At 39.3% G+C, this 144,179-nt stretch overlaps 1 protein-coding gene and 1 non-coding gene across 3 annotated transcripts; one reads left to right on the plus strand and one right to left on the minus strand.

The window, feature by feature from the left end:
* Nucleotides 1-10,906: 10,906 nt before the first annotated feature.
* On the minus strand, nt 10,907-119,273 carry MOXD1 (monooxygenase DBH like 1). 2 transcript variants are annotated; one of them, XM_055433586.2, is made up of 12 exons: nt 118,941-119,272; nt 85,952-86,098; nt 81,427-81,594; nt 81,182-81,265; nt 36,633-36,812; nt 36,246-36,348; nt 34,701-34,867; nt 33,467-33,658; nt 31,903-31,962; nt 27,452-27,594; nt 12,623-12,791; nt 10,907-12,156 (listed from the first exon to the last, which is right to left on the minus strand). In XM_055433586.2, the coding sequence occupies exons 1-12, from the start codon at nt 119,202-119,204 to the stop codon at nt 11,989-11,991; spliced, it is 1,845 nt and encodes a 614-aa protein (XP_055289561.2). In that variant the 5' UTR covers nt 119,205-119,272; the 3' UTR covers nt 10,907-11,988. The 2 variants fall into 2 exon arrangements, with proteins under 2 accessions (XP_055289561.2, XP_088696885.1); XM_088840759.1 differs by lacking the exons at nt 10,907-12,156; nt 12,623-12,791 and adding an exon at nt 12,919-12,969 and having other exon boundaries at nt 118,941-119,273.
* On the plus strand, nt 105,602-105,705 carry LOC129561364 (U6 spliceosomal RNA). The gene has a single exon (XR_008686982.2). It is a non-coding gene; the product is annotated as a U6 spliceosomal RNA (small nuclear RNA).
* Nucleotides 119,274-144,179: the final 24,906 nt, after the last annotated feature.

The following is a 144,179-nucleotide window of genomic DNA, read 5'->3' on the forward strand; positions in this document are numbered from 1 at the left end:
CCCCATGAAAAGCATGAAAAGGCAAAAGATATGGTCCCGAAGATGAGTCCCCAGGTCAGAAGGAGTCTAATATGCTGCTGGGAAAGAGCAGAGGGCAATTTCTAATAGCTCCAGAAAGCATGAAGTGGCTGGGCCAAAGCGGAAATGACACTCAGTTTGGATGTGTCTGGCGGTGAAATTGAAGTCCAGTGCTATACAGAACAATACTGCATAAAAACTTGGAATGTCAGGTACATGAATCAAGGTAAATTGTTCGTGGTCAAGCAAGAGATGGCAAGAGTGAACATTGACACCTTAGGAATCAATGAACTAAAATGGACAGGAATGGGCAAATTTAAATCAGATGACCGTTATACTACTACCATGGGCAAGAATTCCATATAAGAGATGGAGTAGCCATCATAGTCAACAAAAGAGTCTGAAATGCAGTACTTGGGTGAAATCTCAAAAACGACAGAATGACCTCAGTTCATTTCCAAGGTAAACCATTCGATGTCACAGTAATCCAAGTCTCTGCCCCAATCACTGAAGCTGAAGAAGCTGAAATTGACCAGTTCTATGAAGACCTACAACGCCTTCCAGAACTAACACAATAAAAGATGTCCTTTTCATCATAGAGGATTGGAATGCAAAAGTAGGAAGTCAACAGATGTCTGGAATAACAGGCAAATTTGGTCTTGGAGTACAAAATGAAGCAGGGCAAAGGCTAACAGAGTTTTGTCGGAGAGCACGCTGGTCATAACAAACACCTTTTCCCAACAACCCAAGAGACGATGTTCCATCTACACATGGACATCACCAGATGGTCAATACTGAAATCAGGCTGATTATGTTCTTTGAAGCCAATAATGGAGAAGCTCTATACAGTCAGCAAAAACAAGAGTTGACTGTGGCTCAGATTATTAGCTCCTTATTGCAAAATTCAGGCTTAAATTGAAAAAGTAGGGAAAGTTACTAAGCCAAACAAGTATGACCTAAATAAAATCCCTTATGATTATACAGTGGAGGTGATAAATAGATTCAAGGGATTAAATCTGGTAGAAAGAATGCCTGAAGAACTATGGACAGAGGTTTAAAACATGGTATAGAAGGCAGTAACCAAAACCATCCCGAAGAAAAAAGAAATGCAACAAGGCAAAGTGGTTGTCTGAGGAGGCTTTACAAATAGCTGAGCAAAGAAGAGAAGTGAAAGGCAAGGGAGAAAGAAAGATATACCTAGCTGAATAAAAAGTTCCAGAAAAAAGCAAAGAGAGATAAGAAGGCCATTTTAAATGACCAATGCAAAGAAATAGAGGAAAACAATAGAATGGGAAAGGCTAGAGATCTCTTCAAGAAAATTAGACCAAGGGAACATTTCATGCAAGGATGGACACGATAAAGGACAGAAATGGTAAAGGACCTAACAGAACGAGAAGAGATTAAGAAGACGTGGCAAGAATACATAATACTATACCAAAAAATGTCTTTATGACCCAGATAACCACGATGGTGTGGTCACTCCTAGAGCTGGACATCCTAGAGTGGAAGATGAAGTGGGCCTTAGGAAGCATCACTACCAACAAAGCTAGTGGAGGTCCTGGAATTCCAGCTGTGCTATTTAAAATCCTAAAAGATGATGCTGTGAAAGTGCTGCACTCAATATGCCAGCAAATTAGGAAAACTCAGTGGTGGCTACTGGACTGGAAAAAGGTTGGTTTTCATTCCAATCCCAAAGAAAGGCAATGCCAAAGAATTTTCAAACTACTGCACAATTGCACTCATTTCACATGCTAGCAAGGTTATGCTCAAAATCCTTCAAGCTAGGTTTCAGTAGTATGTGAACTGAAAACATCCAGATGTACAAGCTGATTTTAGAAAAGACAGAGGAACCAGGGATCAAATTGCCGACATTCACTGGATCATGGAGAATGCAAGGAGATTCCAGAAAAACATCTACTTCTGCTTCATTGACTAAGATAAAGCCTTTGACTGTGTGGATCACAACAAACTGTAGAAAAATTCTTAGAGATAGGAGTACCAGACCACCTTACCTGCCTCATGAGAAACCTGTGGTTCTGACACACATTCAGGTTTTGGAGTCATTGACAAGAAAACTATGGCAAAAAGATCCAACGAGAGAAAAGAGCTTGAGTTAAACTCGTAACAGTGAGAGTTTATGAATGCTTTCTGCATTCAAAAGAGAAGGGGGTGCATTCACGGATCTATAAGACATAGGGATGAATAGATTGTGAAGACTGAAGAAATAGCTGAAATTGATAATGAACTTGAATTCCAGTTTAGGTGAGTGAGAGAAGTGTGTTGCCAATTCACAACAAGGGAAATAGATAAGAATGTGGCTCAGCTAGTAAAGAATCCACCTGCAATGTGGGAGACCTGGGTTCGACCCCTGGGTTGGGAAGATCACTTGGAGAAGAGAATGGCTACCCATGCCAATATTCTGGCAAGGAGAATTTCATGGGCTGTGTATAGTCCATAGGGTTGCAAAGAGTCAGACATGACTGAGGGACTTTCACTTTCACAGACTTTTGGAGCAAGAGGACTTCTACTTGATATATAATAAACTTGAATTTTGAAACATATAATTATATATGCCATAATATATATTTTATATAATCATTGTGTTGTTGTTTAGTTGCTAAGTCATGTCTGACTCTTTTGAGACCCCATGAACTATAGCCCACCAGGTTCCTCTGTCCATGGGAAAATCCCATAATCATTGTATCTACATAATAGATCTTATATATAACTGTACAATATAATTATATATGCATATAATTATACTCATGTTCTATGTCTAGTTCCATATGTTTAAGGCCAGGAATTATCATGATATAAATAATTAGTGAACCCCAGAAAAGACAAAACCCTAATGAGCACCAACATTTAGCCTGGAAGGTACTAAATCCCATAAATACATTTTACAAGGTTTACTTAAAAAAAAAACTAAAACTTTTAGTTGAGTCTTGTGTTCCCCAATTTGGACAAAGACCTCTTCATTCCAAATTTTCCTCTGATCATCAGAAACAATTCTTATTTTTATTATCTACTTGGCTACAATAGTTATGGAATCTGTCTCAATTCAAGGACTGTGTAGGATTTAAGAAAAGATAAAAGTCCAGAAAAGAACAAAGGAAGAATTGTAATGCTTAACCAAGGGCATGGGGGAGGGGGGCTGACGGGGGGGGGGAGTATTGGGGAGTATGAAGAAGACAGAGGGAGATCATTGTGTTAAATACAACAGAGATGTTAGACGAGATTGGTCTCAGAAGAAACTCGACTTTTCATCTTATGATTTATGAAAGGATACCATTATTCTAAAAATGTTTATTGAATGTTTTCTCTGTACCTGGTAGTATGTTAGAAACAAATGAGACAACAATAATTAAGACAGTTATGATTTATTGTCTTCATGGAATTCATAAGCTCTGTGAAGCTCTAGGAAGCTTATGCAGCCTACACGTTTGTGTAACTAAAGAGTACATGTAATAGACACACACTGGTGGACTCAGAAAGAGTCATGCCCTCACGGTAGTTTGAATCACCTCTATGCGGCACTCCTTCTGGGTTTCCTCTGGCAATCATGTTGCTTCACCTGGCTCTGAATCCAAACCTGGCTTATCTCATGGTCCTCCCATTGAGCACGTGCATCTCTTGGCCAAGATGGATTCCAGGGAGGAGGCCTATGGGTAGATGGACACCACCCACTACGGGGTGGCAGCCCCTCCCTTTTTGACCCCCAAGGAGCCTTTCTGCACACATGTAGTTGGGAGGGTGGTCTTGTTCATTCTTTAAGCTGAATACTCCACCCAGTTCATCTCCTCCAACCCGCTTACCTCTATCAAATTGCATTAAATTCCTTCTCCCTTAGGAAGGAATAATAATTTAATGTATTAGCTTTCCAATGATCAAATAATTATGTTCTGTTTTTGAGATTTTAGACACAGCCAGCTAGGCAGGGTTTTTCTAGTCATCCTATAAGTATCTGAATTCATGAAGTTAGGTCACGTGATTGTTATCCTGATGCCTATTTACAAAGCAAGACTCTTACAAAATATGCCCTGAAGGTGGCCTCATAGTTCTGGCTACTGTGTTTTTCTACCCACAATAAGATATCCCGTAAAAGAACTTTATATGAAAAAGTTTGATTTACTTAGTCTTGCATTACATTTTTTACTTACTTTTGGTACAAAACAGACTCCAAATTTTTGAAGTTTTAAATACTAAATATATTTAGCCTATTGGGAATTAGCAACCTATTTTAAAAAAAAACTTTAAAAGCATAATTAGAGATACTCAAAATTAAATATTTCTGAAATCTTTAAATATATTACTATAGGCAGCTCACTATACTAAACTCTATGGGGGTTACAAAGGAAAATGATGAAACCTTTTCAGTTAAATCACATTAGACAGTCTAATGGACATGCATTTTAAAATGACTTTAAGAGGATTTTAGAAAATTTAATATTTTCTTCTAGCTTCTTCACTGAACTTAGGTCAACTTTAAATCAATTTTATGTCCATTGTAATGAAGTAAAGCGAAGATTTAATGTCAAGTCTACACATTAGAATAATTATCAAAGCTGCTATGACCCAGAGATTTAGTGTTGTGTAACAATTCCAAGTAAAAGTGTTTTTCTGTAGATATGCAATATTAGCCACAGGGTATAACCCAGGTGCTCCTCCTCTGAGGGACCTCTGCCCACTCATTCTACCCCCCTTTCTCTTGTAAGCAGAGTGCTCTCAAGTATAATTTATAAAGTTGAATGGATCCAAATAATATGAAAACTAATGCAGGCATATCTTGCTTATAAGAAGCTCTTTTAAACTGTTGAACTTCAATTCATCTGTAGATAATACAGAAAACAAGTTAACAGTCCTAAAGATATCACTACGGAAGGCAAATATAATACTTAATTATAAACAATATACAGGTCAAACATTAGGATAAGTAAAACTGTAAACTGTAGAGGAGAAAATACTATGTCCTACAGCTCTAGAATTAATGCTGTACTAGCTATGCAAAGGAAAAAAGAAGCTTTGCTTAAAGCCATGCCTACAATCTGCTTTTCTCCTGAGATTTGAACTTGAGCTTTCTTGTTCGCTAGTGTAGTTCATGTCTGTAGCAATGTGTCTGGCTCAAGGGTGAATGATGGATGAAAAATTAAAATTGTTAAAAGTCAAGGAGAGATAAGAAAGCCTTTCTCAGTGATCAATGCAAAGAAATAGAGGAAAACAATAGAATGGGACTCTAGACATCTCTTCAAGAAAATTAGAGATAACAAGGGAACATTTCATGCAAAGATGGGCTCAATAAAGGACAGAAATGGTAGGGACCTGACAGAGCAGAAGATATTAAGAAGAGGTGGCAAGAATACACAGAAGAACTGTACAAAAAAGATCTTCACGACCCAGATAATCATGATGGTGTGATCACTCACCTAGAGCCAAACATCCTGGAATGTGAGGTCAAGTGGGCCTTAGGGAGCATCACTACGAACAAAGCTAGTGGAGGTGATATAATTCCAGTCGAGCTATTTCAAATCCTAAAAGTTGATGCTGTGAAAGCGCTGCACTCAATATGCCAGCAAATTGGGAAAACTCAGCAGTGGCCACAGGACTGGAAAAGGTCAGTTTTCATTCCAGTCCCAAAGAAAGGCAATGCCAAAGAATGCTCAAACTACCACACAATTGCACTCATCTCACATGCTAGCAAAGTAATGCTCAAAATTCTGCAAGCCAGGCTTCAGCAATATGTGAACCGTGAACTTCCAGATGTTCAAGCTGGTTTTAGAAAAGGCAGAGGAACCAGAGATCAAATTGCCAACATACACTGGATCATCATAAAAGCAAGAGAGTTCCAGAAAAACATCTATTTCTGCTTTATTGACTATGCCAAAGCCTTTGACTGTGTGGATCACAATAAACTGTGGAACATTCTGAAAGAGATGGGAATCCCAGACCACCTGACCTGCCTCTTGAGAAACCTGTATGCAGGTCAGGAAGCAACAGTCAGAACTGGACATGGAACAACAGACTGGTTCCAAATAGGAAAAGGAGTATGTCAAGGCTGCTTATTGTCACCTTGCTTATTTAATTTATATGCAGAGTACATCATGAGAAACACTGGGCTGGAGGAGGCACAAGTTGGAATCAAGATTGCTGGGAGAATTATCAGTAACCTCAGATACGCAGATGACACCACCCTTATGGCAGAAAGTGAAGAGGAACTCAAAAGCCTCTTGATGAAAGTGAAAGAGGAGAGTGAAAAAGTTGGCTTGAAGCTCAACATTCAGAAAACTAAGATCATGGCATCTGGTCCCATCACTTCATGGGAAATAGATGGGGAAACAGTGGAAACGGTGTCAGACTTTATTTTTTTGGGCTCCAAAATCACTGTGGATGCTGATTGCAGCCATGAAATTAAAAAACACTTGCTCCCTGGAAGGAAAGTTATGACCAACCTAGATAGCATATTAAAAAGCAGAGACATTACTTTGCCAACCAAGGTCCGTCTAGTCAAGGCTATGGTTTTTCCCGTGGTCATGTATGGATGTGATAGTTGGACTGTGAAGAAAGCTGATCGCTGAAGAATTGATGCTTTTGAACTGTGGTGTTGGAGAAGATTCTTGAGAGTCCCTTGGACTGCAAGGAAATCCAACCAGTCCATTCTAAAGGAGATCAGTCCTGGGTGTTCATTGGAAGGACTGATGCTAAAGCTGAAGCTCCAATACTTTGGCCACCTCATGTGCTGAGTTGACTCACTGGAAAAGACTCTGATGTTGGGAGGGATTGGGGGCAGGAGGAGAAGGGGATGACAGAGGATGAGATGGCTGGATGGCATCCCCGACTCGATGGACATGAGTTTGAGTGAACTCCGGGAGTTGGTGATGGACAGGGAGGCGTGGCGTGCTGTGATTCATGGGGTCGCAAAGAGTCGGACACCACTGAGTGACTGAACTGAACTGAACTGATGGTTTTTCCAGTAGTCATGTATGGATGTGAGAGTTGGACCATAAACACGGCTGAGCATTGTTAAGAATTGATGCTTCTGAACTGTGGTGCTGGAGAAGACTCTTGAGAGTCCCTTGGACTGCAAGGCGATCCAACCAGTAAATCCTAAAGGAAATCAATCCTGAATATTCATTGGACAGACTCATGCTGAAGCTGAAGCTTGAGTACTTTGGCCACCTGATGCGAAGAGCTTACTCATTGGAAAAGACCCTGATGCTGGGAAAGACTGAAGGCAGGAGGAGAAAGAGGCAAGCAAGGATGAGATGGTTGGATGGCATCATCGACTCGACGGACATGATTTTGACTAAACTCCAGACAGAGTAAAGGACAGGGAAGCCTGGTGTGCTACAGTCAATGGGATCACAAAGAGTTGGACATAACTTAATGACTGAACAACAATTCAATTTTAAAAATGAAAACAAAACAGTGAGAGAACAGCAATTTAAGAAAAAAGTAAACCCCAAATAGAAGGTGAAGTATAAAATAACACAAGCTACAGTAAAATGACAAATTGTAAATTTTAGAAAGAGACTTAGAATCATTACAGTAAAAGGTTAAAAAACTTAAGATTGATCCTAGAGCTAAACTTTCAAAAAGAAAGTTTAAATTTCAGGTACCTGAGTTTAGAATGAACAAAAACAAAAGTAATATGGAAGGAAGTAGAATCCAAGATGTGAAGGCTCAGATCAGGTTGTTGGAGAAATCTAGCACATTTCACGGAGAAGGCAATGGCAAGTCACTCCAGTGAAAATCCCATGGATGGAGGAGCCTGGTGGGCTGCAGTCCGTGGGCTCACTAAGAGTCAGACACGACTGAGCGACTTCACTTTCACTTTTCACTTTCATGCATTGGAGAAGGAAATGGCAACCCACTCCAGTGTTCTTGCCTGGAGAATCCCAGGGATGGGTGAGCCTGGTGGGTCTGTGGGGTCACACAGAGTCGGACACGACTGAAGTGACTTAGCAGCAGCAGCACATTTCAACCTGCTCCAGAGCGGACAGGATTGACAAACAGATGCACAGAGCGCCCTCTAGTGGTGAATAGAAACACTTTTCTTGTTTCTATGGATACCTCTCCCATCCCGCTCTTTTTTATTTCACCTGTCTTTTCCTTAATTTTGGTTAACAGAATATTATATTTAGTAGAATTATTTGGAAGAACATATTTTTCCTGAAATATCTTAATAAGAGAAGACAACTTATAATTTCTCAAGATGAAGTGAAGTTGCTGTAATCAAATATGGAAGAAAAATTTTCATGAAGCAATAAAAAATAGTGTAGAATTTTAAAGCTATTTACCTTAAAAACTAACCACAAAAAGACAAGAAACAGTTCATTTGAACTCTGAAATATCATTAGTTTCAATGAGAACACATTATTTTCAGAAACAAAAGAGCAAAACATAGTATTTTTGCTCTTTAGAAACATAAAACATAATAAGCAGGCAGTCAATAAAAAAATTTTTTTTGAGGGAGTGATTATCAAATTCAGGCTTCCTTGGTGGTTCAGTAGTAAAGGACCCATCTATCTGCTAATGCAAGAGACATGGGTTTTATCCCTGGGTCAGGAGGATCACCTGGAGAAGGAAATAGCAACATACTCCAGTATTCTTGCCTGGGAAATTCCATGGACAGAGGAGCCTGGCGGGTACAGTTCATGGGGTTGCAGAGTCTGATATGACTTAGCAACTGAGCACGAACTCACAACTGCTAAATTCACTCAGACCTCATATTCATTTGACAAGTATCATTCACTTAGTAAATGTGGTTCAGTTAAAGTCAAATTTCAGCTGATTATCTCTGTGAGGAGGAGAGAAAAATCTGCATTTGTTATCAGATACTGTTTACCTTAAACTGGAGATTTTGCAAAGGGAGGAAGAAAACTAATATTGATGGTTCATTATGCCAGATACTATTTCTTCATTGTCGCATTTAATCCACAAGTAACTTTATAAGGTTAGAATCTATTATTCCCACTTTACCAGTAGGAAAACAAAGCTTAGTAAGTGCAAGTAATTTAGATTTAATTCATACATATGTAGTTTGTAAAGTGACCGAAACTTAGGTCTCCAGTGATTACTGCAGTACAATATGTTATCTGGTTAGCTTTTCTGCATACAAGTACTCAACTTGAAAAGCAGTTTTAAACACTAAGTGAGAAATATTGCGAAAGCACTTTGCAAATTTCAAAGCGTTGTACAAATATATGGAATTATTTTGGTTGTCAATATTTAATGGGCTTATTTTAAAATACTAAGAGAGAAATTGGTTCAAATCAGACTTGCATTCTATATTCGCGATATGGAATGACTCCTCCCAATTTAAAAAAAAATTTTTTTTGCATTACATCAATCCCACACCATTAGTCTATATCTATAGGTCTAAAACTTTTCAAAACTATACAGCCTCATTTGTCAATACTTCTCAAATATTTTGTTTATGCCACATAATTCAAGTAATTAGCCTCCAATTAAAATAAATAAACTAAAAAAAAGTAAGTTTCCTTTTCTACATTCTCTGTAAATTTTGCTAACTCTAGGTTAATAAAAAATAGTGTGTTGGCAAAATAGAACAGCAAATTAGGAACAGACTAGTGAACACAAGTGGAAGGCCCATGTTTGTTGGGCTATGCTTTGCAGTTCACCATGAACAGCTTGAAATTTTTAGAAAAATTGTTACATAAACCTGGACATGCTCTGCTGGGAAAAGTATGTGTCCCAAAGCTTGTTCCTTGAGGAAAGCTGGTCCAATACAACATGGTCAAGTGGTCAGTGAGTTTGGGAAATGTTTCACACTATATAATTTGAACTTTCCAATATGCAGTCATATATTCAAGACTCTGAGAGGTGCAACAGTAAGCCTTTTAAAATTTGTAGAAATTTTCCATGGCTCTTCATATTTTCCATGGAACACTCCTCTGGCCCAGGGTGTAAGGGATGCTGCCATGAGTCTATTCAATTGACCATTTTCTGCTCATAAAATATCAGCTTACTATGCTGGATTTGAATATAACAGATAATGTATCCTAATTTCAAACAGTGATTCAAAATTATATATATATATATATTCATGAGGATTCCTATGAGAGGAATACCTGCTTTATTCTTAGCAACATCAACTGGAAAAACAGATTTCCCCTGGCTCCAAAAATTTGAGTTCCCAAAAGTTGTGTATCCTTTTCTAGCCAGTACATTCAGCTTCCTTACCAAGAACAATGAAAACAGATATAATATTACACAATTTCCAAAGGAAATCATTTTTCTTTGATATCTCAGATTCAGAAATTCTGAACTAAAAATAAACATGAAATTTTAAATACAGAGTGTTTGGGATGGTCATATTATATAAATATTTGGATGGAAAATCACATAATCTGATATAGCACTTATGAAATAAAAAGAATTAAACTTAACAGTAAAATACTCCTCATAAGTATTACAAACATTCCATTAAGTGGACAAATTCAAAGAATCAAGAAGGAAAATCTCCAAAAGACAATATTTATTTAAAAAACAATATAGTCTGTGTTGGGACTTCCCAGGTGGCTCAGTGGTAAAGATCCCACCTGCAATGTAGGAGAGGTGAATTTGATCCCTGCATAGGGAAGATCCCCTGGAGGAGGAAATAGCAACCCACTCCAGTATTCTTGCCTGAAAAATCCCATGGACAAAGAAGCCTGACAGGCTAAGTCCATAGGGTGCAAAGAGGCACACATACTGAACAACTAAACACACATGCATGCATAGTTCGTGTTTAAGACATTGTTTGCTGGCGAGAAATGGCTTAAAAATGAAATGGAAAAATACAACATTCTTAATTGATGTGACTGGCAAATCTGGCAGTATTGAACCTGCTTGCTTCTCTCAAGGAGTATACAAGATATCACACAAAAACTTAATTTCATTTAGTTTATTAATATGATCCAAACAAACTTAGCTTAAGACAATGAGCAAAAGACACAAGACAAGATTTGGCTGATCTATACCAAAAGAACAAAAAAGGTGACAGGATTGGTGACAATTTTATTTTGGAAAGTTAGTTTATTAACTAATATAAAAATAAATCTACAATAGCAACTATGACTCAAATTGAGCCAGTATGCAACATGTGTGATACCCAACATGGTCAGAGAGGACCTCACATCCTCCTCAGCTGGTTCACAGCCTCTGGCCTTTGTCCTGGACCTTCACAAAAGACCCCCTCACAGCACTGAGTTTGCAGCCAGCTACATTTTCTCCTTGGCCTACGATCAGTTGTGTACCGTTGCTATCTTTTCTATAGCTTCTTTCTTTTTGGATAGTGACAGAACTCAAGGAAAAAACTCACCCGGCCAGTGCTGAGCAAGGAAGGGGGAAAAAAGATGGGTTCAGGGTAGTTTGGGACTCAGACTCAGGTAAATGAGCAGACTAGAATGGGCACCATCAGAAAGTGTTGAGGTCAGGGGCCCGTGGGTAATTCACAGAAAAGGACAGAACCGGACATTACAAGAAAGTAGGAGGAGCCACTGTTCCACTGGGGAAATCACACCAAAGAGCAGTGAAGAGGAAGAACACTGGGACGGAGAGTACTTCCATTTACACCTTTAAGATAAAAACATTTACAAAGAGGAATACAGAAATCAATAATTTTAAAAAGTAAAATAGCAACAAGTATTTCAATAAAATGAAATACAGGAGATAAAGAAGTCTTTTACTTCCACTTGACTTTGTCCAATTTTTTTAAGAGGTTATGTAAGGTCAATTTTGCTTTACTGAACGATTCATACATTTTACCAGATATTTCTGAGGAAAAGATGAGAACCTGATGGACGTCTTTTAGGAAGCCTGGGAAGGAAGAGGGGACAGGAGGAAGGGAACCTGTGAAAGGAAGTCTCCAAGGTCTTCACCCTCTCCTTCACACCCCATAAATGTCCTTAACCTGCACGTGAAATGTCAGGCTCAGATCACGGAAAACCACGGTCACCCAGCACGACGGAATTACGGGCACGGGCTCCTGGTGCTGAGTGTGCTGCCCAGGACCACGAAGCTCAGGAGCAGCTCGAGACAGACATTTCCATGCAGGGAAGTGGGAGAAGCTCCGCACACCAAGGGCTCTGCTTGATGCGGTCTCTCTATATCTGGAGGGAATGCTGTCATGCCTTGAATCTGAAAAGGAGAGAGCACAGACAAAGCCATTGAGTGTGTGACTGAGGAGCAGGTCTGCGGCCAAGCTTGCTCAGCCCCCGCGCTTCTGCAGGGTTAAAGGGTGGGGGAGAGGGAACGGATGCTGAAGTTGTCCGCCGTCAGGCAGTCAGAATCCTAGGGATTCCCAGGTGGAGAAAGGGGCAGACACACCTTTGGGAAAGAAGAGATATAAAACGTGCTCTGTTGGGTTTCTTTTTGAAGCTTTCATCCCACCTTATTCCTTTTTCACCCCAACTTCAGTTTTAGAATAAAAATGAAGTGGAATCAGGACGTTTGGGGCATCTACGTAATCACTGAAAAATTCTCAAACTTATCAAAAGACAACTGAATTTCTGGATATCTGTCTGTTCCTTTCATTGTATCTGTTGTGGATTCAGTAAGATGCGGTATCTGTTTTCCCTGAAGATTAAAACAAAGTGGAACTTACCGACCACTCTGCGTTGTCTGTCTTGGAACATCTCACGTTGACCGGCAGGCTAAGGACAAGCTTATTGAAGGCAAGACCTTCCTTTTTAGTCCATTTAAACTTGTTCATTGCATCCATGAAAGAAAGGTTTTTATACTGCTTAGGGCTTTTGATAATGAAAGGCCAGGTCCTGAATATAAAATAAATTACCAGAATGAGTTATATTCAGAACAAAAGCATTTTGTGTTTCCATTACTTTTCAATACCATAAGTCCCCTACATACGAGCTTTTAAAGATGCAAAAAGATGCACACATACCCCTGTATGCCTGCTGTTGTACTGTCTCCTGCACTTTTCAAGGGATGGTACTGCAAGATTGAAAATGCTTTCATTACTTTCCATGCTAGTTTTTTATCTACAGGTTATTTGTGTGAAAAGTACTATAAACCTATTACAGTACAGTACTATATAGATGATTATGTTAGCTGGGTATCTAGGCTAACTTTGCTCGACTTAACAAATTGGACTTATGAATACTCTCTCAGAAGGAAATGCATTTGTATGTAGGGGACTTACTGTATTCTAAAGCAGACTTCATACTAGTTCATTTTTACACACATAGATAACCTAATTGAAAGTACTAATGAACTCTTAAGCAATTACTAGAAGAAATACATATAAAATAAGAAGTCCTTTTTAAAAAGAAAATTTCTCAGTTTAGTAGCAGATGAGTGTTACTTTTAGACAAATAGTTTTGACTTAGAAAGCTACCCCAGTTCAGTTCAGTTCAGTCACTCAGTCGTGTCCGACTCTCCGCGAACCCATGAATCACAGCACGCCAGGCCTCCCTGTCCATCACCAACTCCCGGAGTTCACTCAAATTCATGTCCACAGAGTCGGTGATGCCATCCAGCCATCTCATTCTCGGTCGTCCCCTTCTCCTCCCGCCCCCAATCTTTCCCAGCATCAGAGTCTTTTCCAGTGGGTCAACTCGTCGCATGAGGTGGCCAAAGTATTGGAGTTTCAGCTTTAGCATCAGTCCTTCCAATGAACACCCAGGATCGATCTCCCTTAGAATGGACTGGTTGGATCTCCTTGCAGTACAGGGACTCTCAAGAGTCTTCTCCAACACCACAGTTCAAAAGCATCGATTCTTCGGCGATCAGCTTTCTTCACAGTCCAACTCTCACATCCGTACATGACCACGGGAAAAACCATAGCCTTGACTAGACGGACCTTGGTTGGCAAAGTAATGTCTCTACTTTTTAATATGCTATCTAGGTTGGTCATAACTTTCCTTCCAAGGAGTAAGCGTCTTTTAATTTCATGGCTGCAATCAGCATTTGCAGTGATTTTGGAGCCCAAAAAAATAAAGTCTGACACTGCTTCCACTGTTTTTCCATCTATTTCCCATGAAGTGATGGGACCAGATGCCATGATCTTTGTTTTCTGAATGTTGAGCTTCAAGCCAACCTTTTCACTCTCCTCTTTCACTTTCATCAAGAGGCTTTTGAGTTCCTCTTCATTTTCTGCCATAAGGGTAGTGTCATCTGCATATCTGAGGTTATTGATATTTCTCCCAGAAATCTTGATTCCAGCTTGTGCTTCTTCCAGCCCAGCGTTCCTCATGATGTACTCTGCATATGAGTTAAATAAGCAGGGTGACAATATACAACCTTGACGTACTCCTTTTCCTATTTGGAACCAGTCTGTTGTTCCATGTCCAGTTCTAACTCTTGCTTCCTGACCTGCATACAGGTTTCTCAAGAGGCAGGTCAGGTGGTCTGATATTCCCATCGCTTTCAGAATTTTCCACAGTTTATTGTGATCCACACAGTCAAAGGCTTTGGCATAGTTAATGAAGCAGAAATAGATGCTCTTCTGGAACTCTCTTGCTTTCTCCATGATCCAGCAGATGTTGGCAATTTGATCTCTGGTGCCTCTGCCTTTTCTAAAACCTGCTTGAACATCTGGGAGTTCACGGTTCACATATTGCTGAAGCCTGGCTTGGAGAATTTTGAGCATGACTTTACTAGCATGTGAGATGAGTGCAATTGTGCGGTAGTTTGAGCATTCTTTGGCATTGCCTTTCTTTGGGATTGGAATGAAGACTGACCTTTTCCAGTCCTGTGGCCACTACTGAGTTTTCCAAATTTGCTGGCATATTGAGTGTAGCACTTTCACAGCATCATCTTTCAAGATTTGAAATAGCTCAACTGGAATTCCATCCCACCACTAGCTTTGTTTGTAGTGATGCTTTCTAAGGCCCACTTGACTTCACATTCCAAGATGTCTGGCTCTAGGTCAGTGATCACGTTATCGTGACTATCTTGGTCATGAAGATCTTTTTTGTACAGTTCTTCTGTGTATTCTTGCCAAAGCTTCCCCGGAGTCCCACAATTCCTCACTTAATTGTTTTGATTTTGGTTAACAATATAACTGATAAGCGTTCAGTTCTGAAGACTACAATGCTAATGTTGTAACGAAGAAATGTGCAGAATATCAAATGATACTGAACAACAATGGAAATTTCAATTCCACACTGTTGAAAAGCCTGACCACTGCTGGTTGTCCTGTTTTTGCTTGCCTAAGTGGTAACATTTTTTTTTAAAGAATTGAACCAGTGTTTTTAAATTTTCACTAAGGAAAAAATATTTGAAAGATGATACACTCTGCTTCTACTTGCTGCTGAAGAAAGATATATGTTAAATGTCCAAGAAATATAAGTTTTATATTACTGATTCTTGAAAAAAAGAAAAGTGTTTAAGTGTCATTCAAAAATTTGCATGGTCTGTTCCATGGACCATCCAGGAGATTATCATGGGTAACTGGTAGGTGTTTGGCTCCCTTAATACCCCAAGAGGAAGTTCCAGAGATTTTCAATAATTAGCAACGAATTAACCTCCAGCTGAGGAATCTACATTTTTAATATTTGATCTTCATAATTTCTTCATTTAATTATGTCATATCAACTCTGTCTCTTACACACATAACCTAATCAGGCAATTTCAATATTATCTTTTTAATTAAATTAAACATTCTTTATTAATCTTTTAGAGTTATGAAGATAAATTTTTTATGTTTAAAATGAAAATATTTCCTCTGTAGTTTAATGTGAGATAATGAATAATACAATAGGTCAGATACAAGGATCTTTATATTCTTTATTCCTAATCTTTTTTCTTTAATTAACGTCAATATATCTTTGTTGAGTTTTAAATGCACTCTTTCGCACAGAGACCTTAAAGTACCATAAAGAATGAGCAAGCGCCATCACACTGCAGCAAACAGATCTAGCAATGACCTAAAATCTATAATATTGTAAATTAAATACTCTGTGGAGACTTATAGAGGTACAATCCAGAATTTGTACAAAATAAAATTTGTACATGTAAAAACTCGTATAAAGTAAAAATTTAACTTGAAAGGGGCCCATTATATTTACATACCATGTTATTTAAATATACTAAAAGCTAGGTCCTCAATGGCAAGCCACTCCAGTACTCTTGCCTGGAAAATCCCATGGATGGAGGAGCCTGGTAGGCTGCAGTCCCTGGGGTCGCTAAGAGTCGGACACGACTGAGTAACTTCACTTTCACTTTTCACTTTCACACATTGGAGAAGGAAACAGCAACCCACTCCAGTGTTCTTGCCTGGAGAATCCCAGGGATGGGGGAGCCTGGTGGGCTTCCGTCTGTGGGGTCACACAGAGTCGGATATGACTGAAGTGACTTAGCAGCAGCAGCAGTGGTAAACAACTCGCCTGCCAATGCAGGAGATGTGAGTTCCATCCCTGGATCGGGAAGATCCCCTGGAGAAGAAAATGACAACCTACTCCAACATTCTTGCCTGGGAAATTGCATGGACAGAGGAACCTGCTGGGCTACAGTTCACAGGGTCACAAAGAGTCAGACACAACTGAAGCAACTACAGAGCTTCCTCAAAGTAGCTAAATTTCATTAATTATAAAGTAACTTTAAATCAAATATTAAAAAGCAAATTTAGTGTTCAAGGAGATAAGATATTTGTCTTGAAAAAAGGAAAAATCTACTTTATGACCAGGAAAATGCTGGGGGTGCGTGCGGGGCGGGGTGGGGGTGGAGATCATCAGCCTGTAATCTCCTAAAACACCACAAGGGGGCACTGGACTCTCTGCTAACTTCGTAAGTTTTCTGCAGTTTGCTAGTAAGAGTGACCGCGTGTGTGCTGCTGAGTCACTTCAGTTGTGTCTGTCTCTTTTCAGCCGCATGGACTGTAGCCCACCAGGCTCCTTTGTCCATGTACCGCCTCCCTAACCTGGCATCTTCTCCCATTTTTATTGTTTCCTTCCCCTTCCTACTAAATTTGTTCAGGCTCCTACTTTATAGTGTCATACCAACAAACTTCCAGCCTGTCCTACACCACCCTTGCTGATTAGCACTGGAGAGAAGAGAAGGAAAAGATAGAATGAGGAGTAATCCTGAAAGGGTAAATATCTATCCTAAATATTTTTCCTTAAAAGATTACAATCTAAACCAGAAACAGATAATGTTCAAGTAGCAAGTTCTGCTCTCACTGGGACTGGGGCTTAGTTATTAGAAATTTAGGAATGTTCTAGAAAGTAAAACCATTACATTTCTGCACAACTGGGCAGTGTCTAAGTAACCACCCAGATCCACATATAAATTGAAGGGTATTATTTATATATCACTTTAGTTGATAAAAATAAAGGATTTAATACTGATGAGTAATTTTCCTTTATAAGCATAATTTAATTGACTAGTAGACTTAAAAATGTACAGAAATGAAATAAACTTAGACTATCCAAAATAACTTTGGAAAAAGAAAAAAATGGTGAAGTTTGGGTATTTACATATTCAAGACTTACTATAAAACTATAATAATAATTGTGTGGTATTATAGTAAAGCTAAACATGTACTACAATGAACAGAACTCAGAGTCCAGAAATTGTCAATATATGGTGAAATGATTTGCAACAAACATTTCAGAGTAATTATATAGGAAAAAAGTACCTTTTTTAATCAAACAGTTCTTGTACAACTTGATGTCTGTATGAAATACAATGAACCTCAGAAAATTCAACAAACAGAAAATTATTCAAAATGGATCTTCAACCTAAAGCTAAAACTATAAAGCTTTTAGGGAAAAAAAAAAAGAGAGAGAAAATCTTCACAACCTTGGGCAGGCAACAGTTTCTTACATGGGATATCAAAAGCACAAAACAAACCAAAAATAATAAAACGGACTTCAGAAAAATACAGCTAAAAAATTAAAATCAAGCCACAGACCAGAAAAAAAATTATTTACAAACATACACCTGACAAAGAATTTATATCTAACATATAAACAAATCTTTAAAACTATAAAGAACTCTTACAACTCAATAATAAAAAAATAACTCAGTTAAATGGACAAGAATTTGAACAATTAAAAAGGAACATATATAAATGACTAATCAGCATGTGAAAAGAGGCTCAATATCATTTGTCACAGGGGAAATAGAAAATAAAACTACAGTAATATACCACTGCTGCTGCTGCTAAGTCACGTCAGTCGTGTCCAACTCTGTGTGACCCCATAGATGGCAGCCCAACAGGCTCCTCTGTCCCTGGGATTCTCCAGGCAAGAACATTGGAGTGGGTTGCCCTTTCCTTCTCCAAGGCATGAAAGTGAAAAGTGAAAGTGAAGTCACTCAGTCGTGTCCGACTCTTAGTGACCCCATGGACTGTAGCCTACCAGGCTCCTCCGTCCATGGGGTTCTCCAGGCAAGAGTATACACATTAAAATAGATGAAATTCAAAATACAGAAAATACAGAGAACACTGGTAAGATTGTTAAGTAGTAGGGAATCTTACAGATCACCAGTGATGATGTAGAAAGGAACGTTATTTGGGAGAACATTTGAGAGTCTCAGTGCAGTAAACACAGACTTGGTGTACAATCCAAGGATTCCACCACTAGGTATTAAAGCAGAAACTGAAAACATATGTCCATACAAAGATGAATACAATAAAGTTTATAGCAGCTTGCTTCATAATTGCCACAAACTGGAAACAATCCAAATGTCCTTCAACTGGTGAACAGATAAATGAAATTGTAGGTATATATACACTGAGGAATACTACTCAGCGATAAAAAGGAATGGGTTGGTGATACACATACAGACACATAAATATATACACACATATGTATGTATAGATGACTCAGTACAGACGAATCTCAGAAACACTCTGAGTTAAAGAAGCCAGGCACAAAAGAGTATATACCATATGATCCTACTTTCAGAAAATCTAGAAAAGATCAAACTAATAGTGACATAAAGCAGATTCATGCTTTCCTGGGGCTCTGTGTGGAGGTGGGTGTCTCCAGAGGTGTGACAGAAGTCTTAGCGGTGATGAAAATGCCGTAGAGCTCATCTGTGATGTGGTTAACAGGGGAACACATCTGAGAGAACTTTCTAACAGCATGCTTAGCACACGTGCATGCCCACTTGCTCAGTCTTGTCCGACTCTTTTGAGACTCTAGGAACTGTACCCCACGAGGCTCCTCTGTCCATGGGATTTCCCAGGCAAGCATACTGGAGTGGGCTGCCATTTCCTCCTCTGGAGGATCTTTCCGATCCAGGGATCGAACCCATGTCTCCTGCATCTCCTGTGTTGGCAGGTGAATTCTTTACCACTGAGCCACCTGGGAAGCCCATACTTAACAAAGGGACATTTAATTGGATGTAAACTCTATCTCATGCAATTTCACTTAAATAAGTAAATAACAAACAAGAAATAAAAACGTTATCAACAAACAGACAAAAAAGATACAACCTATACTTTACCAATCAAATTGTTAAAGAAGGAAACCAGGAAATCTGACTTAATGAGGCACAACTCCTAACCCTCTCCACGCTCTCTGAGTAAATGAAGGTCAGGAAGGATCAAGCACAGCTGAATATCCCTGACAGAAGCAGAGGTTTGTGAGCTGTAACAGATTTGGCAGCCTGATATAATAAGGCCTGGGACATTCCTCTACTGAAAGGCAGTCAGCTCCAACCAGTTAGAAAACATCCTCTAATAGATTTTTCATAAAATCTGAGGAAGGAATAACCCCCCCTATTGTGATATAGAGAACAGAGTCACACCTCTGCACACACAGCCCTTTACCCTCAAAATACAGGAAAGAAAGTACATAAAATATGAACAAGTAGACAAGTGAAAGCTGTTCAGTCAAGTCTGACTCTTTGCGATTCTGTAGCCTATATAGTCCACGGAATTCTCCAAGCCAGAATACTGGAGTGGGTAGCCTTTTCCTTCTCCAGGGGATCTTCCCAACCCAGGGATGGAACCCAGGTCTCCTTCATTGCAGCCTGACTCTTTACCAGCTGACCCACACGGGAAGCCCACATAAAATGCATCACCCCTCAAAAAAAAAAATATATATATATATATCACCCAAACCTCAAACTGTGGTGTGGAGAGAAAGCAAACTACTCTCAGATTTGCTTAGAAAGTAGTCAAAACCTCACCTATGTTTACCAAAGAGAAGTTTTAAACAGAACTGGCTCAGAAAAAAGAAGGAATGGCCAAACAACCATAAAACTTAGGGTGAAAGGAAATAATATCACATTTCAACTATTTCAAAATCCAGTGAAGAGAAAAAAAGAGAGAGGGAGAGACAAAAAAATCTATTCTAGAAGATGATATAAACCAATTGTATTGGAGAGAATTTCCACAAGTGTTTCATGCTATGTTTACTGAATAAGAACATGAATGCGATTAAACAAGAGCTCAAATACAGGATGATAAAACAACAGAATGAGATGAAAAAGGAGATGGACCAAAGGAAATAAATTTTAGACAAAACAAATTAACACCAAGTACTTTTTTTTTTAAAAAAAAAGCAAGAGGCAGAAGGGCACTTCTGAAAAATTACAGGGAAACTCGAGAAAAATCCCAAATAGATTAGAAAAAAGTTTGCAGACATCAGAAAATTTCCTTGTAATGAAAAAAAGAAGTGAATATATATATTTCCAGAAAATATGTAAAATTTATATATGTAAATATGTAAAACACTTTGTATTTCCAAAAATTTTCATTCATATACTCAACACTGAAATATGTTCAATTGAACTTACAGATTCTACAGGTAGAGGAAGAATGAGCCCATTTATCCAAAGACATCTCCGAAGGTGGGGGTGGGGGGAGTGATTCCCAATTACTATATCCAGCCAAATGCTGCACAAATATAAATGCAGAAATTTTCAATCATAAAGGACATAAAGCATGTGGAAGCCCTTCTTGATTAAGTAACTGAGGACAAAATCCTGAAGAGTCAAATTAAAGCACCTAGAAATGCAGAAATCATCTGAAGATTAGGGATTATCAAGGAATCTATAAAAGCTGCAATAAATATTGTAGAAATTATGTTTCAGAATTAAAGGTGAAAATGAAAAACCTTGAGAATACGAAAATTGTAATATAAATAATAAATATTTGGAGGTACCAAAAGGGAGGTTGGGTGAAAATGTGAAAGTGTGATTGTTCTCATTTTTATGATCTAAAACTAAAATACAGTATTTAAAAAAATGTTAATATCTTTTATGATCTATTTTCTCAGCATCTGAGAGTTCCTTTTCCTTTATATAATATTATTTCTTGTCATTAAAAACAATAACGTTTATTTATTCAACAATTATTCAATTTTAATTTAGTCTTCTGAAAAATTTAAACAAAATTAAGTTTTAATATTTTTGTTTAAAGCAGTACACAAATTATAATCTTTCTAACACTGATCTGGGCTTCCCTGGTGGTTCAGCTGGTGAAGAAGCACCTGCAGTTTGGGAGGCGTGGGTTCGATCCCTGGGTTGGGAAGATCTCCTGGAGAAGGGAACAGCTACCCACTCCAGTATTCTGGCCTCGAGAACTTCATGGACTGTATAGTCCATGGGGTTGCAAAGAGTTGGACATGACTGAGAGACTTTCACAACGCTGATCTATTCATCTTTGCGTCAATACCTATACAGAAAGATGTCTCCAGTGACATTCAATTAATGTCAGTGTTATTTATTTCTAACAGAATTTGAGTGATAGTTTGTGCCCTCTTTTTTAAAACCTTTTTATGCATTACCTAAATGCTCTATAATAAGCCTATGTGATTTTAACACCTTATCAACATAAAGTGATTTTTTTTTCCTGCAGAGAACAGAAAAAACATCTCTCCTGATTTTTTCTTTTTTTTTTAAGAAAGAGAGCAAATGAAGCAGGAACTTTCCATCACATAAACCTCACTGGAACCACATGGAGAGTGTTGATGCATCGTCCAGCAGGGAATACAAATTTATCCAAACTCATTATCTATTCTGTTATCTGATCTTTGGGAGGTTTGTTTTTCCTTAAGCCTTGCCAGATCTGCAGAAGGCAGAGGAATACTGCACCCTCCACAACACACAAATTTTGAGACAGGATGTAGGTGTCTCTATTTTTCTACCAATGTATCCTCTAATCCTAGAATTGCTACAGAATCTTTAAAATAAAATGGGGCACCTAAATAGTCCTTACATTAAAAGCAAACATAGAAGATTCTAGGTTATATGTTATATGATATTCCTGTTTCATATTGTATCCTAAAACCAAATTAGCAAAATTTTTACAAGCAAAACAAACAAAAAAACACCCAAAACCCTTTCTATTTTTTCCCCAGTACCTTGTTGGTTTGGCCTTTAATAATATTTATGTCAGTGTGCTGATGAACTAAACTTAAAAGTCTGATTTAAAGTCCAAACATGTACTTATAACAGAGGTTCTTTTTCATTCATATTTTTGTAGAATAAATATATGTAAACATGTAGTTAAATGTTTTATGTGGGCAATGACATCTCAAAACTAGTCTTGTTCTGCGAAGCAATTCTCCCTAAGTGATGAAAATCCCAACTTCAGTTATTTCCTGGAGGCGATCAAACTAGTGGACACTGACAAAGCTCGTTGGGACACAGGAGATAAGCATTTTCAGAGGCTTCATACAAGTTGAGCAGAAAAGAAAATAACTAGATGATAGCATGCAGTTTGTTCATCTTGTAAATACACAGCTTTGAATGTCCATCTAACATTCTCTCCAACGTTCTCTTGATTGGGAAGTTTCTAGTCAATACATTAAAAATATTCTAAAGGGAAAAAAAAACAAAGCTATTTAAGTCTTGCTGTGCTGTGCTCAGTCATGTCCGACTCTTTGCGACCCCATGGACTGCAGCCTGCCAAGCTCCTCTGTCCATGGGATTCTCTAGGCGAGAATACTGAAGTGGGTTGCCACCCCCTCCTCCAGGGGATTTTCCCAACCCAGGGATCAAACCCAGGTCTCCCACATTGCAGCCAGACTCCTTAACAGTCTGAGCCATCAGGGAAGCCCATTTAAGTCTTAGTAAGAAGCAATATGGGCTTCCTTGGTGGCTCAGATGGTAAAGAATGCCTGTAATGCAGAAGACCTGGGTTTGAACCCTGGGTCCCAAAGATTCCTTGGAGAAGTAAATGGCTACCCACTCCAGTATTATTGCCTGGAAAATCCAATGGACAAATGAGCTTGGTGGCCTACGGTCCATAGGGTACCAAGAGTCGGACGTGACTGAAGTGACTAAACACCCACACAAGAAACATACAATCTCAATATTTTAAAAACAAGACTACATCCTAGTGCTTCTAGAGTGACATTTTATGTGCTGTTGTGATTTTTATCGACATTTTATTTGTTTGCAATGTAGTTACTGTGAACAAAAAGGCACATATATAGCAATGACAATACAAATGCCACCTCCCCCATTGATTATGTAATCTATGAAGTTGAACAGATTCTTAATCTTTAGTTTCCATTTCCTTCTCTGAACTGGCACTGCAAATACTGCTCTACCTAATAAAACTGTGTGAAAATAAATTAAGTGAAATTACGTATGTGAAAATACTTCAGAAGCTACGACCTAATTTATACCAGGATTTTGTTATTTGTATTTTAGCAGATGCAGACCTCTGATAGGGTGGTCATTGGGTTGACAGAATAGGAACTCAGCTGAACAGGAACTCAGCTGAACATATCTATGAATAGTGGGTTTAATTTAAAAAGAAGAGTATTTGCAGTTTCTAATTTATAATCCCTATAAAATTTTGGAACAAAAAGTAGGCCATAATTATATTCTCCTTCAGATCTATGTTTTTACCACATCCTCATTAAGTGTCTATTTAACCTTTCTTTAAATACACCTCCTCAAAAATCTATGTGTCACTTTTGCCTAATTACATCAGTCCTTTTGTAATTGACTGATTAATTTAGAAAAATCCTAATCATTAGAAAATTCTTCCTTGTATAAAAATAAAATCTACACTTCAAACTTTCTACCAGCCATCCTAATTCTTCTTTGTGGTACTGCTAAGAATGGATAAAATCCTTTTTTTCTATATCAAACTTAATAATAATAATTCTCAATTTCTTTTTCAAACATGTTTCCCTGCACCATTAGGACATCATTATTTTTCCTTTACTCTTCTCTTTCCCTCACCATCTCCCAGAGATGCAGTTAATCAACAAGTCCAGTGAGGGCTACCTTCAAAAGGTAATCTGATTGGAACCATTTCTCACTAATTTTACTGGCACCATCCTGGTCTAAGGCACCCTCACCTTTTAACTGGACAATCACATATCTCCTGGTTGATTATATTATTTCTAATCTTGCCCTTGTAGAGTCTTTTCTCAACATAGTGGCTAAATTAACATTTTGAATACCTATATCCTATAATAGGACTCTTGAGGGTCCCTTGCACTGAAAGGAGATCAAACCAGTCAATCCAAAAGGAAATCAGTCCTGAATATTCATTGGAAGGATTGATGCTGAAGCTGAAGCTGCAATACTTTGGCCACTTGATGCAAAGAAACGACTCATTGGAAAAGACTCTGATGCTGGGAAAGATTGAAGGCAGGAGGAGAAGGGGATGACAGAGGATGAGATGGTTGGATAGTATCACTGACTTGATGGACATGAGTTTGAGCAAGCTCCAGGAGTTGGTGATGGACAGGGAAGCCTGGCGTGCTGCAGTACATGGGTTCGCAAAGAGTTGGACATGACTGAGCAACTGAACTGATCCTATAAGAAGGCTTCCCAGGTGGTACAATGGTAAAGAATCTGCCTGCCAATGTAGGAGACAAAAGAGATTCAGGTTCAGTCCCTGGGTTGGGGAGATTCCCTGAAGTAGGAAATGGCAACCCACTCAGTACTCTTGTCTGGAAAATTCCATGGATAGAAAAGCCTGGTGGGCTACAGTCAATGAGGTTGCAAAGAGCCGGACATGACCAAATGACTAGCACACATGCACCATACACTATAATAGCTTCTCTTTGCATTTAAAACCCAAAGTCCTTATGTTGCCTATAAAGTCCTACACTGTCTGGTCCCACTTGCTCTTATACCTCCCACTTATTGCCCACCAGATCTCCCTCTGCTTCAGGCAAACTCACCTTCTTGCTGTTCTTTGAACATGCTGGCCTCATTCTCTCTGCAGAGTATACTTGCAGATCTTTCCATGACTGGCTCCTCAACACTTAGGTCTCTGTTCAAACATCACCTTCTGATATAGACTGAATATTTGTATCCCCACCCCGCCCCACAAATTCACATGTTGAAAGCCTAACACCCAAGGTGATGTTATTAGGAGGTGGAGCTTTTGAAAGAGTCTATCCTCATAAATGGGATTAGTGTCCTTATAGAAGCAGCTTGAGAAAGCTCCCCTGAGCTTTCTCCCATGGGAGATCACGGTGAGAAGATGGCTGTCTGGGTCCTCAGCAGGCACTGAATCTGCCAGAACCTTGATCTTGGACTTCTCAACCTCTAGAACAGTGAGATAAAAATTTCTATTGTTTATAAGCTACCCTGTCTGTGGTAGTTAAAACAGAAGGGACTAAGCTCCGCGGATAAGCTCTCACCACCCAGCTGAGAACAACAACACACTTCCTTCACTGTCTCAATTATTTTCATAACATCTTTCAATATCTGAAATTTTATATGTATATTTGCTTATCACTTCTTACCCTCTCTAATATACAATCTCAAGGGAGCAAGAATAATATTTATCTTGTTTATTATTTTGCCATAAGTCATTCCTATCATATACAAGTGTGCGGAAAGAATTAACACAGCAAGCCTGAGACTGACATCCTAAGAACACCTGCTTGGAAGGCTGACCTTTGGCTGGCATCAGGGAACTTAAATAGCAAACAATTTTCTCTACTAACATAAAACTTTCTCTAAATGATAAGCGTAATTTACCATACCAAAACCTGTATGCAGGTCAGGAAGCAAGAGTTAGAACTGGACATGGAACAACAGACTGGTTCCAAATAGGAAAAGGAGTACATCAAGACTGTATATTGTCACCCTGCTTATTTAACTTATATGCAGAGTACATCATGAGGAACGCTGGGCTGGAAGAAGCACCAGCTGGAATCAAGATTGCTGGGTGAAATATCAATAACCTCAGATATGCAGATGACACCACCCTTATGGCAGAAAGTGAAGAGGAACTCAAAAGCCTCTTGATGAAAGTGAAAGAGGAGAGTGAAAAGGTTGGCTTGAAGCTCAACATTCAGAAAACACAGATCATGGCATCTGGTCCCATCACTTCATGGGAAATAGATGGGGAAACAGTGGAAGCAGTGTCAGACTTTATTTTTTTGGGCTCCAAAATCACTGCAGATGCTGATTGCAGCCATGAAATTAAAAGACGCTTGCTCCTTGGAAGGAAAGTTATGACCAACCTAGATAGCATATTAAAAAGCAGAGACATTACTTTGCCTACCAGGGTCCATCTAGTCAAGGCTATGGTTTTTCCCGTGGTCATGTATGGATGTGAGAGTTGGACTGTGAAGAAAGCTGATCGCCGAAGAATCGATGCTTTTGAACTGTGGTGCTGGAGAAGACTCTTGAGAGTCCCTTGGACTGCAAGGAGATCCAACTAGTCCATTCTAAAGGAGATCAATCCTGGGTGTTCATTGGAAGGACTGATGCTAAAACTGAAACTCCAGTACTTTGGCCACCTCATGCGATGAATTGACTCACTGGAAAAGACTCTGATGCTGGGAGGGATTGGGGGCGGGAGCAGATGGGGACGACAGAGAATGAGATTGCTGGATGGCATCACCGACTCTGTGGACATGAGTTTGAGTGAACTCCAGGAGTTGGTGATGGACAGGGAGGCCTGGCGTGCTGTGATTCATGGGGTTGCAGAGAGTCGGACACGACTGAGTGACTGAACTGAACTGAACTGAAACTGTACAAATGATGCTGCTTATGTTGAATACTTGCTTTCCTTCTGGGAGTCTGGAATTTTGGTATTTGCTAAGCAGAGAGAATCTATGTCACCAGGCCCTAATAAAAACTCTGAATTCTGAGTCTCTAATGAGCTTCTCCAGTTGACAACACTGCATATGTGTTGTCATAATTTGCTGCTGGTGGAATTAAGCACATTCTGTGAGACTCCACTGGGAGGGGTTTCTTGAAAGCTTGTCTTGGAAATTTGTACCTGGTTTCCTGTGGATTTTGCCTCATGTACTTTTTCCTTTGGTTCATTTTTTATAGTCTTTCACTATAATATGTGTTAGCCATGAATATAATTATATGCTGAATCCTTCAGTTCTTCCTGGAAAACTAGTGAACCTAAGAGTAGTCTTAAAGACCTTGGACATAGCAAACAAGATGGTCACCTGGACACCTCAGCTGAAAATAATCAAATAGAACAGCACATAAAGGAATCCCATAACATGGTGATGAATCTAAAATGAAAATAAAACCCACCTGACCCCTATCATGAAATCCATTTACTACTTACGTGACTGGCCTGTAGATCTCCTTAACACCAATGAACTGAAGTTGTTCCATGATGTCTGGGATACTTGCACATCGAGTAAGATTAATTCTTGGGTAATAAAGAAGGTATGAGAGACACATTTCATTCCTGGTGCTTAATCCCCCCTGAAAATGGAGATATTTTATTTAGAAAAGTATATGTTCCACCAACTCTGATACTTAAAGCACACAAACCACAAATGTCACACAGTTTCTTCTAATATTGAAATGTAACCCATCTTAAAGCTGAAAAATGATCACCTAAATGACAATTTGGTTTTCAAAAAGATAGTAGCACTTTTAAAATTAATTTTTTCCAACTCTTTAAAAGTTATCTTTCTTAAAAAACCTAATAATCTCCTCAAAGTTCTGTTTATATGGTGTAAACTTCTCACTATAGTAAATGATGCTGAGGATGTTTAGCAACATGATACCAATCAGTCAGTGTGCTGGAATCTTTGCCTGATTGCATTGAATTTTCTATAATCTTGTTGTCATAAATATCAGCATCTGCATACCACAGGGGAAACAGATTACACACTTTGAATCTAAATGTAAATAGTGGACTAATTAAAAAAAGATCAAAGATCCTCCGAAGAACAGAATCTGAAGTTGCTACCATATATTATCTACAATGTCCAATTTTCAACCAAAAGTTATTAAACATGAAAAGAAACAGGAAACTATGACCTACCTGTATTCAGAAGTAGAAATTTATTGTGAAGGATATAGATGCTGGATTTAGCAAAGACTTAAAAACACACATGGACACGTTTAAAGAGCTAAAGAAAGATGTTCAATTAAAGATAAATAAGCTTAAAATGAGTGAACAAAAAAAGGAATAACATCAGAGAAAGGAATACACAAAAGAAGAACCAAATATAAATTCTAGATTTGAAACTAACTTTTAACTAAATTAAAAGTTCACAGGATGAGCTCAACAGCAACTTTAGATGGCAGAGGAAGGAAGCAATGAACTTGAAGATTGATCTCTAGAAATCTCCCAACTCAAAGAACAGAGAGAAAGATTAAAGTAAGTAAAAAACAAACCAAGAGCTGTAAGATAATATTAAATATTCCATGTATGCAACCAAAATGGGCTTCCTTGATAGCTCAGTTGGTAAAGAATCCACCTGCAATGCAGGAGACCCTGGTTTGATTCCTGGGATGGTAAGATACGCTGGAGAAAGGATAGGCTACCCACTCCAGTATTCTTGGGCTTCCCTTGTGGCTCAGCTGGTAAAGAATCCGCCTGCGATGCAGGAGACCCGGGTTTGATCCTTGGGTTGGGAAGATCCCCTGGAGAAGGGAAAGGCTACCCACTCCAGTATTCTGGCCCGGAGAACTCCATGGACTGTATGGTCCATGGGGTCACAAAGAGTCAGACATGACTGAGCGACTTTCACTTTCACTTCATGCAACCAAAAGCCCAGAATGAGAAGGAAGAGGAAAAAAGAGTAGAACATACTATTTGGAAAAAAATGGTGGAAATCCACACAAATTTAGTGAAAAATATTAATTTACATACCCAAGAAGCTCAACAAATGCCAAAGACAATTATGAAGCAAGTCATACCTAGACATCTTATAGTCATATTGCTGAAAGCCAAAGACAAAAAGAAAATGTTGAAAGTGGCAAAGCAAAATGATATATTGCATACAGGGAACAATAATACAATGGACAACTGACATTTTATCATAAATGATGGAAGTAACAAAATGATATTGAAATTACATATTCAAGTGCTCCAGAGAAAAGAAATTATTCAAGAACTCTGTATCCAGCAAACCCTCTATCCTTCAAAAGTGGAGATGAAAAACATAGTAGTAGTGTTCATAAAAAGTAAAAAAAGTAAAGTGAAGTCGCTCAGCTGTGTCTGACTCTTTGCGACGCCATGGACTATAGCCCACCATGCTTCTCCATCCATGGGATTTTCCAGGCAAGAGTACTGGCGTGGGTTACCATTTCCTCTCCAAGTAGTGTTCATAGGTATACATTAATGTAGTGTAGTGGCAAATATGCAGTGATTTTACAAATTGCAAAACATCATTCCTTGCACTTGATAAAGGGCTGGGTAAAAGGAGAGGCTGATCTACAAATGAGGCTGCAACTGACATCTCAGTAAATACATTTAATCTACCTTGGAGCTTGGATGGTTACTCAGAGTTACATCAAATTGTAGGAAGGGAATCAAGCTTTTGTATTCTCGCATCAACCAGTCATTGGTTGCTGGCTGCCCCACTGAAGAGAGTATGACTTCAAGTGAATCATTCCCTGATGTCAACAGCAACGTCCAGCGAAGGACACACTTGGCTCTTTTTCTATTGTATGTTTGTCTTATGCTTGTCTTATGGATTTATAGAATTTATTTTAAATATTGGATACTAATGCTTTATGTGTTGCAATTTATTTTTTCAGTTTAAAACTCATCTTTTCACCTAATAGTGTTTTTTAAGTGACCAAAAGTGTTAAAGTAGACAAACTCATCAATTTTCTAATTTAGTTTGTACTTTTCATATTTTAAGAAGTCCCTATATACTCCAAAGTCATAAAGTTATATATATATAAAATAAACATTTATTTATATATTTATTTCTCCTAATGGTTTTAAAAATTTTATTCTTTACATTTTAATATTTAATTTACCTGGAAATTATTTTTTTGTGTGAATTGTGATAGATAAAGATGTAATTTTATTTTTGCCATCTGGCAATTGTACCAGAAATTCTTTAGTGAAAAGTCCATCCTGTCTCATTTACCTGAATGCCAATTTCTATCCTAAACCAAGTTTCCATACAGGGGGTTTGTGGGTCTGTTTCCAGAATCTCTATTCCATTCCACTGTTCTAACTCTGGACTCAAACCACACTATTAATCACCACAGTTTGAAAGTAAGTTTTCATACCTAGTAATTTGTTTCTCATCTTATTCTTTTATTAGTGTCTTGCCAATTCTTAACCCTTTGCTCTTTATGTAGATTTTATAATTAACTTGCTCCATGTAAAAAAAGCTGCAAAATTTTTAGAAAACAATTTTAAAAATAGGAGAAAACCTTTGGCTAATGGAAGATTTCTTGGTTAGAAAGCAAAATCCCAAATAATAAAATCTTTATGAATTATATCAAATTTATAAACCAATTTATAAAGAAGGATTATCTTTGTGGGTTTTTTTTTTCTTGAGCCTTCTATCCATGAACACAGTCTCTCAGTCTCTTAGGTGATCTTAAATGTCTTAAAAACTAATAATTTTCTTCACAGAGATCAAACACATCTAATGTCATTTTATTTCTATAGAATTTATAGTCTTAAATTACATTTTCTTGAGATAGTTTACTGCATACTAAAATATAATTAACTTTAGGTATACCAATTTGGGGGAGGTTTTTGATGTGGAAAATGACAGAATCTTTGAAAAATGTGTTTTACTTCTTTGCTTCTTCCTTTCTGATCTTCATATTTCATTTTATTTCTTTTCTACTATGATAGTGAATAAAACCAGTGATAATAAATATCCTTGTTTTCTTCCTGATATTAAAGAAATACTTCTAGCATTTCATTTAGCTTGATATTTTCTACAGATTTTTCACAGCTAATCTTTAGCTGGTTAAGGAAATTCTCTCTTATTCTTAGTTTGATAAATGTCTTTTTATATCTCCATGACTGATAAATTTCATGAGTGTTTTTTCTGTCCTGATTGAGGTAATCATAAGTCTTTTTCCTTCAGTCTCTTAATGTATAATGGCATTAATGTATTTTCTAATTCAAAGTGATTTTACATTACTTAGTTATACCCAAATCAGTCCTAACTTACATTTTTATATAATGAGAGATTTGGTTTGTCAATACACTGTCAAAGTGACTTCCATCTGGTGCGTGGTGTTGACTTTTCTTGTACTGCCCACGTCAAATTTCAGTACTAAGATTATGCTAACTTCATAAAATGAGTTGGTAGAAAGCGTTTCCCCTTTTTTTGTTCCTTGGAAGAGACTGAGGAAGACATGAGAGATTTATTTCTTGAATGCTTGGCAGAACTCCCCAGTAAATCTGCTGGAACCAGATTTTTCTTTGGGTCAGAAGCCCTAAGGTCATGGAATTCATTTCTTTTTGAAGTTTTGATTCATCTAAGTCCAGACTCCTGTGCATGGTCGTTAGTAACCACACGTCTTTTATTAATAATATTCGGTGAGGAAAAACTAAAAGATTAAGGATAGCTTTTCATGAAAAAGTCAATAAATTGCACTGCAAATATTACCATAATATCATTAGTTAATCTGATAAAATCTTAAAACAGCTCTGATTTCACTTTTACGATGTTTCATGTTCAAGACAGTCAGGAATTTTGCTTCCAAATAGGAATGCCTTTTATTTTTTTCTGTTCTAAAATTAAAGTTTATTCCTCCCCCTCCACAAATAAATTTTAATAATAAAATTCTTACCCAAGTCATCCGGGCTCTATCTTTTGTGTTGTAGCGACACTCAGTAATTAGATTATCTCCCTAAAACATAAAAGTGGAAGCTTTCAGATTGGAGTTTCATGCTGCTTTATTTATCTAACACATCTGTAGGCCAACAGTTTAATCTGCTATATGAATGCATGCATTAAGTAATTTGACTCAAGAGTAGACTTTTGATCTATTAAATTCTAGGTTCGCTAGTATAATAAGCAAGCAAACAAACAAATAAGGCTCTCTTTGTTCAGGTCAGACTCCACACTGCATGGCCTTAGGTAAGGAAATGAATCATTTGGGCACAATTTGTTCATCTAAAAAATAATGATAAAAATAGCACTTATCTCACACAGCTGTTGTGAGGAAATTAAATGACAGAACACACATTTAGTTCTTAGTACAGATTAAACACTTCTTAAGTGTTGGCCACAGATACTAGTAACTGTGATTATCTTCTTATTTACATTATTTACTTTAAAGGTCCTTAGTCAGGTATTTATTTTTGTAAAACAGACTTGTGAGGCAAATTGCTAGTAACTTATTTTTTCCAGTACTTTTCAACCTTTTGAACAGTACTGGACATAAAGAAACTAATTTTTTATGGCTCCCGGTCAAGTAAGTGGACAGGCTATTCCCAGACCAGAAGCAGCAAGCTCTGTCTGGATAATGGTCCTCAGATTTGTCCTCGCTGCCTGGATATTCAGAGGGAGGAATCAGTATTTCAACATTTATATCCTCTCATGACACATCGGTTAAGGAACTCTGAGACAACCCAAAAAAAACTGGTTAGAGAGCCCCAAGACCAGACAACACCATAAAATGGAGTGTAGTCCTTAAGAATCTTGAGATCACTCAAACTTCATCTTTCTACTCCTAGAGTATACCAGGGAATTACTGCAAGTAGAAAAGATATTGCTATTACTCTCATTTCATAAATAGTATAAATATCTGACTTTTAAGAAGAAAACTAGGTTAGGAACTTGTATAACTATTGAGCTCAATGTCAAAATTAAAAATTTGACAAAATGAAGCATCATAAAAATTTTAAATTCTTCACTATTGGAAGGCATAAGGTTCCTTTCTGTGTTGTTTCATCAGAACCTCAAGTATGGTTGCCAGTCAGATTACACACAGTAATATAATCAGGTATGTCCTAATACCTTAGTCAAAAGAAAAAAATGATCTTATATTCACTTTTATTGAAATGAAACTTTCAAAACTTCTGATCTTACCATTACCAGAACTTCAAGCCAAGGGATTACTAACTGGGGAGTCTAGAAAAATGGTGCTTAGAGCACAAAACCTAAGTTTTATTTCCTTTGAAATCAACAACTTGAGTTGCCCCTGGGAATAGTAAGAAAAACAAGTTTCAATTTTGGAAAACAGATCAAAAACATTCCGTGAGGGTTATGCAACAGCCATGGTGGGTGGCTTTGAAGCTATGGATAGGATGAGTGATTCATTATACCAGGAGAAACCTGGCTAATTCTCAGCAGGTATAGGTCTCAGGATTTTGATGACATTTAGTGATAAAGAATAAAAACATTCGTACTGGTAAGATTGTTTGTTCTTCTTTTAGGTACTGAAACTCCTGGAAATTGAAGTCAAAATCATCATCGTAAGCGAGTAATCTCATTTCCTCCCCTTTGCGAAAATGACGCAGCCTGATGCCTCTGCCTGCCAGGTGAGCGTGGAGCAGAACAGCAAACACATGGATGCCACTTGGCTTTTCAGCTTCCAAAGCCTACGGGAGATACAGGGGAAGACCTGATTAGGTCTCCAAACAACAGCAGACAGTTCACCTTAAAACAGACTTGGAGGGACAACTGAGATGAAAAGCTAACACAATTTAAGTCAACACATGAGCTGCCAGACATTTATAATTTGGATTTTTCCGGACTTATTCCTATCTTTGTGAAGCAATACTGGCTGGGAGGAAAGAAGAGGAACTAATGCTTGCTGAGGACCAACTGATCACTTCTACATATTATCTTTCTTTTTTCTTCTTTTAGGAGGTGAGCAAAGAGTTAAAGCTTCTGGCAAAAAGAATCCAGTATTTTGGTAGCTTGAAAATTGAAACTCTTAAAGGAAGAATCTACTTCCACTTTTCCAGATAAGAAAATTGAACTGGGAGAATTAAATGAATTGCTCACAGTCCTACAGCTAGAGAATGATGTCATGGCAATTTAATTCATGGTCTAAATGGTCTAAATAAATGAGAAGAGCATAACCTTTCCAATCTTCTATACTGTCTACAACCACAATATCCTATAATTTATAAAGAAAACAATCCATGTTGAAATACTTTCTTTCAAGAAAAAAGAACTATGAATTAAACAGCCATTATAAAATACTTATATATAGTTTTCTCTTATCCAATATGTATTTTATATTAGTTATTTTTGCTGTTTGGTTAAAGAAGGGTCGGTAGCTATAAATCAGAGAAAATGAGAATAAATGAAAATAAATCATCGAAAAAACAAATATGAATAAAAAATAAAGTTGAGAAAGCAAAAGGGGACTATACAAAGGTTGAAACTGTAAAAGATAAAATGAAGTGTCCAATATGAAACAAATGAAGGGAAAGAAAGGAAAACACCCAAATTCTACTCCTGCAGGCTTCAGGATTTTAAAAAGCAATAAAGTCTTGCTAAAATTGTAAACAATCATTTTATAGCATGACAACAAGAAAAAGATTAGTAATAAACTTGGAATTTTCCAAATATAGTTTCTATGAGCATAGATTAATCTAGGAAGAGCAGCTCACAGACCCACACACACCATACCTCTTCCAGGCATTCCAGGGTGCAGTGACCCTCAGACCGGAAGTCGGGAAGGCCCGGAGGGATGGTGTGAAAGAGGCTTACCCAGAGGCCAGCCTCAATCACTCCAGCATCGTATTTCCTTATATCTGCTGTATAAAATAATCTCAATCCAGAATTATCTATTAAGCCTGGAACAAGAGCATTTAGACAAGAAAAATTAAAAGTGAGCTTGAGTACTTGAAAAAGTTTTCCATATTCAGCTGAAATAGGTTAACTGATTTTCCTTAAACTCTCACAAGGGAAAGGAACACAAGCAAAGACTAAAGAAAGGCAACATCCAGATTTACAAAGAAAACTTACACAGCGTACCATGGGAGACACGTTTGTACTATCTAATGACATATTCCACGATTATCTAACATGAAGACAGAAATAAAAATTTCAAGTCATTCATTAGAATATATAGTAATGCAACAGAAGTTTTATTTGATACTGTTTTGAGGTGAAGCTCAGCAACATTTACATAGAGGTGAAAATCATTGGTCTAGAAACCATGTGATGATGGAGAAAAATATTAATAATTAACTTTCTTTATAGTTTATCACCAGTCTTTTAATAACTCATTAGTCATACAATCATCAAACAATTAAGAATCTATGATGTGAACAACATAACAGGCATGGTGGGGAGGAAAGATAAGATCCATCTCTTGCTGTGACATAGTTGTCATAAGGAGGGAGAGTGTGGGCCCCAAACACTTATAAATCCATTGCACTTGGAAAGTAACTGACTCCTTTCTGCAACAGTGACTTACCTACCTGTGAACTGACCTGTTGGATCAATTAGCATATAAATAATTTTGTATTAATTGTTGTGATTATTTTATTGTTTGCCTTTCCCACTACACTACAATGTCCCTGAAGGTGGGGATATTATGTCATTAAGCACAGATCCAGCGCATCCTTGGTGCTCAGTATTTGCTGAAAAATTGCGCAAATCAGTGTAAAATCATAACCTTGAATTTCTTCTACTGATAATTTCATATTGAAATCTTTAAGTTTTTGGCGTTGGGATATTATATAGTAAATTCAGGTGTAAATACTTGCCCCTCTTCATTTCAACATCATATTACACCAGTGTCAACTGCCGTTTCAACACAACAAAATGGTTAGTATTTTCTAGTGTGATGAATGGTAGTTTTTCATATGTGCTTTTAGAAAGAAAATGTTTCATAAGCACCATGTATTTCAGACTGATTTACACCCTAAAGGGAAAAGTCTATTTTTCTACTTTCTGGTAGGTAATATCCAAATGGCTTTTTAAGATTAGTGACCACATGTGCCCATTTGCCTGGCTCACTGCTGGCCAATGACTGCTGTCCCAGTGTAATTGTTTACAGTGCCCTTTTCTACTCTAAAAGGTATCCTAATGTGGATGACAAATGTAGAAGTTAATTTTTTTTACAACATTAAATGCTATTTTATTTGAAGTCTGTTTAACTCTGTTAAAGGGGAAAGTTACAAAACTTTGAAAAATCATAGGTAGAATGTATAAAAAAATACTCACCTTCCTTATATGTTGGATTGTCATAATGGACTTCCAGGAGCACATAATGAGGATCTAACGGAGTGCCAAGGGATAATCCAACATGAGGTGGATAGGAAAAACCCTAAACAAGCAAAATTTCATGACACAGTGTTCTGTGAAAGTCCCTCAGAGGTCTACTCCATTCAAAAACCAAACATTCTCCATGATATTTCAACATTCTACAACTGCATTAATCTACAGTTGATCAAGTAAAATGGCTTAAGGAAAGAATGATTTCCTGTGGAAAGAAAAATAACCCACCCTCATATCAAAGAGAGTGCATAGAGTTTTACTTAGAAGTGTTAGAATCGTAGGGGGAAAAGTGATCAATTAACTTTGTTACATCTCAGTAATCAGTGGTCCCACCTCTCCACCAATGGCCCAGGCAAAAATGACGGTCTCACAGGTGAGGAAGGCGTCAGGCATGTTAGGGTGGTAGCACTCGTGCCCGTCGTCCAGGACGCTGTCACTGAAGTTGCTGCTGCATTGATACAGCAGGATGTGATGGACCAGACCCTCGTGGCCTTTCTGAATCACGGGCTCAACCTAAACAGGTGAGAGAGACAATGCGATCAGTAAAACACCCCACAACAGGCATGAAACTAGCATAAATGATCATCGGGTTTTCAAAGGAATCGTTTTCTCAATTGTGTCACTGTTGTGAGGTTGAAGCATAATTTGTTCTGGCGACAATGACTGTGATGATGATGATGATGGCAAGGACAATGGCAAGAGTAAAGATACGATAACCATTTACTTCTCTAAGAACCGTTGTCGTTGTTAAGTCACTGAGTCAAATCCAGCTCATTTTTGACTCCATGGACTGTAGTCCTCCAGGTTCCTCTGTCCGTGGGATTTCCCATTCTGGAATGGGTTGTCATTTCCTTCCTTCTCCTGGCTGATCTTCCTGACCTAGGGCTCGAACCCATGTCTCCTGCACTGCAGGTGGATTCTTTACCACCTGGGAAGGACTTTACTAAGGTGTTGTTTGCTTTTTAAACTCGTTGTTTCCCTTAACATTCTGTATAGCAGCTGTTTCAAAACCTGCTTGCTCTCTTCCAGGCTTCACTTTGCCCTGGCACTCTCTCTCTCTCCCCGTCTCCCTCTCACAGAGAGAAAAAAATCACACAGGCATAAATTCCTTCAATCTCCCTTAAAATGTTATTTTTGCCCATCCCTACTGGAGGTATTGGGGCTTCCCCGGTGGCGCAAGTGGTAAAGAACCTGCCTGCCAATGCAGGAGATTTAAGAGACGTGGATTCGATCCCTGGGTTGGGAAGATCTCCTGGAGGAGGGCATGGCAACCCACTCCAGTATTCTTGCCTGGAGAATCCCATGGACAGGGGAGCCTGGCCGGGCTACAGTCCATAGGGTCGCAAAGAGTCAGATGCAACTGAAGCGACTTGGCACACATTCACTGGAAGTATTAATAATAGATGATGTATCATACATCTCCCTACCGATCTTTCTATCTATCACCTATATGGTGCAGGGCATAGTGCTAGGCATAAGGGAAGGCTCAATAAAGGACGCTTTTATTTTAGTGATTAAAATCAAATTCTAATAAGAATTTTACCAGTAGAATTTAGGAGAGAAAAAGTCATTGTAGTGATGTGCTCCTGTGACACGGCTCAAATTAGAGCAAAACTGGAAACTGGTGAAAATAGAATGAGTGGTGACATTGGTCCTGAAAGCATAATTCAGGTGACTATGCTCATTCCACTGTCCCTTCTGTAAGTTCTCTTTAGAACACTGTCCAGGAACGCAGAACGAGCTAAGCACATTCTAACATCCCAAAGAGCCTTACTGCCAGAGAAGGCAGACAAGTCCCATACTTAGCTTAGCTGGACTATAGGTGTGGCCACTAGTTACAGGGTTCTTAGAGCCTTCTATTCATCTGGCAAAGTGAGCCGTTGTGTGTTTTCAAGAGTTTGCTGTCTTAGAGCTCGTCCATGCTTGTGCTTTTAGCCCTAACTACTCAAATGCAAACAATTCATTTAAAAACCCTTGCTTTAGATGGGCATAAAAAGATGAAGTGTTTTCAGCTATTTTCTCCTAAGTCTTGCCATTTTGATTTTCTATATAGTTTCTCATTCATTTTTTCTTCTTTATTTTTTTAATAGGAAAGATCTAAGCAGCCAAAGAGAAAAGCATTACGCATTAGGCATTAGGTTTCAATGGGCAGCCAGGGGTCTGAGTTTTTAAATCCAAGTTTTGTTTTATGTGGAATAGTGAGCCCTGCTATACCTAACCCACATGTACATTTTTAACATCACATTCACAGAAAGTGACCTTGCACATAGCTGTGTTTGCACTCATCTCTAAAGGACTGTATGCCCTCAAGAGAGAAACTATTTTCTATTTTGCTTCAAAATGACAGTTACTGTTCAAACATGGTTGTATAATATATAACAATTACACAGAAGGGCATCCCAGAATTTCCTGAGATTGTAGTTTCCATATTAAATCTGATTTGTGTGTGCGTGTGTGCTCAGTCATGTCTGACTCTTTGCAACCCCATAGACTGTAGCCTGCCAGACTCCTCTGTCCCATGGGATTTTCCAGGCAAGAATATTGGAGTGGGTTGCCATTTCCTTATTGGGTCGACCCAATGATCAAACCCATGTCTCCAGCAGCTCCTGCGTTTGGCAGGCAGATGCTTTACCACTGAGCCACCTGGGAAGGCGCTTTTTTGGTGAGAGTACACTTATTTGGGTGCCTCAGTACTCCAAGGGGGACAGGGAACTGCTAATATGTCTTCAGTTAAATATTTCAGGCACATGTGAGGATTTTGCTATGTGCCTTCTAAGTTCAGGCCAAACCTGGTAGGTGAGCTTTACTAGCTAGGTTCTGGATAGAAGCCCCTAAGGGCAAATGAGGATTGGCTACTCCCAAGGCAGCTACCCTGGGCTTCCCTAGTGGTTCAGAAGGTAAAGAATCTGCTTACAGTTCGGAAAACCTGGGTTTGTTCCCTTGGTTGGGAAAATTCCCTAGAGGAGGGCATGGCAACCCACTCCAGTATTCTTGCCTGGAGAATCCCATGGACAGAGGAGCCTGGTGGGCTATAGTCCTTGGGGTTGCAAAGAGTGGGACACGCCTGAGTTACTAAGCATAGCACACAGCAAGGCAACTACAGAAACTAGTGGCTTTCACCGAGGCACCACAAGAGGGCACTAGAGAGCAAGGGGGCAGAGTATGTGAGGCTAGACAGTGCTTAAAGGAGTTTCAAATAACTTTAAAAATTCTTAAAATAAAAAACCAAAAAACTTTTAAGAGTAAGTGACTTTTATGCATAAAATAGATAACTAATGAGAACCTACTGTAGAGTTCAAGAAACTGTACTCAGTGCTCTGTGGTGAACAAAATGGGAAGGAAATCTAAAAAGAGGGGATATATGTACACACATAGCTGATTCATTTTGCTGTAAAGCAGAAGCTAACACGACATTGTAAAGCAACTATCAGTTCAGTTCACTTCAGTCGCTCAGTCGTGTCTGACTCTTTGCAACCCCATGAATCACAGCACGCCAGGCCTCCCTGTCCATCACCAACTCCCGGAGTTCACTCAAACTCATGTCCATCAAGTCGGTGATGCCATCCAGCCATTTCATTCACTGTCATCCCCGTCTCCTCCCACCCCCAAACCTTCCCAGCATCAGAGTCTTTTCCAGTGAGTCAACTCGTCGCATGAGGTGGCCAAAGTACTGGAGTTTCAGCTTTCATCAGTCCTTCCAGTGAACACCCAGGAATGATCTCCTTTAGAATGGAGTGGTTGGATTTCCTTGCAGTCCAAGGGACTCTCAAGAGTCTTCTCCAGCACCACAGTTCAAAAGCATCAATTCTTCGGCAATCAGCTTTCTTCACAGTCCAATTCTCACATCCATACATGACCACAGAAAAAAACCATAGCCTTGACTAGACGGACCTTTGTTGGCAAAGTAATGTCTCTGCTTTTTAATATACTATCAAGGTTGGTCATAATTTTCCTTCCAAGGAGTAAGCGTCTTTTAATTTCATGGCTGCAATCAGCATCTGCAGTGATTTTGGAGCCCCCCAAAATAAAGTCAGACACTGTTTCCACTGTTTTTCCATCTATTTCCCATGAAGTGATGGGACCAGATGCCATGATCTTTGTTTTCTGAATGTTGAGCTTCAAGCCAACCTTTTCACTCTCCTCTTTCAATTTCATCAAGAGGCTTTTGAGTTCCTCTTCACTTTCTGCCATAAGGGTGGTGTCATCTGCACATCTGAGGTTATTGATATTTCTCCCGGCAATCTTGATTCCAGCTTGTGCTTCTTCCAGCCCAGCATTCCTCATGATGTACTCTGCATAGAAGTTAAATAAGCAGGGTGACAATATAAAACCTTGACATACTCCTTTTCCTATTTGGAACCAGTCTGTTGTTCCATGTCCAGTTCTAACTGTTGCTTCCTGACCTGCATACAGGTTTCTCAAGAGGCAGGTCAGGTGGTCTAGTATTCCCATCTCTTTCAGAATTTTCCACAGTTTCTTATGATCCACACAGTCAAAGGCTTTGGCATAGTCAATGAAGCAGAAATAGATGGTTTTCTGGAACTCTCTTGCTTTCTCCATGATCCAGCGGATGTTGGCAATTTGATCTCTGGTGCCTCTGCCTTTTCTAAAACCTGCTTGAACATCTGGGAGTTCACGGTTCACATATTGCTGAAGCCTGGCTTGGAGAATTTTGAGCATGACTTTACTAGGGTTTGAGATGAGTGCAACTGTGCGGTAGTTTGAGCATTCTTTGGCATTGCCTTTCTTTGGGACTGGAATAAAAACTGACCTTTTCCAGTCCTATGGCCACTGCTGAGTTTTCCAAATTTGCTGGCATATTGAGTGCAGCACTTTCACAGCATCATCTTTCAGGATTTGAAATAGCTCCACTGGAATTCCATCACCTCCACCAGCTTTGTTCATAGTGATGCTTCCTAAGGCCCACTTGACTTCACATTCCAAGATGTCTGGCTCTAGGTCAGTGATCACGTTATCATGATTATCTTGGTCATGAAGATCTTTTTTGTACAGTTCTTCTGTGTATTCTTGCCACCTCTTCTTAATATCTTCTGCTACTGTTTGGTCCATACCATTTCTGTCCTTTATCGAGCCCATCTTTGCATGAAATATTCCGTTGGAATCTCTAATTTTCTTGAAGAGATCTCTTGTTTTTCCTATTCTGTTGTTTTCCTCTATTTCTTTGCATTGATCGCTGAGGAAGGCTTTCTTATCTTTGCTTGCTATTCTTTGGAACTCTGCATTCAGATGCTTATATCTTTCCTTTTCTCCTTTGCTTTTCGCTTCTCTTCTTTTCACAGCTATTTGTATACTCCAATATAATTAATTTTAAAATAAGTGCTTTTTTATATATAAAGTGAGTGCTGAAACCAACACCAAATTTCCAAGCTCACAAAGCACTCTAGGAACAACAATAGTAACATCTGTCTCTTATTTAGCACCTCCTACCTACCAGCCACTATTGAGTCATTTGACATATTTCACTTACTACTTATAACAAATCTATAAGGTAAATGTTATTGTTTCCATTTGACAGATGAGAAAACTGAGACTCGGAGGATTCTGCAGCAAATCCAACCATGGCTAGGAAGTGGTAGATGGGGATTTGAAACTAGGCTGGTCTGACCCCTTAAGTTAGTACTCTTCAGATTGCAACACTTTATTGAAGGAAGATACGTTGGCGATCACCAACAACCTTGGAAGTTGCTGCCAGTGAGTGGGTGGATGAAAGGTTTCACATAGGCAAGTTGCCGACAGCTGTCAGCAAGAGAGTGATGACACCAGGGAGCCAGCCCCAGGAAGTGCTTCGGGAGCCACTACTGAAAATCCCCACACAATGCTGCCATCAAGGGAGCAGCGCCACACTCGGAGGGAGCCTCATGCCTGGGGAGTCTCCTGCCTTTTGCCACTCTGTCCACATGCCCTGGTCTCTAGGGAGAGGAGACAGACTGTGGCCTTTGTGCTTTCTCCTAAGGAGGGCACATGACAAGGTCTCTCCTGGAAACCCAGTGACGGCTTCAAGGAGAATTAAATTGCAATCCAACCCCCAGGTTACAAATTGATAGTACAGCCTAGAAAACAAGGATTTCCTAGGGAAAATACACCCACAAAGCAACAAGGAAACTTACTGCATGCAAACCCAGGTACTGTTCATTGTGAAATATAAGAAGCCTTGGAAGAGGTAAAGTCCTTAGAAAAAATATGTTTGTTGTGTTTTTTTTTTTTTCCTGCTGTGAGATTGAGAGACAAAGAGAAGTGCCTGAGAATAATATGTAAGGATAACTACTGAATAAAGTGTTGAAATGTTGGTCACTCAGTCGTGTCCAACTCTTTGTGACCCCATGGACTGTGGCTTGCCAGGCTTTTCTGTCCATGGGATTCCCCAGGCAAGAATACTGGAGTGGGTTGCCATTTCTTTCTCTAGGCGATCTTCCCAACCCAGTGATAGAACCCAGGTCTCCTGCATTGCAGGCAGATTCTTTACCATGTGAGCCAAGAGGTCACCAGAAAAAATACGAGCTATCAAACTCTTGAAAAGGCGAGAACTTCTTGATAGAAAATTTTGAGCTGACCATGGGGGACAATTAAGTGAGACACCAAGAATATCCCTCTGGACAGGAATAACCCACTTAGTGCAGAGCCCAAGTTGTAGGGAATGTGAACACCTCACGTGAACATGATAGCAGGACAGGGCCATTGGCTCATGGCACCTGGGATAGGGTAGAATTTCCCAAAAAGCTTTCTGTCCTGCTTACAAAGCCTAGTGCTGCCAGCGCGCATGGCTACCAATCACCCACCAAACGACCACTGCATATTAACTTCTGCTGCCATGACCATTCCACAAACATCTGAAGCAGTCACAGCACTTGTGTTTTATCCCCTGCTGTGATATCCTTCTTTACACCAAGTAAGAGTGAGGCAGAGACAGGCAAGCACCATCTGAAGAAGGAGACCGAAGCACACAGAGCTCCCTGACTCACATTGCTTGTTGGCTGAACACAGGCATTCAGCACTGCTCTTTCTTGTGCTCCTGGAAACAGTCACGGGAAAGAATTTTCCTTTGGCATCACTGCCTGAGTTCTATACTTCTGTATTTAAAAATTTTGGAGACAAACAAGGCTGTCATGCTTATTTGAGGAGATGGGGGTGACAGAGAATGAGATGGCTGGATGGCATCACCAACTCGATGGACATGAGTTTGAGTGAACTCCAGGAGTTGGTGATGGACAGGGAGGCCTGGCGTGCTGTGATTCATGGGGTTGCAAAGAGTCGGACACGACTGAGCAACTGAACTGAACTGAACTGAACTATAAAGGGAAGCACTTAGAAAGGATCTCCTACTTTGATTCCTACTTCATAGATGTCACATTATCATCACAATCAAAATGGGAATCCCCAAAGTTTCCTCTATTGAAAAAAAATATTGCAGTGATAGAAATTGTCACAGAAGGTCATGGCAAGATAAAGCACACAAATATAAATAAATTGGTATTTCTGAGACTGCAGTGAACATTTAAGTGAATTTTGCTTTTAAGCTGATTATGAGTTTGGCAGAAGAAATAAATTTTTAAAAATATTATTTAAAAGTGCCTATGGAAGTAGGTGGCAAAGACACAGAATATTAAACTATGACATTGATCACTGTGTTCTTGTACATAAATGAAATTTACAGACCTAGAACAGATGGTAGGCCTGTACATCCACCTTCATATGCAACAAGCCAAGCAAGGATGGTCTAGCAGCTGTGGGTTATCTATTAGCCTATGTGCAAACTAAAAAACAGCCCAGGAAACAAAACACAGATAAAAAGAGAGGGAAGTCTTTAACCCGAAGGATTTTAAACAGTAAGACAGCCCCTTCAGTCAGTTCAAGAAAATGGAACTCTGGGGTATTCTTGAGAAGACTTAGCAATAAAAGGAGAAAAAACGAGAGCTGCTAAGCATAGCCAAGATCAAGATGAAAGTTAACACTGACCATAAAGCAGTGTTATTGATTGTTGTTTTTGATGTTCCTGAGCATCAAAAAGCCCCAAATATTTATACTGTTCCTCATGAACCCATTTTCTCTTACTCTCTTTAGCCAGGTCAAAGCAAAGTCCTTGTAACACACTGACTGCTTAATAGCTTACTCATTGAATGGAAATGAAGTTACTACTCCCTTTTCCATTAAGCCAACATTAAGAAGCCTGGTAGGCTGCAGTCCGTGGGGTCGCTAAGGGTCGGACACGACTGAGTGACTTCACTTTCACTTTTCACTTTCACACATTGGAGAAAGAAATGGCAGCCCACTCCAGTGTTCTTGCCTGGAGAATCCCAGGGATGGGGGAGCCTGGTGGGTCTATGGGGTCACACAGAGTCGGACATGACTGAAGTGACTTAGCAGCAGCAGCAGCAGGTGGCATTAGTAGTAAAGAACCTGCCTGCCAATGCAGAAGATGCAAGATATGTGGTGTCAATCCTTGGGTCAGGAAGATCCCCTGGAGGAGGGCATGGAAGCCCACTTCAGTGTTCTTGACTGGAGAATCCCATGAACAGAGGAGGCTGGCAGTTTACAGTCCATAGGATTGCAAAGAGCTGGACACAAGTGAAGCAACTTAGCATGCACATAGGTTAGTTAGTAATATTGTCTCAAGGGTAATTTCCTGGCTTTGATAATCAAACTAAGGAAGATAAGATATTACCATTTAGGAAAATCTACTATTTTTACAACTATATTTTTGTAAGTCTAAAATTATTTCAAAATAAAAAATGAAAAAATTTTTAAAAAAAGATTCATTATCTATAGCCAAATATATGTGCATCTTGCTTTTGATTTTATTTTAGGAAGGTTAAAAATGGGGGGAGATAAAATGCCCTTCTTGACTGGTCTAGGAATACTGAGCTCAGTGAGAAAAACAGGAGGTTATTAGAGCTCTTATAAGCAATTTTCCTTTATTTGTTCTTCTAAGTCTACCCATTTAAGATGTGACTTGTTAAAACATGTGTGGAACACAGCTCTCCAAAGCCAACTTGCAGTTCGATAAATTAAAAACAAAAGGAAAGAGGTGATGGGCGGAATCTGTAATGAGCTGGAAATTTTGTAAATCCCCATCACTGTTCTTCTTGTCTGTTCTTGTCCCTGGCATCCCGTTCTATGTACCCACCTGAGGCATAGGTTGCTGTCCATGTAAAGCAGGTAAACTGTCTCTGACAAAGGTTAGCCAAAAGGCATCTGGTTGATAAAGTGATGCAGCCTATGAGAACATTTCAGCCAGAACTAGCAGTGCAGATTGATGATTATAAGGTCACATGACTATTTGCCTCCCTTTCTCCCTTCTAATCTCCATCCCTGCTGGGCAGAGCTCTTTGAGAATGACAATATATCTGACTTTTAAGAGGCAACCAAATTGAGCAAGAGAATCATATCATTGTCCCACAGGTAATCCAGCCTGAAATAGTTCAGGGTTCAAAACAAAACCCGACTTGTTGATGTGTGATCAAGGAGCCACAGCTTGAATGGACTTGGCAACTAAAGCCCAGGAACTCACGTTCAAATCAGATGGAGATGAATAGAAGAAATGAAGAAAAGGGGGAAACCGAGGGAGAGGAGACCACTGGGAAATAATTCATCCCCTACTGCAATCTTGAATTCTCAAAGGAACTACACATCTTCATGTAGGACCATGCTCTGCCAGTCACAACTGACTAGTTCAGGGGCGGGTGCCCAACACATCAATCCTTTTTTTGGATTTTCAAACTGTGAAAAAAGAACGCATTGTCTACTAGAAGGTGGAGACTGTGGAAGAAGCCAGCATGTAGTGAGATACAACAAAAGCACACGGAAAAGTGCCGAAGACAAGACAGACTTGGTAGGGTTTGAATACTTAACTCAAGCTGTTCCTGAAACCAGCTTTGTCTCTGCCATTCTGTGGCTTATTTATTCAACCTTTGCTCTTAATTCATGAGTCACTACATTCCTTTCTATTTCCTAAGCTAGTTCAGGTTGGGCTTCTGTTACTTGCAAGCAAGAGTCCTGATTAATAATCATGTGCATACTAAGTCGCTTCGGTCATGTCCGACTCTTTGTGACCCTAAGGACTATAGCCAACCAGGCTCCCCTGTCCATGGGATTCTCCAGGCAAGAATACTGGAGTGGGTTGCCATGCCCTCCTCCAGGTGATCTTCCCAACCCAGACATCAAACCGACAACTCCTGCATCTCCTGTGTTGCAGGTGGATTCTTTATTGCCAAGCCACTGGGGAAACCACTGATTAACAATCACACTGTTGGCCATAGATCATTGATTTATCAATATGTCTGTGCATTTATGTAGTACTATCTGAAAACATCTCTTTTTCTCTTAGGAAACTTGCCACATAAAACTACTTTGCTTTTGTTTTACTCTTTTATTTTAATTATTATTCATAATTGGATCTGCGTAAGGTAATAACAAAGTTACTTCAATAAAATGCCCTTGAAAGACAATATGGGGAGAGAAATATACCCCTCTAACACACATAAGTGTCTCTATCCTTTGTTTATTGATTCCTGAAATTCCAAGGCACTTAATATTAACCATTAAGACTGTTTTACTTGGTGAATATGCAGTTACCCTAGAGAAACATTAAACATTGTGATTCATAGTCATTTACTTCTGCATGTGAATGAACTAGGTATCTTTGGCAAACAGTTCAATAATGTTAAAAAAAACATATAAAATTACCTTTAAGAACGTTTATAACACAAAGTAGTGTATATATTGTTCTTTGAATTCTTAACAGACTATTCATAATCTATAGTTATATATTAATTTTTGGTTAACTGAGATTTTTAATAAACTAGAGACCACCAAGAAAGTGAAGAGGAACTCAAAAGCCTCTTGATGAAAGTGAAAGAGGAGAGTGAAAAGGTTGGCTTGAAGCTCAACATTCAGAAAACAAAGATCATGGCATCTGGTCCCATCACTTCATGGGAAATAGATGGAAAAACAGTGGAAACAGTGTCAGACTTTATTTTTTTGGGCTCCAAAATCACTGCAGATGCTGATTGCAGCCATGAAATTAAAAGACACTTACTCTTTGGAAGGAAAGTTATGACCAACCTAGATAGTATATTAAAAAGCAGAGACATTACTGTGCCAACCAAGGTCCATCTAGTCAAGGCTATGGTTTTACCCGTGGTCATGTATGGATGTGAGAGTTGGACTGTGAAGAAAGCTGATCGCCGAAGAATCGATGCTTTTGAACTGTGGTGTTGGAGAAGACTCTTGAGAGTCCCTTGGACTGAAAGGAGATCCAACCAGTCCATTCTAAAGGAGATCAATCCTGGGTGTTCATTGGAGGGACTGATGCTAAAGCTGAAACTGCAATACTTTGGCCACCTCATGTGACGAGTTGACTCACTGGAAAAGACTCTGATGCTTGGAAAGGTTGGGGGCGGGAGGAGACGGGGACGACAGAGAATGAGATGGCTGGATGGCATCACCGAATCTGTGGACATGAGTTTGAGTGAACTCTGGGATTTGGTGATGGACAGGGAGGCCTGGCGTGCTGTGATTCATGGGGTCGCGGAGAGTCGGACATGACTGAGCGATGAACTGAACTGAACTGAACTGAACTGAAGACTCATGTTTATATAGAGACTCAGTTCAGTTAAGTCGCTCAGTCATGTCCCACTCTTTGCAACCCCATGGACTGCAGCACACCAGGCTTCCCTGTCCATCACTAACTCCTGGAGCTTGCTCAACTCATGTCCATTGAGTCAGTGACGCCATCCAACCATCTCGTTCTCTGTTGTCCCTTTCTCCTCCTGCCTTCAATCTTTCCCAGCATCAGGGTCTTTTCTAAGGAGTCAGTTCTTCTCATCAGGTGGCCAAAGTGCTGGAGCTTCAGTTTTAGTATTAGTCCTTCCAATGAATATTCAGGACTGATTTCCTTTAGAACTGACTGGTATGATCTCCCTGCAGTCCAAGGGACTCTCAAGAGTCTTCTCCAACACCATAGTTAAAAAGTATCAGTTCTTCCGTTCTCAGCCTTCTTTATGGTCCAATTCTCACATCCATACATGACTACTGGAAAAACCATGGCTTTGACTAGATGGACCTTTGTTGGCAAAGCAATGTCTCTGTTTTTTAATATGCTGCCTAGGTTGGACTAGACATATAAACATTATATTCATTTAATCTTCAAAGAAACATAATGAGCTTAAGTAACAGAATTATCACATGTTTTCTATAAATGGAAAGTCAAACACATATAAGTTAAGAAACTTGCCCAAGTGTCAAAGCCCTGTTTAACTTCTGATGGCCTGGATTGAGTCGGTGCTCCTCACAACCACACTGATGTGCCGGCCTCTTTATCAGCAGGGTAGTAGGTGGCACAGTGTCTGCTCCACCGAGATCACGTCAGGTCTCCGTAGCCTTTACTGTATACCCATCACCCAGATTCTGTCGTCTAATTTCTAATTACTTCCCCTGAGAGTCCTCGGAGGCATAATCTTGCACTCACTTTGCAAACAGCAAGAAGTGCAAGATAATGTACATTCCTCTAGGGAAGGTGAAAAGGGAGGATGAATGTCTAGCAATCTTGGGTCAAGTGGGACAGCTCTAAACATACTTCATGTGCTATGGATTGACTACTTGTGCCTTGCCCTGAAATTCATATATTAAAATCCTAACCCACAAACTTATTACAAATGAGGCCTTTGGGAAGTGTTTAGGTCATGAAGGCAGATCCTCATGAATGGGATTACTGTACTTGTAAGTGACCCCAGGGAGCTGCTTTGTCCCTTCCTCTATGTGAGGTTGCAGTGAAAAGACAGCCACCTCTTAGGAAGAGGTTCTTACCAGACACCAGAGATGCCAGTGCCTTGGTCTTGGACTTCCCGGCCTCCAGAACTATGAGAAATAAATTTCTCTTGTTTATAAGCCACCTGGTCTATGGTATTCTCTTAGAAGAGATCAAACAGGCTAAGACATTGAGAATAAGTTAAACCTCGAACTACAAAGCCATCATACCCTTGCTTAGCTGTTACCCTAGCCTTACTCTGCCCCCTACTGTTTTCTCCTGGTACTTCCTTAATCAATCCTACATAAAATCGTGTCTCCGAAGACTGCTTCTGGGAACCCAACCTAAGACAAGTAGTGTAATGAAAGAGCATTTTTGGACCACATTTTCTTGGATTTGAATCTTTCTCCATTCAGTTCAGTTCAGTCACTCAGTTGTGTCAAACTCTTTGCAACCCCATGAATCGCAGCCGGCCAGGCCTCCCTGTCTATCACTAACTCCCAGAGTTTACCCAAACTCATATGCATCGAGTAGGTGATGCCCTCCAGCCATCTCATTCTCTGTCATCCCCTTCTCCTCCTGCCCCCAATCCCTCCCAGCATCAGAGTCTTTTCCAGTGAGTCAACTCGTCGCATGAGGTGGCCAAAGTATTGCAGCTTCAGCTCTAGCATCAGTCCTTCCAATGAACACCCAGGACTGATCTCCTTTAGAATGGACTGGCTGGATCTCCTTGCAGTCCAAGGGACTCTCAAGAGTCTTCTCCAGCACCACAGTTCAAAAGCATCAATTCTTCGGTGATCAGCTTTCTTCACAGTCCAACTCTCACACCCATACATGACCACTGGAAAAACCATAGCCTTGACTAGACGGACCTTTGTTGGCAAAGTAATGTCTCTGTTTTTTAATATGCGATCTAGGTTGGTCATAACTTTCCTGCCAAGGAGTAAGCATCTTTTCATTTCATGCCTGCAATCAGCATCTGCAGTGATTTTGGAGCCCAAAAAAATAAAGTCTGACACTGTTTCCATTTTTCCCCATCTTCATTTTTCTTGATATATATTTGACACATAACACTGCAAATTTAAGGTGTGTGTGTGTGTGTGTTAGTCGCTCAGTCGTGCCCGACTCTTTGCGACCCCATGGACTACAGCCCACCAGGCTCCTCTGTCCATGAGATTTTCCAGGCAAGGATACTGGAGTGGGTTGCCATTTCCTTCTCCAAAATCTTCCCAACCCAGGGATAGAACCCGGGTCTCCTGCACTGCAGGCAGATTCTTTACTGACTGAGCTATAAGGGAAGTCTATTTAAGATGTACAACATGCTAAAAGACTTGATTTGAGTTTTAAATCTGTATATGTAAGACTGAGATATATTTTCTCTACAGAGATCTTTTTCTGAATTACAGCCTCCCTCGTTTCCCCAAAAGAAATTTAGCTACATTGATACTTAAGGGTGTTTATGTATAGTTTTGAGTATAAACATTCCTTATCGTTTTGCTCTGAAAATCTTTTCTCTCAAAGAGATGCTCTCCATTTAGTCATGCGCTCAACTAATGAACTAAGAAAAAACACAAAAAAACCACACACCTATATCTAGTCTACTGTGTGCTCTGTGTTAGGTGTCAAAGGAGAAGGCAAAGAGGCATCAAACGTGACTCTGACAGTCATATTGTTGGGGGAAGCACACTGACTGAAACCGCCCACCCTGGCCAGGCACCATAGTAACCATTTGCATAAGTTGTTTTACAAGAGGAGGTCCTGCTAAGGAACACGGAACTAATAAGCCACCACCAACTGGAAGAGTTCAGGAAAGGCCCAAAGGAGACATCACATGTCTGACCACCTCCCAGAATCCTCCTCTCTGGCATCCATCTTCACTGAACAAGGCGTGCACCACCAGGAAGGACTCTGAGTCAGAATGATTGGCTAAAGACAACCAGGAAACTAATCCCATCACCACAAAGCCCGAGACAGCAAGCCACATGGCACATGGAACCTTCCTGGGTTCCCTTACCCTACGGCTCTCCAAGGGTGCCCTTTCACAATAAAAATCTCCTGCTTTGTCAGCACATGTGTCTCCTCGGACAATTCATTTCCAAGTGTTAGACAAGAGCCCTGTTTCAGGCCCTGGAAGGGGTCCCACTTTCTGCAACAATACGGTTAATATTCTAGAATGGTAGAGAAGTATAGACCAGAGAATGATAATTTCTGGATGCCTCCCAGCATTGATTCCCCTAGAAGATGCTCCTACCAGAATCCTCCTTAGCTATACCATTGGGCTAAGAATGATTCCTACTTCCCTTGTGTGGCCTAAATTGATTTATTTGATCCCATCCTTGACATGAACTTAAATTGGTCAAATCACAGGGACTTTTCCATGGTGGCTGATGGAAGAGACGTCCTCTCCCTTCCCCAAGATGTGAAAGAAAAAGTGTTATGTTGGGAGTTGAGGCCACCATTTTCCTAATGAGGGAAAACAGGCCAAGGATGAAAATAGGATAGTAAGGGCCAAACTCAATGAAGCTGAAGTTCTTGAAATATCATAAATCTCCAGACTAACAGATTTGCCTGAAATCAACACAAAGCAATGCTCAGTTGAAATTAAAATTGGTTTGGTGCTGATAGCAATTGTCAATGACAATAATTTTCTTCCATCACCCTTCATTTCTTTCCTCTCTTTAGACAAACAATGCAAACTGAGATGAGCACTCAAATCTGGATTAAGTCAGAAGCTCTGTTAATTAAGACTTCTGAAAAACACACACACACACACACACAAAAACGAGTTCCCAAAATAGCTAACATCTGAGTATTTGGTTCTATAACATATTTGAAAACCAATTTTTTTATGAGAACACTAAATATTTAGAATATGCCAAAGCAATATAGCTTCTCTGGTGGCTCAGACAGTAAAGAATCTGCCTGCAATCCAGAAGATCTGGGTTAGATCCCTGGGTCAGGAAGATCCCCTGGAGAAGTGAATGGCCACCCACTACAGTATTCTTCCCTGGAGAATTCTATGGACAGTCCATGGGGTCGCAAAGAGTTGGACATGACTGAGCAACTAACTTTCACTTTCAAAGCAATATGGCTCATCCTATTTTGTATTTCCCACCTATAAAATCCCCTTTAAGCAACTTTCCTGTCATAATATTCATCCTAGTCCACACCTCCTATGCATCCTACCTGAATTATAGCAATAGCCACACACTTATCTTCTTGAATACAGGAGTTTGCTTTCTGAACCACACTTCATATTCAACACTTTGGTCACCTGAATCTAAGAGCTGAAAAACACCCTGATGCTGGGAAAGACTGACAGCAGGAAGAGAAGGGATGGCAGAGTATGCTATGGTTAGACAGCATCACTGACTCAATGGACATGTATTTGAGCAAACTCCGGGAGTCAGTGAAGGAAAGAGGAGCCTGGTGTGCTGCAGTCCACAGGGTCACAGAATTGGACACAATTTAGTGACTGAACAACAACAACCCTATCCCAGGCAAATCACCTTCAGAAATAAGCACTTTTAACCTTGTTAATCAGAATAATATTTGATGGCTCCACCCCACCTGTCTTATAGCCAATCAGCTCCACATTTCTGTTTCTGACATCAAGGGCTCTCTTTCATCGGCTGCATGTTACTTACACAGTCTCGATATGCATGAATTTCCAGTCATAGGAATCACTTCTCTTTATGCACCATGTTCATTCTTCCCTCCATGATTTCATTAGTACTGTTTTCTGCATCCAATACATCCCCCTTACTCAACTCTGCTTATTAGAATCTTACTCATTCTTGAAAGCCCAGGTTTTGTTTTCCCCAGACGCCTTCTCTGATTATTTTGGCTCATATTTGTCTTGTTTCTCTGAACTTCTTTCAGGAGGCAATACTATATTGTAGACTGAAACCAAAGACTTGGTTTAGAATCCACTGTCTGGCACTTACCAGCTGTGTGACCTGAGGCAGACTGCTTAACCTAACTGAGACTTAGGGGTTTTACATATAAAATGTAAATACAAATCAATTTCTAATCCATTATAAAAAGTAAAGGAAAATCTGTCTAGCTCATAACTCTTAGTATGACACTGAAAACTCTACTCAGTTCTGTGCAACTTAGTAAATCTATCATTTTTTATTGGATGCAATAATTTCATATATGAGTTATTTCTGGTTATTTGGAGTTGTAACTCAGGGAGTAGACTTCTTCAAAGCCTTTATTATTTCTGGGTATTGTAATTAAGAGAATAGAATATCAAGACTAGATATTGCCAGTTACTCTTTGACAAGCAACTTCTAACTTACTTGTAAGTATAAGCTGTTTTTAAACAATGAATTGAATATTTTAAGTTAACTTGCATTTCAGATTCTGGAAATTCACGGAATCGAAAGTACATACTCTTTATATAAAATAAAGATGATTTACTGCTTCTTAGGAGAAGGCAATGGCACCCCACTCCAGTACTCTTGCCTGGAAAATCCCATGGACGGAGGAGCCTGGTAGGCTGCAGTCCGTGGGGTCGCTAAGGGTCGGACACGACTGAGCTACTTCACTTTCACTTTTCACGTTCACACATTGGAGAAGGAAATGGCAACCCACTCCAGTGTTCCTGCCTGGAGAGTCCCAGGGACGGGGGAGCCTGGTGGGCTGCCGTCTATGAGTTTGCACAGAGTCGGACACGACTGAAGTGACTTAGCAGCAGCAGTAGCAGCAGCAGTACAGAAAAATGGTTCAGAGAATTTATGCAACAGTGCTATTAGTCAGTGCATGCTATTCAGTGCAGCAATACGTACATCAGAGGTATGAGTAGATCTGGATTTCTGCAGGGTAGAAAGATATACAAGGACCAACATGTTTTATGGAAAATCAAAAGTGCAGAAATGGGGGATATCTGATAGGAACGTAGCTCCACATCACAAAATGACAGGGGAGACAGAACAGTGCAATAAAAATGCATGAATACTCCAATTTTATCTAAAGTGACACATCTTCTTACAGTAGAGAAGCTGACTAAAGATTAATAGAGGAAAGAACTGGAAGCAACACTCAGCTGAGCAAAGATAAGTAAACAATAAATCACCAAAATAATGAGGGAAGTATTTGCAACATTTATGTCAAAAAAGGGCCTATTCCCTTAATATAAAAAAGCTCTGATAAACAAACAAAAAAACCCAGTAAAGACAGGCAAAGTTACATGCATGAAAAGTTCATAGCAAAGAAATACAATTGGTTACACGAGAAAAAGTTGTTAAAAGTTATTCATAATTCAATAAATGGAAATGAAAACAACATACTCTTTCACCTATCAGATTGGCAACATGTTAGAAGTTTGTTAAAAGGCAATGTCTGAGAGTATTATGGACTGAATGCTGTTTCTCTCAAAATTCATCCATTGAAGTCTCAACCCCCAAAGTGACTGTTTTTGGTGACAGAGCCTTTATGGAAGTATGCTCGGTCACAGTCGTGTCCAACTCTTTGTGACCCCATGAACTGTAAGCCTGCCAGGCTCCTCCATCCATACGATTCTCCAGGCAAAAATACTGAAGTAAGTTTTCATGCCCTCCTCCAGGGGATCTTCCTGACTTAGGGACTAAAGCCACATCTCCTGTGTCTCTTGCACTGCAAGCAGATTCTTTACCCACTGAGCCACCTGGGAAGCCCAACTTCTACACAGTGCATAGTGTATACAACCATTCATCACATGTCAGTTCTCACATTTCTGATTCATAATCAACCTATAATACTTCCTTGACTATTACATATATATTGCATTTATACTATACTATTATACTTAAATATATTGAACTGTGGTGCTGGAGAAGACTCTTGAGAGTCCCTTGGACTGCAAGGAGATCCAACCAGTCCATTCTAAAGGAGATCAATCCTGGGTGTTCATTGGAAGGACTGATGCTAAAGCTGAAACTCCAATACTTTGGCCACCTCATGCGACGAGTTGACCCACTGGAAAAGAGTCTGATGCTAGGAGGGATTGGGGGTAGGAGGAGATGGGGACGACAGAGAATGAAATGGCTGGATGGCATCACTGACTTGATGGACATGAGTTTGAGTGAACTCCGGGAGTTGGTGATGGACAGGGAGGACTGGCGTGCTGTGGTTCATGGGGTGCAAAGAGTCGAACACAACTGAGCGACTGAACTGAACTGATAGTATATTGAGTCCTCCAAAATCTTTGAAAATGTTTATTTCCCTAATCTTGAATTAGGGGAACATAGCTTTTTTCTTCTCACAAATTTTTAATTCAAAATTAGTTATTTCGAGTGATAACTGATCAAGATGAAGCAACATACTGTTCCTCTGCAAACCCAATTATAGCCTCCAAATTTTTAGGTCCTTAGAATAAAAGAGTTTTCTCCCCATGCCTGCTGTCAAGACTTTGCAGCCCACTGGCAGATGTCACTGAGCTGGTTTCACCTCTGAACAGACACAGCTCCTCTGGGAGAGTCTCAGCAAAGACACCCAGACCTTCCCTTGGTTCTGCACCAAACATTTTCTGTCTCGCGGGATTGCTTCCGCTTTCTGGTCTCCTTTGAAGTTACAGTAGATAGTCTGCTTTTTGTTGTTGTTATTGCTGTTATGTGTGTATGTGTGTTTGTTTTTTTATAGTTTAAAGGCCTAATAATTCCATTCATGAAAGAACAACTCAATGACTAACAGATGATCTTCACGATAAAATGCCACAGCCCTAAATTAAGGGGGAAAAAAGCTGTTTTTCACTTAGCTCAATACAACTTACATGTAAATATAACTGATTTAATTCTGCATATTTTAATACTAACTAGGGTTTCCCTGAATATTTGTTGGAAGGACTGATGCTAAAGCTAAAGCGCCAATACTTTGGCCACCTGATGCGAAGAACTGACTCATTGAAAAAGACCCTGAAGCTAGGGAAGATTGAAGGAAGGAGGAGAAGGGGATGACAGAGGATGGGATGGTTGGATGGCATCACTAACTCCATGGACATGAGTTTGAGCAGGCTCCAGGAGTTGATGATGGACAGGGAGGCCTGGCGTGCTGCAGTCCATGGGGTCACAAATAGTCAGACATGACAGAGACTGAACTGAACTGAGGGTTTCCCTGGTGGCTCAGATGGTAAAGAATCCACCTACAATGCTGGAAAGCTGGGTTTGATCCCTGGGTTGGGAAGATCCCATGGAGAAAGGAAAGGCTACCCACTCCAGTATTCTGGCCTGGAGAATTCCATGGACAGAGGAGCCTGGCAGGATACAGTCCATGGGGTCGCAGAGAGTTGGACACGACTGAGCAACTTTCACATTCATTTTCACTTCAAGACTTATTTCCACTTCCTGAAACTTCTAGTACATGTGTTTATATATAAAATTTATCATAATACTTTTGGCTTATTTAAATAAAGTATATTATTTTAGCATTGATTCATCATAATTTAAGGACTTTGTTTCCTGCAGAAATTTAATAAATGGGCCATCTTATTTTTCTTCTAGGAAGAGGAAAATAATCATTGCATGGTATTTTTTATTCCTTCAGGCATAATTTAAAGATTAGCTATAACTGTAAGCAATACAAATGAATGACACTTGCCTGATGCAGAATTCTATGTTGGTTTTTATCCAAAGGTCTAGAATTCACTGCTCTTCAAATTAAAGTTTAAAGCATAGTCTATTTTATCTTGTAATGAAAGTAGGGGAAACTGATATTAAGTATTTTTCTCTAACATACAGAGCGGTTCCAAGAAAAGGGGAAACCAATAAGCTGAAGAGTGTCTCACTCAGGCTATGGCTGAGTTAACACTTATCTTTGAAGCTATTTGCTTGCTTTTGATTTTGAGAAGTTTATATACAGAGAAAATAATATAACAATTTATATAACAACTACCCAGAATTAAATAGCATATTGTCATTTTTACATTGTTGTTCTTCTTTGCCCCCACTAAACACAGCACATGTCTCTGCTCTCATAAGGTACTCAAGGATGGCCTGAATGACAAACTCAGGTATTCAGAGTCTCAAGGAAAAACTCGGGCATCATCAGTTTTAACACGTCTGATCTTTTTTTCCTAAACATGGCCACCACCTCCTTTAAATTAAACCTCAATTAACTTTGGCAATCAATATTTTTTTATCAGAATTTAAATATTCTTAGGTCTGCTGTTTGGATCTACTTATAGAGAAACTTATAAAAAGTGTGGGTGACTTATTTTGCTTTTATTTTTTTTCAGTCATGCCATGGATCTTGTGGCTTATGGAATCTTAGTTCCCTGACCAAGGATTGAACCTGGGCCCTCAGCACTGCGAATACCAAGTCATAACCACTGGACCACCAGGGAAGTCCCAAGCATGGGTGATTCATTTCACATTCTTCTCAATCAGATAATAGACACGTGCAATCTAAACTTCATAATTCACAATCATCATAGGTATTCATATTCCAAGAGAAATGTGCAGTTTCAATAATGTGGCCAATCTCTTTTCTTGGCAGTTGAAAGAAGATATCTAAAAATGATTTGATAAATCAAGCTATGATAATGGTTCTGAGAGAGAATTCATCATCTTCCCTCCCCCAAGAACCATCTCTTCTTTCAAATTTTTATTAAGGTCTTAACCTCTAACATCGAGTGAGCTGCCAAGCATTTCAACTTCTCCCTCTACAACAACACATGTGTATTTTTTCATTCCCAAACTACTCTCCTAGTGGATGCTGTCTTTTCCTTTCACATGCACTATTCTAACCTGTCCGTGCTAAACTCCTTCCTCTAATCTTTTGTATTTTAAAACCTCAACAACACATCATGCCATTCCTCGAGGCAGAACCCAATAGCTCCACTTTGCTTCAAGAGAAATTCACTTTTCCGCCTCCTACTCATGCTCCATATGATAGTGTCACAAAACTCTCAAACTGTACCAGGAAGATCTGTTCTCAGCACTTATGGTCATGGCATTCCAGTCTTCTCAAGCCTGAATCAGGCAAAACTGAAATGTATCCACCAGAATTCAAGTTCTGCCAGGATAGTTAGCTGTTGTAAACACCCCTCAGCTGGAAAGCATCTGGATCCTTAAAATTTAAATACACCTTCAAGCATATTGATAAGCTCAGTAAGAAATAAAGGGAAATTTCTCAAAGGTAAATTTATACATATATTTAAAATCAAAGTGACAGACAAAAACTGAAGCTGAGGCTCCTATGAGAATGTGTCTCTACTATGATCGCAGAGACTTGGGGAATATCAGTAACTGGAGAGCTAACGATGCTGTGAGGGAGACTGTTCCAGCTCTTCCCCAACTCCATTTAGACATAGAGCCTGGACCCCTCACTTTGATACAACTCCAGTAAAATGGCAAACTAGAAAAATCTAACTTCTAGCAAAGACGGCCAATGAAAAAACTTGCTTCTGTCACAAATCTGGGTTCATAAGTCCTCCCCCTCAATTCATATCTTGAAGTCTTAAACTCCAATGTGATGATATTTGAAGATGGGACCTTTGGGAGGTAATTAGGGTTAAATAAAGTCACGGGGGTAGGACCCTCATGTTGGAGTTAAAGATTTTTAAGAAGAAAAATCAGAGAGTTTGCTTTCTCCTCCCTTTCTTCCTGTAAAGAGGTCATATGCGCACCCAAAGAAAGGGCAGCTGCCTATAAGCCAAAGAGGAGGCCTCAGGATGAAACCTACATTGCTGGTCCTTAATCTTGGAGTTCCTGGCCTCTAGAACTGTGAGAAATAAATTTCTGTCAATGACCAGTTGTCCACCACACACCTATATGAATAGCTAAAATTAAAGGGGCTTCCCAGATGGTGTTAGTGGTAAAGAACCCACCTGCCAATGCAGGAGATGCAAAAGCTATGGGTTCGATCCCTGGGTCCGGAAGATCCCCTGAAGTAGGAAATGGCAATCTGCCCCAGTATTCTTACATGGGAAATCCCACGGACAGAGGAGCCTGGCAGGCCATAGGACATGGGGCCACAAAGAGTCAGACGTGAGTGAGTGACTGTGAACACACACAAAGGGATGGGAAGATGTGAAGAAACTAGAGTCCTAACACACTGCTGATGGAAATATAAAATGGCAACACTACTTCAAAAAGCTATCTGACAGCTTCTTAAACATGTACAATGGAGTCCAGCTATTGCTATTCTATTATTAGATATATATCCAAGAGGTAATAAAAGCATCTGTCCAAAAAGGACCTGTAAAAGTGTTCAAAGCAGCTTTATATGTGATAGCTAATCCTAGTGTGATTTTAATTTACACTTGACAGTCCATGGGGTCGCAAAGAGTCGGACACGACTGAGCGACTTCACTTCACTTCACTTCACTTCAATGAGTCCTGCAGGAGAAAATGGCAACCCACTCCAGTATTCTTGCCTAGAAAATCCCATGGACAGAGGATCATGGTGGGCTACATACAGTCCACGGGGTCACAAAGACTCAGACACAACTAAGCACACATGCACAATGAGTAGCGATGTTGAACAGTCTCTCTCCAGATAGTGGACATCAGTTACACCTTAGCAAACCTGTTAAAAATCACACCATGCGATATCACCACTCTCCATCTGTGTGTGTGCTAAGTTGCATCAGTCATGTCCGACTCTTTGTAATCCAATGAACTGTAGCCCACCAAGCTCTTCTGTCCATGGATTCTTCAGGCAAGAATGCTGGAGTAGGTTGCCATGCCCTCCTCCAGGGGATCTTCCTGACCCAGGGATTAAACCCAAATGTGTAAAAATGGAAATCACTGGTATTATCAAGATTTACAAGGATACAGAGCAATTAGAACCACCATACACTTCGAAAACTGTCTTCTATCTAGGTTGAAACTATTTTCTAGGGGTAAGTGTAAAGGTGTGCCAATCTCAAGATCAGGCATCAGATGACCTTACAGAAATGTTTTTGTAACCTTGCCACCACCTTTGAATGAGCTCAATCTAGGCTTCTGGAAAACAAGACACTATAAAGTAGAGCTCACTTCCCAGCTGAGGACTCCTAGAGCAGCCCACAAAGAGCTGATTTCCAACCATATGAGAGAGCCCAGCCACCATTAAGAACTGCCTACACAACCCAAGCTGGTTACAGAACTATGAGTAAGCAAAGCAACAAACGAAGAACACCTGCCGGCTAATCTGTAAACTGTAATAAATCTGTATTTATTTAAAGCCTTTGAATTCTGGGATGATTTGGAACACAGCAATACCTAACTGAAACGAAAAATCTGGTATACACAGACTATTAAACACTGTATCACAGAAAGATGAAAATGAACACATGATTTTATACATGCAAAAGCATGGCTGACTCACAATATGTCGAGGTAAAGAAGACAGACACAAAAGAGTACTACTGGCTGATTCTCTCTGCACAATGTTCAAAACAAGCTAAGTTAGTAAAGTGACTAGATAGTGGTTATGTCTGGAGAGAAACAGTACCTGGAGGGGGCCTCAAGAGCCACTTGTGGGAGTGGTCATATTCTAATTTCTTGAACTTGACTCTGATTCCATGAGCCAGTTCACCTTGTGAAAATTCATGGTCATATACTAGTGTTTGTATACTTTTATATAATTCAATAAAAGGATTTCTTAAAAGGAATTGATAAGGAATTGAACAGCAAATTCACCAAAGAGGTAATATAAATAAAAAGAGCATCAGTCTCCCACTGGTAGTCTGAGCAAAGCAAGTCAAAGCACTCATAAATACTATTTTTCACCCACCAGTAGGCAATATATTTAAAAGACTGAAATATTCAGTACTTGAGAGGGAACAAGGAAATATTGCACACTGCCAATATGTGAACTTTAGAAAGTAATCTAATGAATATACTAAAATTTGGAAAGAAGATAATCTTTACTCAATGCATTTATGAATCGATCCTACAGAAATGAAATCATTAATATGTAAGGATATAATTACTAGAATATTTATTGAAGCACTGTTCATAGCAGCAAAAGAATTAAATCACCTTGAATATATATCAAATGTGGATCGCTGCAAAAGCTGCAGCTTATATGTAACAGGGGACTTAATTATTTAAATATTAAAATGCATGTGTTATTACATTTTGACCTGCAATGATAAGGGTGGTAATTTGAAAAAGCAAATTTCAAAGTAATATATATAGTGAATCTACTTCTGTTTCAAAAAAGAAGGGATATTAACTCAATAAAACCCTATCTAATTCTGTATTTTTTTTCCTGAATATAAAGTTATAGAAATCAACAAATAGGGGAGATGCCCGGCTCCGGCGGCGCAGGTGCGGGAGACGCCCGGCTCCGGCGCAACCGACCACGTGCAGAATCGTGGCTGAGAGGAGCTACCCTGCGCCCAGGGTTAGGGCGGTGGCCGAGAGGAGCTGTACCACGTTCAGGAGGGGGTGGCTGCTTGGGCACCGGAGGGCCGAGAGGAGCTGATCTACATTCAAAGCAGGAGGCGCGGCCTTGAGGAGATACCCCTCGTCCAAGGTAAGGTACAGCGGCTGCGCCTTGCTGGAACAGCTGGGAAGAGATACTCCACGACCAAGTGGAATATAAGAATCCAGTGTTCTGGGGAGGAAGGAACAAGATGGCGGAGGGATAAGATGGCAAGACCACTTTCTCCCCCACAGATTCATCAAAAGAACATTTGAACGCGGAGTAAAGTCCACAAAACAACTTCTGAATACTGGCAGAGGACATCAGGCTCCCAGAAAAGCAGCCCATTGTCTTCTAAAGGAGAGAGAAGAAATCCAGCTCCACCCATCAGAACACCGACACATGCTTCCCTAACCAGGGAACCCGGACAAGTGACCCGTCCAACCCCACACACAGCGAAGAAACTACGTAATAAGGAGAACTCCACAAACTGCAAGAAGAGGGAAAGGCCACCCCAAGCAAAGCAATATAAGCAAGATGAAGAGGCACAGAAATACCCAGCAAGTAAAGGAACAAGATAATTGCCCACCAACACAAACAAAAGAAGAAGATATAGGGAATTTACCTGATAAAGAATTTCAAATTTTGATGGTGAAAATGATTCAAAATCTTGAAAGCAAAATGGAGTTACAGATAAATAACCTGGAGAAAAGGATTAAGAAGATGGAAGAAAGATTTAATAAGGACTTAGAAGAAATAAAAAAGAGTCAATATACAATGAATAATGCAATAGATGAGATCAGAAACACTCTGGAGGGAACAAACAGTAGAATATCAGAGGCAGAAGACAGGATTTGCAAACTAGAAGATAGAATTATAGAAATAAATGAAACAGAGAGGAAAAAAGAAAAACAAATTAAAAGAAATGAGGACAATATTAGAGACCTCTGGGACAATGTTAAACACTCCAACATTCGAATCATAGGAGTCCCAGAAGAAGAAGACAAAAAGAAAGACCATGAGAGAATACTTGAGGAGATACTAGTTGAAAACTTCCCTAAAATAGGGAAAGAAATAATCACCCAAGTCCAAGAAACCCAGAGAGTCCCCAACAGGATAAACCCAAGGCGAAATACTCCAAGACACATATTAATCAAATTAACATTGATCAAACACAAAGAACAAATATTAAAAGCAGCAAGGGAAAAGCAGCAAATAACACATAAGGGGATTCCCATAAGGATAACAGCTGATCTTTCAACAGAAACTCTTCAGGCCAGAAGGGAGTGGCAAGACATACTTAAAGTGATGAAAGAAAATACCCTACAGCCCAGATTACTATACCCAGCAAGGATCTCATTCAAATATGAAGGAGAAATCAAAAGCTTTACAGACAAGCAAAAGCTGAGGGAATTCAGCATCACCCAACCAGCTCTCCAACAAATGCTAAAGGATCTTCTATAGACAGGATACACAGAAAGAGTGTATAAACTTGAACCCAAAGCAATAAAGAAAATGGCTACGGGATCGTACTTATCAATAATTACCTTAAACGTAAATGGGTTGAAATTTTCAAAAAGGCTAGGAAACAATTCTCATAGCCATCAATAGTTCAGTGTTGAGTTCATGAATAGTTTTTAAAGTTTGGGACAAACTGTAGTATTTGCTATTTGAAGTACTATTTGTAATTGGCATATTACGATGTAACATTGGTCTTCATTTCCATCTTAAAACGCCTAAAAATGCCTAACAGGTTTTTAGATTTGTGAATTTTAGTTGAAATGTATTTTACGATGTTACTAAACCTGCAGAAATATTGAAATATTTCAGAGAACTTATTCACTGTACATTTAATTTATTTTATTTATAAAAGTTATGAACTGTAAAAAAAAATAAATAAAAAAATAAAATAAAATCCTCATATAAACTAGATGAAAAGAAAAAGAATCAATTGAAAGAAAAAAAAAATAATACTCTTAAGCTGTAGCGACCAATTCTTCAATAAACACACGTAGTTTATTAAAAAATGCATACTTTTAAACTGAATCAAATTAAAATGAAGTAATTTAAGTCACCTGAGGAAATACACAATTAAATTATTAAAATTATGACTGAATGTCAGTAACATAATTTGTTGTTTAGTATCTGTTCTTCTTTATTAGATGGTGAGCTCTATGAAGCAATGAATTATTCAGTACTGAAGTTTTAGCAGTCTGGACATTGCTTTGTTCATTACTGGAGTTGAGTCAGTACTGTTGAGAACATGGCTATATTTCCATTAATTTATCTTATATAGTGATAGCTTGTTGCCAATAGCACTCCTGTTGGATTTTCTGCTTTGAACTATAAAACTCTTACCTAAATTACTATGCACTATTCTGTATTGTCTATGTGTTATGTCTGTGTTACAATAGCAAATGCAAGAAACTCTGTGTAGGAAGAAACCTTCCTTTTGAACTTAAAAGATACATTTTAGAGCAATTTTCGATTATTTTATGCATAATGTTTAATTTTTTTAATTCAATAACTTTAATAAACCTAGTCTGTCAAAATAAAATAAAAATAAAATAAATTCTCTGTTTTCAGAAAGCAAAAAAAAAAAAAGAAATCAACAAATAAGTCTATTAACATTGGTTACCTCAGAGAAGTGGAATTTGGAAGAAGGGGAACCCCACTCTTTCTTTTATACAGTTCACTCTTTTTTCTTGTTGTAACAAGTTTTTATTACATTGAAAAAGAAACTTATACACAAATTCAGTTCAGTTCAGTCGCTCAGTCGTGTCCGACTCTCCGCGACCCCATGAATCACAGCACGCCAGGCCTCCCTGTCCATCACGAACTCCCGGAGTTCACTCAAACTCATGTCCATAGAGTCGGTGATGCCATCGAGCCATCTCATTCTCTGTCGTCCCCTTCTCCTCCCACCCCCAATCCTTCCCAGCAACACTTAAAAAATTCTGGGGCTTCCCTCATGGTCCAGGGGTTAAGAATCCACCTTGCAATGCAACGGACAACGGTTCAATCCCTGATCCTGGAAGATCCCACATGCCACAGAGCAACTAAGCTGGTGAGCCACAACTACTGAGCCAGTACTTTAGCCTGCAAGCCACAACTACTGAAGCCCAAGAGCCTAGAGCCTGTGTTCTATGAGAGAAGCCCCCACAACGAGAAGCCCGTGCATCACAACTATAGAATGCCTGTGCAGCAAGGAAGACTCAGCACTGCTGAAAAATAAACAAATAAATCTTTTTAAAAAGACCTATAAAATTTTTTCTTAAACTCTCAGCATTTAAAATAAAAATAAGAACATCCCATTGCCTCATCAAATGCAGTTTTCAAATTTTATATTCAATCAGCACAGATAAATGCGGACATTACACAAAATAGACCCCAAGAAAGGAGAAAAAACTAAAGCGTTCTCTTGAGAAACAGTGCACTGAACAAACTCCTTAATCTTTCAAATAATGAGGGACAAAATTTTAATAGTTGTGATCTCTTTTCAAGATTATTAAAGGCCAGTCCAGGAGGACATCTTATCACATAAATAGCATATGTTATTAATTCAAGCAGAAGAATAAAGTTTTCTATAAAATATCTTTTAGCACTTGGAACAAGTATACTTTGACATAAAGTGACCAATCCAAAAATCCATTGGAATTTATTTGCTATATGAGTGGAAAATATTACTCAGAGTACTGACATTTCCTGTTTATCATTAAAAAAACAAAACAATTCCCTAACATTGTAAATTTGATTCATTTGTGAATCTTACAACTTCTAGAAATGGGAGTTTATCTTAAGTAACAAATAAGATACATTTGGCAGCCTAGTTCTTGTAAGAACCAAGCTTTATCTTAAAAATGAATACAGAAATAAAAGCAAAGATAGCAGAAATAGTGAATAGCCAATTATAAAGGACCAATATATAATATGAAATCCACTTGGATATAAACAAATATATCTCAATGTTCTCTTCTTTTTAATGTTTCAAAAAAGTTAATAAATCAAAGTGAGTTTCTCAACTGCTCTAAATTACTTGGATGTAATTATTCAATAATTTAGAACTTTTTCAAAAGCTCTATAAATTATTTCATTAGAGATTATTGAAAGATGACAGATTAGAAACAGTTACAAACCCTGGGTGTATTCTGGTGTGCATTTTTTTTACTATAAAATTGTTTTTTATTTCATATGTTGAAAAAGAGATAAGTAACAGCAATTTGGAATTTATAACCTAAGTTTGAATCCCAGTTTCAATTAATTAACTGGATGATAAAGGTAGTTTTTTTTCATGAGACTTCATTTTCTGCAACCATGAAATAAATGTTGATGAAAGCCAACAAGTTTTAGAGTATCAGAGTAAAAACTAACCATACCAGGCCTTTATATCAGGTGCTTTATACACATTTTCAGATAATTAATCTATGAGCAGGTAGTATCTCCATTTTGCCAATGAAGAAGGTGATGTTCAGAACTCTGTTTAAGTCACCCAAGGTCACACTGTGGAAAATTCTTAAAGAGATGGGAATACCAGACCACCTTACCTGTCTCCTGAGAAAGCTGTATGCAGGACAAGAGCAACAGTTTGAACCGGACATGGAACAATGGACTGGCTCAAAACTGGGTAAGGAGTACATCAAGACTGTATATTATCACCTTGCTTATTTAACTTCTATGCAGAGTATATCATGTGAAATGCCGGGGTGGATGAATCACAAGCCAGAATCAAGAGTGCTGGGAGAAAAGTCAGCAATTTCAGATATGCAGATGATACCATCCTAATGACAGAAAGTGAAGAGGAACTAAAGAGCTGGATGAGGCTGAAAGAGGAGAGTTTAAAACTGGCATAAAACTCAACATTCAAAAACTAAGATCACGGCATTCAGTCCCATCACTTCATGGCAAATAGATGGGGAAAAAGTGGAAAGAGTGAGAGACTTTATTTTCTTGGGCTCCAAAATCACTGCGGACAGTGACTGCAGCCATGAAATAAAGACACTTGCTCCTTGGAAGGAAAGCTATAACAAACCCAGACAGAGTATTAAAAAGAAGAGATATCACTTTGCCAAGAAAGGTTCATATAGTCAAAACTATGGTTTTTCCAGTAGTCATGTGCCAATGTGAGAGTTAGATCATAAAGAAAGCCGAACACTGAAGAACTGATGCTTTTAAATTGTGGTGCTGGGGAAGACTCTTGAGAGGCTCTTGGACAGCAAGAAGATCAAACCAGTCAACCCTAAAGGAAATCAATCCTGACTATTCACTGGAAGGGCTGATGCTGAAGCTGAAGCTCCAATACTTTGACCACCTGATACAAACAGCCAACTCATTGGAAAAGGCCCTGATGCTGGGAAAGATTGAAGGGAGCAGGAGAAGGGGATGACAGAGGACACGATGGTTGGATGGCATCACCAAATCAATGCACATGAGTTTGAGAAGACTCCAGGAGACAGTGAAGGACGGGGAAGTCCGGCATACTACAGCCCATGGACTCACAAAAAGTCAGACGTGACTTGGTGACTGAACAACAACAAAGGTCACACAAATGGTAAATGGGAAAGCCAGGATTTGAAACCAGTTCTGAGTGACTGCAAAAACAGGGTCCTTGAAACTTTGGTACATATAAGTTAAATATATTGGGTAAGCTCCAATATTACTAACTTGGGTAAGTTAGTTCACTGCTAACTAAGTGAATATGTTTTCTAATACTAAATCCTCTGTAACATTAGGAAAGACATATAAATTTGCTGAACCTTAGCTTCCTCCTCTGCAAAACAGTATAAGTATTAACAGTAAGTAAAGCACAGTGGCTGGAACATTAGGACCAATCAATGCATTTTTGTTTTCTAAAATTCAGTATTTTTAAAGCACTTTCAGAATAACATTGAAAAGACAAGAATCATGATCTCCATTTTGAAGGCCCATATAGTCAAAGCTGTGGTTTTTCCAGTAGTCATGTATAGATGTCAGAGCTGGATCATAAAGAAAGCTGAGTGCCAAAGAATTGATGCTTTTGAACTATGTTGCTGGAAAAGATGCTTGAGAGTCCCTTGGACAGCAAGGAGATCAAACCAGTCAGTCCTAAAGGAAATGAACCCTGAATATTCATTGGAAAGACTGGTGCTGAAGCTGAAACTCCAATATTTTGGCCACTTGATGAGAAGAACAGACTTATTGGAAAAGATCCTGATGCTGGGAAAGATTGAAGGCAGGAAGAGAAGGGGACGACAGAGGATGAGATATTTGGTGGCATCATGGACTCAATGGGATGAGTTTGAGCAAAATCAGGGAAATAGTGAAGGACAGGGAAGCCTGACATATTGCAGTTCATGGGGTCACAAAGAATCGGATATGACTTAGTAACTGAACAACAACAACATAAAATATCATAAAACGTAAGAGAAGCATATTCAATAACAGCATAATAAATAACACCGTATTTATTGATGTGATGAAAACTGTGTTGTTTCCATTCAAAAGAACTAATTTTGCCTTGAAATTATGATGTTAAGATCAGCTATCATGGAGAAAATATCCAATTTCATGCATAAAGATAGATTTGGAGATTTTTAATAACTATGAGAAATATTCTTCTTTGGAGAGTGGTTTCAAAGCAGGATTTTTCAAATCAGGAAGTAAATGAATAAACTCTCTCTTGAGATCCTTACCAGGTCCATGATTCTATAAAATAAGGAACTAAGTGATACAAACCTCTTGTATAAAGAAGCCCACACGTATTACATACTTGTAAACTACTGAGGAAACATGACTGACGTTGACAATGGGAATGGATGTCCAGCGACCTCAGTAGTCAAGCCACCCTACAGTGACTAGAGCTCTAGGGAAGACCTCTCATTTCCACAAGAACTGAAAGGTCATCACTCTCTTCTAAGGAACTGTTTGCAGCTTTTCTTTAAAGAACTAAATGCTTATATGCATGTGTGTGCAATTAAGAGGTAGCCTTGGTTTCTATTTTGGAGGGCATGACGCAACTACCCAGAGTTTTAACATAAGTAAAACTGTAAGTTCATGACTGGGGATAAAGCTACACAATGGTATCATTCAAGATAAAATCAGTGACCCCATTTAGGTAGTGAAAGCCACAGTCTACAGTCCCTTTCAATATTTCACATGAGGGGCTTTGGTGTGGTGTGGCGAAGGCATTCTCTGATCAAAAAATGCAGTTACCCTGACAACAAGTAACCGCTGGGATTCTGCATTCTAATCTAACATAACCAGACTATGGATTTAAAGTTCAGCCGGCAGCTGCTGGCCGGCTGTAGCCCAGACAGATGTTGGCTGGAGCATCAAGGATTATTTGCCACATGTGGGACCAGATGGAAACTTCTGCACAGACCAACTTCAAAACTTCACTGCTGAAGCAAGAATTTTATTTTTCAGCTAATGATTGTTTTTTGCCATGGGCCTAAATAGTCATATTTTGAGATTAACTCAGCAAAAATGCTCGTCCATGTTTATTTTTAAAATACACTTTCTTCCTTGGGGAAAAGTAGACAGACAGAGTACCAGCAATGAGCAACTTCTCTGGGCTTCAGTTTCCTCATCTGTAAAATGAGGATAATAATACTACCTATTTCCTAGGCTGTTTTATGAGGATTGGTGACTCACAGAATGTATGATGTTTTCAGTAAATGTCTCATCTAATTTTACACTGGCGCTTAAGCACATAAACAGGTTGTCTCCTGGTCACCCTCACCACACCTGGATTCTTACCTAAGATACAGCTGGTTGTACTCTCCCAAGATGATTCTTTCCATATGGTGTGGGACTGTGCCCAGACCTTCACTCCTTTCTCCGTTCTTTTCGCCTTGACTGCCTGTACTATGTCATTTGACAGCAGTGTTCGCTTACCAGCTTTAGGGTTTCTCTCTCATTCATGTGTGTGTCTCTTCTCCCCATCTAGACTAGGAGAGCACTGGGGTGAAAGGCCATGTCTTATATCACCATGTATTTGACAAAAGGCATAGCATTGTCCGAAGCAGGTACTCACTAAACACTCACTGATAATTCTTTGCGATTTAGAGGATAGTTTGAAGGACTACTTCTCACTGATTAAGCATATAGTGTATTAAGTACACACCTGATTTCTGAAATATGTCACGAACAAAGTACCTCGTCTATATGCATAAGACTTCCTCACATTAAGTGAAAGGCTGAGAGGCTTTTGGTAGCATTTATGTACTTATTAGGTTATTTACATGATCTGGACTTTAGTTAATATTTATGATTCCACACAGAGCAATTCAGTGAGATTACACTGATGAAAAGATATCTCTTTGTTGGTAATGGAATGCATTCAAAAGTCAGCAAGGTGGCCTTCCGTATACAGTTTCTAAAATGGATCCATTACATTATAAACGTTAATGTATAGAGTTAACTTGATGTATATATTTCACTAGAACATAAACCTTTTCCCTTCATAGAAGAAAGTATCCCTTATATCTGAATTAGTTTGTTGAAATTTTATAATGAAAGTCAGCTGTGGTTCCAGGAAAACAGCTGGTGTTTTCGCCTCTCCACTTGCACAAAGAAATATGCAATGCATCAGGAACAAACTATCTCAAAACCATAAATTGCTTAAATCTTCTTCATATGCAGACAACAGTGCATTTCAATAGGAGACATTTGATGTGTGTTCAATTTTTACAATAGTTGTTAATTAAAACAGTGTATAACTATAAAAATATGCATGGATGCTATGTAATATGAAGCGCACTTCACTAGGTGCTACAAAATATAATTTAAATATGGTTTCCTGGGAAATTTTAATAAATATAAAACACTGGTTCTCAACCACGGGGTTTATTTAAAGATCATCTGGGGAACTTTCGCAAATGACAGCAACATAAAAGTCTGCACTCCATCCCTAAAGATTCTATCCAGATGGTTCTAATGTGTACCCTAGGTTATGAATCTAGAAAAACAGAATTACTCAATGAAGCAAGACTCAACCATAACTTTTTTTGATATATGGGCATAATATTCTTCTTCATAAAATATATATATATTATTAAAATTAGGTATATTCTGAATTTTTCACATAAAAATACATTCATTTTAAATGTAGTGAAAGGTTTGATAAAGATCCACAACAGTGCACTCTTTTATCACTTGATCAGATCAGGATTGTATAAAACTATTCTTTGCGAGTTTATAAACTTGAATAGTAAACAACTCTTATTTAAACTGAATTTCTAGCACATACATAATGTTTTCTGTTGTAATGTGTTCAGTCACTCAGTCACGTCTGACTCTTTGCAACCCCATGGACTATAGCCCACCAAGCTCCTCTGTCCATGGGACTTTATAGGCGATAATAGTGGAGTGGATTGCCATTTCCTTCTCCAGAGGATCTTACTGACCCAGGAGCCAAACCTGTGTCTCTTGCATCTCCTGCATTGGCAGGCAGATTCTTTACCACTAGTGCCATTTTACTAAAAGCTCCATTCATAAAAACTATAAAAAATTTTAGTGTTGCATTAAAAAGGATGTCATTAATGGATGACATCCTGTTTTGATAAGTATACAATTCCTTACATTGAAAACAGACATCAAAGCAAAATTGGTGTGTTATATCCCATGGAAATATACACAAATTATCTCTACTCCTTTTGTAATTTTCAGCATAACTTTTTATTACAAATTTATCTTACAAAGTTTATGAATGTATCCATTTATTTGATACATTTCCAGCTTTTTCAATTTCAATGTTTAACTAGCCATAGAATTTTAAGGGTTCAAGATCACTTAGGACAACCTCTCAGTTATATGGATTTATAGCCTTTGAGCTGTGTTGTTTACGTGAACTCTATCTTTTGAGAAGCACTGTGATGCAGACACATGACTGATCAGCTGACCAATGTTTACTGCAGGATTAGAACCCACACTCAGACTGATTCTTAGGTCATTCAGAGATACGAACATTTCTAGACCTCTCTCCAACAACATGGCTCTTCTTGCTTTTAGGGTACTTGCTCTCTAGGCATTTTGCCATACATTTAACTTCCAAATGAAAATGTTAGTATTTTTTTCTCACAAGTCTCTTTTTATACAGTGAAAGAGAATAAAATAAGTCATTACCATTTTTTCACTTAATTCCAAAGAGGACTGTAACTCAGCTTACACAGAAGGCTATCGGCTTGTTTCCAATTATCCTTATGCTACAAGACAGGTAGCATTTCTTCCCGCTGAAATTATTTCCAGTTCCTTTCTCCCTAACATCATCTCTGAGTCTAACATTCTGTGCCTTATTGTACCCATGTGCATAATCCTTCGCCTAGTCAACCTAACGCAAATCTTTTCTAACTCAGTTCCCAGGATCTTTATACAGATATTTATGGAAGGTTCTGTCTAGGAACAAATCTTATAGGATACAAAAGTATCCTCAGCCTGGATCCATTGGCATATATCACCTAGAAAGGCCTGGGCTAGTAGTATTTATCTTTCATTGGCTTATGCGTGCATGTGTGCTCAGTCACTCAGTCCTGTTCAACTCCGTGAGATGCTATGGACTGTAGCCCATCAGGCTCCTCTGTCCATGGGGATTCTCCAGGCAAGAATATTGGAGTGGGTTGCCATGACCTCCTCCAGGGGATCTTCCTGACCCAGGGATTGAACCTGGGTCTCCTGCATTGCAGGGGGATTCTTTACCGCTGAGCACTGGGGAGGCCCCCATTGGCATAGATCACCCAGAAAAACCATAAAGCCTGGGCTAGGAGTATTATAGAGAGAAAACTCTACTAGCTTTGCTATGAAGACCTGTGTTCAACCTGGCCTCTGTTTCATAGAACTTGTGTAATGTTAAGCAAGTTCTTTATGCATGCCATCCCTCCCTGTGCTCATCTGGAAAGTGGTGTTAGAGGGAGGTTGTGAAAATCCAACAAGATAATATATCTCAAGTAGCAAAAAAATATTTTACTTACATACTTCTTTGTATATAAGTAAAGTCATACATATATTAATATTTCCACATTTCTTAATCTTATTGTGCCATCAACATCTAGAATCCAACCTAAATATTTTAGTACTCCATTTTTAAAAATTTTTTATTTATTTATTGCCAAGGCTGCATGGATCTTAGTTCCCCTGACCAGGGATGGAACCTGTGCCCCCTGCAATGAAAGCCCAGAGTCCTAATGACTGAACCACCAGGGAATTCCTTCTTAATATTATTTCAAAAGAAGTGCTGTTAATCAAAATATTTACCAATTTTTATAGCCAATAATTATCAATAAATGAGCCAATGCTTTTCAATTCTGCAATCCAACCTTTTGGACTATTAAAAAAAAGATATAGTAGGTTGGGTATAGAGCTGGGTGGCAGAAGAGCAACAAAGAAGAATAACTATCTTTTTATGGCTGTGGAAAATTTTTTAAGGCCATAGAGTGGGAAGTTAATGGGTGATTTAAGAATGTAAAAGAATATTTCCCAGAGGTTAGTCACCAGCTGGTTTTTATCCTTAGTAAGACAAGAACAGGAGGAAATTAGCTTAGATTTCATTTGGTTTAGAATAATGGAAGCAAGCTATGAAATCTAATTCCCAAGGAATCTTTTCGTCAAAATAAAATAGAGACTTACTGCCTACCATGGTTTCAGGGCAATCCTGACTTTAAGTATGAGAAAATACTAGATGAATTTATAGTCATCCATCTCTATAATCCCCATCAAGAGTAGAAAACAAGCAATTATGAGTCGATTATGAAACAGGTGTTTTCACTTGTAATCATTTCATCTTTACTGGAAATTATTTTTCCTACCTCACAACTGAAGATGAACATAGAGTTTAGTTTGCCCAGGATCATTCAGTTAATGAAAAACTGAATTAGAATAAGACCCCTACCTATAACCAGAGTCCATCCTGGGCGCTGTGCCAACCTATGAGCCTTCCTCACCCTGCCATTTTTAATTTCAATCCTTATTATTTTTAAAAGGACATTATTCCCAATATTTAGATTTATTTTGTTGTTTATTTAGTTAGATTTCTTTTATTTGGATTATTTCCAAGATTTAGAGGTATCTGAAAACCAAAGTAAACTGGGAATATAGCTAGCATTTACTGAGCTACCTAATATATGCCAAACACATAAGAACTCTACACATAATGTCTCATTTGATAATGACAGCTACCATTCGAGACAAGTACTATTGTTATCCTCTTTACAGATGGAAACCTAAGCCTCGGAATTATGCTAAGAGTTAGAGATGTGGATGGATGTTGAGACTGTTATACAGAGTGAAGTAAGTCAGAAAGAGAAAAAACAAATATTGTATATTAGTGCATATATGTAGAATCTAGAAAAATGGTATAGATGATCTCATTTGCAAAGCATAAATAGAGACACAGATGAAGAGAACAAATGTATGAACACTATGGCAAGGGAAAGGGGTGGGATGAATTGGGAGGTTGGGATTGACATATACACACTACTGATATTATGTAAAGAATAGACAACTAATGAGAACCTACTGTATAGCTAAGGGAACTCAGTGCTCTCTGGTGACTCAAATGGGAAGGAAATCCCAAATAGAGGGGAGATATATATATATATATGTATATATATATAAAGCTGATTAACTTTGCTATACAGCAGAAACTAACACAACATTGTAAAGCAACTGTACTCCAATAAAAATTAATTTAAAAAAAAGAATATATACTAAAAGAGCCGATGACCAAGGGACAAAAGAAGGAGACTTTTAACTTTAAGAAGGAGGACTTTTAACGTCAAAGGAGGCAGTGGGGTCCTAAGCATTTTCACCCTGGAGCACCTGCCCAGGGATGGTGAGAATCAGGCGTATCAGGAAGTCACACCACATGGCATCCAAACCCCCACACAGATTTCAGTTTTAGTTTTCAGCAAGTCATAGATACTTAGAAGTGAAAAAGAGCCAATTGAAATCATCTGGTCCAATCCCTTTATCTTATAGACAAGGAATTTGAGGATCAGGGCAAGGTTAAGTACTTTCTCTAGGGTCAGAAAGCTAATTAGTGACAGAGTTAGCAATAAATCACTTCCATGAAAAGACATGCTTTCAAAGTGAATTCAATTACCTCCACTCTCAAGTGGCTATTAAGAACACCCATGTAGCTAGACAATAGCCAATGTTTTTGTAAAGTCTATGTAACCCAAGAGGATCTAGAAAGAACTTGGCAACACTGAGAATCTAAATCAACAATCTTTAAAATGTGCTAATTTGAGTCAATTCATTATTGTTAGGGGCGGTGCTCCTACCAACTTCTGTTCCAAGTTATAGTTTCAAACAATTACAGTAAAACCCCCAAGTATTTTCAACTCTTCTCTGGTAGATAAAAGATATATAACATTTCAGATATATTTGGATATAACGGTAAAATTATTTTGGTATTTGTAAATTTTGGATGACAAAATCCCAAAGAAGAGGATTCTTATGATTTTACCACATGATCTTTTTTTCCCAGAAAGTCAAAAATCATCTGCCCTGTCAATGTGATAAAATTCATAGATGTCAATGGTAATACATTAAGAAATCAATAACCAAATACAGTGTTGCAAATTAAGAGGAATGCAAAGTATTTCTACACAAAGCATACTTTTAATTTTTTTCAACATACTAAATAAATCTATCTGAAGAGCCAAATTTTGCCTTTAGGAAATATGGTTGAATTAGTAAAAGATAAAAGGGAAACATCAGAAAACCTGTACGAGTACTAAAGAGTTGGAATGAAAATGGATGAAAATACAAACAATTGTTCAGTCAGTGGTCAATAATAAATACCTACTAGTCTGCCACAGAATAAAGTGAAACAGAAGGTAAACACACAGTGAAAGAATGAAAACTAAAGCTGGAGTCCATGTAAAAGCATCTTGATGACAAACCAAAATGCTATTTCCATTGAGGGGGAAAAAATCACACCAGTCAAAATATATTTTGAAATATTATTTCAGGGGGGAAAAAAAGGAAGTAGACTGAGAAGAAATCACTCTAATCGTTGTCAAATTATATAGTTTGACATTGAGAATTCCCACATTTTACTAAATTTACCTTTGAAGTCTTACACATTTTCAGAAATAGAGACCCGCTATCACACTTGATGTTTCAGAATGTGTTAATGCTAAATTTCTCCATTTGATGGTGTCCTTTCCTTTAAGAAAGAAGAAGGAATGAATGTGATAGAGAAAATGGGCAGCAGTGTTCATTTAATATCGCGTATAAAGTCACAGTTTCATGCTGTGTGTCTAGCAAAGGAAAATTGATTTTTGAGTGACATTTCATGGGTATACAGTACTCTGGCTTCAAGGACATTTCATGGGTATTCAATGTCAATCGTGCTTAGATTTCCTTATCCCAGGAAACATTCCCCCAAATTAAACCACACAGATTTATGAATGCCACCAATGGAAAAGAGCAGCAGCTTCTAATTTAATGGCAAGAAGGATATGCTGTCCAGCAACAAGTAGAAAGCACAGGATTTCCCTCCTTGTGTCTATCGCTGAAGAAGAGAAAGATGAGTGTTTTTTTCACTCAATTTCAATTTTTTCCAGAGCAGAAAGTTCTCAGAGTGCCCTGCCTAAATGAAATAAGTGACAATCCAGGTTTTATTTAGAATTCTGTCTGGAAAATGTTGGCTGGCTTGGAATCCCACAGGAACCCAGAAACATAACAAGATGTTCAACAGATTAGCAACTGTGTATCACTAGTGATCAACATAATTTTATTTAGCTACTTTATTTAACAAATGTATGTGCCAGGCACTGTTCTAAATTACAAATATTAAACTCCTTTGATTAATGGTCATAACAGCTCTCTTAGAGGAGAACTAGTATGTCCATTTCTCCAGATAAGAAAACTGAGGTACAGGACAGTAAATAATCTGCCCATGATCACACAACTAGTAAAAGAAATCCTCTCTTAAAACTCAGCAATAGTCAACTTTCTAGCATGATTCTCTTCCTTTTCTGGGCCATCAAACAAAAATAGTAGTTTTCAATGAAAAGTTGTTTGGAGAGCAAAACTGAAAATATATAGACTGATAATAGAAATCAAATTTATTAAGAACTTTCTCTGTTGGATACCGTAGCAAGTGCTAATAAAATTTTTTAAGCCTGTTGCTGCTGCTGCTGCTGCTGCTAAGTCACTTCAGTTGTGTCCAACTCTGTGTGACCCCATAGATGGAAGCCCCCCAGGCTCCCCCATCCCTGGGATTCTCCAGGCAAGAACACTGGAGTGGGTTGCCATTTCCTTCTCCAATGTGTGAAAGTGAAAAGTGAAAGTGAAGTCGCTCAGTGGTGTCTGACCCTTAGCAACACCACGGACTGCAGCCTACCAGGCTCCTCCATCCATGGGATTTTCTAGACAAGAGTACTGGAGTGGCTTGCCATTGCCTTCTCCGTTAAGCCTGTTACTTAATCTTTATTCTAAACAATACCATTAGGAAAGCATTGTTCCTATTTAAATGGTGAAACTGAGTTTTACATACATGATGAATAACTTTCCTGATCAATGACTAATGGAAAGAAGGATTCAAAGCTGGCCCATCCAAATGCTGAACCTACCTACTGCCTTCCTACTCAGGAGACATCTCATTTAAGGAGAGATGACTAAGGATGATGATTCAACCTGGATGTTTTTCTTTTTCCTCCTCTTTAACATAATAAGCCATCAACAACTATTTATTAAATTGGTTAAGACATCAGATTTAAACAGATGAATGAGGAGTTTAGTTAATCTGTGGGGAGAATCCACTGACATGAAAAGCTCCTCAAAAAAATTGACAGCCCCAGCATCTAGCAGAGTATATCCAATCATTAATTGTGATAATGGTATTATACCGACTAAAGAGAGTGGAGGCAGGATGAGGAGGGGACAACAGAGGACGAGACTGTTGGATGGCATCACCAACTCAATGGACATGTTTGAGCAAGCCCCAGGAGCGGGAGATGGTGAAGGGCAGGGAAGCCTGGCTGATGCATCCATGGGGTCGCAGAGTTGGACATGACTGCCCAACTGAACAACAAAAGAGAATGGGAAGAATCACTTTCTCTAATAAATTTTAAATTTGGGGTAATGTCACCTATTTGGCAGAGCTAAAATAGGGCCATGCTTAAATATGAAGGGATGGGCTGGAGGGTGAATCTCAAGAGGGAATCACAGAGATGATCTCCTATGAGAAGTGTGGTTTTACTGTAATTTACCAAGAATTTTTTTTTTCACAATCTCCGTATATGTCACCAGACAATATCAACATTTTCTTTTTTTTTTTTTTATTGGGGGCTAATTATTTTACAATATTATATTGGTTGGTTTTGCCATACATTGACATGAATCTGCCCCGGGTATACATGAGTTCCCCTTCCTGAACCCCCCTCCTACCTCCCTCTTCCCCATATCCTCCCTCCGGGTCATCCCTGTGCACCAGCCCCAAGCATCCTGTATCATGCGTCGAACCTGGACTGGTGATTTGTTTCACATATGATAATATACATGTTTCAATGCCATTCTCCCAAATCATGCCAACCTCGCGCTCTCCCACAGAGTCCAAAAGACTGTTCTATACACCTGTGTCTCTTTTGCTGTCTCATATACAGGGTTATCATCTTTCTAAATTCCATATATATGCTTTAGTATACTGTATGGTGTTTTTCTTTCTGGCTTACTTCACTCTGTGTATTAGGCTCCAGTTTCATCCTCCTCATTAGAACTGATTCAAATGCATTCTTTTTAATGGCTGAGTAATACCATTGTGTATATGTACCAAAGCTTTCTTATCCATTCGTCTGCAGATGGACATCTAGGTTGCTTCCATGTCCTGGCTATTATAAACAGTGCTGCAATGAACATTGCAGTACATGTGTCTCTTTCAATTCTGGTTTCCTCAGTGTGTATGCCCAGGAGTGCAACATTTTCAAGTCATAATTTTCAACTTTGTTTGCTATCATCAAAATATAACTCAGTAAAATGGAATCACAAGTGAACTGGAACCATCAAAAATTTATATCATAACCCAATCTTTCCTGCAGATTAAGTTATTTACCTTTCTTATTTTATAATTTTACAAATAACTTACCTTATTATTTCATACTTTTAGTAGCAAATAATGTTTTTATTGTTGTTCAGTCGCTAAGTCATGTCCAACTCTTTGTGACCCTATGGACTATAGTCCACCAGGCTCCTCTGTCCATGAGATTCTCTGGCAAGAATACTGGAATGAGTTGCCATTTCCTCCTGCAGGGGATCTTCCCAACCCAGGGATCAAACTTGCATCTGCTGCATTGGCAGGCAGACTCTTTACCACTAAGGCAACAAGGGAGCCCCATTCATGAGAAGTAATTGAGTTTAAATTTTAGTCACCAACCTTCTGCCCTGCAACCACAAAAGTTTGTATAAGCTCTGCTCGCCAACCTGCTACCCTCCCTCACTCAAAACCCCTCTTGTTCAGGGTAAAGAATTTTTGTCCTCTTACAGATCTTCAAACATGAGAAAAAAAAAAAAAAGACTTCCAAAGTCTTTCAAGTCACTGAGACTCCTCTTTATACCTTTGAAACAGCAATGTGAACCCAAAAATACTTGATTCTAAGCATATCCTTAGATAATAGATGCACACATATCTCAGCATTACTATAATATGCTTGTAATGGGAAAACTAAGAATTCTTAGATGAGGTACCAAGCAAATACCCTACACAGAGGGTCAGAACATATACTGCCATCCCTTAAGTGTAGACAGTTGTTTTTATTTCGTTCAACTTAATTATTAGCATTAATAAAAACAAGAAAAAAATGCACTTATGTAAGTGGTTAAGAACTTCACATCCTATCAATTAACATTTGCTGAAAAATGAATCAAGGACCTGTTTTGTGAAACATGTGCTTAACCAATAGTTTTATACTTGACCTTTAAGCCAGGTTCCAGTTCAACTTACTAGAGTGACACGTAGCATGCATAACATTCTCTTTTCTGAGAAAGGCTTTTCATTGGTTTAAGGGAAGGACTCAGGCACTATTAAGCATATAAGACTAGAATTTGCATTCTCTTTTCACACGGAGAAAACAGAAACTAACACTGCATGGAGGTGAATGACTCATCTACAGTCACACTGTTGGTAAATCTGATTGTAAAAATATCCTACAAATATTTAGGACTACTTATTTAATTCAATAACCATTCCCCAAGCTACCACTCTTGCCTCTCTAAGTAGTTATGAGTCATTCTATAAACAAAAGGCAGATTTGTGCCACTGGAGAAATATATTCAGTTCAGTTCAGTTCAGTCGCTCAGTCGTGTCCGACTCTCCGCGACCCCATGAATCACAGCACGCCAGGCCTCCCTATCCATTAACAAATTTAAATCACTTTATAGAATGTGCTCAATGTTTCCATCTCTGCCAGAATGCTTTGAGGTTGCCAGGAAAAATGGAATGACTCGACTGCCTTTTCACAGATGAGGAAACCAGGGCAGGCAGCATTACCCCAGAGTGACTTACTTGAGACTACATCGTTCCGTCGCTCAGTCGTGTCCGACTCTTTGCGACCCCGTGGACTGTAGCCTACCAGGCTTCTCCGTCCATGGGATTTTCCAGGCAAGAATACTGGAGTGGGTTACCATTTCCTTCTCCAGGGGATCTTCCCAACCCAGGGATCGAACCCGGGTCTCCCGCATTGGAGGCAGATACTTTAACCTCTGAGCCACCAGGGAAGCCCATATAAAGAGCTCTTTAAACCTGCGTGTTTCCTTCTAGATTCTCGAATCTAGAAGCTTCTCCCTTTCTCGTATCTACACTGCTTTACCACATAGTCTCAATTCAGTTCAGTTCAGTCGCTCAGTCATGTCTGACTCTTTGCGACCCCATGAATCACAGCATGCCAGGCCTCCCTGTCCATCACCAACTCCTGGAGTTCACTCAAACTCACGTCCATCGAGTTGGTGATGCCATCCAGCCATCTCATTCTCTGTCGTCCCCATCTCCTCCCGCCCCCAATCCCTCCCAGCACTATCTGGTCTTCTGATTGTCTGCAGTATTCTGTGCACATTATGTAATTCTATCTTATTCCCTTCTTCTCCACATCTCCCACAATCTCACTGTAGGTTCTTTGAGAGCATGGATCATATATTCAACCTCTATGGAACTACCCAACAATTCCTAGCACAGAGCCAAGGACCTCTAAGCTTTTAAAAATACCTGTTCATTCACTAACTACATGCAAAAGTTCTGGGAGCCCTATCCCTGGAGGAAGAGAGAATTAGATAAGAATTAGATGTCACAGGCAAATTAGGCTTTATTTATTACTCAATTCTGTGTTTTTCAATACTGTAGAAATTCACAATTTTCTCATTTTCCTCTTTTAAAAAAAATACTGTAACAATTACTTTTATGAAAGTATGCAGTATTTTCAATGAAGCAGATATTATCAAACAATATTTGTGGGAAATGTAAACTTCCTGGATAGAATTTATTGATATACAAATACATTATTTTAAATTGCAATTCCAAAAATTCTAATTGTTGAACTGTTACCTAAGAAATAATCAGAGGTGTACAAATGCATCCCAAAACTTTAACCTTTAAGCATATAAAATTAGGAGATAAAACATAAAATACTAGCTACAACCCAAGTTTCTTGCTAAATTCAGTGAGCTTTAAGACAGTGGGTGAATCAGATAAGCTAATTCCTTGCTCTCTTTTGAATAACTGAAAATCATTTCTATAAATTTATTTTCATTTTAAGAACAACAATTTCTCCTACATTCATACAAATTAAGTTTAGCTTGTGAGTGAATCACATACCTTTATGACATGATGCTTTTCCTGGAGCATAGGTATCTTAAACATTTGGCACCAGTATGTTGTACCTTTGTTTGGGATGGGAACCTGTCTTAAAAATAAATAAATAAAAAGGAGAAGGGGACAAAAGTCATATTGTCTTGACATTCTATTAAAAACAAGAATTTAAGTAAAAAAACACAAACAATCGGTTTCAATAAACCTATCACTAGAATCATAAAAACTTGAAAACAAAACAAAAAACTTACGTCCTGATTGACCAGGTCAAAGTATGGTACAGCTGTAGACAACACATTGGTTTTCTCAGGATTCAATAACCGCAGACTCTTGGTACCACGATTGGATTCATGGTACTTGGGACCTGCTTCTCCCACATCTTCATGGTGGTAGGCCCAGATCACCCTTACTGTGCTCTCCTAGTGAACAGAAATGGGTAGGGTTATGTCTCATGACAGCACTTTCCTTACCACTGAATTGAGTTTAATGAATGCTACTTAAAGCAGGATACAGAAGCAAAGAAAAGAGAATGACATTCAGAGTGTCAATATGGTCTCTCACATAATTGTGTAAATTTGATTAAGTCTTAAAAATCCAAATAGATGAGTTCCTTTTTGAAAGAAATCATCTCTCCCATGCAAGATAAGTAAGTGTTAGTTGCTCAGTCGTGTCTGACTCTTTGTGACCCCATGGACTGCAGCCCACCAGGCTCCTGTGTCCATGAGATTTTCCAGGCAAAGATACTGGAGTGGGTTGCCATTTCCTTCTCCAGGGGATCTTCCCAACCCAGGAATCGAACATGGGTCTCCTGCACTGCAGGCAGATTCTTTACTGACTGAGCTACAAGGGAAGCCCATGCAAGATAGTTCAGTTCAGTTCAGTTCAGTCGCTCAGTTGAGTCCGACTCTCCGCGACCCCATGAATCACAGCAAAATTTGGAAAACTCAGCAGTGGCCACAGGACTGGAAAAGGTCAGTCTTCATTCCAATCCCAAAGAAAGGCAATGCCAAAGAATGCGCAAACTACCGCACAATTGCACTCATCTCACACGCTGGCAAAGTGATGCTCAAAATTCTCCAAGCCAGGCTTCAGCAATATGTGAACCGTGAACTCCCAGATGTTCAAGCAGGTTTTAGAAAAGGCAGAGGCACCAGAGATCAAATTGCCAACATCCACTGGATCATGGAGAAAGCAAGAGAGTTCCAGAAGAGCATCTATTTCTGCTTCATTGACTATGCCAAAGCTTTTGACTGTGTGGATCACAGTAAACTGTGGAGAATTCTGAAAGAGATGGGAATCCCAGACCACCTGACCTGCCTCTTGAGAAACCTGTATGCAGGTCAGGAAACATCAGTCAGAACTAGACATGGAACAACAGACTGGTTCCAAATAGGAAAAGGAGTGTGTCAAGGTTGTATATTGTCACCTTGCTTATTTAACTTATATGCAGAGTACATCATGAGGAACGCTGGGCTGGAAGAAGCACAAGCTGGAATCAAGATTGCTGGGAGAAATATCAATAATCTCAGATATGCTGATGACACTACCCTTATGGCAGAAAGTGAAGAGGAACTCAAAAGCCTCTTGATGAAAGTGAAAGAGGAGAGTGAAAAGGTTGGCTTGAAGCTCAACATTCAGAAAACAAAGATCATGGCATCTGGTCCCATCACTTCATGGGAAATAGATGGAAAAACAGTGGAAACAGTGTCAGACTTTATTTTTTTGGGCTCCAAAATCACTGCAGATGCTTATTGCAGCCATGAAATTAAAAGACGCTTACTCCTTGGAAGGAAAGTTATGACCAACCTTGATAATATATTAAAAAGCAGAGACATTACTTTGCCAACCAAGGTCCGTCTAGTCAAGGCTATGGTTTTTCCTGTGGTCATGTATGGATGTGAGAGTTGGACTGTGAAGAAAGCTGATCGCCGAAGAACTGATGCTTTTGAACTGTGGTGTTGGAGAAGACTCTTGAGAGTTCCTTGTACCACAAGGAGATCCAACCAGTCCATTCTAAGGGAGATCGATCCTGGGTGTTCATTGGAAGGACTGATGCTAAAGCTGAGACTGCAATACTTTGGCCACCTCATGCGACGAGTTGACTCACTGGAAAAGACTCTGATGCTGGGAAGGGTTGGGGGCGGGAGGAGAAGGGGACGACCGAGGATGAGATGGCTGGATGGCATCACCGACTCTGTGGACTTGAGTCTGAGTGAGCTCCGGGAGTTGGTGATGGACAGGGAGGCCTGGCGTGCTGTATGACCTAAATCAAATCCCTTATGATTATACAGTGGAAGTGAGGAATAGATTTAAGGGACTAGATCTGATAGATAGAGTGCCTGATGAACTCTGGACAGAGGTTCATGACATTGTACAGGAGACAGGGACCAAGACCATCCCCATGGAAAAGAAATGCAAAAAAGCAAAATGGCTGTCTGAGGAGGCTTTACAAATAGCTGTGAAAAGAAGAGAGGCAAAAGGCAAAGGAGAAAAGGAAAGATATAAGCATCTGAATGCAGAGTTCCAAAGAATAGCAGCAAGGAGAGAGAAGAAAGACTTCCTCAGTGATCAGTGCAAAGAAATAGAGGAAAACAACAGAATAGGAAAAACAAGAGATCTCTTCAAAAATTAGATATTCCAAGGGAACATTTCATGCAAAGATGGGCTCGATAAAGGACAGAAATGGTATGGACCTAACAGAAGCAGAGATATTAAGAAGAGGTGGCAAGAATACACAGAAGAACCGTACAAAAAAGATCTTCACGACCAAGATAGTCATGATAACGTGATCACTGACCTAGAGCCATGCAAGATAATATGTTCCAAAACATTGGGTTGGTCAAAAAGTTTGTTTCGGTTTATAGTAAGATGTTAACAGAAAAACCCAGATGAACTTTGTGGTCAACCCAATAGAATGAAGGACAAGTGACTTAGTAGTTATCCTTTCATGCTGATAGCAACAGTAAATCATTGTAATGCAAAAACTTCAAACTACTGAAAACTAGTAGTTACCAGGTAAATACTCATGTTAAGTAGCAGGAGTTTAGGATAATTAAAACCTGTTTCAATGCTATGGAACATTTTTAAGAAAACAAATAAATATAATTGTTAGGGAAAAAGAGTCCAAAATGGCGGTGGTTAAAAGATAAGGAAGATAAAAGCCCGTGAAAATAGAACAAAGGAAGGTCAAAGAAAGGTCCAAGGACTGGAGTGAGGACTTCAGGTAGAACAGCACTCCTGGCTGAGCCCAATTTGCATAGGGCAGGCCCGAGGGAAGAAAACATATAAAAGGAGGAGCCAAGTGTTCTCTCTCTCCCTGTAGATGCTTCTCTCTCTATCCTGCCCCCCCTACCCCCACACCCCCATTCCCCATGCTCACTGGCGTGCTCCTCCACTCTCTTCTCTTCTTCGAGGATGGATTCTCTGCTATCTTCTAAATAAAACTGAACTGTAACACTGACTTGTCTAAGAGCTATGACACAGTTTGTTCAAGACCCAAGAGCTGTGATGCCCCGAGGCCTTTAATGTTCGTCGCCCCAAATTGTTGTTGTGAGGAGACAAGAACCGAGAAACATACACTCACCTGACATAATGAAAGTTAAAATGACTTCCCAGGTCAGGATTTTAGTTTTCACAATAGATTTTCCTAGACTCTAGCCCAGTCACGTGTATGAATTTAGAGAAAGTGAAAATGCAAGAGGAACTTCTGATTCTGGGTTGTTTACTATCGTAGAATCTAGGTGTAATCATTTCATGAACTCTGGGACTGAGGCATTCCAACAAGGAAAAATACTGTCAGGTGAAACTGGTTGGCCAAAGGGTGGTGGGGCAGTGGGGAGGATGTGCTGTGATATCAAAAAGTAGTTTAGTCCCCCCACACATACATGCCTTTGTCTGATCTTTACAATAAGAACACTGAAAATAAATTAACAAAACAAAAGCTATTCATTTAAAAAGTTATATTATTTCTTAATAAGTCAAATGACTATAATTATTATTACAATTAAAGTATAAAAGCACTGTATATTACATAAAAGTGGTCCATATCTTTGTACACATTTTTCTTCCTCTTTTACTCTTTATGCAGAATGTTAATCAAAACTGCCTCAGATTTTTACATTTTCATTTTTAAAGCTTTGAATTACAAAAAAAAAAAAGGTAATCTTGTTGATCTATACAGAATGAAATTGGTTTAAGAAATTCATGGGAAGTTTAAAAGTACCACATGAATTATAGATCCTCTAAATATTTAATTTGCATATGCACAAAGATGTTAATTTTTGTATGATGCCTGACAATAACAAATCTTGTATAACATATTGACAGGCAATTTTCATCAGTCTACTATTCATCCTGACTTTAGAAATTTACAGAAGTGAATCAGTAACAATTCAGATGAATTATAGCCTAGTATTTAGTATCATAATTCTCTCTTATGTAATATGATTTCTTCCAACCTTTATCAAATGCTTATTTTCAAACTTTATAAAGAAGCTACAATCTTTTATAGATAAAATCACACATACTTTAAGCAGCTCTTCAAAATTTTAGATTCACACAAAAACTGCCTTTATTGAAGTTTATAGTCATACATTCTTTCTTCCCCCCCACCCCCCCCATGGCTTCTAAGGAGAATTCAAAAATATTCCCAAAAGATTATGTGACTTTGTTGCTAAGGGTTATTTTAAAAAATTTGTTCTTTTTTATTCTGCAAAGTATTTCCCAATTATAAATGTACAATCTGTTCATGCATGCATTTACTGATAGACTTCTTACCGTTATACTCTTGTCATTTATGTCACACGTATGCAGTTCTCTGGCAAATTCAATTACTGTGTGTGTACTATTTTCCATGGCATATTCTAGGTGGTAATCTTGCTGAGCATCTTTTCTCAATTCTCTGTTTGCATTTGTAAAATAATCCTGTGGAAAATATGTAAAAGAAAAATCCAAATATTTTAAATTCAGAGTGAAAAGAATTTAGATTAAGAGTATATAAATATAAACATTGAAAAATAATTCTGGTTTGCTTATTACAAAATCCTGTATTTACAGTCATTTTTTTTAAGTCCTGGGAATTTCCAAGGGGCTGGAGTATTCTCCCTAGGGACAGTTCTCTAGGAAACTAATCCATATTTGAACTTCTGGCCCTTCAGGAAAAGGCAGTGTGGATTTATAATAGAGAGTATTGAAAGAGATGGAATAAGTAATCACTGAGTACTCTTTCCTCCTTCTACAGATGAAAAGAACTTCAACACAGGGAAATGACTTGCTCCAAAGTGAAATGACTGACTAGTTCATGGCAAAACCAGGACCAGGCCCGGTGTCAGCACTTTTCCCACTGTTACACCTTATGGTGCTTACCTTCTGCACTTCTTTTTTTTTTTTTTTTTTTCCAATTTTATTTATTTATTTTTTTCAAGTTGAACAGACTAAATTTCTTTAAACAAACTTACTTATACTCCAGAGTCCTTTAAAAACTTAATAGCATTTATACATTGAAGGTATTTGATTTTCTTGTAACTAGCACTTCAAATGCAACAAGCATTTGAAGCAACAAGCATTTGACCCAACAAGTAAAACTTTCTACAGTTCATAACTTTTATAAATAAAATAAATTAAATGTACAGTGAATAAGTTCTCTGAAATATTTCAATATTTCTGCAGGTTTAGTAACATCATAAAATACATTTCAACTAAAATTCACAAATCTAAAAACCTGTTAGGCATTTTTAGGCGTTTTAAGTTGGAAATGAAGACCAATGTTACATCGTAATATGCCAATTACAAATAGTACTTCAAATAGCAAATACTACAGTTTGTCCCAAACTTTAAAAACTATTCATGAACTCAACACTGATCTATTGATGGCTATGAGAATTGTTTCCTAGCCTTTTTGAAAATTTCAACCCATTTACGTTTAAGGTAATTATTGATAAGTACGATCCCGTAGCCATTTTCTTTATTGCTTTGGGTTCAAGTTTATACACTCTTTCTGTGTTTCCTATCTATAGAAGATCCTTTAGCATTTGTTGGAGAGCTGGTTTGGTGATGCTGAATTCCCTCAGCTTTTGCTTGTCTGTAAAGCTTTTGATTTCTCCTTCATATTTGAATGAGATCCTTGCTGGGTATAGTAATCTGGGCTGTAGGGTATTTTCTTTCATCACTTTAAGTATGCCTTGCCACTCCCCCTTCTGCACTTCTAAAAGCAAGGAGACCCACGCTAAGGTTATAGATTTTTTAGTATGAACTTTAATGGCATACATTTATTAAAATGAAATGCAGTGGGAAAATATGGAAAGAAATGACTCTAGTTGAATTACAAGATACTGAAAAACTAGGGATGTTTTGTTTTGGTGGTTCAGCTATAATTCTCATACTAAACTAGTTCAGTGGTATAAGATCACTTCTTAGAAGCACACAGATGCAATGGAAAGCACATAGGCTTTGAATCAGATAACTAGGATCTGATCCCCCAGTTCTACTCCAAAAATGTCAACGAATTACTGAAATCGAACTCTGAACTTTTGTTCTAACATTAATAAAATTAAGATAGGGACTTCCTTGATAGTCCAATGGTTAAGACTTCACCTTCCAGTGCAAGGGGTATGGGCTCGATCCCTGGTGGAGGAGCTAAGATCCCTCATGCCTGGTGACCAAATAAACACAAAACATAAAACAGAAGCAATATTGTAACAAATTCAATAAAGACTTTAAAAATGGCCCACATCTAATAAAATCTTTAAAAAAGGAAATAAAATAAAATTAATATAATACATACTTTTTGTATGAATTTTGAAAGATAGATACATGAAATAGTATATAAGGGAAAAAACTGCCAACTATAGTGAGAGCTCACTCAATGTCAATCTTCTTCCCTTCTTTGCAATTAGAGTAGTTTTTCCCTAAAATATTCTCTATGCTTTTTACCATTAGCTTTCTACATTGAGAGTTATAAAAATCATGTTGTTCATTTTTATTACTTATAGAAGACATAAAATTTGCCATAATTATACTGGCTTTTCAGCATATAATGGTATTTTATTTCTGATAAATCACAAAGAATTGATTTAGAATATACATGCTGAAATAAAATTACAATTCGTTTTATTAACACTAAAATTACATTTGAAAAAATGATTGCATGCTTGACAGAGACAATACAGTTGTACAAAAGAAAAACTTTAAGTTGTCTATAATTGTCGTACTCTAGGATATTGTCGGAGAAGGCAATGGCAAGCCACTCCAGTACTCTTGCCTAGAAAATCCCATGGATGGAGGAGCCTGGTAGGTTGCAATCCATGGGGTCGCTAATGGTCGGACACGACTGAGCGACTTCACTTTCACTTTTCACTTTCACACATTGGAGAAGGAAATGGCAACCCACTCCAGTATCCTTGCCTGGAGAATCCCAGGGACAGGGGAGCCTGGTGGGCTTCCGTCTATGGGGTCACACAGAGTCGGACACGACTGAAGTGACTTAGCAGCAGCAGCAGCAGGATATGGGCATCTGGTCCCATCACTTCATGGGAAACGGTGGAAACAGTGTCAGATTTTATTTTGGGGGGCTCCAAAATCACTGCAGATGCTAATTGCAGCCATGAAATTAAAAGACGCTTACTCACTTGGAAGGAAAGTTATGACCAACCTAGATAACATATTAAAAAGCAGAGACATTATTTTGCCAACAAAGGTCCGTCTAGTCAAGGCTATGGTTTTCCCAGTGGTCATGTATGGGTGTGAGAGTTGGACTGTGAAGAAAGCTGATCACCGAAGAATTGATGCTTTTGAACTGTGGTGCTGGAGAAGACTCTTGAGAGTCCCTTGGACTGCAAGGAGATCCAACCAGTCCATTCTAAAGGAGATCAGTCCTGGGTGTTCATTGGAAGGACTGATGCTAAAGCTGAAACTCCAATACTTAGGCCACCTCATGCGACGAGTTGACTCACTGGAAAAGACCCTGATGCTGGGAGGGATTGGGGGCAGGAGGAGAAGGGGATGACAGAGGAAGAGATGGCTGGATGGCATCACCGACTTGATGGACATGAGTTTGAGTAGACTCCAGGATTTGGTGATGGACAGGGAGGCCTGGCATGCTGCGATTCATGGGGTCGCAAAGAGTTGGACACGACTGAGAGACTAAACTGAACTGAACTGAGGACATGGATAATAGTATTATAACAATGTTAAATGACCTAACATCAATTATCATGGTTATGTAAGAGAATGTCCTTGTTCTTGGTAATTACACACTTAAATGTTTAAGAGTAAAAAAACAAACAAGAAATGGTCATTCTCAAGTGGATGGCATTTGGCGTTTTTATTCCTAGCACTTTTCTAAGGTAGCTATCTACTGTACATAAGCTTGACTTTCAGGGTACCACATCTTGACATCATTCAAATCTTACATTACTGGGGATGCACAGACCCTAACTAACTTCACTCTGGTAACAATAACAACATATTGAGTACACTCTATGCACCAGATTAAGCATATTATATGTATTAGCTCATTTAATCTTCATATCAAGGCTATGAGACAAAATTATTTTCCTATTTCACTAAAGAACAAAGAAGTTAGCATCCAGGCCAGGCCAGAATCATACAGCTAGTAAGTGGTAAAGCCAGTACTGAAACTCAGGCGGTCTGATCTGAGCCTCCTTCTTTACTGTTCTACACCATAGTGGCCACCACTGCTGGGAAAGGATGGGTTAGTTTACATCCTTCTGTCTACAGAACTATATACATCAAGTATTTTTTCACATAAAATATTACTTTTTCTACTGCTAAAGTCAGGGTCTGTCCAAACATATATTCTGAGAACCAGCTGTAATTGTGAAAGCAATTCAAATGAAATATTCCAGTGATAACCGTGCTTTTCCCACTTTTGATCACATAAATTTTCAGTATATAAATGCAATAACAATGCCTGTGGACGAGAGATTTAGATAAACTAACTCTGTCTTTACACCAAGCTCACATTACATTACATGATTCAAGCAATCATGGTTTTTGCAAACAAACAATACAATACAAAATGCAATCAGTTCAAAGAGTAGAATAATTATCTGAGTTTTGCAAATATGTTTCCAAAGCCTTAGTCCCACAAAATATCCAGCTGGCTTGCCAATTTTCCATTTGTTTTATTTCCACTCACCAAAACCAATTCTTTTCAGTTATTCCACCTTTTTCTGGCTTTTCAGATAACTTAACTATGAGAAATAGCTGTGAAAAGAAGAGAAGCGAAAAGCAAAGGAGAACTGAACTATGAGAAAAGGGGAGAAAGTTCATTCAGGTTTTACTGAAAGTCCCTTGAGCTCATCTGCACTGTGTGAACCACTGAGTGTTCAATATTCAGAAAAGACGGCTGTCAATTATATCAAAGTTCTGCACTTATGGAAAAGTGTGATTGTCCCAAAGAAGTTGGTATCTTCAACCTCATTAAGGGAAAACATAAATGGGTTTGAATAAAACTAAGGTTGAAATGTTCAGTTCAGTCAGTTCAGTCACTCAGTCACGTCCGACTCTCTGCGACCCCATGGACTGCAGCATGCCAGGCTTCCCTGTCCATCACCAACTCCCGGAGCCTACTCAAATTCATGGCCATCGCGTCGGTGATGCCATCCAACCATCTCATCCTCTGGCATCCCCTTCTCGTTCTGCCTTTAATCTTTCCCAGCATCAGGGTCTTTTCCAATGAGTCGGTTCTTCACATCAGGTAGCCAAAGTATTGGAGTTTCAGCTTCAGCATCAGTTCTTCCAATGAATATTCAGGACTGATTTCCTTTAGAATTGACTGGTTGGATTTCCTTGTAGTCCAAGGGATTCTCAAGAGTCTTCTCTAGCACTACAGTTCAAAAGCATCAGTTCTTCAGTACTCAGCTTTCTTCATATAAGGTTGAAATGTGAAATAGCCTAATCACCACTGTAATTCCATTACAATTTTTCTTTTGCATTGTTCAATTTTTCGGGTCTGTTTGGAGACATAGCTTCAGATTTGAGCATAGTACACCTTAACTACCCAAATAGTGTTATCAGTACATGTTTACTTAGCTGGGTCCTTACTAATGCTTGAAAACCCACAAACTAATCTCTTACTATTCCTAGGAGATCTCCTAGAACAAATATTCTAAACCTCTCTATATAAGATGCCAACATTTTCCCACCCTCAGCTTTTGATCAGACTTTCCCCTTCACTGAGAGAATTTCAGTTATGATATACATGTGAGCTCACATCTTGCCTTCTGTCTACTCTAAATATTATATCACTTAATGGCATCATAAAAATCAATCTCAAAGAAGGAAAAGAGAAATAAAAAACAAAGAGGATTTGGGACAAACAGAAAGCAAAAAGTAACTGACATGAAAGAGAAATATTACAATAGATCCTACAGACATTAAAAGGTTAATAATTTTATATATACCTTGATGGGAAAAGCATGAACAATTTAGGTGAGAAACAGACAAAGTACTTGAAGGACACAAACCAGAAAAATGTATTCAATAAAAGATATTCTTAATGACCAGAAACTATAAAACTCTTAGAGGAAAACATAGGCAGACACCCTATGACATAAATCTCAGCAAGATCCTCTATGACCCACCTCCTAAAATAATGGAAATAAAAACAAAAATAAATGGGAACTCATTAAATTAAACGCTTTTGCACAGCAAAGAAAACTACACAAGGTGAAAAGACAACCCTCAGAATGGGAGGAAATAATAGCAAATGAAACAACTGACAAAGGATTAACTTCCAAAATATACAAACAGCTCATGCAACTCAATACCAGGAAAACAAACAACACAATCAAAATGTGGGCAGAAGACCTAAACAGATATTTCACCAAAGACGATGGCTAATTAACACATGAAAAGATGCTCAGCGTTTCTCATTATTGAGAAATGCAAATGAAAATTACAATGAGGTATCACCTCACACACTCAGAATGGCCATCATCAAAAATCTACAAACAATAAATGCTGGAAAGGGTGGAGAAAAGGGAATTCTTTTGCCCTATTGGTGGGAATGTAAATTGATATAAGCACTATGGAGGACAATATGGAGATTCTTTAAAAACTAGGAAAAGACTACCATATGTTCCAAGAATCCCACTACTCAGCATATACCCTGAGAAAACAATAACAGAAAAAGACACATGTACCCCGATGTTCATTGCAGCACTATTTGCAATACCTAGGACATGGAAGCAACCTAGATGTCCATTTATAGATGAATGGATAAAGAAGCTGTGGTACATACAAAGAATGGAACATTCAGTTCAGTTCAGTTCAGTCGCTCAGTCGTGTCCGACTCTCCGCGACCCCATGAATCACAGCACGCCAGGCCTCCCTGTCCATCACCAACTCCCGGAGTTCACTCAAACTCATGTCCACAGAGTTAGTGATGCCATCCAGCCATCTCATTCTCGGTCGTCCCCTTCTCCTCCCACCCCCAACCTTTCCCAGCATCAGAGTCTTTTCCAGTGAGTCAACTCGTGGCATGAGGTGGCCAAAGTATTGGAGTTTCAGCTTTAGCATCAGTCCTTCAAATGAACACCCAGGATCGATCTCCCCTAGAATGGACTGGTTGGATCTCCTTGCAGTACAAGGGACTCTCAAGAGTCTTCTCCAAACCACAGTTCAAAAGCATCGATTCTTCGGCAATCAGCTTTCTTCACAGTCCAACTCTCACATCCATACATGACCACGGGAAAAACCATAGCCTTGACTAGACGGACCTTTGTTGACAAAGTAATGTCTCTGCTTTTTAATATATTATCAAGGTTGGTCATAACTTTCCTTCCAAGGAGTAAGCGTCTTTTAATTTCATGGCTGCAATCAGCATTCAGTTCAGTTCAGTTCAGTTCAGTCGCTCAGTCGTGTCCGACTCTCCGTGACCCCATGAATCACAGCACGCCAGGCCTCCCTGTCCATCACCAACTCCCGGAGTACACTCAAACTCATGTCCACAGAGTCAGTGATGCCATCCAGCCATCTCATTCTCTGTCGTCCCCTCTCCTCCCGCCCCCAACCTTTCCCAGCATCAGAGTCTTTTCCAGTGAGTCAACTCGTCGCATGAGGTGGCCAAAGTATTGCAGCTTCAGCTTTAGCATCAGTCTTTCCAATGAACACCCAGGATTGATCTCCTTTAGAATGGACTGGTTGGATCTCCTTGCAGTATAAGGGATTTTTTAAAATGGACTGGAATGGGTGAATTTAACTTGGATGATCATTATATCTACTACTGTGGGCAGGAATCCCTTAGAAGAAATGGAGTAGCCATCATGGTCAACAAAAGAGTCCGAAATGCAGTACTTGGATGCAATCTTAAAAACGACAGAATGATTTCTGTTCGTTTCCAAGGCAAACCATTCAATATTACAGTAATCCAGGCCTATGCCCCAACCATTAATGCTGAAGAAGCCAAAGTTAATCGGTTCTATGAAGACCTACAAGACCTTTTAGAACTAACACCCAAAAAAGATGTCCTTTTCATTACATGGGACTGGAATGCAAAAGTAGGAAGTCAAGAAACACCTGGAGTCACAGGCAAATTTGGCCTTGGAGCACGGAATGAAGCAGGGCTAATAGAGTTTTGTCAAGAGAATGCACTGGTCATAGCAAACACCCTCTTCCAACAACACAAGAGAAGACTCTACACATGGACATCACCAGATGGTCAACACCGAAATCAGATTGATTATATTCTTTGCAACCAAAGATGGAGAAGCTGTATACAGTTAGTGAAAACAAGAGCAGGAGCTGACTGTGGCTCAGATCATGAACTCCTTATTGTGAAATTCAGACTTAAATTGAAGAAAGTAGGGAAAACCACTAGACCATTCAGATATGACCTCAATCAAATCCCTTATGATTATACAGTGGAAGTGAGAAATAGATTTAAGGGACTAGATCTGATTGATAGAGTGCCTGATGAACTCTGGACGGAGGTTCGTGACATTGTACAGGAACCAGGGACCAAGACCATCCCCATGGAAAAGAAATGCAAAAGAGCGAAATGGCTGTCTGAGAAGGCCTTACAAATAGCTGTGAAAAGAAGAGAGGCGAAAAGCAAAGGAGAAAAGGAAAGATATAAGCATCTGAATGCAGAGTTCCAAAGAATAGCAAGGAGAGATAAGAAAGACTTCCTCAGTGATCAATGCAAAGAAATAGAGGAAAACAACAGAATAGGAAAAACAAGAGACCTCTTCAAGAAAATTAGAGATTCCAAGGGAACATTTCATGCAAAGATGGGCTTGATAAAGGACAGAAATGGTATGGACCTAACAGAAGCAGAAGATATTAAGAAGAGGTGGCAAGAATACACAGAAGAACTGTACAAAAAAGATCTTCACGACCAAGATAGTCACGATAACATGATCACTGACCTAGAGCCAGACATCTTGGAATGTGAAGTCAAGTGGGCCTTAGAAAGCATCACTACTAACAAAGCTAGTGGAGGTGATGGAATTCCAGTTGAGCTATTTCAAGTCTTGAAAGATGATGCTGTGAAAGTGCTGCACTCAATATGCCAGCAGATTTGGAAAACTCAGCAGTGGCCAATGGAAGAGGTCAGTCTTCATTCCAATCCCAAAGAAAGGCAATGCCAAAGAATGCAATCAGCATACTCAGCCATAAAAAGAAATACATTTGAGTCAGTTCTAATGTGGTGGATGAAGCTAGAGCTTATTATACAGAGTGAAGTAAGTCAAAAAGAGAAAAACAAATATATGCTCGATGGATGTGAGTGTGAGTGAACTCCAGGAGTTGGTGATGGACAGGGAGGCCTGGCATGCTGTGATTCACGGGGTCGCAAAGAGTCAGACATGACTGAGCGACTGAACTGAACTGAACGCATATATATAGAATCTAGGCAGATAGTACTGATGAACCTATTTGCAGGGCAGCAATGAAGACATAGAGAACAGACTTGTGGGGAAGGACAGGGTAGGACGATGAAGAGAATAGCATGGAAACATATGTACTACCTTATGTAAAACCAATAGCCAGTGGAAACTTCTGTATGACTCAGGGAGCTCAAACCAAGTCTCTGTTACAACCTAGAGGGGTGGGGTAGGGTGGAAGGTGGGAGGGAGGTTCAAAAGGGAGGAGACATGTATACCTACGGCTGATTCATGTTGATATATGGCAGAAACCAACACAATATTACAAAGCAATCATCCTTCAACTAAAAATAAATATATTAAAATGTTAAAAAAAAAAAAAAGACACTCAATGGCATATAGTCTAACCTAGGGGTAAAAACTTTCCTACAAGGAAAATTCTAAGACAACATGTATTTTACTGGGAATTTCTCCAAATATTTTAGGAAGAGGTAATATCAATCTTTCACAAACTCTTCCAGAAGAGAAAAGAGGAGGGAATACTTCCTAACTCACTTTTTGATGCTGCTGCTAAGTCGCTTCAGTCGTGTCCGACTCTGTGCGACCCCATAGATGGCAGCCCACTGGGCTCCCCCGTCCCTGGGATTATGCTAGCCTTACCCCAATACCAAAATGAAAGACATTATTAAAAAAAACAAAGATCATGACCTCTCACAGGCCAAAGGGCAAGTTTTCTTAAAAATATGTAACAGCAAGTAGAACACAGTGATTTTTTTTAAAAAAAGATACTGTATTATGGCCATTCAGAGTTGGTTCAATATTAGAAAATTATCAATGCAACTCAATATATCAAAGTCTAAAAAAAGAAAAACCACGCAATGATCTCAATAAATACATAAACCCATTTGAAACATTTATCCATGGTAAAATCTCTCAGTAAACTAGCAATAGAAGGTACTTTCTCAACCTTATAAGTAAAAGTGAAAGTCGCTCAGTCGTGTCTGATCCTTTTCGACCCAATGGACTATACAGTCCATGGAATTCGCCAGGCCAGATTCTGGAGTGCGTAGCCTTTCCCTTCTTCAGGGGATCGTCCCAACCCAGGAATCAAACCCAGGTCTCCCACATTGCAGGCGGATTCTTTACCAGCTGAGTCACCAGGGAAGCCCAAGAATACTGGTGTGGGTAGTCTATCCCATCTCCAGCATATCTTCCTGATGCAGGAATTGAACCGGGGTCTCCTGCATTGCAGGCAGATTCTTTACCAGCTGAGCTACGAGGGAGGAGTCTACAAAACCTCAGGGCGTCCCAGGTGGCACTAGTGGTAAAGAACCCACCTACCAGCAGGAGACATGAGAGAAGTGGGTTCGATCCCTGGGTCAGAACGATCCCCTGGAGGAGAGCAGGGCAACCCACTTCAGTACTCCCACCTGGAGAATCTCATGGACAGTGGAGCCCCGAGGGCTACAGTTCACAAGGTCGCAAAGAGTCAGACAAGACTGAATCGACTTAACACGCACGCATACAAACTTAAGAATAACATCACACTTAATGATGAAAGACTGAATTCTTCCCCACTAAGTATGGGAACAAGAAAGTCCTGGGATAAGGCAAGGATGTCCACCTCCTCACTTTCAGAAGGGTCCATCGTTGGTTGCCCACCTCTGACAGTTTGTCTCTATTATTCCCATTCCTGAACAAAGTCATCGAAGTTCTGTCCTTGACATTACACTATTCTGTTTTCATATTTCATCCTTCGGGAATCTCATCTTCTCCAAGAGTTTCTAATCATTGCCCTTATTTAGTACCATATATCCAAAAGTCAATTGGATACCATTACTCGGAATTCTTTACTTTCATTTCAAATGTAAGATTAAAACTGCATTCACCTTTTATCTACAAGGGTTTTTATTTACTTATACTATCATTCTCCCAGCCACCCAAATTCAAAAATCAGTATTATTAACTTCCTTTATTACTCACAACTCCACAGATAATCCCCAGTCCTATCAATTCCTCATTTTCAAAAATAACCCACCTTTACCTCTGCTGCTGCTGCTGCTAAGTCACTTCAGTCGTGTCCGACTCTGTGCGACCCCATAGACGGAAGCCCACCAGGCTCCCCCGTCCCTGGGATTCTCCAGGCAAGAACACTGGAGAGTGGGTTGCCATTTCCTTCTCCAATGTGTGAAAGTGAAAAGTGAAAGTGAAGTTGCTCAGTCGTGTCCGACCCTTAGTGACCCCACGGACTGCAGCCTTCCAGGCTCCTCCATCCATGGGATTTTCTAGGCAAGAGTACTGGAGTGGCTTGCCATTGCCTTCTGCTCCATTCAATTTCTAAGTTCAGATTCTATCACTAAATATTTTTGTCAAGCGCTTCCTTGAAAATCACTCTCAACATGCCATTACATTTTATTCAACAGTATAGAGTACTGCTGCTGCTGCTGCTGCTAAGTCGCATCATGTCCGACTCTGTGCAACCCCACAGAAGGCAGCCCACCAGGCTCCCCCGTTCCCGGGATTCTCCAGGCAAGAATATTGGAGTGGGTTGCCATTTCCTTCTCCAATGCATTCACACATGCTGAGTCCCTTCAGTCGTGTCCAACTCTGTGCAACCCTATGGACAGCAGCCCTCCAGGCTCCACTGTCCACAGGATTCTCCAGGCAAGAATATTGGAGTAGGTTGCCATTTCCTTCTCCATAGAGTAATAAGTTCTATCATTTAGATTCAAATTTCTCTAAAGTTTAGCCTGGTTTTCCAGGGTGTCTATCATTAATCTCACCACATAATCTCTATTATCTATTTATTATTCCCTTCAAATCTTGGTGGCTCAGTGGTGAAGATTTTGCCTGCCAATGCAGGAGTCTTGGATTAGATCCCTGGGTCAGGAAGATCACCTGGAGTAGGAAATGGCAACCCACTCTAGCATCCTCCCGGAAAATCCCATAGATAGAGGAACCTGGCAAGCTACAGTCCACAGGGTCACAAAGTCGGACAAGACTGAGCAACTGACCACACACACACACAACTTTCTGTCTTTGCCCAGCCTTTTGCTTTTGTTCATATTCTTCCTCTCTATCTCCCCTAGTCTTCACCCCACTGACATATCCACCACTACCTCCACCCATTGAAACAACTGCATTGAAAAGCTTCCTTTCTCCAAGACTCATGATTCTTCTACAAAGTTTTCTCTGATCATTCCAACTGGAAGTGATCATTCCGTCTCCAAATTCTTATCCTCTATTTCTATTCCTGTGTAGGATGCAAAATATTCTAGGCACAGTATTATCTTCTCAATCACTGTGGTTGCTGTTGTTCATTACTCAGTCACGTCTGACTCTTTGCAACCCGTGGACTGTATTACACCACACTTCTCTGTCCTTCACCAACTCCCGGAGCTTGCTAAAACTCATGTGCATTGAGTTGGTGATGCCATCCAACCATCTCATCCTCTGTTGCCCCCTTCTCCTCCTGTCTTCACTCTTTCCCAGTATCAGGGCCTTTTCTAACGAGTAGGCTCTTCGCATTAGGTGGCCAAAGTAATGGAGCTTCAGTTTCAGCATCGGTCCTGCCAGTGAATATTCAGGATTAATTTCCTTTAGGATTGGCTGGTTTGACTCCTTGCAGTCCAAGGGACTCTCAAGAGTCTTCTCCAACACCACAGTTCAAAAGCATCAATTCTTTGGTGCTCAGCCTTCTTTATGGTCCAACTCTCACATCCATACATGCCTAGTAGGAAAACCATAGCTTTGCCTATATGGATCTTTGTTAGCAAAGTAACATCTCTGCTTAACATGCTGTCTAGGTCTGTCATAGCTTTTCTTTCAAGGAGCAAGTGTCTTTTAATTTCATGGCTGCAGTCACCATCTGCAGTGATTTTGGAGCCGAAGAAAATAGTCTGTCACTGTTTCCCTTGTTTTCCCTTCTATTTGCCATGAAGTAATGGGACCAGATGCCATGATCTTCGTTTTTTGAATGTTGAGTTTAAACCAGTTTTTCACTCTCCTCTTCCACTCTCATTAAGGCTCTTTAGTTCCTCTTTGCTTTCTGCCATAAGAGTGGTGCCATCTGCATATATGAGGCTATTGATATTTCTCCTGGCAATCTTGATTCCAGCTTGTGCTTCATCCAGCCTGCCATTTTGCATGATGTACTCTGCATGTAAGTTAAATGAGCAGGTTGACAATATACAGCCTTAACGTACTCCTTTCCCAATTTTGAACCAACCCATAGTTCCAGGTCCAGTTCTAACTGTTGCTTCTTGGCCTGCATACAGGTTTCTCAGGAGGAAGGTAAGGTGGTCTAGTATTCCCATCTCTTGAAGAATTTTCCAGTTTGTTGTGATCCACACAGTCAAAGGCTTTATCTTAGTCAATGAAGCACTAGATATTTTTCTGGAATTATCTTGCTCTTTCTATGACATAGTGGATGTTGGCAATTTGATCTCTGGTTCCTCTGTCTTTTCGAAACTCAGCTTGAACATCTGGAAGTTCTCAGTTCATGTACTATTGAAACTTAGCTTGAAGAATTTTGAGCATTACTTTGCGAGCATGTGAAATGAGTGCAATTGTGCAGTAGTTTGAACATTTTTTAGCATTGCCTTTCTTTGGGATTGGAATGAAAACTGACCTTTTTGAATCCTGTGGTAATTGTTGAGTTTTCCAAATTTGCTGGCATATTGAGTACAGCACTTTGACAGCATCATCTTTTAGGATTTGAAATAGTTCAGCTGAAATTCTATCACTTCCACTAGATTTTTTTGTAGTGATGCTTCCTAAGGCTCACTTGATTTCACACTCCAGGATGTCTGGCTCTAGGTGAGTGATAACACCATCATGGTTATCTGTGTCATTAGAATCTCTTTTGTATAATTCTTCTGTGTATTCTTGCCACCTCTTTTGGATATCTTCTGCTTCTGTTAGGTCTATACCGTTTCTGTCCTTTATTGTGCCCATCTTTGCATGAAATATTCCTTTGGTATCTCTGCTGCTGCTGCTGCTGCTGCTAAGTCACTTCAGTCGTGTCCGACTCTGTGTGACCCCATAGACGGGAAGCCCACTGGGCTCCCCCTTCCCTGGGATTCTCCAGGCAAGAACACTGGAGTGGGTTGCCATTTCCTTCTCCTTGGTATCTCTAACCAGTGGTAATTGCTTAGAAAGAGACACCTAATCTTGCTAATCCAGTTATAAATTTACACCTTTAAAAAAGTTGTTTACACTGTGAATGAAACAAAAAGAGGGGAGCAATAGATTATTTTCCCACTTGTTCTTAATTTTATTTACATATGTTTAAGACCTGGTGTCACTGTGGATGCTGATTGCAGCCATGAAATTAAAAGACGCTTACTCCTTGGAAGGAAGTTATGACCAACCTAGATAGCATATTAAAAAGCAGACATTACTTTGCCAACCAAGGTCCATCTAGTCAAGGCTATGGTTTTTCCCGTGGTCATGTATGGATGTGAGAGTTGGACTGTGAAGAAAGCTGATTGCCAAAGAATTGATGCTTTTGAACTGTGGTGTTGGAGAAGACTCTTGAGAGTCCCTTGGACTGCAAGGAGATCCAACCAGTCCATTCTAAAGCAGATCAGTCCTGGGTGTTCATTGGAAGGACTGATGCTAAAGCTGAAACTCCAATTCTTTGGCCACCTCATGCGAAGAGTTGACTCACTGGAAAAGACTCTGATGCTGGGAGGGATTGGGAGCAGGAGGAGAAGGGGATGACAGAGAATGAGATGTCTGGATGGCATCACCGACTTGATGGAGGTGAGTTTGAGTGAACTCCGGGAGTTGGTGATGGACAGGGAGGCCTGGCGTGCTGTGATTCATGGGGTTGCAAAGAGTCGGACACGACTGAGCAACTGAACTGAACTGAAGACCTGGTGTGGAATGTATTTAACCAGATGCTAGAATGAGTTTGGTCTGCATGATGTGTGATGCAGACACATCTGGGAAGGCTATTACGACCTTTTAGCCCTTAAACAGACATGAATCTTACGAAACTGACATCAACATTTAGAAAAAGAGTTCATGCATGCAACTGTTCACTGAAATCCTTTCACACTAGGGGGTATTCCCTACCTATTTTAAAGAAATTTTTAAAAAAACAGATTTGAGAAAGATAAATCCTATTTTAGAATATTTTCTAATGTTAATTTACGTCCTCAGTGCCTAATGGAGTGCCTTGCATATTGGGGAGTCATTAAATACATTATGCGCAATTTTGAAAGTAACATCCTGCCTTTCCTTTTGATAAATCTAAATGAGGGGGTAATTTTGAAGCTAAAAGAACGGATGAACCTCCAATATTCATATCTTTGTGGTATAGGAATAATTTGACTTAGTAGGAGCAAAATATTCCCTAGCAGTGCCTACCTTCTTCCTTCAGCCTGTATTAAGAAAATAAATGAACTATAATTAAACACAGGCTCAATGATGTCGATATTATACAATAAAAGAATGGCATACTGGCAAACCTTAAAAGCACAATTAAATGAGTCAAAAGGAGACAAAAGGGCAAAAGAAAATCTGGATCTCAAATTTCTTATCCTTCAATTATTCTAGCTGGGAGGAAGGAGAGAAGAGAGAGAGAAGAAAAGGAAGAAGGTAGGAGGAAAAGAAAGCAAGTCACTAAGAGAACAATCTTGAGAATGGATCCTTCCAATTGGCTAAACCAAAAAAAAATTTAGTGAATTTAAGGGTTTCCTGACAGTTTGACAAAGGGATAAATGTTTTCAAGTGGGTAATTAAACAGAATACTTACTTTGTTACTATCATCTTCTGGGGAAAAAAATGGAGAATGACAGTAAAACATCGAATAACATTCAAATAAGAATTTGAATACTAATAACATGACCTAGAAATTTATCTTCACAAAACCAGATAGTATAGTACTTACGGGATATTTAAGGAAATCTTCCAGATCATTTTTACTATTTGATTTTCACTTTTAGGATTAGAAACAAATGGCTCTCCTTCTCACTCCTCATCCCATTTAGCAAATGGGGCCAGATGTAGCTTCACTGTACATCCATGGTGAAGGCCATTCCTTAGCCATCTTGCTATAGTGCTTGATATTCCAGGACTTTTAAGGTAAAAGCAGGAATACTGATCACAGTGCACTCTCATTGTCACGGTCTGATTATAAAAACCACAGCCATTATAAAAGTCTCATTGTATGATATATGTATTAAATATATTTATAAATTATAAATATAACATGAAATACTGATAAATAAAAGTAGGCTCTGATTAAGCACTAAAAATTGACTTTATGAGGGCAGGAGGGTTGAGGATGATTCAGAGAATCATGATTCTATAGAGATTTTGTAAGTATTTAAGAATAAAAATATGTAGATGTTTTAACTATTTAATATATAAAATATGTTATGCAAAAGTCATTCTTCTTTCTACTTATTCATTTCTAACGTTCTGTAAAGTGAAATGTGAAAGTAATATTTTCCTAGATAAATGATTTTATGTGGATTTCAATCATATTTGAACTCAAATATCTGCATAAAGATAAGTTTCAATATGAATTATCATTGAGGCTTTATTTTTTGTTTTTATCAAAGATTATTATATGAATCATATATTAACCTTGTTTATACTTTTTAAACATAAAATATTAGCTTTACCCTTGAAAATCTGCTTTGATAATTAGACTTTGGCAATAAAATAAATCCCCAGTTCTGTCATAAAAATATTACTCCTGAAACATATTCTCACGGGATATTTTTCCTTATGCACAGGTTATGCTCTGAAATAAATGAAGCGTATTACAGAGATTTCAAAATGCTATGTGGCAATAGTAAAGTTAAGCCAACATCAGCAGAAGTTGGCATTATCATTTTGCATGACAGCCAGAGTAATGACTGCTACCTTCAAACTAAGATAACATACCCAAAATGCTGGCCTTGATAATCCACAGGATGGCTACAAACTCTTATTAAAAAACATGGTTACGCAGATGTGAAACTGGTCCTCACTCACTGTCAGTCTTTCTCTCTTGAATAAAATCTCTTTAACAGCAAAGAGCTTTGACTGCGGCTGTGTTAAACAGGATGAAGTGAAAATTCTTACGGGTGTAATAAAAGATATGAATAAACCCCAGTTCAGCCTGGGGAACTGAATGTAAGCACAGCTGCACAGGGAACCTTGAGAAAAATGTGACCATCTGTCATCATTTTCTTCAACAGGTGCTTGTAGTTTTTCTTCTTTTTCTAAATCACAAAAGCCTTGTTACTTCAGACATTTCTGTTTGTAATATCCATTTCTGTAATAAGTGTTATGGTGCTTTAATAATACTGATAGTATAATAGATATTTTGTGTTCAAGGGAATCTTTGATCCTAAAAAAACATAAAACCCTATTAACAAACTATATAAATATAATCTTCAGATTTCAGTATAAGTTGATTTTAATAAGTTATTTCTTTGCTAATCTTGGAAATTTGAGAGGAATGTCAAAACAGAAGGGGATTGCCTTCTAGGAACCACTTCAGATAAAACTGAGACTCTCTAGTTCAAAGAAGTGATCTGTTAAGTAGCTGCCAGAATATCAAAACAGGAGCCCTGTAAGCTTGCTTTCCAGGGAGGGGACACCTGAGCAATTTGGTTGTTCTTTAAATGCTACCTTCCGAAAATACACATCCTGATTTTTCTCCCACAGCCAATCATCTCATTTTATTTTTCATGGAGAGAACTGACCTGAACTGATCATTATAGAATTATCAGATAAAGTGTAAAATTAAAACTTTGACTTGATCTCTAAGAATAGACTACAATGAAAAAAGGAATTTCAGATTTTACCATTGACATATTTTTACTTTCAACCTATTTCACCATCTTAACTTTTAAAAAAATTTTAGATGGCTTCTCTTAACTCTCTATGACCAGTTTGTGAACTCGCACGGTTGTGTCAGACTCTTTGTGGCCCCCTGGACTGTAGCTGACCAGGCTCCTCTGTCCATGGGATTTTCTAGAAAAGAATACTGGAGGGGGTTGCCATTTCTAGTTTATGCAAGGAATTAATTTTGAAAAGGAGGCTCCTTCTCTCCTGTCTTTCCTCCTTCCTCCCTCTCTCCCTTCCTTCTTTTTTCCAACATTTATTTTATTGCATGGCTGTTACTCTTCAGTCCCTGTGGTAGGGCTGAGAGCACATGACTGTACAGTACAGACTACAAGACAAAGTCCCCATCATCATCAAACTGATACTGCAGTTGCAGCATAAACAATTTTTGAACTCAAATAATAATATAACCAAAAATATTTTGACAATAAGTGCTTATAGGAAAATAAAACAGAGATTCTAGAGATGAACTGGAAAGCCTGGAGTTGAGGCATCAGAAAAGTCACCACTGAGACAATGAAACTTATTTTGAGAAATAAACTACATTTAGCAACCAGTCAGTGAAAAGTGTGGAGGAAGTAGGTCTGGGAAGAGACAGCAGCTGTTGGAAGGGGCAGGGGCAAGGTTTATCCAGTTTGGTGAAGCAAATAAACGCCAGTATGACTGAACTCTAGTGCCCAAAACAGAAAAATGAGGTCAGCAGGGATCAGCTGATGCCCCAAAGGTTATGATGTTTTGCAAATCAATATAGGGAGCTCAAAGTTAATACTAAGCTTATACAGTCATTTGAGCCTTTAGCAGCAAGTGCCATATTTTGATTGATGTGAAAATATATATAAATATACACATACACACACACATATATATGTGCCTATGTGTGCATATGTGTGAGAGAGAGAGAGAATGTGTGTGTGTTACTGAGGCTGCCATGTAAAAATGGAGAGAAGAAAGAAGAGCCATGGTCAGAAGACAGGAATCAAGCAGTGGTCCCATGGGTTCAAGCTTGAGTGATGGTGATAAAACTGAAGGGAGGTAGGCAGGTTTTAGATTTAGTTTGGAGGAAGCACCAATAGACCTGAAGACAGGTTTTATATGTGGGATGAAGGAAGGAGAAGAAAAAAGGATGACCCCTGATTTTTGACAGAAGCTACCAGGAGGTGCCATTTACTGAAATGGGAAAGGCCAGGGAAGAAGCAGGTTTGAGATGCTATCTAGACACCCAGGTGAGAAAGTCTAGAGGCAGAGTATATATAGACTGTTCTTAGATCAAAATAATGCGCCAACCAAGTTTCAGAAACTTACTGACTTTATAGTCAGCCTTGAATATAAAGAAAGGCTCCTGCTAAGTCGCTTCAGTCGTGTCCAACTCTGTGCAACCCCATAGACGGCAGCCCACCAGGCTCCCCCTCCCCGGGATTCTCCAGGCAAGAACACTGGAGTGGGTTGCCATTTCCTTCTCCAATAAAGGCTCCTAAAGCCCTCCAAATTCTTTTGAGTATTTATAAGTCATAAAACATTCTCTTTCTTCTTTTTCTTCATTTTTTTAGGTTTCAGAAAGAATATATATTCACTATATAGGATTAACATATGTTCACTAATATAATTCAAATATACTGAAATATATAGTAGGGGAAGAAATGAAATACTCTCACAATAATTGTAAATATTCACTGCACACCTATCCACAGAAACAGAACTTCTTGAGTTCAAGTTAAAAAACAACATAGATGTGCTCACTTCAGCAGCACATATACTAAAATTGGAATGATACAGAGATTAGCACGGCCCCTGCACAAGGATGACACATGAATTTATGAAGCGTTCCATATTTTTACACATGAAAAGATGCTCAACACTGCTCATTATTAGAGAAACGCAAATCAAAACTACAATTAGATACCACCTCACACCAGTCAGAATGGCCATCATTAAAAAGACTACAAACAATAAATTCTGGAAAGGGTGTGGAGAAAAGGGAACCCTCTTGCATTGCTGGTGGGAATGTAAATTGATACAGCCACTATGCAAGAAGGCATGGAGATTCCTTAAAAAATAAGGAATAAAACCACCATATGACCCAGCAATCCCACTCCTAGGCATATACCCTGAGGAGACCAAAACTGAAAAAGACACATGTACCCCAATATTCGTTGCAGCACTATTTACAATAGTTAGAAGATGGAAGAAACCTAGATATCCATCAACAGATGAATGGATAAAGAAGCTATGGTACATATATAATGGAATGCTACTCAGCCATGAAAAAGGAACACATCTGAGTCAGTTCTAATGAGGTGGACAAACCTAGAGTCTATTATACAAAGTGAAGTAGGTCAGTATATATATATATATGATGCATATATATGGAATATAGAAAGATGGTACTGATAAATTTATTTTCAGGGCACCAATAAAGAAACAGACATAGAGAACAGACCTATGGACACAGAGTGGGCGGGGAGAGGGTAAGATGTGTGGAGAGAGTAACATGCAAATTTACACTACCATATGTAAAATAGATAGCCAATGGGAATTTGCTACATGACTCAGGGAATTCAAACAAGGACTCTGTGACAATCTAGAAGGATGGGATGGGGAGGGGGGTGGGAGGGAGGTTCAGGAGGGAGCGGACATGGGCGTACCTATGGCTGATTCTTGTTAATGTGTGACAGAAAACCACAAAATTCTATAAACAATTATCCTTCAATTAAAAAAATAAAGTGGCAAAAAAACCCACATAGTTTCATAGTTGATAATGTTTCCTCTTCTAGTAATTTCTCTCTACAAGTATGATTGTGGAGTAGTTATTTCCAGCATCACACTCAAGTTGGAAGACAGCCTGAAGTATACCTAATCTATGTTGTGTTGTTGTTCAGTTGCTAAGTCATGTCCGACTCTGGGACCCCATGGACTGCAGCATGCCAGGCTTCCCTGTCCTTCTCCATCTCCCTGAGTTTGCTCAAATTCATGTCCACTGAGTTGGTAATGCTATCCAACCATCTCATCCTCTACTGCCCTCTTCTTTTGCCTTCGATCTTTCCCAGCATCAGGGTCTTTTCCAATGAATCAGGTGGCCAAAGTATTAGAGTTTCAGCTTCAGCATCAGTCCTTCCAATGAATATTCAGGGTTGATTTCCTTTAGGATTTACTGGTTTGATCTCCTTGTTGTCCAAGGGAATCTCAAGAGTCTTCTCCAGCACACAGTTCAAAAGTATCAATTCTTCATCAACCCATGAACAGTATGAAAAGCCAAAAAGATATGACACCTAATCTTAGTTCCCACCAAAGGAAGATTTCTTTAAAAAATGTTTTTAGGAGAGGATCACAATGTTCAATATCTCCAGTGACAAAGCTCATGCACTTAACAACCTCACAAGGCAACTCATTCAATTTTATTTTAGTTTATTTTTTGGCCACACCATGCTGCTCCATGAGGGATCTTAGTTCCATTACCAGGAATTGAACCTGTGCTCCCTGCATTGGAAGTGTGAAGTCTTAACCATTGGACAGCCAGGGAAATACTGCAACTCATTTTGTTTTAATAACTCTGACAGTAGAAATGTATTTCTTGTACTAACCTGAAAGCTTCTGTCTTTAAAGTATACTGCTGCTGCTGCTGCTAAGTCACTTCAGTCGTGTCCGACTCTGTGTGACCCCATAGACGGCAATTGGGTCTTTTTTCCTCCCTTGGAGCCTAATAGGCAACATATAATCCATCTTTCTTGAGGAAGGCTGTCCACTATTTCAAGGCAAAGATTATGTCTTTTCCAACTGTTCTTTCTCCAAATACAGCCAGATGCTTCCCATTGCCTCAGTAGCCCAATTTCCAGATATTTCAATCATCTTTGTAATTCTCCTTTAGAACAATCCAGGTCACCCATACATCTTTTAAAAAGTTATTCTAGAAGGTAACTTCTGGAATGATTAGCCTAGTATAGAGTACAATGTCAGTATTCCTTCCCTTGATGTCAATGTAGCATTTATAGGCTAATATTGCATTCATGTGTTCAACAGGCACATCTTTTGAGCTTAGGATGAACGACTACTTAGACCTAATATGAATTCCAATTAAGACCAATTTTACACACTTTGTACATACAGAATTAAACATTAAATCAAGTGTTTATTCGTATTCTCACTGAATTTTTAACTTTTCGTTTTCTTCCTTTATTTTAATATATTGCTATCTTTTGAGTCCTTATTCTGTAGCCTAATATAGGCAGTCTGTTATCAACATTTTTGGGGTATGGATGTTTAAATATTTATAATAACTAATTCAACTTTATTAGTCCATCTTCTCAGTGACGTCATATGAAACCTGCCAATTACCTTAGTATCATTCTGACACAACATTTATTTACTAGCTGAACTACAGGTCCAGCAAATCAAATGCCAAAGAAAATGCAGTCTTATCAGTATAATTTGTGTTTATTGAAAGAATGTTGACCTCTAGTCACAAACCAATTGCTTTGGGCAAAGCATTCACAAATCTGTTGCTTAAAGTTTGTCCTTGAGTTTTTATAAACGACTCTCAACCTCCCCTAACTCTTCCCTTAATAGATATTTTTTCTACAAGCTGAAAACCTGGGACATCTGTCTCCATGTAATCATCTGACAAGGGCTTCCCAGGTGACACAGTGGCAAAGAATTCACCTATCAATGCAGGAGACATAGGTTCTATCCCTGGGTCAGGAAGATCCCCTGGAGCAGGAAATGGCAACCCACTCCAGTATTCTTGCCTGAGAAATCCCACAGACAGAGGAGCCTGGCAGACTACAGTCCATGGTGTCGCAACGAGTCAGACACGACTGAGTGACTAAACATACATGCACACAATCATCTGACAATTGTGATATTTCACTAAGTGATTGACTCATTCTAACAATACCTTGTATTGACTGAGTACTTTCAATGTACCATATACTCTACCAAGAGCTTTAACTGTCTATTGCATTGAGTCCTCACAAAAATGCCATGGGTAGATACAATTTCCTTCTTCATAAAGGGAACTGTCACTTGAGCAAGGTTAAAGAGTTGGCCTAGGGCCACACAAGGAATAAGCAACAAGCAGTGTTGGGACTCATAGCAGGCCTTCCTGCTCTTAACTGCTCAGCAGTTATTCAGCAGGTATTCCTTGAGGACCCACCAGGCAAATGGACTCTTTCTTGTTCCTTCAGGAAGATGAGACACTCATCAGCTTGTAGATGTTCCATCCACGCCCTAATGAAACACTAATTAGCTACTATGCAAACTCCTTTTCCTGCTTCTCCCTGTTGCAACTATAGCTTTAGGGCATTTCACTGCTTATTAGTAATCTTGGAAAATGAAAGTGGGAAGGGAAAGAGTATCTGTTTAGACTTTACACTAGCTAGAAATACACTTCAGAATTTTTCCAAATACAAAGGGAGTCATTTTGTTAATCATTCTAATAAAGATGTGAGAGCAGAACACACCTCTTGGCTTACATGCAGGCTGAGACGAACCTGAGACTTTCATTTATTAATATTCCTTTGATGCCCTGTGACCGCATATAACTTACCAATTTTAGGCTTTGTGTGGGCAGATATTTCTGTTGCTTAGAAATATAGCAGCCAGTACCAACTGACAAAAGGTGTGTAGGAATGGTAGGGAGGTATGAAGAGGAGGGAGATTTCTGGCTCAGAGTATTTCAAAATACACCGCCACCCACAGTTCTCCCGTTGCTGTTCTCATTTCAGCATGTAACTCTGAGAAAATACTTCAAATTATCAACACATTTGTTAAAGATCTCAGAAGTGTTTCAATTCTACAAAAACCCACTTGACTTTTCTACTTTACAAAATAATCTCTATCCAAGCACATGCCAACCCTGCTTCAAACATCAGTCACTCTGAATTGCTTTGTTGGGAATCCTGTTATGCATCTCCATGCCCAGAGTCTGGAATCTTCCAAGCTTCTGCAGGTGGACCACATGGAAGTTGACTGATTCTGATCAAAGAACCTGACCACACAAGGTCAGTAGTTCCTGAACTTGACTTCACAGAATCAATTAAGAAACTTTAAAATACATTAAGGCCTGTGTAGACCGCTAGAGATTGTGATTTAATGTTGTGAAGAAGGGAGGGGGGATGTCTGGATGCTAAAAATTTTAAAAGATGTCCAGGTGATTTCAATGTGCAAATTTGGGAATTTCTGACATGGGAAGTATCTTCCCAGTTCTCAGCCCTCTATTAGCACTGCCTTCTCACCACTGAACTGCAATTTGCCATTGCCATCTTGGCCCTGTCTGAAGGGATCTGGAGGTCCAAAATACAAGAAGGCCTTGCTTCTACATGGTTTCATCTACTATGAGTTTTCCTATATGAATGGGCTTCTGGGCATGAAGCTTTCAAGGGAGGAAAAAACATAGTAGCAATTTAGTTGTATCTAAGAAACTGAGGTTCTCAAGTTTTAGTTTACAAAGTGCCAGAAAGAAGGAAAACTTCCCCAGACTCGTAGTTTTGTTGATCTAGCTTCTCAAAGTCCTTTAGCTCTCTTATGTTATTGAAGATGAGAAGGAACACAGAGTACAAGAGAAAAACATTCACACCTCGTATTAAGAAAGAAACTCCTATAAAATCACCGAATCTCTAGATCAAAGCCTGAAAGACTCTAGCTGAGCTTACTAAACATGTGTGTAACAAGGCTACAGAAACAGAAAAGAGAGCTCAGGCGGTTCAGACACTTTAATTATATTTCTTCCACACAGGCAGACTCCTATAGTCAATGTCTACCGAGTCCTTTGAAGCCCATGCCAGATAATCTTCCTCATAGTATATAATACTCTGAATGGAAAATGTTATGGTTAATCTTGAAAGACAACATTTAAAACTTCGGACACTTGTTTTCCTTTGTGTTTTAACTGTAAGTCTCACAATCTGAAATAGCCACACCACTGCCCCTTATCACATCACCCTATTTAAAACCTCTGCACACACTTATCACTTTCTGATATTTTTCTTGCTTATTTGTTTACTCCCCATCAAAATGGGAGCTCCATGAGACCACTGATTTCCTCTCAGTCAATGCTATGTCCCCAGGATCTAGAACTGTTCAATAAACCTTTAATCAATATTGGTTGAATGAATGAATGAACATTCCAACATTATCAGTGAGTACTTTACTAAAACAGTCATGTGAAACTCACAAATGATTCCCATGCTGTATGACCTGGAGCCTCAAATTTATACGTTTACAAAATGGGAGAAATGAGATATGGACCTCATAGGGCTATTGTGAGAATTACACGAGCTAACACACTTGAAGGACTATAATGTATGGCATATATTAAGAATTCTATGAATGAAAAATCACATTACAGAAATATATATCTATGGCATTTGTACAACGAAAATAGTAAGAGAAATACTATGATTTTACCAATCTTTTTAAAACTGCTTTTTATTAACACGTTCTTTCACTATTGAGGAAGAAAATTGAAATGTTTTTATGTAAGCTACCAGCTGCTTGCAGAAGAAAGAAAAACCGGACCAAGAGGAAATGAATCCTGATCTATATGGCTTCCGACAGGTCACTTAATAGGTACCTAAGGCCCAGTTTCTTAACTATAAAATTCAGGTGGGAGAGTCAGGAAATTTAAGGGGGACCAACTGAACTCTGAGCTCTGAAGAGCAACAAGTAAGTGCCCAAAATATCAATATTCAACTTGTAAAACCAAACACTGTTTAAAGATTTATCATAATATTTGGCTACATTCAGTTCAGTTCAGTCGCTCAGTCGTGTCTGACTCTTTGCGACCCCATGAATCACAACATGCCAGGCCTCCCTGTCCATCACCAACGCCCGGAGTTCACTCAAACTCATGTCCATCGAGTCGGTGATACCATCCAGACATCTCATTCTCTGTCATCCCCTTCTCCTCCTGCCCACAATCCCTCCCAGCATCAGAGTCTTTTCCAGTGAGTCAACTCATTGCATGAGGTGGCCAAAGTATTGGAGTTTCAGCGTTAGCATCAGTCCTTCCAATGAACACCCAGGATTGATCTACTTTAGAATGGACTGGTTGGATCTCCTTGCAGTCCAAGGGACTCTCAAGAGTCTTCTCCAGCACCACAGTTCAAAAGCATCAATTCTTCGGCGATCAGCCTTCTTCACAGTCCAACTCTCATATCCATACATCACCACTGGAAAAACCATAACCTTGACTAGACGGACCTTTGTTGGCAAAGTAATGTCTCTGCTTTTTAATATGCTGTCTAGGTTGGTCATAACTTTCCTTCCAAGGAGTAAGCATCTTTTAATTTCATGGCTGCAATCGGCATCCGCAGTGATTTTGGAGCCCAAAAAAATAAAGTCTGACACTGTTTCCACTGTTTCCCCATCTATTTCCCATGAAGTGATGAGACCAGATGCCATGATCTTTGTTTTCTGAATGTTGAGCTTCAAGCCAAGATTTTCACTCTCCTCTTTCACTTTCATCAGGAGGCTTTTTAGTTCTTCACTTTCTGCCAAAGCCTTTGACTGTGTGGATCACAATAAACTGTGCAAAATTCTGAAAGGGATGGGAATATCAGACCACCTGACCTGCCTCTTGAGAAACCTGTATGCAGGTCAGGAAGCAAGAGTTAGAACTGGACATGGAACAACAGACTGGTTCCAAATAGGAAAAGGAGTACATCAAGGTTGTATATTGTCACCCTGCTTATTTAACTTATATGCAGAGTACATCATGAGAAACGCTGGGCTGGAAGAAACACAAGCTGGAATCAAGATTGCCGGGAGTAATATCAATAATCTCAGATATTGGCTACATTAGTTGAATACAAAACACCTCAACAGTAAATTAAATTTGAACTATACACTATTTGCATAGCACTCATATATAATCCCATTTTTACCGTTAACAAAAATTAATACATTTGAAGCTTTCTTATTTTTGCAGAATTTCCTGCTTATGTGCATACTATATGCTGTCCTTAGGTGAAGATTTTCTTTATTTTTGGTCTACTCCAGAATTTAACAAGTTAAAAAAAGACAGAAGGGGAGAAGAGGTTTTCTAGAGAAATAATCCTCTGTTTAAAAGTTCTGTACTAATTATCTTTTAAAAGTTACAATAAGCCACATTATGAGGCATCCTTAGGCAGAGTTGTTTGTTTGTTTTACATACAGATCAAACATTTACAGAAACAAGATGATATATAATGAATTCATTCTTTTGGCCAGCAACTCTATTTTAACAGGGCTCTATTACGAATGATGAATCAATAAACCACCATTCACTTTCTTTGAAGTGGATGGACTCTTGGCTTTCTTTCCAAGAATCCAGAAATAGGCCGTTGGCCGCCTGAAGCCTTGAACTTTGACGGTCAATTCAGGTGCATTGTTCTCCTGGCTCTTAGTCCTTTTCCTCGGGCTGGCTTCTTGAAATCATTTGCTTTGTCAGGGAGACCACACAGCTGAAGAGCATCCTGGTGATTCTTGGTTCCCACTTACACTGGTGCATGTGGACTTACTACTAATACACCAAACATGAAGCTTGGAGAGGTCCCTTGTCATCTGGAAATTGGCAAAGAGGGAGCAGGGGGCAGGGCATAACCTGAAGATTTATAAATACCTCTTAACAAAGCCCCAGCTGATCTGTGTCTGGGTTGTACACTCTCTTCTCTTCCCCTCACAGCTTTTCAATTTGCTTTCCAAACATTTCTTTGTTGCCGTTGGCTGCGGTGCACTTAAAAGAAGCACATCGTTAACCACAAAGAATGCTCACTGTTTTCTGTGATTCCAAATCACAGCACAATTTCCCAGCACTTCCTCAGCAAGCAGCCCGGCAGCAATTACCCCGCTGCTGAAGAGACTCCTCATCACAGCAAAGTTTCGGTGGTGGCAACAGCCAATCAGTGAAGTTGTAACAAATGATGACATCAGTTTCTGCCTCCATTCCGCAGCAATTTACACCCCCAAAGGAAGAGTGAATTCATTTTTGTGCAGATTTCAACAGGCACATCTGACAATGCTGCCCTCTTCTCCAACTCGCACAAACTAGGCATTCATCAACCCGGATTACTTCCCCCAAATGGCGACTCAACAGTTGCTAAGTGGCTTGGATGGGGGTGGGATTGCTCTGTGTCAGAAAGGGGCAAAGTACAAGGAGAGGACACGAATCCATCAGGGAAGTAAGCATTGAGTTAATTCACTGAGACAGAATAGTGAGGCTTTCCAAAGCCAAGGCGAAAGGAAAGACTGCTTCCCACCCCGACCCTGGCAACTCTGTGAAACACAGTGTCTGGAAGCCAACCTCAGTACCATCCCAGGAGTACCGTGTCCCTAAGTGAACAACTTATCTGATAGGTTACATGGAGACGGGCTTCACTCCACAACCACATTTCTCTCTTCTTTCCCATTTTGATGGTACCTGGTACACCCTTTAAAGAAATATCTGCTCCAGGGTTGGAGGATTACAAAACGGGCAGGGCCAATTTCCATAATACCTCATCTCTGGGTATAGTTTTAAGAGTGTCCAAGCCAGTATACTGCCTTGAGGCAACGGAATCAAAATCTGATACTTCCATCTACAAGCAAATGTCACACTGCCCCCTGGAGGTAGTCTCATTGCATCCAGTCATGAATTAGTGACTAGCAACCACTGAAAAATCTGGGGTTGCCGAGGTTTAGAACTCTTTTTTGGGGGGCGGGGGAGGGTGGAAAGAATGTGGACTAGGAAGACTAACTATTCACTAACTTCTTGTGAGTGGGGGGTGTGTGTATGAGGAAGTAAAAAAGAGGTGAATAAGTAAACGCTTGCCTCCCCATCACAGCAGTGTAGAGTGGATACATGGTAATAGGTATTCGGAAGTGGTGGCTGAAGAGAGATTGACAGGTTGGTGAGAATGAGTGTGGTTGCATGGATTTTGCAAAGATGGCCACGCTAATCTCTTCCCTTCCCATGTGACCTCCTCACCATAGTATGTTGAGGTGGTATCTACATTTCCTCTTGAATCCAGGGGGACTGGGACCACAGCACAGTCCAGGACTCCAAGGCTAAATGATAAAGGGCCATACAGTTTCTACTTGGGCCTCTTGAGATGGTCACTGCTGGGACTCAGCCACTATTGGGAGGAAGTTCGGCAGCTGCATGGAGAGGCCACGTTCCCACCACAGTACCTGGGGAGGTCCAACCAGCAGCCAGCCTCAGTCACCAGTCAGAAAAACCAGTGAGAGAGCCTCCAGATGACTCAGTGACTCACCTCGGAGTGACCAAGTGAAGCAAAGAAGATTTGTCACCACCAAGCCCTGCTCAAAGAGTAGCTTTGTGAGCAAAACAAACCACCATGTTTGGGGGTAGTTTATTGCACAGTGATAGATAACCAAAAGAGGAGCAAGGTCCCCTCCGACACTGAACATTTCCTAACACAGAACAAATGGGGCCTGAAGAGAATGGGAAGCTGCCTCTCAGCCTTTCACCAGTTTTCGTAATTTGAGTTGATTCTTTATTCACTTTAGCATTTTCCCTCTTGGTCCCAGATCAAGCTGTCCGCGGGATATATCTCAACTGAAATTACATGTGCATATATGCAAAACAGGGTGTGTTATACAAACTTGAATTGTGGCTGCTATTTACTAATCAGATTTTACTTACACACACACACACACACATATATCTGTCTTCTCTCAAAAAACAAACAAACAGAAGATCTGGCGATACTTGATTTGCATTCCCACATAATAGCAATTCACATGAGAAAACTGGGGTTTCTTCCATCCCCTCTACTCTTCTGCATCACAATACTGCCCTTTCCACTAGAGTCTTGTCACTCTTTTACATTTGCTTCCTGACCTCTGTATGGATTTGGATTTATGACATCTGTTTCACCAACAATTCTCTGCCTGGCTGGTTGGGATTTAGTCTTACATAGTTATCCAGGAGTTAAAATTCTATTGAAAGGAAGAGTCTTAATATCATCAGGAAAAATAAAAGTCCAAATAATAATAAAATAAAATATCTAAAGGTCAAGTTTTCTAATTAAATAAGAAAGAATGAAATAATATATACAGAAAGTAGCCACAAGGGAAGGTGACTTGGACATCAACTTAGGTTGTCATCAGTCATTATACAGTTTAATGCCATTGCCCCAGAAGCAATGCTTTTTATTGTACTGTTTCATACAAAGTTTGTTCTCACTGGAAGTAAAATTACATGAAAATCAAAGTTTCCTAACGGAATCACATACACAATGTTTCAGAACTTTATTTACCTTTTGGTAGAGTTGCTGAAGATGCCACTCACTGTACAAAGAATCTCAAATTAGGAGGTTTTGGGAGAAGATACAATTTCAAGTGTTGGAAAATGGAATCTCCCAACCTGGATGATCCAGCTGGAATTGATACATTTCTTTTTATTTTTAGTGTCTGGGGTCTTTCATTTTACTAAAAAGGTTTTTAATAAATTTTCTTTCTACTTAACTGCCATGCATAATTTTTATTGTATACTGCTGCTGCTGCTGCTAGGTTGCTTCAGTCATGTCCGACTCTGTGCGACCCCATAGACGGCAGCCCACCAAGATCCCCTGTCCCTGGGATTCTCCAGGCAATAACACTGGAGTGGGTTGCCATTTATACTATATGTCCTAAAATGCGTGGGCTGTGCTGCGCTGTGTGTGTGCTCAGTTGTGTCCAACATTTTGCGACCCCACAGACAAGCCCCAGGCTCCTCTGTCCATGGGATTCTCTAGGGAACAATACTGGAGTGGCTTGCCATTTCCTACTCCAGGGGATCTTCCCGACCCAGGGATTGAACCAGTCTCTTGCATTTCCTTCACCAGCATGCAAATTCTTTACCAATGCTTAATAAAATGTAGTAGTAAAGGATGTCAGTCAACTGAGAAAATAACAATCCTTTATATATGAAAATAAAAATTCCATTTCCTTAGGAATAAAAATAGAGGGGAAAGTTCTATTTCTTGCTCATTAAATATACTGGGAAAAGGTCCATATTCAAGGCTTACTGAACAGTGTTATGTGTTTAGAAATTACTTTAAGAAAACTTCTATGTTTCAAAACCCATCTAAAGGGCACTTAATTAGTTCTCATGTGATCTTTACAAAGAGCTACCCGCAGTGTGGAAATACTGTCATTTCACAAACTATGTTTGTGGTGTGCCCTTTATAGCATGTTGAGACAGAATTCTGCTCTTAGTCTTTCATTTGATATCAAACTCGATGGGCTTTCTAGAAATACTACTCTTTGAGAAAAACAATATCAAGTTATCTTTAAAGTATACCTATTTTATGATATCACTAAAGTAAGACTTTCCATGCTCCCTTCAACAAAACATTTAAGGATAGTTAAGGGGCATTTGATTCTGCCCATCCTAAAAAAAAGAAAAAAAAGACAAACAAGCAAAAATATGTGGCTCAATAGATGTTTAAATAAGGTACTGTCTACTTCATATCAGAAGAGAGCTGAATTATTCAGCTAGTGAGGCCTGTGTTTGGGGCCAAATTCTTGGTTTACAAATTTAATGTCTGAGATGCTGCAGGAGGGGTAAATTTATACATCAATGACTTCAGTGGTGTAATTCTCATAAAACTTTATTGAAGTTGTGCTTATTTGGGGGAGGAAAGGACTAATTTATGAAAAAATAGACAATGGAAGCATTTTAAAGTTTTTATTGCTGTCATTTTTAAAACTTCTAGCCAGAGTTAACAGCTCATTGCCAGAATTAGCGGTGAAAAATTAATGGCAGAACATCGTGGCAATCAAACTTAGACGTCAGAAATAAAATTACTGAGAAATGCTCTTTGGAATCCATCGGGTACATCAATTTTAATATCATCAAAGCCTAATACACAGCCAGAAGAAGTAGCTTTCATATGGATTAACAGACTTTTAGCAAAGGGCAGTATTTTTGGATGAACTTTGATAAGCAACACTATATTCACCACGATGTTATATCATAGTGGAGAAGTGTTCAAATGTTGGTCAAAATCAAGACAAAAATGTCCAAAAACCTCAGCATCTAATCATTCCGATCATTTCAATTCTTTTTTTTTATTTTTTTTTCCTATTCATTAAAATATCTGTGAACAGGCAATGTAGCTGTCAACTTAATTTTGTTAGCTATTAAATAAAGTAAGTGGCATCACCGACTCGATGGACAGGAGTTTGAGTAAGCTCCGGGAGTTGGTGATGGTCAGGGAAGCCTGGCGTACTGCAGTCCATGGGGTCGCAAAGAGTCGGACAAGACCGAGCGACTGAACTGAACTGAAAGTAAGTGAAACGTTTTGTCACTTAATATGGGGTTTCACCTGAAGACTTTGGGTTTTGTAGGTTTCGCAGCTTCCTAAACAGCTCCCAACAGCAAGTTCGGAGGAGACGGGGACGACAGAGAATGAGATGGCTGGATGGCATCACCGACTCGATGGACATGAGTTTGCGTGAACTCCGGGAGTTGGTGATGGACAGGGAGGCCTGGCGTGCTGTGATTCATGGGGTCGCAAAGAGTCGGACACGACTGAGCGACTGAACTGAACTGAACTGAAGGATTCTTGGGGACCTTTCATTCATTGGGGGCATGAGGTAGCTGACCCAGCCCCAGAGTTGGGAAGCTAGAGAAAAGCCTTCTGAGATCCGCGATTCTAGACAGCAAATGCCAAAACTCTCCGGTCCCTTCAACCCTGAGAGCCGTCCCGTAGATCCCCAAAGCGGGGGTCCCTCTCCTTAACCATCAGGGATGACGGGTGCTGCGTGGCAGGTGTGCACTTGGGGCATGCACTAAGCGGGGCGCTGGGGACAGGAAAGTGTTCAGAGACGGAAAGCTGCCTAGGGTTACCGTGTTCAGCTTTCCGGGGGCCGGGCGGCGGAGCTGGGGAGTCCAGCGCCAGGGGCCTTGGGCTCCGGAGTGCAAGAGCGGATCACAAAGGGTAGCGGAAGCCAGGCTGGGGCTGCGGGGCGACGGGGGCGACGGCGGCCAGCCTCCGCCGGAGAGAAAGCCGGGTGGCCCGGGGCGCCCCCCAACCGCGCCTGCCTGCCCGGAATCCCGACCGGCCGGGGGCTCGGCGGGGCGGCTGCAGGAGGGGAATACACGCGCTTACCTGGAGGTAGGGCCGCCCGCGGGCCACGCCGCCCACGACGATGTCGGCCGCGGCCATGGCCCCGGTGGACGAGAAGCCGAAGCCCACGTAGCCGGCGGTCCGCACCTCGAGGCGGAAGGCGAGCCGGCCGCCCCGCGGGCCCCAGCTCAGCCAGTACTTGCCCTCGGAGTCGAGGAGCGTGCGGTGCGGGAAGGGCCAGCCCGGGCCCCCCGCCGCCGCGCGGGGGAGCAGCCCCCACAGCAGGAGCAGCGGCCAGCGGCACATCCTCGGGCGCGTCCAGCCCTCGGGCACCTGGGCTCCCGCCGACTGGAGCGCGGAGGGCGCACGCGGAGCGGCGGGCGAGTCGGCGGCCTGGGACCGCCCCCCGGCCCGCCCGCCGGGAGGGGCCGCGGAGGCTCGCTCTCCCTCTCAGCCCCGGGCGCTCCGCGGGCCGAGTGCCGCCGACTCCATCCGCGACCCGCCCTTCCGGTCCATCCACCTGCCGCCCCGCGCCCCCGACTTGGTTGGCCCCCGAGGTCCGATTGCGTGGGGAGCGCAGTGACGGGCGTCCTGGAAGAGGAGAGGAGGAGGCAGAAGCCGAGGACCAGGGGTCGACGGAAAAGGAGCGCGGAGAGGGCTAGTGCTTGCCTGGGCAGTGTGGGCACGTCGCGGGGAGCAGCGGGTGGGGATCCCAGGGAAGAGAATCAGAGATTGCTGAGGGAGGGCAAGTTTAGCTTAGCAGAGGAGGCGAGGACCTGAGCAATCAGAGGGATAATCCTGGGTTTGATGGACAGCAAGTGAGAGAAAGTCCCGTCCAGGGTAACTGCTTAACATCTCGATATTCGCTGCATCGGAAACCATTGTAACCATCGATGCCTTTAACCCCACGGTTCATCTCCTCCAGCGCATTTGGTTCCTGACCCCAGGAGTCAGTGCCCTGAGGCTTGCCTCTTTATGCCTGGTTTTTGTTTGATTTGGTTTGGTTATGACAAATTCTGCCAAAATACTCAGCCGTCAGCAGAGTAGGTCAAGGTCGAAGCATCATCTGGGAGTTAACTTTTAATTTGAAGTCTTCCTACTATTTCAAGTTCTGGCCAGAGTCGTGTTTGTCAAAAACTGTTTTTGCCTCTACTTTTACCCACATCAGTCCTGTCTTCAGAATGCTAATTACTCAGTGTAACTGCAAATTACCTTCTTTATTCATTCATTTATTTATATTCTGCCATGTTTCAGAAAACATTCTAAGGTGGCTCATAAGATACAAATAATACAGAATATAAAAATAAGAGCGGATATCAGATGAAAACAGCATGGGCAAGAAGAATATACAAGCGGTGCTATTTGCTCTGCATTTGGAAGCTCCACACAAGCTGCCTACTTTCTCTCTTAGAGTCATGTTTCAGCCTGTTTTTTCTTGCTCTTGTTTTCTCTTCCCGTTCCTTTTCCCGTGACTTTCCCAGAGTTACCAGCATGCATCAGATTTGTGCTTTCCCAAAGATTCAGGCATATTCGACTAATTCCAGAAGGCAACCTTCCAGTGGATCTGCTTAGCAGGGAGTTCAGGGGACTTGCTTGAGAAGGGACTCATCTCAAGGAGAGAGGGGACAGAAATCTATAGGTTTAACCAATAACAATAGACCAGAGAAGAGAGGTGTTGAAACCTTGGGACAAGGCAAGAAATAAAAGAGCCTGTGAAGACTTAAAGGAACTGACCCGTTGAGAGTAGCCACAGTAGCTCCTTGGGCAGACAGACGTCAGAGTCAGCAGCATCAACTTCAGCAAACAAAGAATTTCATCCTTAGAACTGAGATTTTACAAGTACAGGGGTGTGGTTACTGCTATGGCTCTAGCCAGGAAGGGAAGAGGAATACGGAGAGAGGAACAAAGTGGTGGACACAGAGCCCAAGAAGAGTCAATCTTGGTACCACATGAAACACAGGGATTTCAAGGGCGTTGTGTCACTCCAGAATGATCAAAGGCAAACTTCCTCTTTGGTGACCCTACTTTTTATTCCTAGCATAGAGGAGCCTGGGGGGAAGGAAATGGCAACCCACTCCACTGTTCTTGCCTGGAGAATCCCAGGGACGGGGGAGCCTGGTGGGCTTCCGTCTGTGGGGTCGCACAGAGTCGGACATGACTGAAGCGACTTAGCAGCAGCAGTAGCAGCAGAGGAGCCTGGAACATGTGGTTACATCTACTTCCCTGGTGGGGGGAAGGGTGTTATATAAATTCACGTCTACAGTCTGACCCCTGTTTATTCTTCTGGCTTTACCTTCCATCGGTCACTCTCATATCACTCACCCATTTCCCACTAGAACGACATATAAAAATTGCCTCTAGAATCCTAAAAGAGAGCCCCGCTCTCCCCCATCAGTCTGTCTTTTCAGATTGCTCACTTTCTGCCACACTTGCCTTTTCTTCCCTCCATTCTTTGAAGTATTTTCTAATCCTCCTTCCCACATTTCCATCAGATTGCGTTGACCCTTACACAGTGGTACCGATGTCCATGGAATTTTCTCTTCAGACCTCACTCCTAACATTTCAGTGTCTGTCTATAGACAGTTTCCTTCGGCAGCCTTTTAGATCAGAAACAGATTCTGGTTCCTTATTCTAACCCATTGCCTAGAATATGGACCACCGTGCAGTAGGTGCTTAATAAAGACTTCTAGGAAGAATAAATAGATGCGTTTCAGATCCTCCTGGAAGCATCCTCTTAACAAAGAAGGGCTGTGGAGGGAAAGCTTGGCCCCCTAGATGTGATCGAATGCTCTGTTCTGCCCTGGTGTTAAGGCAAAAATAGAAAAGACGACCACACATGAATACACAAAAGAGAGTCTTAAATGGTTTTATTCTTTCATTAAGTAGATTGTTGAATGTGAAGTTATTGTCTGTTGCTTCTCTGTAACTGGCATTGCATCTAAAGCACCCTGAGTGCTCAAGAACTATTAAAACTAATAGAATCATCTTGAGATTAGATCAACAGAACATTATTAGCATAATTCATCTTCAAGAGATCTATTCTGCCTTGGCTTGAATGACCCCAGTAAATGAAGACAAAAGAGACAATTTTATCTAAGTGTGCTTTATACGCTGCTGTGTGGGTTCCCTGGATCAAAATCATCTCCCCATTCAATTTTGTAAACTCTCAGTTTCCCAATTGGAAATTAATTACTGTACAACTGCTTGTTTTAAATCCTTAAAGAAAGCAGGAAGAAAGCACTGGTCCATTAAAAACTCAGGATATATGGCCAAGAAGAGAATAAAATCAGTAGCAAGGGGTTTCAAATTTATTTGTTCACTATTGTTTTTGTAAAAATAATACTTCTTTCTTATTTAAAGCTAAAGGTCAGGAAATGCAGGAAAAAATGAGTCATAAAGTAAATTTTTAAAAATCACCTGAAATTACACCATCCAAAAATAACCCTTGTATGCATTCCAAGAACATCATTCCAGAACCTAGCACCATTAAAACCTTGAAGGAAGAGCCTGTTGAATAGGAATTTGCGAAGAAACAGGTGAATTACTTTTGAAAAACTCCACTTGAAATAAAGAATGACTGACTCTAAGCATGCCAGTTCCAGTCACATTTTTTTTAGATTTCTTCTCTACACATGTATCTAAAAAAGAAACAGAAAAGAGATAAAACTGGAAATTCAGTAAGGTCTGACTTTTAGTTCAGTACATTCAACCAAATTACTCATTCTTAAAAATGAGTCATTTTCTCACACTTTTCAATCAGGAATTTTAAATGTAATGTTTATTTTGAATCCTCACCCATTCTGATACACAGCTTGCCATCAGCCAGTGTGACTGAATGCATGCTGGGCTTCTTACCTTGGAACCCTTGCTGCTGTGGAAGGTTTATTTATATTTCCACATTTGTCAACTGCCGGGAGGGGGAGGAGGATGGAAAAATGAAAACTCAAGAGACCCTAACAAGCCAGTGCAAAGTCCTTGGTATGAACCAAGATTGTCTGAACTAGGCTATTTCATAGTTAAATATCATAATTTTCCTGTCTACTTGTACCTAAGGTGCAACAATAAGACTAAATATTTATAAAGTTCCTGTCTTCTAGGGAGCTCAAAGAAAAATATTTATATAAGTGATCTCAGCAGTTCTCCGGCATTCAAATAGGGAAGCTGAAGCATTTTCTCATTTTTGTCTATTCACTAAGGCTCTTGTGTGGATAGGCTTAGTTAATACACAAAAGTTGGTCACTGGTTCAAGTTAACACTGTGAGTCAGTGGTAGAAAAGCCAAAAATAGAACTTTGGTTTCTTTCTCTTTTTTTTAAGCTATATACTTTCCCTAGTTCTCACCTCATATTCAACAACAAAAAAATAATTTTTAAAGCCACTATGTCATTATCACAAAACTTTCAGTTGGGCTGTTATTTTTCACATGCACAAGATGCCATGATCTGCTATTGGCCCAATGTTATATTCCTTATCTTAATAATGGATGATACCAAAGATGACAGTAGTGAGGTGAAGAAGGTGAGGCCATAGTGCCTTTACTTCCAGTATTAAAGAACGGAAATGGGTTTCACTGAGTTCTTGAGGTTACTTTGAAAGTAAGTGCCAGTTGGGATTGAAAAATCTATTTTAGGCTTTTCCATATGAAGATAACAACAAGCAAACCACTTTTTCTTTGCAAAATCTGCATTTTGGTATTATCTATAAATTGTGCTCTGAAATAAAACTGTTTCAACTAGAAAAGTAATAAAATATTCTTAGAAGAAAAAAATAATCATACTTGGGGCTTCCCTGATGGCTCAGGAGTAGAGAATCCGCCTGCTGATGCAGGAGATGGGGGTTCCATTCCCTGGTCTGGGAAAATCTCACATGTGATGAAGCAACTAAACCCACGAGCCACAGCTACTGAGCCTGTGCTTTAGAGCCCGGGACCCACAAGTACTGAGCCCACGGGCCGCAACTACTGAAGCCTGTGAGCCATAGATCCCAATGCTCCACAAGAGAAGCCACCACAATGAGAAGCCTGCACACTGCAGTGAAGAGTTGCCCCCCGCTCACCGCAGCTAAAGAAAGCCCGCACAGCAACAAAGACCCAGAGCAATCAGAAACTTAAATAAATATATAAAAGCATTAAAAAAATTACTCATTTTTATCACTAATGATCATCTTTTAGAATTTACCTTTATACGTAACCATGATGTGTATCCGTAACATGGTAGGGGAGAAACTGATTTATATCAGCACTTAGCCTATAGTATTGTAAAGTGAAAGTGTGTCACTCAGCTTTTCCTGCCTGATTCTTTGTGACCCCTTGGACTGTATGTAGCCCATCAGGCTCCTCTGTCCATGGGATTCTCTAGGCAAGAATACTCGAGTAGGTTGCCATTGTCTTTACCAGGAGATCTTCCCAACACAGGGTCCCAACCCATGTCTTGTGTCTCCTGCATCAGCAGGTGGATTCTTTACCACTGCACCCCCTGGAAAGGCCTTCTCTAATCAATACTTAAATAAAAAAGGAAAAATGTGTATGTTTCTTTCCCATGCTACAAGGTTTTCTTTCTTTTCATTTTTAAATCTACACTCTAGTCTGAAGTCTTTGGAACTTTTCACATTTAAAGATCCAAATTAGAAGTTAAAGAAATTAAATATTAATTCACTTAGAAATTAAAGATTAATTAACTTAGCTTTACATAAACACAATTTGGTCTTCTAAAATCATCTTTTTTTTTCTTTAGGTAATTAAGCAAAAGATTGTAAATTTTAAAACAAATAATCAAGTTGACTGTCACGGCTATACTTGACCAAATAATTTCTGCCACCTCACTCAGCAGAATTTGCCCAGAGTCTATCAAAACCCCAAGCCATTAAAAAATTAGATTTAGGAGTAAAACCGTTAATAATAATGAGAACACAGGAGCAGAAGGAGCCCTATACTTTAGGGGAATTTTAGTGTATTCACAATGACCTCTTCATCTCTTCTCTTTGCCTTCCAATGAATTTATGGAAGTTAATATTTCATAAAACTAATTCCAACAGTGATCTTGAGACACCAAAAGAATAAAGAGTAACTGTTAAGATGAGGATATGGACAGAGCCAGGTATTGTTAGCCTTTGCAGTAAAATCATAGTAATGATAATGATCGTCACAATAGTAACAATACATTTATTAAGTGCTGCAGGAATGTTACATGAATTGTCACATTTAATCGTTACAGTAATATTGCTGTTTCCTCACTATTTGGAGGAAAGGGAGGGTGAAAAATAATTTCCAATTTATATAAAAGAAAAGACAACAGGAACTCCTCTCAACTGTAAAGGAAGAAATTTCTTATAATACTAAATAGTAATTACCACAAACTATTGCATGTCTTGCATGCATGCTAAGTCACTTCAGTCATGTCCTACTTAGGAATCAGGGATGGAACCTGTGACCCCTGCATTGGCGGGCGGATTCCCACTGTGCCACTAGGGACACTAAATCCCTTCTTCTTTAACAGTGATGTTTCAATTCAGTCTTGAAATTCCTGTATCAATATATAAAAGGAGGTCATAAGTACTCCCAAGTAAAGAACATTAATTTTAATTCTTTGATTCTCTGTGAATAAGAGTAAACACCATGTGATAAAATGTTTATTATTTGAGGGGGTAAAGTTAGGCAAACTGATAAACTATGTGGTAGCCATTTCTTAAGGCATTAATTCAGTCAGTTCAGTCGCTCAGTCATGTCCAACTCTTTGTAACCTCGTGAATCGCAGCACACCAGGCCTCCCTGTCCATCACCAATGCCCGGAGTTCACTCAAACTCATGTCTATCGAGGCAGTGATGCCATCCAGCCATCTCGTCCTCTGTTGTCCCCTTCTCCTCCCACCCCCAATCCCTCCCAGCATCAGGGTCTTTTCCAATGAGTCAGATCTTCGCATCAGGTGGCCAAAGTATTGCAGTTTCAGCTTCAACATCAGTCCTTCCAATGAACGCACAGGACTGATCTCCTTTAGGATGGACTGGTTGGATCTCCTTGAAGTCCAAGGGACTCTCAAGAGTGTTCTCCAACACCACAGTTCAAAAGCATCAATTCTTCAGCACTCAGCTTTCTTCACATTTCAACTCTCACATCCATACATGACCACTGAGAAAACTATGGCCTTAACTAGATGGACCTTTGTTGGCAAAGTAATATCTCTGCTTTTTAATATACTATCTAGGTTGGTCATAACTTTCCTTCCAAGGAGTAAGCGTCTTTTAATCTCATGGCTGCAATCACCATCTGCAGTGATTTTGGAGCCCAAAAAAATAAAGTCTGACACTGTTTCCAAGAATTAAGAATCAATTTGATTCTGAATTAAGATTAAATTCTGAATCAAATTGATTCTTAATTAATCTAGCAAAGTAAGTGATTCCTTTTATATGAAAGAATTACCTGAAAAGTATTTGTCAAAAGTAGTGTGAATTCTGTATGTTTCTTTGGTGGCTGAGAATGCAAGAAGAGAGATTAGAAAAAGCAACAGATTGAATCCTGCTGAATGAGTCAGAAGAGTGAGCAATGTGTAAAAATAAAAAGGACAAGGGTGTGACTTCCCTGAAGGTTCAGTGGTTAAGACTCCATGCTTCCAATGCAGGGGGCGTAGGTTCAATCCTTGGTCAGGGAACTAAGATCCTACATGTCACATGGTACAACCAAAAAAATAAAAAAGGACAAGGGTGACAAGGGGAATACCAAAATCCTACCAACATATAATCCCATGGCCTCAGTCCACATTATCACCACCTCTGGTTAGTCACCAATTTTAAGGTAACTCTCCATCCATGATAGCCATTGCTCTGACTTGGCTAGTTGGTGGTATGTCACAATAAAGCTTCTAAACCTGGAAAGCAGAAGCTTGGGATGTTCCAACAGGTGATCCAAGACAGCTCTGCCCAATTAACATATATCTTAATGAGAGAGATGAGTAGTGTGCAGACATGACTGTAGCAATAGACCTTATCTAAACATCCAGCCTGAAAAGGAAAGTTAAGATTAAAATAAAATTCAAGATATATATGAGATGTGATGTCCGATTTGTGAGGAGTCATCTATGAAATTTTGGTTAGAAGAAAGATTTCCATTGATAGAAAAAATGTTAGGTTGAAGAGCGCCATAACTCTAAAGTCAGAAAGCTTAACCAAATTGTGATTTTTATAGAAGGAACATTTTATTATAAAATCAAGAAATTCCATTTGAGTCAGTTCTAGTGAGGTAGATGAACCTTGAGCCTGATATACAGAGTGAAGTAAGTCAGAAAGAGAAAGACAAATGTCATATTTCAGTGCAAACGTATGGAATCTAGAAAAATGGTACTGATGAACCTATTTGCAGGGCAGGAATAGAAGTGCAGACAGAGAAGAGATTTGGACACAGCTGGAGAAGGAGAAGGTAGGACAAATCGAGAGAGTAGCAATGAAAAATGTACATTACTACATGTAAACTATTAACAGATAGCTAACGGGAAGTTGCTGTGTAGAACGGGGAGCTCAACATGGTACTGTGGGACAACCTAGAGGGGTGGGGTAGGGTGGGGGTGGGGAGAGGTTCAAGAGGGAGGGTACATATGTATACTTATGGCTGATTCATGTTGTTGTATGGTAGAAGCCAACACAATATTGTAAAGTAGTTATTCTCCAATTAAAAATAAATTTTAAAAATAATAATAAAAGAAAAATTGCTCACCAAAAAAATTAAGAAAGTCTACTCAAATATTTGTTATTCAGCTGCTAAGTTATATCTGACTCTTTGAGACCCCATGAATTGCAGCACTCCAGGCTACCCTGTCCTTCACTATCTCCCAGAGTTTGCGCAAACTCATGTCCATAGATTCGGTGATGCCATCCAACCATCTCATTCTCTGTCACCCCCTACTCCTCCTGCCCTCAATCTTTCTCAATATCAGGGTCTTTTTCAATGAGTCGGCTCTTCTTATCATGTAGCCGAAATATTGGAGCTTCAGCATCAGTCTTTCCAGTGAATATCCATGGTGGATTTCCTTTAGGATTGACTGGTTTGATCTCTTTGATGTCCAAGGGACTCTCAAGAATCTTCTCCAGCACCACAATTTGAAAGCATCAATTCTTTAGTACTCAGCCTTCTTTATGATCCAACCCTGATATCTATACTTGATTATTGGAAAAATCATAGCTTTGACTAGACGAACCTTTGTTGGCAAAGTAATGTTTCTGCTTTTTAATATGCTGTCCAGGTTTGACATGGGGCTTCCCTGGTGGCTCAGATGGTAAAGCATCTGCCTGCAGTGCGGGAGACCCGGGTTCGATTCCTGGGTTGGGAAGATCCCCTGGAGAAGGAAATGGCAACCCACTCCAGTACTCTTGCCTGGAAAATTTCATGGACTGAGGAGCCTGGTGGGCTACAGTCCATGGGGTCACAAAGAGTCAGACATGACTGAGCGACTTCACTTCACTTTTAGGTTTGTCATAGCTTTTCTTCCAAAGAGCAAGCATCTTTTAATTTCATGACTGCAGTCAACATCCACAGTGATTTTAGAGCCCAGGAAAATAAAATCTGCCACTGTTTCCAATTTTTCCCTATCTATTTGCCATAAAGTGATGGGACTGGATGGCATGATCTTAAGTTTTTGAATGTTAAGTTTTAAGCCAGATTTTTCACTCTCCCCTTTCACCCTCATCAAGAGGCTCTTTAGTTCTTCTTCACTTTCTGCCACAAGGGTGGTGTCATCTGCATATCTGAGGTTGCTGATATTTCTCCTGGCAATCTTGATTCCAGCTTATGATTCATCTTGCCTGGAATTTCACATGATGTTCTCTGCATAGAAGTTAAATAAGTAGGGTGAAAATATACAGCCTTAATGTACTCCAGTGTCAACTTTGAACAAGTCCGTTGTTCCATGTTCAGTTTTAATGTTGCTTCTTGACATGCAAACAGGGGAAGGTAAGGTGGTCTGGTATTCCCAACTCTAAGAATTTTCTAGTTTGTTGTGATCCACACAGTCAAAGGCTTCCGAGTAGCCAATGAAGCAGATGTTTTTCTAAAATTTCTTTGCTTTCTCCCTGATTTAAGGAATGTTGGCAACTTGATCTCTGATTTCTCTGCATTTTCTGAATCCAGCTTGTACATCTGGAAGTTTTCAGTTCACATACTATTGAAGCCTAACTTGAAGGATTTTGAGTATTACCTTGCTAGCATGTGAAATGAGCACAATTGTACAGTAGTTTGAACATTCTTTGGCATTGCCTTCCTTTGGGATTGGAATGAAAACTGACATTTTCCAGTTTTCAAATATTTAATAGAAAGAAATGTTCACAGTATACATTCTCTAATGGAAAAGTTTGGTTCTTTTTTGAATAGCCACCAGAATTTATAAGCTTCTGGAATTTTACCAATGATTTAACATTATCAGGTCTTCCCTGGTGGCTCAGTGGTAAAGAATTCCCTTGCCATTGCAGGAGACATGAGTCCAACCCCTGATCTGGAAAGATCCCACGTGTCATGGAGCAATAAGTTTGTGCGCCACAACTATTGACCACAGATATTGGGTTCTCAAACCCAGGAGCTGCAACTACTGAACTCATGATGCTACTGAAGTTCCCGCACCCAGGAGTCCATGCTCTGCAACGAGAAGTCATTGCAATGAGAAACCCTCACACTGCAACTGGAGAGTAGCCCCTGAAGCAACAAAGACCCAGCACAGCCAAAATAAATAAATTAAATTATAAAAATTATCAGAGCAGTGGATGTTCATGAGAGAATGAAAAGATTTTCACAAGTATAGTACAGCAAAACCGTTCTAAGAAATCATAATGATTACACAACCCTATAAGCAAATATTTTCTCAATTCCTTAAGGGATTAATCCCTTTATTTTTTATTTGAAATTTGTGAAATTTTCCTTTAAACTGCATTCCAGGATGCTGTTTTATTCATTTATTCATTATACTTTTGAGAACCTATTGTGTGCCTGTACTTCTAGATGCTGGAGATAATGCTAAACAAAGCTCATTAAAAAAATTCTTTCCCCTCATGGAGCTTGCATTTTAGTGATTAGATCAGGAAGCATTAGAAGAAGAATCAAATTATAGGTAGTCAAAAACCAGACAAGTTTTTGAGGTGGATAAAGGACACATTTTTCTTTACTATAAAACCATTTGTGAAATATTGTCACTTTCTTATTTTGAGTTCCATCAAAAGGAAGAACAAAATAAGGACCTCCACTCTCCTGAATAAATTGTGCTGAAATGTTTTGTTCCATGTGGTAAGAATTATCAGAACATGAAGAGCAACTATTTGCATGAAGAGCAAAAATTTGGGGGAAGAGTATTTACATAAGAGAGAACTGCATCAAGAGACTCTTAGTGGAGCCAAGACACAAAGTAAACCACCATAAAGAAATAATGCATCTAAAGAAACAAATGGAGATGTGCCATTCTGAGCAGGATTAGAGAAGAGTGAGAATGAACTGCCAGTGCATTTCTTTATGTGATTACCCCAAAGTAGAGCTGTTTAAACTTATAAAATTAACTTACTGGGAAGCAAATTCAATCAACCAAATGAATGTTTAGGTATGACATTTTTAATCATTATAAATATTTTTATCTCTCTGGTCTTATATTTACTCAAATTACTTGACATACAATCACTCTTTGGGTCCCCCTGTTTCACCTCACTTTCAAAGTCTTATTTCCTCAATGTCCTGACATCACTCTCTAGACTACTTACTGCCTTGGCAACACACATGTGCACCCACAAACAAACTTGATTAAATACATCTCCAATTTCATCATATATTTCATACCACATTTTTTTTAACTTAAAAAATTTTTTTTGATTTGAGGATAATGGCTTTACAATGTTGTAATGGTTTTTGCCATACAACAGCACAAATCAGTCATAACTATATATATATATATATATATATATATATATATATATACTCTCCCGCTTGAGCCTTCTTCCCACCCCCCATCCTACCACTCTAGGCCATCACAGAGCACCAGGCCAGGCTCCCTGTGTTAGGTATAGCTTCCCAGTGGCTATGTATTTTATTCATGGTAGAGTATATATGTCAATGCTACTTTCTAAATTCGACCTACCCTCTCCTTCCCCTACTGTGTCCACAAGACTGTTCTCTATGTCTGCATCTCCATTCCTTCCCTGCTAATAGGTTCATCAGTACCATTTTTCCAGATGCCATATATATGCATTAACATGTGGTATTTTTATCCATGTGTTTAAGAACATCTATATGTAAGGGAATAGCTGTATTTGCCCAGAAAACATACTTCTTTCTAATGTCTTGTTCAGATGCTAAGTTGTGTCCAATTCTTTGTGACCCCATGGACTGCAGCACGCCAGCTTCACTGTCCTTTACCATCCCCTGGAGTTTGCTCAAATTCATGTCTGTTGAGTCAGTGACCCTCTCATCTCATCCATCTCATCCTCTGTCTCCCCCTTCTCCTCCTGCCCTCAATCTGTCCCAGCTGAGGGTCTTTCCCAGTGAGTAGGCTCTTTGCATCAGGTGGCCAAAAGATTAATGCTTCAGCATCAGCATCAGTCCTTCCTAATATCTACCTTATCCATTTTTGCAAAAATTAAAACACAGTTGCTGAGTCTACATTTGAAAACAAAATACAATTTTTAGGACCACAGTAGAAATTGAAATCTTTCTTTTGAAGCCCATATTTTCCTTAGCCAATTGTTGAGAATCTTCTGAATATCCTGAAAAATATGATAAAATTATCTCTTTACTCCCTCACAATCATAGTCGATTTATCAAATTGAAATGTCTGATTTAAATAGGTTCAGGTTCAGATTGTAATGCACTATTTTGGTGTTTTCAAGTACAGCTGCACTTGGTTTTGCAGCATAGAGAAGATTACATTGGAAGCATTTTCAAATGGCATATACTTTTAATGTATGGTATTGAGTTAAATAAACTCAGCTTGCAATGATAGTGATGAAAGTAATCATAGTCACTTATGATTCTGTTTCTCTCCATTCCTCCTTCTTCTCCCCACATTTGGTCTCCCTCCCTCCCTCGCCCTTCCTTGTTTAATTTCTACAAGCAGAACACACATAAAGGTAACAAGATATTAGTTCAATATTTCAGAAAAAGAAGAGCATGGACTTTGGAGCAGAGGACCACCAGAGCTGAATTTCAACCTTGCCTCTTGCCAGCTGTGTAACCTTCGGGGACTGAGTTAACTTTTTGGTGCCTCATTTTTTATCCCTTATAAATTGTAGATAAAATTAATAGTTATCTCATAGGATTGTTAGGATCAAATGAACTTATAAATTCCTTAAAACCTGGCAGTAGGAGGTACTTTTTAAGCACATGTTAAATAAAGAAACCTAAAAACAAAACTGTTCTTCACTTAGAAATTATTTCTCTAGAACAAAACTGTGGAAAGTTAGTCAAGCCACCCAGTTTTTTTACCTTCCACATTGCACCAACCTTGCCCAACAAATATATTCTATTTAAAGACATTGAAATTGATTCCTTCTTGTCTATTTAATTCACATTTGTAAACAAACATTCCAGAAGTTAGTGTTCCCATTCCATTGGTCATTAACGTAAGGCAGGATTCCTTCTGAAATTAGATGACATTGGAGCAGCAGAGGGGAAAGAGAGAAGAGTATTGCAAAAGTGACTAAAAGTGAAATGCAGGAAAGTAGAAGAAAACATTTCAAAATCTATAATTAAAAGCACGCACAGAGTCCTGTTGACCTCGGCTGACTCCAATAACAAGGTTACAAGAGAAGTGGTCTAGCCTTAACAGTAAATACAGAGGTGAGCAGCTCCAGGGCAATCCCCTCAAAGGCAAAGGGAAAGAGCTGGTACGAAGCGGCCCCACCCAACCTCCCAGGATGGGCTGGGTTTGACATCATTTTCCAGCAGACTAACCAAACAAGCAGTTTTGACCCTAAGTGCAAATCTGCACCAACCCTAGTATATGAGCCTGCAAGTGATGTTACAGGCAGTTCCTCTGGAAGATCAAGGAGCACACAGAAATCAGAGGCAGATCTTTCATTCCCTTGTCTCTTGAGTGGTGACTTCTTGGGACCCTTGAGTTTGACTGGGATGAATAAAGACCGTCTCAGACTTGCAGACTCCCCCTGAGGCTTTTGACATCACTTGCCAAGCACTTGCTTTCTTTGAGTAGCGTCATGTTGCCCTCTGACCTAGTTCTGAAAGTGTTCTGAGACAGCTATTCATTTGTAGGAAAGTTAAAATACCAATCTGGGGACCTAGGAAATCATTTTGAACTAGTCATTAATTCTGAAAATTTGAAATATGAATTTTGGGATTATTTTTTATTGCTCTTTAATTCCCAGTTTACTAAATTGCTATTCAAATCTATATTGAAAAAAAAAACCACCCAGCCAAACACGCAAAAATAAATATAAAACAAAAAAGACCACGAGGAGTAAAATATGTAGCAAAAAACAAGCCAGAAGTATTTTTTTAAATTTACGTTTATCAAGAAAGGAATTGCAATTTCCTTTGAGGTCAATAGAAATGTAATTTCTCTGTGTGGTAGAGAAAGTTGGCTCCATAGGGTAATGCTAACAGTATGGCGCCTGACCTTCTTGGGATAAATCTCCTTACCTATAATCAATCACCAGTTTTGTTCTGAATGTACCTGTTTCAGAGCACAAAATCTTTCTAATTAATTAAATTATGAAAACTTCTTGGCACAAAAAGACATAAAGAATAACATAACACACTTCTAAGTAAAGATGGTTAACCACACATTTGATTTCCTCTTGGACTAACATGGTTTTTCAAAGTCCTACACCAACAAAGAAAAAGAGAATGTTAGGGCAGGAAAGAGCAGCAAAGTTTTGGAAATCATAAAGCATATGGATCAATGGTGACCAACTTAGCAAACCTGAGAAAACAAAACCCTAACCTTGCAACAGAGAAAGTCCAGGAGCAAAGTGACTTCAAGCCCAGCATCTCCAAATGACCATGCACTGTGAATTCCAGATAACCCTGCAAGTGAAGGTGATGGGAAGGAGAGGGCAGTGAAAATAGAAGATTTTGAAAATTTAGGAAGTAGTTAGGTCCTTCACATAGGCAACCAAATCCCCTCTGGTCTCCTTATCTGGGTGGATGACCCTCATCTGTGCATGCTTGCTCAGTTTCTCAGCTGTCCGACCCTCTGCAAGCCTGTGGTCTGTAGTCTGCCAGGCTCCTCTGTCCATGGGATTTTCAGGCAAGAATATTAAAGTGGGTTGCCATTTTCTTCTCCAGGGGATCTTTCTGACCCAGGAATCAAACCCATGTCTCCTGCATTGGCAGGTGGCTTCTTTACCCACTGAGCCAGTGGGAAACCTTTTCCAGTCCCAAATTGAAGGTTTATTCTCCAAAAAGGGTAACAGAGCAATTAGAATTGAGGAAGGAGGAAAGGGGACTAGGCGGCACTGAGACAAGAGTCCTGGAAGGGAAGAGGGGAAATACATGTGAAGTACAGAATGTCATATTACAGTTTTGTCTCCACCAGCTTCTAGAATCCGGAGAGCTGACAGACTCACCAGACTAGAAGACCATTCACTGAAGAATCTACTCAGCCTAAAGATTTTAATTTTGGGTTCCTCCCAATAAAACTGCTAAGTCAAGTCACGCCAGAGTATACGTGTCCCATTAGACCCTAATGGGGAAGTTAGGGGAAGACCCTAACTTCCCGTTCAACTCTCCAACTTTCAGTATGAGTGAAATGCAAAAAATAACAAGGTATTTGAGGAAATGCTCTACTGTTTTAAAATGAAAGTTGGGATGGGGTGTGGGGAAGAAAACAAATCATCAAAAAAAATGTAACTTGAGGAAATGGAAACTATTCTGAGAAAACACAGTACAACAACAGTCTATCATTAATATCCTCAAGAAGTAAGAAATAATATAGCATCTGTGAAATGCTGGCAGGATGCCATAAGAAAGAAACAATTAGATAACAAAAGGAAATCTCAGAGATTAAGAATAAAATACTATAAATGAAAAGCTCAAAAGAAGGCATAGAGGTTAATGTAAAAAAAAAGGGAGGGAGAGAGAAAAATAAGACGCAAAATAGCTATTTTTAATAACACCAAATTAGTAAGGGAGCTTCTGTCCAAATAACAGTAATTCCAGAAAAAGAAAGCAGAGTAACTTGACTACAGAGGAGGGAAAAGTTATCAAATAATTCAAGAAAATCTCCCAAAACTGTAGAAATGGGTTCAGGATGAAAATAAAATTGTATCAAAAGAACATCATCATGAAATCAGTAAAATATGAGATGAAAACAATCTGAAAATTGCCTGAGAAAAAAATTGTGTAAAAAAATGAAAATTGGAATGGGTCAAACATCCCAATAACTTGATGGCAGCCTGAAGTCATTAGAGAAAAGCTATCAAATTTCCTAAAGAAAATTATTTCCAACCTAAAAATTTAGAACCAGTCAAATGAGCAATTAAAGGTGTTGCTGTTGCTTGTTGTTCAGTCACTAAGTCATGTCTGTTGTTCAGTCACTAAGTCATGTCTGAGTCTTTCTGACCGCATGAACTGCAGCACGTCAGGCTTCCCTGTCCTTCACCATCTCTTGGAGTTTGTTCAAACCCATGTCCACTGAGTTGGTGATGCCATCCAACCGTCTCATCTTCTGTCATCCACTTCTCCTCCTGCCTTCAATCTTTCCCAACATCAGATGGGATGAGGTGACCAATAAAGAATTTCCAGACCTGAAAAAAATCTCAAAAAACTTGTCTCCGGTGCATCCTTTCTCAGAAATATTCTGGAGGAAATAAAGCAAGAGCCATGAAACAATGTCTCAGATATGGGAGAGATAAAGGGAGAGTCCCCTTCCACTCCCCAAGAGCTTGATGGAGAGAGATCCAGACATAATGACTCTGTCATGGAAAGGAATTACTCTGCATGGGTGCAAAACAAAAGGCTCCAGGAGAACTTTCAAAACTCTGAAATTGACAGGGTACCTGTTGTGTTTGAGGTATTGAGAGAAAATTCAGAATTCTGAGAGTTTAACGACAGATATGTGCCAAATACATAGAAAATTAAACAAATAACACACATAAGGCAAAAATTAAGAATTTTAGTTTTTATGTGAGTCTGTGATTGATTTTAATATTTTTGTATATGATGTGAGATAAGAATCTTCTTCTTGCATATAGATACATTCAGTTGTCCCAACATTATTTATTGAAAGGCCTATCCTTTCTCCCCATGGAATTGCCTTGACACCTTTGTTGAAAGTCAACTCACCATAAATGTAAAGATTAAGTTTAGGACTTTATGTTTTTTTCCAACTGTGCTGCAGTATTTTTTTTTTTCTTTTTTTTTGGTAATTAATTTATTTTTTATTGGAGGCAAATTATTTTACAATATCATATTGGTTGGTTTTGCCATACATTGACATGAATTCGCCCTGGGTTTACATAAGTTCCCCCTCCTGAACCCCCCTCCCACCTCCCTTTATCCTCCCTCTGGGTCATCCCCGCACACCAGCCCCGAGCATCCTATAACATGCATTGACCCTGAACTAGTGATTCGTTTCACATATGACAACATACGTGTTTCAATGCCATTCTCCCAAATCATCCCACCCTCACCCTCTCCCACAGAGTCCCAAAGACTGTTCTATACATCTGTGTCTCTTTTGCTGTCTCGTATACAGGGTTATCATTTGCATCTTTCTAAATTCCATATATATGCGTTAGTATGTTTAGGACTTTAAATTTTGTTTCATTTGATCTATAGGTCTATTCTTATGCCCATACTAATGGTCTTGATTACTGTAGTCTGATACTACCTTTTGAAATCAGGAATTCTAAATTCTCTGGCTTTTACCTTCTTTTTCAAAACTGCTCTAGCTATCCTGGTCTTTTGCATTTCCATATTTATTTTAGAAGCAGTTTGTCAATTTTTTCAAATTTTCTGCTAGGGAGAATTTGAAGAGAATTGCCATCTTAGTATTAAGTATTTCAATCTATAAACATAAAATACCTCTCCATTTCAGTTCAGTTCAGTTCAGTTCAGTCGCTCAGTCGTGTCCGACTCTCCGCGACCCCATGAATCACAGCACGCCAGGCCTCCCTGTCCATCACCAACTCCCGGAGTACACTCAAACCCACGTCCACAGAGTCGGTGATGCCATCCAGCCATCTCATTCTCTGTCGTCCCCTTCTCCTCCCGCCCCCAACCTTTCCCAGCATCAGAGTCTTTTCCAGTGAGTCAACTCGTAGCATGAAGTGGCCAAAGTATTGCAGTTTCAGCTTTAGCATCAGTCCCTCCAATGAACATCCAGGATTGATCTCCTTTAGAATAGACTGGTTGGATCTCCTTGCAGTATAAGGGACTCTCAAGAGTCTTCTCCAACACCACAGTTCAAAAGCATCGATTCTTCGGCGATCAGTTTTCTTCACAGTCCAACTCTCACATCCATACATGACCACGGGAAAAACCATTGCCTTGACTAGACGGACCTTGGTTGGCAAAGTAATGTCTCTGCTTTTTAATATACTATCAAGGTTGGTCATAACTTTCCTTCCAAGGAGCAAGCGTCCTTTAATATCACACAAGCTGGAATCAAGATTGCTGGGAGAAATATCAATAACCTCAGATATGCAGATGACACTACCTCTCCATTTACATGTTACCAAAATGTCTTCTGTAAATTTTAGCAGCCAAGTTTTATATTTTTTTCTTCTACTTGGTTTGCTCTTCTTTTATAAAGTTTATTACTAAGTATTTAATTTTCTTTAATGAAATTATGAATGAAATTGTGTTCTTAATTTTATTTTCATATTTTTGGTAGCTGTTGTTCAGTCACTAAGTCGTGTCCGGTTTCTTGCAACCCCTTGGACTGTATCACGCCAGGCTCCTCTGTCCTCCACTATCTCCTGAAGTTTGCTCAGATTTATGGTCACTGAGTCGGTGATGCTATCTAACCACCTCATCCTCTGTCATCCCCTTCTCCTCCTGCCTTCACTCTTTCCCAGTATCAGGGTCTTTTCCAATGAGTCAGCTCTTTGCTTCAGGTGGTCGAAGTATTGGAGCTTCAGCTTTAGTATTAGTCCTTCCAATGACTATTCAGGAAAATAAAATTGATTTTTATATATTGATCTTCTACCCAATCTTGCTGAACATGTTTATTAGCTCTAATGAATCTCTGGGCTTTCGGAATACAGGATCATGTCACCTGAATAAATAAAATTTTACTTCTTTTCAAACTGGATGCCTTTTATTTCTTGCTAGAACCCCCAAATACAATGTTGAATAGAAGTAATAAAGAGTGGCTATCTTTGCCTTGTTCTTGATCACAGGGAAGGAACATTTTACTCTTTCATCATTAAGTACAATCTTAGCTATAGGTTTTTCAACAAATGCCCTTTATTAAGTTGAGAAAGTTTCCTTCTGTTTCTAATTTGTTGAGTATTTTTATCCTAAACAGTATTGATTTTGCCAAATATTTTTTCTGTACCTATTGAGATGGCTATATGGTGTTTTCCTCAGCTTTATGGTTGCTTTTTGGGGAGAGGATTTATTTATCACCTTATTCTGACAGGCTACAAGTAGGAGATCCCAATGAGATTATAATTTTGAATATCATATTATTTATTCTAATGTAATTCATGATTGTTGTTTTCCTCATTTAGTTTTAAATCTGACTGATCTATTTACATGTTTATTTTATTTTTATTTATTTTACTATTTAAGATATGTTTTTAATATATTTCATTGTAATTAATATATATTAGACTTTTAATTTCATAATCCTTTAATCCAAACTCCTGGGTGTTCTGTTCTGTAGCTTATTATTTTTTTTGAATCTCACTAATAATGGTTTATTTGTGTGCTTTATAATTTTGTAATATATGCTTATATTTATTAAGCATACATTACATGGGAATCATGGTTTGAAGGCATCTTTCTCCAGAGAGGATTTATAATTAATTCTGCCAGACACCTCAAGGCTACCAACTCTAGACCATGTTCTGTGAATTTTTTTAGTTTGAGACTCTTGGTTCCAAGAAGTATAAATCCAAACCTGAAGCCATGTGAGGGTCCAACAGTGGTTACAAATCCTTCGTAAACAGTATTTTTCCACCAGAATTCAGGCCAGTTAGGATGACTCTTGTTTTCCTTTCCTGGTGGGCAGATTTTTCTAGTCTCCCTTTGCTAAGGGTGTAACACTCACAGGGATCCAGTTATACTGTTAGTTTTCATTCCAAATTCCCCTCTTCCTACATCTAAGCCTTAGTTATTAATAACTGCTGTGCTTAGAAGATTATGCCTCAGATCCAGGAAGATGGAGACTGGAAAATCCCTTGGGAATAACTACTAACTCAGTGCTGTTTAGTGCAAACGTTTTTAGCTCCTTGTACCTGCTTTTCCTTATTTGTTCAGTGCACATCTGTGTGTATGCAGTGGTGCTTATCTAGTTTCCAAGACAGCTTTCAAGGATCTTTACTTTCTGCTGTTCATATCCTTGGTAGTTCCCTCCTACAATGAATCATGGTTGACCCATGTGCCCATTAGGATGATGTGGAAATAATCATGTGTGCCTTCTAAAAACGGCCATAAAAACAATGCAGCTTCCATCTTGGCTTCTCTCATGGAGTGCTTGCTCATGGGCAAACTGGCGTCTTGTTGTAGGAACATTCAAGCACACTGTGGAGAGGCCCCCATGGGGATGAACTGAGGCCTCCCACCAACAACCAGCATCTGCTTTCCAACTATGTGAGGGAACCACTTTGGGAGTGGTTCCCAGCTCGGCTGCTCCCGAAATCTTGATTTAAAAAACTTGTGAGAGATAATGAATATTTACTGTTGCTGTAAGCCATTAAGTAATTTGTTACACAGTTATAGAAATCCAATATTATACCATATTCAGCATTTGAAGATGTCTTATAAAGATGTTCATATTTTTTAGTCCATCATATTCCCAGATACAGAGTATTGGTCATGAAAAGAGAAACATACTCTCGTCTCAAGGCTTTTTCACTTGCTCATCCCTTCACCAGTCATCTGAACTAAAATCTCACCCCTGCATGCTTTCTGTGCTCCTTCCTTGCTTTTCCCCTCTCCTTAGCATTTATCACTGTTAAACATATTACTAATTTATTTTTAAAAAATAGCTACTACATATTTTGAGTATCTAAAATGATGGAGATTATTATGAACAATTATATGCCAATAAAACGGAAAACATAGAAGAAATAAATTCCAAGAAATATACAATTTCCTGAGACTAAATCAGAAAGTAATAAAAAATATGAACAGACTGATTACCAGTAATGAGATTTAAACAGTAAAATACAAAAGCAAACAAGTTGAAAAACTCCCCCCAAAACAAAACCTCAGGACCAGACAGCTTCACAAGTGAACTATAGCAAACATTTCAGAAAGAGTTAACATCTCTTCTCAAACTATTCAAAAATTTGAAGAGGAAATTTTTATGGTGACAGTAACTAGACTTATTGTGGTGATCATTTTATAATGTATATAAATACTGAATCACTATGTTGTACACCTGAAACTAACATAGATCAATTATACTTCAGTTTAAAAAACTATCTATATTCCAACTAGAACATGTATTCTATTAAGAACTAGGATGTTGTTCTGACTAGTTCACTGCTGTGTCCTGTGACCCAGGGACTGTTCCTGGCAAACAGTTAATGTCTAATAAATATTTCTCCTCAACCCAGGGATCGAACCCGAGTATCCCACATTGCAGGCAAATTCTTTACCATCTGAGCCAACACTTTCATCAAAAAGTGAAAAACCCTCCTAGTTGGCTTGCTGAAGTCCCCAGTAGAGATCCTCAAGTGGAGGTGCAGGGATTGAATCTGGTGCCTCATGCGTGCTAAGCACACACTCCACCACTGAGTTACACCCGCATCCTCCCAACAATAAATGTTTCTAGGCTTAGTAAAGGAGTAGATGAAATTTTAGCCTGAGCTTCAGCCATATCATATTGATAAAATCTTACTCTACTAATTCCCAGTAGAATGAAGTCCCAGTTCTCCAGATTTGTAGATGTAATGTGCCAAGTTTCTATCCATCCTATTTGTTTCTATTCATTTCAACATCTATACCACTCATCTAACTTCTAATCATTAAAATTTTTTGGTTAGTGAAATTTCCTGAGTTTCGTATTTTCCTAGAAATTGTTTGTTTTGGCCCAAGTTTTACATCTTTTATTTATGTAAAACTTAACAAGACCTCCATATTGGAACTAACACTTTTCAGGTCTCTGAAACCAGAAAAGGAGTAGAAATTTCATAAGTTCACCCATTTATTTGGGCTCAGCATTTCCTCCATCATTTCACCTAATTATTAAACTTAGGCAATGTAAACTCTGTTTCTTATAATGCTTAATTTGAAAAACCAAATTCCTACACAGTCACTTTAGAAAACTCCAAAAGGAAAACTGAATACAAAGGTTTAAAAATTTTTTGTTTCTCCCTGCATATTTAATTAAAATGTTTTTTTAATGTAAGTTCCACAAAAGGATTATATTTGGTTATTCTTCATCAGAAAAAAAACATGTTTGTGACTTCAAGTATTCAAGTGGAGAAGAATGCTAATTTTCAAAAAGCAAGAATGAGACCTAATTAGACTTATTTCTTGCTTTCATCTTACAGATTTTTGTTATGACAGAGAACACCAAGGCATGTCCAATTTTTTGTATTAAAAAGAATATAAACAACAGTTGATTTTTAACTTAAGCAAGATTTCCCTAATATTGGGAAGTATTTACTTGACTAGATAGAGTATAGAGAAGAGGGTTATTTCTGTGCCTGGGACATGTGGATGTTTTAAATATGTCATGAGACTGTTATTTGGCTGATTAAAGTCAGATCTTCACATGGCAAATGAACCAAGCCAATTACCCTAGAAATTCTTGTTGGTGTTAGACTAATTCAGCTGTCAGTGTGGTGGAAAGATGCAACAGAGAATCAAAAATCACTTGGAATCAACAGTATGCTTACCAAAATACAATATATTTTTAGTTCTGAAGAGTTTTTTATGATAATATAGAAAATTTAAAAAGAATATATGGATCAATTGCCCACAGAGTATTCTAATGATCAAGATACTATTATTGTTATTGTCACTTCCAGTGGAACAGTTAATAAGATTCAAAATTACATATAAAACACCCCAAATTCTCCTTTCTTTGAGATAGTCATATGTTGTTTTACTGAAACCAACTCACCCCTTCTGAAATGAGTTTAAACTGTTACGAGTTCACAGAGAGGGTTTTCAAGCGCACATAGGGGCAAATGGAAACACACATGTGAACATACACGGAGCAGGGTGGGTGAAGGGAGAGTAGGGAGCACACGTTTCTGTCTACCAGCAGCCCTGAGATCACGCTGTCATGCTTGTCTCTTTTCAGCACATAGAGTACTTCTCACCAAATTGGTCTAAAAGTGAAGTGTATGTAATTTTCCTGGAAGAAAGTGCTTCAGTGCACCTGTGCCTGCAGATACCATTCCAGTTGGTTCTCAGGCTATTGTCATGTGGGAAATATGAACTGAATTCATCTTACATGAGCTAATGCAAGACATACAGAAACTAGAGTAACTGGCAGCAGAGTGATACTGCTCTAACGGCAGAAAGTGAAAAGGAACTAAAGAGCCTCTTGATGAGGGTTAAGGAGGACAGTGAAAAAGCCGGTTTAAAACTCAATATTAAAAATCTAAGATCATGGGATTCAGTCCCATCACTTCATGGCAAACAGAAGGGGAAAAGATGGAAGCTGTCACAGATTTGCTAAAGTCACTGTGGAGAGTGACTTCAGCCATGAAATTAGAAGACAATTATTTCCTGGCAGGAAAGATATCACTTTGCTGACAAAGGTCCATCTACTCAAGGCTATGGTCTTTCCAGTAGTCATGCACAGATGTGAGAGTTGGACCATGAAGAAGGCAGAGCGCTGAAGAATTGATACTTTCAAACTGTGGTGCTGGAGAAGACTCTTGAGAGTCCCTTGGAAAGCAAGGAAATCAAAACAGTCAGTCTTAAAGTATATCAATCCTGATTATCTGTGGAAGGACTGATGCTGAAACAGAAGCTCCAATACTTTGGCCACCTGATGCAAACAGCTGACTCTAAGACCCTGATGCTGGGAAAGACTGAAAGCAGAAGAAGAGGATGGTTGGTTGGCATCACTGATTCAATGGAAGTGAACTTGGGCAAATTCCAGGACAAGAAAGCCTGACGTGGGACAGTCCACGGGGTTACAAAGAGTTGAACACAACTTGGTGACTGAACAACAACAAAAGGTCAACAGCCACTGAGAAGACAAGAGACACAGGTCTCAACAGAAGTTAATCTTCAGAGAATCCCCAAACTTGAAGGAGGAAGATGAACTTGGGTTGGTTCATTTAATATATATGTACCTATGTGTAGCATATAATTAGAGATAGCAAGGTTGTTTAAGGAATGGAATATTGTAACTGAAAAGGGAAAAGGCTGAAGACAAGATCAGAGACAAAATAAGACTGCAAGCCTTTTCACTGAGATATCTCAATGTTTAGGTCTCTGGGCTTCTGCTTCCAAGTCTGAAAGAAGCTCAAGATGTTTTTTCTTGGGCTACCTTTTGAAATGCAAGAGAAAGGAATTAATTTCCTGATCCAAGGGGTATAGTCCCTTACTCCTACTCATACTTGTGCCCCACAAATCTTACTCCTAGCTCTGTCTGCTCTTCTAAACTGGGAGTCCTGGAACATGAGTGCTGGAAATGCTTCTTCATTAAGTATACTCACTCAACTGGTGTCTCCAAACTGAAAATGAGAAATATGTATCAACTGACTACACATTGGTCACTCAATAAAGGTTTTGGGGGTAAAGAGTAAAGGATAAAAATACAAACATAAAACTCAATCCCTAACTGAACAACTTCATTTTGTTTTTAAATTCCACGGTCAACTGGTGAAACATCTATATCCATAATGTATTCTGTTGTGTACAAGATTTAATATCATATGCTGTATTAGAAAGCCAATAGATTAACTGGCTCATTCAGAAAACAAAGATCATGGCATCTGGTCCCATCACTTCATGGGAAATAGATGGAAAAACAATGGAAACAATGTCAGACTTTATTTTTGGGGCTCCAAAATCACTGTGGATGCTGATTGCAGCCATGAAATTAAAAGACGCTTACTCCTTGGAAGGAAAGTTATGACCAACCTAGACAGTATATTAAAAAGCAGAGACGTTACTTTGCCAACAAAGGTCCGTCTAGTCAAGGCTATGGTTTTTCCAGTGGTCAT

The sequence above is a fragment of the Moschus berezovskii genome, chromosome 10 (assembly GCF_049115385.1).
Source record: "Moschus berezovskii isolate FMDL1 chromosome 10, NW_MosBer_1.0, whole genome shotgun sequence".
In the NCBI taxonomy this organism is placed as follows: Eukaryota; Metazoa; Chordata; class Mammalia; order Artiodactyla; family Moschidae; genus Moschus; species Moschus berezovskii.

Bases quoted from the DNA above. Each gene is read 5' to 3' on its own strand.
- MOXD1 (XM_055433586.2), bottom strand. From the start codon at position 119,204: ATGTGCCGCTGGCCGCTGCTCCTGCTGTGGGGGCTGCTCCCCCGCGCG. The intron at 31,963-33,466 runs GTACGAATGTTT...TTTATGTTTTAG, and splicing joins AAGAACAAACAATCTTACCA to GGAGATAATCTAATTACTGA. The intron at 12,157-12,622 runs GTAAGTTCCACT...TCTCCTTTTCAG, and splicing joins CAGACAACGCAGAGTGGTCG to ATTCAAGGCATGACAGCATT.